This window comes from Calliphora vicina, chromosome 1, assembly GCF_958450345.1.
Source record: "Calliphora vicina chromosome 1, idCalVici1.1, whole genome shotgun sequence".
Classification (NCBI taxonomy): domain Eukaryota; kingdom Metazoa; phylum Arthropoda; class Insecta; order Diptera; family Calliphoridae; genus Calliphora; species Calliphora vicina.
The window spans coordinates 134716629-134860807 of NC_088780.1; the positions used below are offsets into that span (position 1 = coordinate 134716629).

The window sequence follows — 144179 nt, forward strand, 5'->3', positions numbered from 1 at the left end:
TTTATGAAATCTATTGATTTCCATGGCTTTTGGAATATTCTGCTAATTATAATAACCATAATATTTTATCTACGAATGTTTAACATTTGTGGACTATAGGGTTCCTACTCGAGAAAATTTTGCTGGGAATGTCTGTATAAGTTTTCTTCTTAAAGTTACAATATTCAAATTCGATGTAATGACAAAATTTATTGGCAAAATCGAATGATTCCATTACATCAATAGAATTTTTTATATTATAGCAACAGACAGTTAGTTAACAAAATAAAAAAAAATATTATTTTAGTAAAATAGTTTTATGCTAAATTCCCAATTTTTAATTTGATAAATTCACTGAAATTTATATTTATATAATTTGAAATAACCGAGTATTTTTTATTTCAATAAAATAATAACAATAATAGTGATTTAAATTTTTATATATCCAGAATTAAATTAGTCGGATTTCTTAAATCTTTTAAGAAAACAATAAACTATGTATTAAATTTGATTATATATGAATATGAATAACGTAGTTTTAATTAGAGTACGATTAAAAAAGCATTGGACAACTAAAGATATTGTATAATTCTGTTAAATCGTAGGGGAAAATCTATAAGGATTACTTATTTAATTTAGTTATTTTTTGCCGAAAATACCATCACTTAAGTCAAGGCTAAGTTTGATAAATACTATGGGAACTCTGCACCATCAATTTCAATGGTAAAAAATGTGGTTTACAGAACCAGACACCCAGTTGAGGTCTCTGCAGATGAAACAATTGAAAAAAAACACGATATGGTGTTGGCCGATCGGAGACTGAAAGTGTGGAAACCATGGCATCTCAGATGGCTCAGTGGTTTCAATTTTGAATGATCACTTGGGTATGATAAAGCTTTACGCAAGATGGCTGCCGCGTTTGCTCACAATCGGGTGCACACATGTGCAGTTTCCATGGCAAAAATCCATGAATTAGGCTACGAAATGCTGCCTCTTCCGCCTTATTCTCCGGATTTAGCCACAAATGTATATTTATTGTTTTCAAACCTGAATATGTCTCGGCGGAAAGAGATTTGACTACAATGATGAAATCATCTCACAAAAAATACCTATTTTAATGACCTCGACAAATACAATTTTTGTGAAAAATAATTAAAAAATCGGTGTAGTCGTGGTTTTTTTCTTATTTTCTTTTCGATTTTAAATATCAATCGAACCTGGATTATACCAGATAGTACATATATTGATGATTTAATAATGTTTGCGTTTATTTGGGGGCTTCGGAAAGTTTATTTCAACAGATATCTATAACAATCCGGAATATACATATATACTTTATGGTGTCGCAAATGGAAAATGTGGAAATGCCAAACGGAATTGCAAACATTCCACTCATGGTTAATGGTATAAAAACAACAAACATCCACCATTAAACCATTGTAGGGTACTTTTTAATACACAAAACTAAACTAAAGAGCAAAATTGTGAATTCAAAACAAAAGCGCCAAACTAGAATGGCTAGAAAATGAAAACAACATGAAAGAAAATTTTTTAATGTTAAAATTTTCCGTCAGGAAAAAATTGTTAGTTTTCAACGAATGCTCAACGCGACAAAACGTCTTGAAGTTACACACTCCACGAAAACTACAAAGCGACAGTGTGGCGGTTTAACGAATGAATAACGTGTTATAAATTTAAATAAATTAATGCAAATTAATTGAAATATAAAAATAAATTTATAAAAGTGCCTTTGAAGTAATCAGATTGCAAAATAAATATAGTTCCAATAATGAGAACACAAGTTTTAATATTTTGTTTAACCATGTTACTTGTTATTAGTGTTTTATAAAATTTCCCATAAGAAAAAAAGTATTAAAAATGTGACAAAATCAAACACCATGCAATTTATTAATAATAAAGAATATTAATTATTTATATTGTAAATTAATAAAACTAGTGCAATATTTAATTTTGGAAAAATAAATAAAAATAACAAGAAATGAAAACCGTTAGAAAAAAGAAATTTAATCGTAACGGCTTTGAAATGCTCACCAAACAGGCCCAAAGCAGATCCACTGCCTTTGAATGTAAGTAGAACATGGTTTGTTTAAAGCTCCCTCGACTCCTGCATTTCTTTTTGTTTTGCTTTTCCATTTCTTTTATTCAAATGTTCCTTTCATGTTTATGTGTATTTATTTCCGAATGATTGATACTGACACCGACACATGTGCGTGCGTGTGTACGTCTATCTGTCTCTTTCTGTGTGTCTTAAGAACATTGCCAGATTAAGGACTTTAGGAAGGTCATATTTCCAAGGACTTTTTGCACGAGTAATTTATGTTAAAGATTCGTGTGTTAAAGTTTCATAAATAATAATTCGTCAGAATATTTAATAAAACACCCTACACTGTGTTTGTTCGAATTAAAAAAAAATGTGTGAATTTTGAAAATGGTTATCAAATAGAATAAAAATTAATAAACTAGTTTACCTCTAGTTTACAGATTCCAAAAATAAAAAATGCTAATAGAAATTATATAAATGTTACCTAAAATTATTTGTTTTCCCTACAAAGCTCCTATTTTTATAAAGAAGTTAGATTTTAACTTTTTTCTAAAAATTATAAAAAAAGAAAATTCAAATCATGCAACAGATAAGATGCGTTGCGGTTTCCTAATTTCCATTATACTAAAAAATCTGTTCATTCCCGGAAATTTTTGAATACTAAATTAAGCCAAAAACTATTATAGTTTTGCAATAAAAGATTTAACACATTAGACTGGAAAAAATGTGTAATTCGTTTCAATAGAGAACTTTTTCAAATTAGAAATTTACAAATTTAAGCCTTTATTTCATTAAATATGAATATTCCAAGGTTGGTTACCGTTAAGCTACCGTTACCGAATTAATTACCGTTATCGCTAAAATAACGTTACCGATATAATTCTAAATTCCGTTACCTCTAAATACTGTTACCGTTATTCAACAAATAATTTTTTTTATTTCAATAATTGAGTTTATTGAAATCTGCGTGAGATTTGTATTCGTGCAAACCGAAATGTCTCTGGCAATAAGTACGGCTGAATTTGACCGATGACATGAGTTATGTTGGCTTTGAGGGCCGCGGTGGCTTATTTGCAAGCGAATTAAGAAACCGCCATAATCGCACGATCTTAGTGTCCAATGCGACATGAGCTGTGAGACACTTAGTGACATCCTAAAAATAAATGACAGCCAATTTGACAGATGTAGCTTCAACAATATTGCCGCTATCAACTGTCAAAGTTCGGAAGTCCCTGTATAATAAAACCTATGACAGCTTATTTTTAATTTTTGTAATCTTTATTAATCATTTAAATCGAACCGTAATTACCGTTACCGCTATGCTACCGTTACCGAAATTACCGTTACCGCTAAAATACAGTTACTGAAATAAACCAATATACCGTTACCGTAATAATCCAAAAATGCGTTACCGTTATCTTTTTACCGTTTTCCCGCGAAATTTTTTGTCTTTACAACTGAAAACTATTTTTAACTCTAATTTAAATCATTATTAGAAGTAAAATCATTATAGGGGTGTTTAAATCATTTAAGTAGTTTTCTAGGTAAATTTCAGATTATATTTGTCTACTTTATCGTTTTCAAAGAGTAGCTGATTTCAAGAAAAGTGAGTTCTGTCGGACTATTTATTAAGAATTGGCGACGGACTACATTTTCGATCTACACCAAGATCGTGTTTCAAAACTGAATTGCTAATAGAAAGAATAAGACCCCTTCCACACTGGGCAATTTAGTTGCGCAAGTCTCTTGTGTTTGTAGATGCCAGTGGTAATGTCGGGTTAAGGAGAAGAAAACGACTTACAATTGAATTTTAGCTTTACTAGGTTTTAAAGGATTCGAAAATGCTTTTTAATATTAACATTTCAAAATGTTTATGAGGTACTTGAAAAGGATATTACATTTAAAAACTGCATTAAACTGAATTTTAAATAGAGGCTAGAGAATTTGCAACTTAATGAAACTTTTGTTTTATAATCAAAATTTGTTTTCTTTATCCTTTTGATCAACGATAAAAACCAAACAATTTCCTTAACATGCAATACCATTCCTTTAATGACGGTTCATTTCAGCTCAACCTTTACAGATGTTTTTGCAGGATTACGTACATATACTATAAGAATTGTACTCGGATTTTGCAATTGCAATTTAATGATATCATTCCATGTTCGTATGTTGTAACATTTTGTTATGATGTTGTAAAATTTAAATTAAAAAATAGAAATATTATTCAATTTGTGAAAACAAAATAATGCAGCAAGAATTCTCTGGTGAGGTAATGAAAATGAATCAGAGAAACGTGTATATTGTAGATTAGAGTGTTCCATAGAACAACATTTTAATAATAAAAACATAATAATAATACAATATTACGAAAATTTTTGATACTAATTTAAATTGTATTTTTACAAATTGCACCGAGATCTGATTTTTTTCCTTTTGTGACATTCAGTTTGCATCGCCTGAGTGATATTCCCACAACAGATTCCCAAAAAATGTTGAACTCTGGACACTCTAATATACATATGATTACATGAAGTAATTAATCAATATGAATTGTTACTAGTAACAGGACACAATAATAAAAACTATACACACGGTTTCTCTATTAACAATGTACTACATATTATTAAACATTTATGATTTAATAATATTAATACATACTTGAAAGTTGAAGGTAAAAGAAAAAACTATACTCGTATAAATTAAAAATTGACAAATGGTCTCATGTATAAATAATAACTATTGCATTGTGTTTGAAAATGCATTTGGGACTTTCAAATTACACTTGAGTCTAGTTTGACTATAACACCGTACAACAGTCAAATTTATGTGACCTTTAACCTCCAATATTTCGCGTAATGTAAACTCGATTTATCATCGTAACTTTTATCATCATATTTAGGACAGTAAGACAAAGGTATTTTCCAATAGACTGACTACTCTGTAAATGAACTAAAATGCACTACTTTCCTTAGAAAATAGTCCATCACTTTTGGACCCATGGGAATCCCATTTTGTTGTATATTTAATGTAAAAAAAGAAACAAGTAAGAGAGCTATATTCGGCTGTGCCGAATCTTATATACCCTTCACAAAATTATACTTCAAAATACAAATTTTAAATATTTTTAGGTAAGCAAAATTAATTTTTTTTTTAATTTTTTTTTGTTAAAAATGTTTTTTTGAATTGTTATTATAAATTCTTTTTTTTTTAATTTTAAATGCGAGTTAAAAAATATTTTTTCCGATTTTGACCCATTGTAGGTTCAACTTATTATGGTCATATATACGTCGTTACAAAGGTCTTTGAAATATCTATTATTAGATATCCATATTGTCTATTACTATACGCAAAACTTATTCGCAAATAAAAATATTGTAATTAGAAAAATTTGCATTAATTGAATTGTAAGACAAACAAGAATTTTTAATTCTTTCATTTTTGCATTTAAAAAATAAGAATTTTCCGTAACCAAAGTGACATATAAACAGAGAGTTAGTTAATTGCAAAAAAATTTTATTTGCGAATAGGCTACGTATAAACGTAGTATATATTAATTACTTAGTAATCTAGATATATGTATGTAGGTTAAAAATCGAGGTTGTCCTGGGTTTTTCCTCATATCTCAGCCATTTGTGGACCGATTTTGCTGATTTTAAATAGCAAACTTCTCGAAAGCATGTCTGACAGAATTATTGAAGATTTGGATCCTGAAGATATCTGGGGTCTTCAGAAAATTGATTTCAACAAACAGACGGACAGACAGACGGACATGGCTTAATCGACTCCGCTATCTATAAAGATCCAGAATATATATACTTTATAGGGTCAGAAATGAAAAATGTAGAAATTACAAGCGGAATGACAAACTTATATATACCCTTCTGACGAAGGTGAAGGGTATAATAAAAAGAAAATATATCGGTTTTTGGAAAGAAGATATGTACTTTTTATAAAACTGAATCCTTTTCAAAGTTATTCAATTCTGAAAATTGCTATTTTGCTTGGTTTATACGTCATGAGCATTTAAGAGTAGAATCTATATTTTAAGTTTAGATAAAATCGAAGATTATGAATCGAATAGTCCTGCAGTTTTTGCATCCAAAGAGTTATAGTTTTAACAAAATTAATAACAATTACACTTGATATATCTCGATTTTCACTTTTACCACTTCAAGCTAAATATTGAACTCTGAAAGGGTTTAGCAATAAGAGAAAACAACATAGAATAATTCGAGAATTTTATATTCTATTATCTGGTGTAAAAATTGATTACAATATACAATACAAAGTTCAACTGTTTAATTAATCCTCGATATAGTTGCTGCACACAGGCATTTCTAAACGGCAAGTCCGATCGAAATAAAATTTCACGTGTGCGTAGCCAAGGAGTATTCGATTTTAAGTTATTCAATCGGTTGTCAAAGATTTTTATATTTTTGGAAAGCGCTCGACTAGATACATGATTGCGTGTGCTATTTGCATATCTCTTTATAGGCATTTCAAAATTTGGCCATATCTTGGTCTGCTTTTTAAAAATGTAGAGCGTACCTTTATACCGAATGGACTTCGATTTCTTTTGTTAGTTAGACAACTAAATTAACAATAATATACAAAAGAGCAATATTTATTATGGATCCAAAAATAAACGATTTTCAATAAAAATAATTCCAAAAATAGTAGATATTGGCTGTAGTTTGGGCGGAAAGGTGACTTAACTCTTTTTATTATTAAAAAAAAACTTTCTTTATGAACATATAACAATTTTATATTTTTCTGTAAGGTACGTTTATGGAGATTTCGATTATGTCGCCCCTACGACTTTCGGAAGTTGATCAAAATTTCAACTTTGGGCCACATGTTCTAAAATCCCAAAGCTGGGATCAAACAACGGAAAGCTATTATGGAAACCTTGATGTGTTCCCTATTAATTTCCAAAGCATTTTCCCAGCCCCGAAGAAAATGTGAACCCTATGGGCGAAATTGTAAAAAATACCATTTTTGGCATTTTCGCTCCAATTTTCAGGAATTTGCCTTTTTGAGAAGTTTTTTTTTACAGTTTGTTATTTAGATTGACAAATTTAAAAAACACGTTGAAAATTTCATTGAAGTTTGTTAATAAATAAAGATTTTATTACATATTTATTGAGTTTCTAAAATTAAAATTTGTATTGCAAATATTAGGAACATTTGATCCACATTTATTCCGAACTAATTATTTTTTGTTTAGAGTAGTTAATTTTTGGTGTTAGAAAAAAAATTTCAAGTCAAATTTCAAATCTCATTAGATTCAAAAATATGCCACTTTAACCCAGATATGCCGACTGTACTACACGTTTATCAAAATACCATTTTTTTTTTGTTCACATTCTTAGTACTCGCCAATACCTCATGGGAGATTGTGTGATCGCATTATTTTTTGCTACTATTTTTGAGTTATTGAATTTTTAATTTATAATATTTTCAAATTGCCAATATTCAGTCATTATGGACATATCTCGTTTGTACGGAAAGTAAAATTTTGTACATTTACAAGTGAATAAATACTATATTTTTTTGGAATTTATATTTATGAAGAGTAGCTTGATTGTTATATGCATGAATGTTTCATTATTGCGTTTTAGTTTTGTTGATGTGACCCCAATGTCCACTTTTTTCAATAAATTAAAAAAAAACTATATTTGTAATGTTTTTTATTTCTCATTTGCTTCCAAAATAATATAAAAGTATGTACTTTTAAAATGATCAAGCTCAAGCAGTCGGCATATCTGGGTTAAAACTCAGTTTTTTAAAAATATTTAACTTTTTCATATTAAAAAATTTTATTCAACAACAAACAAGTCAATGGTTCTGACTAGTCACATTAAAATATGAAAATGTGCAATATTTTTTATGGCTCACAGACATGGCTAATTATCAAAGAAATGAAAGCAAAATTCTAGAACTTTAAAAATCGTTCCCTCTGAGATAGATATTCTACCAGAACCATATCAAAAGAAGACCTATGGAGAACTAACCACCAACAGAACAGAAAGATAAAATATGGATGGATTGGTCACACTTCGCGAATACCCTACGATGATCCTCCCTATGCTGCTATTGTCTGGAGGATCGCAAACAACGTGGCGGCGAACTGTTAACGAAACCAGCAAATTGTTTAACAAATTATTATTACTAGTACGAAACAGAAATATGTAATTAAGCTCCCAAACATGATGGATGGATTGTAACAAAAATAGGTGCTGTTCAACCCAATGTACATCTACAGCGCTACCTATAATCTTATTATATAAATATTTGAAAATTAACAAAAATCGAGAATAATTTTGAAAGAATCCCAATTTCTATGTCCCTGTTAACAAATCGGACACGTTCAGCAGAGATACTCATCGCCTTAAAACATACTAAACTATGGGTTATATCAAAAATCACAAGGTGACATCTTGTTATCGACATTTTTTAACATGAGATAATGATGCCAAATCGTATCCGTATAACGGAGTAATAGTTTGGCATGACGAAAAAATTTCAATTTCAAGGTGTCAACATGTGACCATTATTGACATTTAAAGCTTTTTGTTTTGTCTTTCTAACATACATATGTACATACAGAAAATCTATTAATTATTTTACATTCATTAAAATTGTGCGTTTTATTATTTGTTTGTTTAATTTCTAAAAATCAAATAGAATATGTAGTTTATCAGATACATATGTATGTATATTAGTTTTATATTTGATGAATGTTTTTCTCGGATAAACAAAATACTAATGAAAACAGATAAATTGTGAGTTTAATTTGTTACAAAGAAAATTATTGTTATGCAAATGTTTGAAACATAAAGTAAACATAATAAATAGAATAGGGTGTTTTTATAGTAGTAGCGAACTACAGAATCATGGATATGTTTACATCCAAAACTAAAACACTTTTATAAAATTTTAAGAAAATTCAAAATAAACATATTTTTCAAGAAGATATCAATGTTGGCTAAGCCACCATTATAAATAAAATTAACGTTACCGAAATCAGAAATCTACAGAAGTTAAAATATATAAATATATACCAACTTTTGCTGAATTAATAGAGTACGACCGCATCTCTATTCAGATCGAAACCGAACCTAACCGAACATAATATCCGCACAAAAATACATTATTTGACATAATCCGAAACAAACCGAAACTTTTTAAATGTACTATTAATTTCCCATAATTTAATGAGGGAAAATTTTTCTTGATGCTGTTTAAATATTCTTACACATTTTACAATAAAATATCTAGAGTCCTTGGATTTGATTTATTAAACACAATACTTGTTTCCCCTTTAAAAATCCATAATTTATGTTTTTTTCTTTATAAAAGTTTCGGTTTCCGTATGTGTCCAAATTTTGAATTAGGCCGATATTTGGAATCTATATAGTTCATACAAGCAACATATGGTCATAACAAATTTATTCCATTCTGATTTGTCCGATGCAAGACGTCAAGTATATGATGGTCTCCCTCTTCTACGGTAGACCGTGCGGATTTTGTTCGATAGCGTGTCTTGTGATATCGTTAATCAGCTTTCGCAGAGTATGCCCTAACCAACGCCATTTTCTTTTACGGATCTCGACGTGTATGGCAGTTTGTACCCATAGCCTTTCATAGGATATCGTAACCGGCCATAATATTTTGAAAATTCTCAACAGGCAGCGATTTATGTAGAAAAAAGTACTTAAAATCAATAACAACCGTATTGAATCAATAAAAAACATTAACCAAAGTCTAGTAATGTTGAAATTTTTTATTTCAATATGGAACAATATTAATTTAAAGTTGAAAATTCTTGATTTATCGTATTTCAACATAATTTTTCTATTATAGTGAATGCACAAATCATTAAATTATTTAAAATTTTTGTAAATTTTATTGATAATTTACTGTTACCGAAATAACAGCAAATATCGTTACACATATTAGCTATACCGCTAACCATAGAATAAACACATAGAACGGAAGGAGAGAGTAATATATATCGAAAAATTACTCTCTTTTCACACATACGGGTGATACAATAACAAAATACATGCAATACATTCTCATGAATTAGGTTTTTGACAACAGACTTAGGATTTTGGCTCTCAGTTACATATCTAGTTGTTGTCTATGCCGCTAACCATGATTTCTCGTTAAAATTTTTTATAAAACTTGTTCTAGAAACAGAACAACTTCATATTCTTTAACACTTTATTTTGAGAACCAATTCCAAAAGATGTGGAAAAAATATCCCAATCAGTGTTCTTGATGGGTGATTCGAAATTATAAAATCTTTAGAATATTATTAAATTTAGATAAAAAGTACACATTTATTTGCTTATTTATAGCATTTTATAAATGTAATTAGGGATTTAATTTGTGAAATGGTCCAAAACACTCGTAACACATAGCGTTGTTGTAGCCTGAACATATCATCTTTGTACACTTTTCGATACCAAGTGAAGATAAGATGCTCTACTGGCATATTGGTCTAATAAAATAAAAATGGAGAAAGTCGGGAAATATTTGGACCCTCTGATGTTAAAAAACTGGAGCAAGGTGCGTAAAAATTTTTAAAATTTAAGTTTCAAATACGAATATCTCCTAAGGTATAAGAGATAATTGATAGATACTATAAGGTTTTATATAGTGCTGGACGAGGAGATTCTTTATAATCTTTGAAATCGGAATACAAACTAATGAACTTCTAAAGGATTTTTAGTAATTAGTTATTTAGAACTATGTACACCATTTCCAATTGTATTTCAGAAGTTTCTAAGTGTATTTCAGAAAATTCCAATTAAATCTCTAATTATATTTCAGAATTTTCTAAATATTCCACATATATTTCAGAAGTTTCCATTCGTGTTTTGGATCTTTACAATTTTATTTCAGAAATTTCCATTTCTATTTCAGAATTATTAATTTATACTTAAAAAGTTACTAATTGTATTTCAAAATTTTCCAATTGTTTTTCAGAAATTTCTGTTTGTATTTCAGAATTTTCTATTTGTATTTCAGAAATTTCCATTAGTATAGCTATTAGAATTTTTCTAAAATACAAATGGGAATTATTGAAATACAAATAGAAAATTCTGAAATACAATTGGAAAAATCTGAAATTGAAATGGAAGTTTCTGAAATACAAATAGTTGCACATTTGTTAAACAAATGCTAATTAAATTTATTTATCAAAATATTAAATTTGAAGACAAAAAAAAAAGTTTGAAACTCAATCCGAACAAAACATTGGGAAAAACTAGTTACGAAGGTGACAATTTCAAGTAGAAAATATTGATTAATTGATTACATAACTGTAGCAAGAAATAGATATTAGTTTGGTAACAATTCCGTATAACTTGTTGAAAAGTTTTTGCTTGAAAATTAATGTCATGATTAACAAACATGAACTACGCTCGTTCGTTCGCAAATTGAGTTCATAACCTTAAAAGTAAAAAAATCACTTTTTGTTGAAAGTTTCAACTTGAAACACCATCAAATTTCCAAAACAAAATTAAAACAGTTCGAATTGATTTCGCTCAACATCAAGCAAATTTATAATAACCTAGTAAATGAACTGTTTAGACCAGTGCTTCCCAACATGGTGCTTAGGCAACACATTTAAAATTCTTTTTTGGAGGAAATATCAGATTTGATAGTAATATTTATTAAGTTAATGTACTTATCTCATGGTATATAGGAGTTAGGTGGACTGTGGATATCTGCATGTATCCTTATAGACAAAATATCTCTTTATACAATTAGGCCCTATGTTATGTACATAGATAATATGCATGTCTAATAAAAGACATATGCAGCTATAGAAATTCGGATCCAAAGTGGGTAAATTTCGGGGAAAAAATATTTAAATTTTTTTTTACAAAAATTGTTTTCTACCTTAAAAATATATTTATCCTAAACTATACTTTGGGGAAGGTTATATATACACACAGTTACTAAAGTATACGTACGATTGACTTTTTGGACCCTTTTTTAAAAATCTATATATTTAAAAATACAAGGCCTGACTCATTCACTCACTCACTCACTCATGACTGATGAGTCAGTGAATCAGTGAGTGAATGAATGTATTTTTAAATATATATATTTTTTAAAAAAGGCCCAAAAAGTCGATCGTACGTATACTTTAGTAACTGTGTGTACATACATATGTATGTGTATTTCTCGCTTAAAAGTATTTTTGGGAGCACTGAAGATTTTAAAACCAAACAAAAAAGATTGGGAAGCACTGTTTTACATGACAGACTAATAATTACATATTTATGTACATATCTATTATTTTAAGTCAACATATGGTGGAAGCAAATTAAAGGTAATAGAAAATTTATTAGATTTTGCTGTACAATTTAAATGCAATAAGAACAAATAAAACTAATAAATAAGAACAGAAACAAATTCCCAATTGCAGTAAATTCGGTAGCGGTAGTGGAGCAGAAAAGTTATTTAACGGCAACTTATCCTTAGTTGAATCAAAAAGTCGATTTTTCCAAGATTATGACAAAAAACATCAGTATGATGGAGAAATCGTGAACAACATGTGTAAGTTAAAAGCAAGGTTAGCTACCGTTACCGCTAAACCATCGTTACCCCAAAAATAACCTTTCAGCTCATCTACCGTTACCGTAAAACTCAATTACCGTTACCGCTAAAATACTGTTACCGATATAATCGTAAATAACGTTACGATTATTCTATAAATAATTTTGAATTATGAAACAACTAATTTTTAATTTCAATAATTGGGTTTATTGAAATATAGAGAATTTAAAATTGTAAATTTTATTATGTAACAATTTAATTCAGGTTGAAATTACCGTTACCTAATAAACGTTTCGAATCTGTAGCCAAAATTGGTTAAAACTATTTAGAATAATAAAATGAATACAAAAATTATTAGTCTCTAAATAGTACTTTTGAATTGTGATAGACTTTCAATAAGTGAGCAATATATTGTTTGATATCATGGTCATACTTTTTCCCTCAGCTATATCACCAATATGAGTCTACCTTTATACTTACCTATCAGATGGCTATTTAAATAATACTCTAGAACATTATAATTTTAATATTTTTAAAACAAACCTCTAAAATACAAAATGGCACTGTGGTGTAGGTCATAAAATGGTATGTACTATGTATATATAGTAGGGTGGCCCCATTTGTATGGAGAAAAAAAGAAGGATTCGATGTTCCCAACTAAAATTAAACTGAAGTTTATTTTAGAAGATAATTTCTCATTAATTGTTATGATAAATATTTGTCTAGTATATAGACTGGGGGTAAGCAATTTTCATGTCGATATCGAATGCGGTAATTCGGCCCAGAACAAAAGTCCTCAGATTCGGTATCAGCTGTTTGACTGACTCCACCTTGTATAAATTCGCCTTGGTTGGAAGCATCCATAATTTTTTTAAATTTTTTTTGGGCGACCTTAACTTGTATTATTATAATTTATTGCGTGCATTTTACATTTAGTTCTCAAAGGCATTTATTTTTCTTTGCTGCACATGTGTTTATTTTGTATCATATGTATGTATATGAATTATAATTTCTTAACTCTATTTCTAGTTTATAGCCACCCATAAACATGGTTGCCAAACTAATTAACTTCACCTATATGACTTTCGACATCAAGGTCATCAATGATACGTAGATAATTGTTATTGTTATTTTTGGTTTTTAAAATGGTTTTTCGACCAACAACAATTAAAAAAATAAATAAAAAACCAAAAGGAAAACAAGGTGTTCCACATGAATGTTTTTCACATGATAGCACACAAAATACATGAGTTTGCACATATGTTATTCTCTTGATTGGATTGAGTTTTCAAAACCCCCTATTTTAATAATATTGAAAATAAGGAATCAACATACTCTAGCACAAATTTAAGACAATTCTTGGCTGCAGTTATCCTAATAGATCGTATGTAAAGCAGTAGCCACCTTTAATAACATTACTTATATAAATTTTAAGATCGTGTTCTACGTCTATTTCATTACATCAGTCGAAAACATTTTCAAACAAATATTAAATATAAATATTAGAATTTATTAGCGAACATATGGATTGCGAGTAGAGTATCCAAAACCGAAAACCGGTCAACCGGTTTTTTCATCTTTGTAAACTCGGCCGGTTTCGGTTAACCGTTTTTGTAATGTTATAATGAAATATATTTTCTAAAGCTTATTTAAACATATTTTTGAAAAACTTTGATACCATTTTTAAAAATATTGTTTTATTTTATAGAAAATGTTAGCATTTGACAATATTTCGTAAAAAATATAAAATAATTGAATAAACATAGAGCCTTAAGAATCAAAAATTTTAAATATAAACCGGTTTTTTTTTAAAGACAAAACCCGAAACCGGTTAAACGGATTTTTTAAAAGACAAAAATCAAAACCGGTTTTTTTAAAAACACACTTTTTCGGTTAAACCGGAAACCGGTTTTTAAAATTTGCCGGTTTTTTCGACACTCTAATTCCGAGCCAAAGAACTGCTCATCTTTTGAGGCCAAGAAGTCAATATCTGATACTATGTTCCAAAGTGAAGCATATCCCAGAGAGAGCGTTCTGCATCGATCGAAACAAATAGTAGTCAGACGGAGTACGGTCTGGACTATAAAGTGCGTGAGGTAAAACTTCCCGAAAACTTAATTCTAAATAGTTTTTAACACGTATTGCATAATTTGGCTGAGTATTGTCATGCTGGAATATTACGGCTTCATGCTTGGCCGCATATTTTGGGTGTTTTTCGGCAAATTCACGCTTCAATTGATATAAAGTGTAATATATTTAACTATAGATACATATTTAAATAGCTTGACACTGGACTAGAGACTGGTAATTCCATTTGTTTTCAACTTGAATTCCAGCAAATATAAGCATAGCGTTATTACTTCTGTAGTTTTCAATAAACTCCATTACGGAAAAATGGATATTTTCATAATTATAATTATTTATTCATTAACGGTAACGTTATTTTAAATACATAATTTCGAAAACTGTATTTCAGCGATAAGGATAACTGGAGTTATTTCGGTAACGGTAGAAGACCTGAATGTATATTTTAAGGTTATAGATATTAGTTAAAATTTAAAAAGCAGTCAATAATTAATTATATTTTTCACTAACCAATTTCCTATTTTTACTTTTCTAAAACACAGTGCATAATAGGAAAAACGCGTGCTAACCACTATTTAAATACAAAAATAAAACATGAAATGAAGAAAAACTAAAACTTGCTTTTGGAAAAAACTTGAATAATAAAATATTGGTTAAATGCGAGTAAAAGCAAAAAGAAAATAAATAGAAAAAAATCTTCACACACACATTCATATATCCAATTTCCAAATGACGCCATAGTTGCCACCCATTAGTAAAACAGCGGGCATAACCGTTTTTTATTCGTAGCTGTTCATATAGCGGCAACAACATGTTGCTGTTAGAAAAAAGCACACACGAGCACAAAGAAAATCTATCTATTCATATAAAAAAAATGTTTGTTTACACTCACCAAATAAAACAATAACAAAAATCTATATAAAAACAAACAGAGAGAATCGGCTAATATAAACAAATCGACACTGGGGAAAAAAACCTAATAGATACACGAGAATACACCACTCTTTATGTATTAGGAACAGTAATGACAATGTGGCGGTTTTAAAGTAAGTTTTTAAATCATTTTTTATAACCACTACAAAAAGATGGGGTGGTATATTGATTTTGTCATTATGTTTGTGACACATCGAAATAATGATCGCAAACCCACAAAAGTAAGCAAACATATACATATACAAAATCCACAGAAATTGGTGCCTATATTATATAACAGCCGAATATAATACTCTTTCTTACCATTAGCTTTTTTGATAAGTGAGAATTCCAAGTGAGGGTCCGTCCTATCAAGAGTAACCCCAAGATATGTCCCCTTCTTAAAAAACCATATAGATGCGTCATTCAATGTAGGCTCTATGAGTCTAATCCGCTTCGTAAATGGTACAAGAATTGTCTTGGCTGGGTTGATGGTTAACCCTCTTTCCATACTACTTGGTGGTTATATTCAGAGCAGTCTGCATCCTACATCCCACCCAGTAACAGAAATTACTAAGTCGGAATCCTAAGTTGTTAAGTTTATCCAGTAGTTCAACGATAACCAGAGTCCTAAGTCCTTAATAACCCTCGATGACAGCTTTTCCAAAATCCATTTCCTTATTATATGCAGAACCCTATACAGTGCTAGATTAATAGCACCGCCTGACGTATTGTCGAAGGCAGCCTATTACCTTCTCGATTAGCTGTTACATGATGCATGGCAGTTACCGATGAATGGAAGTTACACACATGATGAATGGCAGTTATCGAAGATTTATCAGGTTGATAAACAAACTGTAAACGATGTATTTGATTAATCAAAATATAAGTATCCCTTATGCAATTATCGAGTAGTTTTTTCCATCGCTTTAAAAAAACGAGCTGAGACTAATTGGTCTGTACGACTTTGGCGGTTGTTCAGATTTACCCCCAGTCTTACGTATAAAGACCACTTTAACCTCGAGTCACTGGCTCATGACAAGCCAGTAGACTTGATTAGAAAAATTCCATATGTTCCTGTAGATTTGAATGGGCTAAATTTAGATATCGCCCGCTTTACCCGCTCTAAACCAATGATTCTATCTACAAACCGGAGATTACGTTTAGTTATTGAGGGAACCCATGTGTGAATCGGTGTTGGACTGAAAGGGATTGAACCAGAAAAGTGAGTATCCAGAAGAAGTTTGCTGGTCTCCTCCTGTGATTCAGTGTACGTACCAGTACTCAGGACGTTTCAGTACACAGAGACTATCGGTATGTCTTCTGTAGCCGAATAGCTTCCGGCTTTCTCGCAGTAGCTAAGCCACGTTGATAATTTTAATCTCCTGGTTTTCTTATTGTATTCAGTGAGAGCCGTTTTGTAGGTGATCCAGTCAACTGTATACCATTGTACTATTTCACCACCAGGGTACATCCCTCTTCGGTCTCCTTGACTTTAGTTGAGAACTGGATTTGAAGGCATTACGAATGTTCGAACTTAATTCATTGGCCTCAAAATCAATTTTCATTGCGCTAAATATTGAGCTCCTATTGCAATTTTCAGTATTGCCTAAGTGAAAGCTAAAAAGTTCCCAATTCGTATTTTTGGGATTGCGAAATTTCGCTTCGTACGCCAAAGAATCTTCGATATCGAACATTGATGATTAGACAAAGAAACATCATCAGAGACGTGCCAGTTTTTAATGGCATAGGATAGGTTATTGCTAGATAATGTGAGATCTAAAACATTCTGTCTAATAATATTCCTGAAGTTTGTTGATTTCCTTACCTCCCCAAATCGTATGATTAGCATTAGCATCACAGCAAATAATACATCCTAGGTTTCTGTTTTGGCAATATTCTACCAGCTTAGAAACCTCTGATAAAGGCTCTATTACATCATCTCCTGGCAGGTAGCCAGAGGCAATGATCAGTTAGTGTTCGCCTGCTATCGATGGGACATTTGCCCGTATCGCCACAGATATCCAGGAGGTCTTTGTTGAACCCCCGGCATAGCAAATCAAACGCTGCCTTGGCGTGGTGAAGATTCACCTGAAGGTACTTCAAGTGCATCTTGCATTTAATTTCAATGTTAAAGATAGAAAAAAAAAACAAAATTTACAAACGTTTTTATAAAACAAATCGTAATAATAATCATTTTATAATCGAACTTAAAATGGTAGATCGAAAAATCGATTATGAGCATTTACTGTTAATCAATATATATATATAATATTAAAAAAAAATCTGAAATTTAAAAAGCCTTTGAATCAAATATGACACTTTCGGAAAATATAGAATTGAAGTCAAATCTAATATAAGTAGCCCTATTAAGTTTTAGCCAAATTTCAGCTACTAATTTAGGCAAGTTCTGACTCGAATGTTTGCACAGAAATAGGCATGTACAAGCAGATAATTAATTTTCAAGTTTTATGATGTTTTATCGTCTCCTGTAAAATTACTCAAATTTATATTATACACCCTTATTGATAAATAAATTTAGACAATTAATAGACTGGAATATATTTTCAGTTCCGCAGCAGGATTCCTCATTTGCCTAAGATCTTTTACAACATCATCTATTGTTGTGAAATACATATAATCGGTAAAATATATTCATGAAGGTTTAGCATTCAAGTGAGCGATAGTGTACTAGCAGAGAGAATAATAAAACATTTCAGACAACATTTTTTTTGTCGAAATAAGTTATGAGAACAAATAAAAAATGTTTTATTATATGACTTTAAAATTTAAAGTTTAAATAGGCTTTTAATTGCTGTAATATTATTAATTTTATAAATTCTATAAAAATTTGATTTTTTTCTGGATATCGCTATTATTGTCATCACTAACTGGCCGCACTCACAAAATAACGTTAGAAAACCTCAAATTACAATTTATCATATAAAAAGCAACTCGCACACAATGGAAATAATTGTATCTGTGTGTAAATCATACTTAACTGTGTGTATATGTGTTTTTTTTTGTTTTTATCCAAATTCCATAACAAACTTGTATGCTCTGGGTGTTTGATGTTGAAAAAGTTTCATGTTTTAGTTCCACTTCGACGGCTCCATAATACAGTCGTGTTGTAACGGTTACACTAGCGAACGGCGCCAAAACAAAAAAAACGTAATTCCAAATAAATTCGAAATCAAAGTGTTTGACTGGCGCGCTTTTGAATTAATTAATAGCAATTAAATAAATTTAAAATGATTTTGCATTTTTCCAATAAAATAATAACAAGTAATAATTGTTTTCGAATGAAATGATATTAAAAATGCAAAAATAAAGTGCAACAATTTCTGAAATACAAAGTTCATGGTTAAAATACGAGTTCATACAGATGTTTTATAATACATATAAATTTATACATATTTGTATTTAATTAACTTTTGCATACACATGGTTGGATTTAGAAATGTTTAAAGGGGATTTTAAAAATATTAAGTGTTTTTTTGTTGCTTATTGAATTGTGTTTACATACTTATTTGTGTTGTTATTGAATTAAAAGGTGTAAAATCTTAATGCAGTCACTCTAGTTAAATTCAAAAAAATATTTACATTTAAATTTTTATCTTTAATTGAGTTTGATCAACAGATCATATGATGTTTAAAAGTCGTGTGTGCAAACAAATCATTAAAATTATTTAAATAACAAAATGTTTTTTTTCTTATTATTTATTGTTTATCAATTAATTATAATTTTAAGTTTGAAATTTATGAGAATTTAAGTGAAATATGAATGTGATATTTGAAATAATTATAACTTTTTAAACCAAAGTGATAATTTTTCAATTACTTTGCTAGTTCAAATTTTTAACCGCTTTTCTCATCTATTTTTACATTTCAAGGGACTTTTTGGTCTTTTACTAATTCTTTTTATATCCATACAAATGGGTATTGGGTGTATGACTTAAAAATGCGGAATTTTTTTTTTTAAATTTTTTGCTTTTATTTTGAAACTTTTGTACAATATAAATTTATTCAAAATACATATTGTCCATTGTAAGCTATGACCTTTTCCCATCTTACTGGCAACATATGGATTCCGAGCCAAAAGAACTGCTCATCTTTTGAGGCCAAGAACGAATTAAGCCTATATCGGATACTCTGCTCCAAAGTGAAGCGTATCCCAGAGAGAGCGTTTAGCATCGATCAAAACAAATAGTAATCGGATGGGGCACGGTCTGGACTATAAAGCTGGTGAGGCAAAACTTCCCAACCACATCATTCTAAATACTTTTTAAGAGGTATTGCAACGCTTTCATGTATGGCCGCATATTCTGGGCGTTTTTCGGCCAATGCTCGCTTCAAACGAATCAGTTGCGTTCGGTACATCATCAAATACAGATAATTACCTAAGCGCCATGGATATTTGGTGTCGATTCGGCTGATTGGCCGGGCTTCACATACGATCTCTTACGTTTCGTGTTATTGTAATGGATCCAGTTTTCATCGCAAGCAATGATTCAAGGTCTATCGGCTTCAATTCGTATGGTACCCAATTTCCTTGCATTTGGATAAATCCTGCTGCAAACATTTTGAAATTGTTCTTGTTGAGTTTGACAACAATCTTCATGGATTAATGTTGTTTACACTACAATGTTCCATAACACTGTGTGTAATTTTTTGAGTCATGGAAATATAACCATATACGGACACCAGTACGTGATAAAAGACCAAAAAAAAAGTCATGCACTTTTTTATGGGTTTGCTAACTATGGACCTGAACAGGGGAAAAAAGGTAAAAAAATCTAATTTTTTTTAAAGATTTTTGCGATTTTGAAGATGAAGGTTTTTTAAAATTTTTGTTCTATATGGCAAGGGCTACAACTTTGCCTCAGAGAGTAAAATTCCGAACTGTTTGCAAGATATGAGCCTGAGAAAATGATCACTTTTTTGCAAAAAATTACATCTTTGAGGGCCCATAAAAAAGTGCATGCCTTTGGCCAAAACTGGTATTTTTTTTGGTTTTTATCACTTAGTAGCACTGTGTAACTAAGTGAGAATAAATGACAGACCCTTGAAAATGACAAATAAGTTATTAAAAACTAACACCGCATTCAAAAGATATGCCATCTATTGTAAATTCCGCATTTTTAAGTCATATACCCGATAATAAGCTGTAACTTTAACAATATCGTTATTTCAGTACATTTGCTAATAAAAAATAGCACTAAATGAAGTGATCGAGAAAAACTATAAGTATTTCCGAACTCCAATAAAACAGTATTTCTAAATAAGAACCCCTGAATAACAGATCAACTTCTGCCCCATGGGGCTAAATTATTGCGAAAAATACTCTTAAATGCGCCCAGTCTCTAGAAAACAGATTTCGGCTTCTTCGAAACTTTGGTGCATCAACTCTTGAGGCTGATCACTTTGCCTTAATAGTTGTCATAAAGACCTAATACTTTACCATTTTTGCATTAAAAATGATTTTATCACAAATGTTAATTAATTTATTGTTATTTTTTTTATTTTAGCATTTCGTTACAAAACTCTAATTATTCAATAAAGCAAAAAAATAAAAACAAAAATACATACATAACAATCTAACAATTAACAAGATTGTAAATCCCTAAAAGTATTTAACAATAAGTACCAGTAATTCGATAAAAAAAATAATAACAAAAACAATACGATTATAGTAACAATAACATGTTAAACAATTGTTAATAACTAAATTTGTCGGAGAGAGCAAAATTAACAACACAACATTTAACGGATTTACTCGATTGTGAGTGCGGGGGCGTGAGAGTTTAGGAAAGTGTTACAGAGTGTTCAAAATAAAAAAAGGCATGTCACTATGGAGCTGATAAGGAAATATCAGCAAGGAAAATTAACCACCACCGATGTGCGAAAGCTTAATAGTATGTAATTGTTTTTTTATTTTATTTTTTGTTAAAAAATTTTATTTTATTTATGAATATACTCGTATAACAACAGTTAATTACATTTTTTTATAATAAATTAGATTTTAATTGTTTTTTTTTTTGTGTATGAAAACAAATTCAAAATGCTGTCTATAAAATAAAAATATAATGACCATTAATGGGTTGATGAATGGGTTTAAGCTAGAGTTTCCAAAAAACTGAAGAATTTCAAAACCGCGGTTTCGGTTTTAAAAAATTGTAAAAAAATTGTCTAATTGTAATTTATATTATATTAAATTATTTTACTTATGTACATAATAGTTGGTAATAGTACTATTTATTTATTGTAATAGTACTTTTGGAATATATTATAATAATAAACCTAAAAATTAGACACACATGATTCTGAATGAGTTAGAATTCCCAAAAGGTGACTTTAGTGGTACCGGGTCAGCCAGTATTCCATACTTTTTTTGGATATTTGAAAATAACTAAGTCTTTGTTAAAAACATTTTATTTTGCATTCTTTTTTTTAAATTAAATAAATAAACAGTCATTTGAATTTTAATTGTCAGGAAATACTTTCGATGAAAAAGTCTGTTTTTCATTTCTAATTTTTTAATTTATCTACTGAAGATAGATTAAAAGTAAAAACCGTAGAATAATTGTCGGTTTCGTTTTTAGGCCTTGAAAAATATTTTAAAAGTACACAGAAATAAATTTAATTTGAACATTCCTAATTGTCTTCTAATAACACTAGTTTACAATGTTTTTGCTCATGAATTGAAACATATGGGGATTTGTGTAATTAGGTATTCTAACTTCGGAAAAAATATTAAAAAAAATCCTGGACGTCAAACTTTTGAGATATTTCTTGAAAACGAAACATATAAAAATTTAAATTAAATTAGTACAAAAAAATTAAAAGTGAAGTGTTTTAGTCCTCTTTTTATAATTATTTTCATTTGTCTCCCTCACGACACTCCCACAGTAGTCTCCTAGCATATTCTGATCCCAAAAACCTTGATAATTCCTCTCGAAAATCTTCAAATCTTGATGGAAACGCTCTCCATGTTCGTCACTCATGTGTCCGAGGTTTTCCGGGAAAAAATCCACATGAGAATGTAAAAAGTGAATTTTGAGGGATATATTTACACCCATCAGTTCAAAATTATGTAATAAATTCGCAACAATATCTCTGTAATTTTGACTTTTCTTATTCCCCAAAAATTCTTGAACAACAAGTTTAAAAGAATTCCATGCTGCATTTTCAACGTCGGTTAATAGACACTCAAATTTGGTATCAACCAAAATGTTTCTTATTTGAGGACCCACAAATATCCCTTCTTTTAGTTTAGCCTCAGAAAGACTCGGGAACACGCTACATACATATTGAAATGTTGGTTTTGTCTTATCTAAAGCTTTTACGAAATTTTTTTATGTAAATAAGCATTTTGCACTGAATAATTTTTCCGCAAATAAAACAAAAATGGTCTGGGTTTATTTTACACTTTCTAGAAGACATTTTAAAATAGTTTTTACTTTAGAGTTTTGTATTTAATAGCGATTTATTAACGTTTATCTACAGGAAAGATGTACTTTTAAACAGTATTTATTTTTTTCCCGTTAATTTTTTTTGGAATTTGTCAAAAGAATACAACTCTGAAAGTATCTAGTAGCTTCGCCAGAGTGTTATGTACCCAAAAACGATGTAAATACCTAATTACCACAATTCGGTACACTACAGTATACATTAGTAGTACTCAGGTCAGGGGAAAAATAAAAACCCATATATCTCAAAATTTGGACGTATAGAAGGGAAACAAAAAATGGTCAATTAACTAGCGTCCCTAGCTCTTCTCGAAAATATAAGTTTCATTCCATGAGCAAACAAAAATGTTTGATTTGTAAACTAGTGTAATTAATACGTGCAGAAATTGGACATTCTACCAAATTTTGTGTGGATCGGTCCATAATTAACTGTATTTAATGCCCATATAACCCCTATATCAGAAAAATATTTTATTGCCAATAAATAATTTAAAGTTTAACAAATTAATCACTCTATTACATTCTGTACAGTTCGGACAATAACTGATTCAATCGATATTGATGGTGGATATACAAGATTCGGCACAGCCGAATATAACACTATTACTTGTTTAATTTTGATTAAATCGTCTAGCATCGTTATGACGATTTGCTTCTCTATATACAACGTGAATTTTTCTCTTTAAGGCAAACTAAAGTGTGATCAATTTTTTGTTTGATTAATTAACAACATCGTGCAAATGTCCGTGCGGCTTCGATGGGTGGTGCGCATCCAAAATGTCCAATTTTATCTGGTTGAATTTTATAGATGTATGTTGGCTTTGAAGAGCGCTGTGGTTGGTGGTTTATTCGCATAGCCCTGCGACTTAAGAAAACCCCACAAGAGAAAGTGCAACGGGTAACGGTGGCCAGTTCACAGCACGTGAGATGACCATGCCCTAAAACGCTCTTGCAGAATGTCCAATGTGTTGTGTGGCACGGAAATATTTATTTATTGACTGAAATATTTTAGATGGACTGACAAAAATTCTGATTTTTAAATCATAATTCTTCTGTGACAACTGACTTCTTGTTGCTTGTATCGATAAAATCTATGGATATAATCGAATCATGTGATTGGCAACAAATCGGAACGAATTTGTTTTGTAAAGAAATAAATCTGTAACTTTAAGAAGAAAAATTATAAAGAAATTCCCGAGAAATTACCTCTTGTAGTACAGTGATAATGATATTACAGTTTATAATGATATTACAATTTACATAAAATTTATTTATACCGAGTTATATCTCGATACCAACATTTATCAGAGATTTATGACTCAGTTTTCAAAGTGTACATTAAATTGTATCTCTTTACAATTCCATTAATTAATCATTACGAATTAATCCATATGAATAATTTTTTATTATTTCAAACGTATTAAATTTGAAAATTCATTCTTAATAGAATTAATTTATTATTGAATCGTTTAAGTTTTAGCTTAATCAATTCAAATCATTTTCTAAATTATTAAAAACAAAACAAAAACAAATTGAATGAAGGAAAAATATATTTACATTCTAAATTAATAAATTATTTATTTCAACAATGAATGAATTTAATTAACAAAAATCTAAAAACAACTATATACCATACAATTTTAAAGACAGCACAAACCACTGTTCGCAAAGAATTTCATGATATTAAGTTTTTTTTTAAAAAAAATACTTTTCTTATACAGAAACATACAATAAGTAAATAACTTTTTAACCACAAAACTTTATCACAATTCTGTCATAAAAATTGAATGTGAATAGTTTTAAATACGTTTTATCAACAAAATGTAGACTTTTTTTAAATACATATTTACACCAAAATTATTCAAATTTATTTAACTTTTAAATGGTTGAATTATTACTCTTTAATACTTATTCTCTTTAAGAAAATTGTGTACAAAAGAAATGTTTAAATTTTTATGAACTGGTTCCCTAAATAAAATAATAAAAACAAACAACAATTTTCATAAAGTGTTAATTTAAACCACAAATACTAATACAACATTGAGCCCAATATTAGTAAACAAATTTTGATTATTTATTTAAATTTCAACCGGTTTTAAAAAAAATCATTCAATTTCTTTTTGTTTTTCTAACGTGTGAATTTATTTAAACACGCATTAATAAATGTAAATGTTAAATTTATTTTATGTATGTATTTTTACAGCATTTAAACCATTTTTCTAAAAAAAGATGTTCCATCATACCCAGTATTGACAAAATGTTAAAAATTCCCATTAATCATAATTGAAGTTACCGACCGCCTTTTAAGCTGGCATCCATTTAGGTTTTTGTATTTGAAAACTTAGAATTTTAATTGTGTGTCTAAATGAATTCATAATAGTTTGTTGACCATATTTGTTATATTAAATTATTTGTGTACAATATATTTTTTGATTATTTACATATTGCTAAGAAATATTTTATTCCTCCATCTATGGTCTATGATTTTGAACTTATAACCATCAAGTTTAGAAACGTAAAGACAGTAAGCAGAAATTACTATAGTATGATGTCAAATTATAAAAATAAAAATGTTTTAATTTAAACCGAGGTTGACTGACTGAACTGAATCAGAATGGAAGGTTATTTAAGAAGTATATGTATGTATATAAGTTTGTCATTCTGTTTGTAATTTCTACATTTTTCATTTACGATATCGGAGTGAACTTTCAACTTTCCGAATTCACCAAATAACTTACATATCGATGGCTTAATATAGAAAGGTCGTATCTCAACTTTTAGTTATATTACAGGAGAAGAAAAAAACTCAATAATATCAGAAAGTGAAGTTGAAAAAAACAACAAAAAATTTGTAATATATCAAAAAATATTTTTAGAAGAGTTGTTTGTTTAAATATAAACCAAAAAATGTGCATTCCATTTTAAATGAGTTAGGGGTTTTTCATTCAAACGATTTTTTAAATGAGTTAGGGCTTTTTTATAATTACTGTAAATCTGTTATTCGTCAACATAGGAAACTGAATTTTTTAAGGGAGGTATATTTGAGTTTTGTCTACCAGAATATTTACATTAGAGTGACAGCCGATTTGTTTTTTGATTTCAAAGAGTGCCGTGTGGAATATTGTGACACTAGGCCTAAAAGTTAAGTGCTGAAAATTTGAGCCAAATCGAACAACGATTTCTGGACGCGCATCGAGGTCAAAATTTCAGATATATGTAAAATTTTACTATTTATATGGAATAAATAGGTGAAACTCGGTAACTTTCTGCATTGTTTTCTAGAAATATGTAGATTTATTTATATTAATGAATATTACATTAAAATTTTTTTTGGAAATTAACCCTGTATCTGCTTTGGGTGAAAATTACCCAAAAACTGTATTATCGCCAAAATTCGGGAAAAATTCAAATTTTTTCAGTTTTTTGTAAAAATTTTGCTACTAAATAAATACTTATGCAATTGAATGCAAAAGAATCGAAATGTGTACGTAATTATCATTGTAATGAGATATAAATGACAAAACCATTAACGTGTCTCAGGCCACTTGAACAAGAAATTTATGAAAATTTCGAGAAAAATTAAAATAAATGGTAATTTTTACTTAAAATGTATCCGTATTTAATTGTGTATGAATTTTTGTCTTAAAATATTTTTTTTTAATGACTGTTTCGAATCTCCATTTTCAAACTTTTAAAAATTTTGTTAAACTAATTTCAGAATTTGTTGATCATCATATTGGGATTTATTGAGATCATAATAGGGAATAAAAATATGAAAAAATTATGTCAATACCTCTTACAGTTTTTCCGTACCTGCGATTTAATTTTTTCGATTTTCGTCTCCTGTCAGTATCTTACATATTATTTTAAACCATATTAGTTTCTCTTTGATTATCCGATCGTTGAAGTATTATTGGAGTCTTGGGAAAACTCAAATCTAGGTAGTTTGCAACCCATCTTCTCTTCACAATAATGTTCATCTCTTTGTACTCGATAAAACTAACTCTAAATCAGTGGTTGATATAAAGAGAACATGTGTTATAATAAAATGTTATACACTTTCTTTCTCTGTTGTAATCTGATCTGCTATTTATTGTGATTTGTAATTCTTATATGATTATTTATATAATTTAAATCGTTGACATTCATGTTCTTTACATGCTCTTAATCTAAATTCATTTAATGTTGGTTCGGATATCCCCTCTTATGATGCTGGCAATGTCTCCAAATGGAGTGAACAAGCTTTTGACAGATCCAATGCCAACAGGATCATACTTTAGCTTAATTGAGATCTTGACTACATACACTGTTCGATTGTCATGCTGATGGGTTTGGAATTCAAAATGTTGTTCCCTTGCTGGGTGAGAATGGAAACGAGCATTGCCTCAGGAAAGTTGTTGACCGGTGTTAAATCATATAACTGATATTCCATTAGGCCTACAGTTTGGCGCTCTTAACGGCTTCAGTAATTTCGTCTGAAATGAAAACTACAGACATAGTTTGTCACAAACTAGAGGCTAATGGATTTTTCCCGTTTTTCCCCATTGGTCTATAAACTGCAAACTACTTACACCATTATTGCTCCTTAGATAAGATGGCTATAACCACTTATTTAGATAGAGTTTGTTCCCCAATACGGATCTCATGGTTTATTTAATTAATTCAGGTATTAGTTGGAAGATTTGTTGATCCACGTCAGCTGAGAAAAGGATCCATATCCTGATATAAATCAAGCGATTGATTTTTTCATGAAGTTTCAAAATGAAAATCGCGAATAAAAATCTTATATTTTTTAGCACGACAGATTTAACCCTTAAATGTATGATTCTTACTTTTATTTTTCTATAAAATATCAAATATTTAGTTGATTTTTATTTATTATATTTCATTTAGCTTTAGTTTGATTTAGAATTTCGTTAGCTGAAACTTTTCGTACTGCATTTGATTTTTTTGAATTAGAATCTGAATTAGTATCAAGCTTATATTCGTCTAAAATTAAGTGGAACTGGAATGTAGACAATTGGCAACATTAAAGGGTTAAAAATGTTGGTTCTATTTACAAAAAATGTATGGAAAGTGAGAAAAAAAACCGATATCCTAATAACGTTTCGCTTTAGAAATGAAATCATAAAATTTGGTATTCTGTAAATTTACAGAAAATAAATTTTGTTAATTATTCGTTTTTGAAATTTACTGAACAGGAGCGAATATGTGACACGAGAAAGACATTCTCTTCTGTAAAACGACCAGAATAACGTTTACGTTTTTAAAAATAATTCACAAACCCATTTCAATGTACAAAATCGTGCGATTTTGATTTAAATCGAATTCAAGTAACGATTACGTTTTTAAAACGGCTTCACTTATTTTGGTGTTCTGTAAATCGAATCCACATGATAACTCGTTTTACTTTCAAGTAAATAAATTCGTTTCAATGTACAAAATCGTTAATTTTCCCGAACATACATTTTGAAAATTATTCGGTTTTGTAAACAGGTCGTTTTAGAAATAACACGATTTACAAGACAGACACAAATTATTAATTTTAGAAAATCGCTCCATTTTGAAATTACTTGATTTACAGAAGAGGGTCGATTAAGGCATTGCTTGGTATGAGTAACTAAACTTCCTTCCAAACGTGGAAGGAAATTTTGGGGAGCTGATTTTTTACCCCTTTTAATATTTGTTACTATTTTATGAATATTTATGAAAATGTGATTTAATGAAAAAACTATGTATATGAAAGATTTCATACAAAATTAAAGATTATTAACACTGTGCTCGAATTCGACACTGTCAAGCTGGGCACCCGGTGGGTTTTTTTAGGTTAGCTCTTGTTTTTTAAAACGGCAAAATTGGAAAATGATGTTAATTTTTTCAACACATAAGTTCACAACAATAGTTCCAAACAAAACAAGTCCTAAATGAATAAAATCTGTCCACAACTTTTGATTTCATTCACAAAGTTTTTGTATGTACCTAGATTAGTCAAACCGGTTTTCGAATTATTCGAAAAACCGGTTTATTTCCAATTTTCCGGTTTTTTTAAACCGGTTTTTACAAAAGGACCGTTTTCGAGTTATTCGACAAACCGTTTTTTTTGTCACGAATTATTCGAATCGAATATTTTTTAAAATTAATTTTTAGATTTTATGCGATTACTTTTAATAATTATCTATTCCCCTTTTTAATTTTAAACAAATTTTAATACAAAAATGTTATATTTAAATTAAAAAACCAATGTTAGCAAACTTTAACAGATAGAAGCCAGAAAACATATCGAGCAAAAAATAATCAGATGGCTTTTTAACGTCACCTGTAATAAATTTGCCTAATTGTACCGTATGCAGTAACACTTTTTAATTGACTTTTTGGTCAGAACTAAATGAAAGTTCATCAAACTCTGATTTAGAATATATTGAAAGTGACTCGCTTAAAAGAAGTTCAAAATCTACACAAAAGAACTTATATTGCAACAACGAGCGACTTAAAACAAGATTTTAATTATTTGGAGAAATTTTCAAAAATATCGAATTAAATCTTTTATACAATGCAATTTTAACAGTTAGTCCATGTTTCGTCTTTAATAAAAAATAATTTAAAGAAAAATATACAATTAACTATTATTATTATAAAATATCTATTGATATTCTATTAATATACATCCTTTCTTTTGACTTAATTTGTTTTGATAAAAAAATAATTTAATATACCTAAATTCTTAAATTGACAAAAAATAAGTTTTATATAAACTGAATTAATGTCATCTAATTTCGTGATGATCGGTCCATAATTAGTCATAGCTCCCATATAATGCTCTCTTCCGAAAATCTCTTTAACGATCATAAATCTCTTAAAAATGTTGGTATAAACACAAAATTCAACAGAAATTACTTTCATATAGACATAAATCACACGACCTAATTTCATGGCGATCGGTCCATAATTAGTCATAGCTCCCATATAATGCCCTCTTCCGAAAATCATTCACAAAAATAAATTATAGTGTAGGGTATTATATGGTCGAGCTTGGCCGAACATATTTCCTTACTTGTTTTTATCAGCTGATAACTTTTTTAATAAGTATAGCTGATTTAAAAAATCAAAAAATTTGCATTTTCATACTAAATGCTATACAAAAATTAAAAGTTCAACTTTAACCTTAAATTGCTCAACAACTGCTGAACTGATTTTAATGAAATTAAAACTGGAGAAAAATTCAAGAAGTTATCTGTCCATCAAAAAAAACTTCTAAAATATCTCTATCGGTTCAAAAGTTGCAGAGTTTTGGCCGATGAAAAACGATAATGAACCACTGTGTGTCGTAGTGGATTTTTTGTTTCCTTATGTCAAAATCAATGGCACAATGTACAGTATGTGTTTTTATATTTCGGTACCTTTGCGTTTATTTTACACTTTAATCATAAAATGATGTCATGCCACTTTAAACACATTAATTTTTTCATATTGCAAAATGATATTTAAAATTTTTCGCTACGCAAGGAGTAACAGTGACATTTTTTATTATGTATGCCCAACATTATTCTCAATAAAGTTCGTATCTTTGTACTCAATACAACTTACTCTAAATCCTTTTAATGTTGGTTCGGAAATCCTCTCTTATAACATTCCAGATAGGATGATTTTTGTTGTTTATAACTAAAAGTATTTTCGAATCCTACCGGTATTCGGACATCAATTTAATGCAACCTGTTACAGTTTGAAAATTTGTCAACGTAACCACTTTTTTTAGCACAAATTTGTTTGACGTGTTTACTCTTACCAGTGTTTTGTAAGGTCAAGCAGCATCAAATAAAATAAAACTCAATTTTTTGTTTTGAATCATCCTAAGTAAAATAAGTTTATTTGCTCAAAAAAGCGTAACCACTTTTTCGTCAAATATTTGTCATGTGTGACCCTACCTTTAAGGTAAGATCAGGCATGGGAAATATTTACTTTGAAAAGTCCTATTTGGTTGCTAGATTTCAAATGTTTTCTTAAATTACCAAATATTTAAATATCATTATAATTTATAGAAAAGGGTACACAAGATTCGTTTACAACCAATATTTAGTTTATTTTTGGTTTTCAACGTTTAATGTAGTTTTGGATAAAATGCGTCATTTATACAATATATTTTTTAATTACGCTCTAATTTTGAAATTAATTTTTTTATTTTCAAATGTTATTTTTCCATAAAAAAAGCAATAGAAGTGCACATAAAATACTTAATAAATTAAAGAATTCTATGTGTGGCAGCGGTCTTAAATTTGCAACAATTAATGTCTATAGATCTTCGAGTTTGTGTGATTGTCTGCCTGGCAGTCCATGTTTAGTTGTACTGGTTTGAATGAGATAATTCACCCACCATAAAAACTGTATATTATATATTATTTTTGTATTTTAAAATTTTTATGATTTTCACACATAAATATGGATTTTTTTTGTGAGGTGAGAAAATTACGCACAGCTTGAGGTGTTAGTAATAGAATTTTTTTTTTGCTAAATTAATTGCTAAACACAATTGGAAATCGAATTAAATTTGTTGTTACTGGGACTCAGTTTGAATTTAAATAAACATATCGAACCATAACCGCGAAAATATCTTAAGTGTATAACAACAAACTTGGTACTAGGGATGCCAGACGCGCCCGGATTTTTCGAGACCCCGGGATTTATCGTAATTTTTAGTTGGTATAAACTAAAGCATAATTTTAGGCAGCTTAAAAAAAATTTATTTCGAATTTTTTAAAGTTTTTGCGGTTTTGATCTTGAAGATGTGGTTTTATTAATTTTATATGTTCACAATTTTTGTACAATTTCCTCAAGTAAATAAATATGGGTATTTGAAACATTGGTTAAAAAGAAGAAATTCTAAATTTTAAAAAATATTTTTTTGTTTGCAAAAAAATTTATATTTTTAAAACGACTGCGAAGATTAAAAACATGTTAAGCCTTTCTTAAAGGTAATTTTTGTTACGCGAATATATGTCGTGCACCCTCCTCCATTTTCGAAATAACGGTATATCTCGAAAATACGAGCTAACCTAAAAAAAACGGTTAGCACCACTGAATTCAGCGTACCCGAATTAGTTTAACCCACCGGGTGCCCCGCTTGGCAGTTTTTTCAACTAGCACAGTGTAATTGCTGATTATTTGAAACAAATAAAAAAATTACTTGAGGACACAGTTAATTAAATGCAGTGTTGCCAATTCTTGGCTAAAAAGTGGCTAAAAAGGTCTAACATTTTTAAATTAAAAAACACATACATTTTACACAAAAACAACTTAGAATGTTACATTTGGCTATGCCGAATAGATCAACAAAAATGTATGAATATAACACACGTATAACACACAAATAACGTAATATGTGGCCACACGTATATCATATGCCAATGTTTTTAAAACCTTGTATTTATCACCTGGCCTGCAAAATGCTCCTAGGCAAATTTTTTATATGAAAGCCAAATTTTAAAGTAATCCTTTGTGATAACTTCGAAATCGATGGAGAATATTTTGATAAGTTAATATGTATATGGCTAATATGCTTCTCAAGTAATGCAGAAAAAAATATTCTAAAAATTATACACGTCGTCGGACAGAATTGATTTTTATTGGTCAAAACATATATTTTGTCATTACTTAATAAACATATCAAAACGAAGGTAGCCAAAATATTTTGTCAAAATATTGGAAATCACGGGTGTGGTATGCTGGTAAACATAAATATTTAATTTAAAATTAAAAAGTTAATTTTTTTTATCGATAATGGACTGAAATTTGTTTTCTAAATTGTTTGGATTGTAGTCTTTAAAACCGGTATACATGGCCTGTGTAAGGTGTTATAAAATATTTTTTAAAGTACTATATTTACGACAAATTTTAATTTTAGAGGAACGTAACTTTTAAGGATCAAAAAATACTTCGCCCTATATATAATTTTATAAACGCCAGTACAACATTTTTTAATATTAACAATTTTTATTCATATAACGCTAATTTTCTCTATATTATTTATGGCATTTTAATTTAAATTTTTATTTAAATGTTTGTAGTCGTTTTCATTTTACCTGCATATTGGCATAAGTCTAATATACGCGATAAAAAAATACTAAAATATCTCAATCGTTTCAAAAGTTACAGAGTTTTGGCCGATGAAAAACAATTTTGAGCAACTGTGTGTCCCAGGCAAGAATACAACATGTATACAATATTTGTATAAAATGATATAATTTGAGAACTAGAGCAATTTTGAAGAATATATGGAAGATTCCAACAATTTGTATGTGCTTAAATTGTTTACTGGTTCAACATTTTTAGTTAATTTTTGTCATAATAACTATTCCTGCCAATTTTTTTGAACTGATTTACTCATTTCCAACAGCAAAAATATCAGATCATTAGAGTAAATATATGTATAAGTTTTAATTTATGGCTAAATGAAAATAAAAAAGGCTAAAAAATGGCTAAAGGCTAAATTAATTTTTTAGTGGCTAAACAAGATTGAAAAGGGCTAAATTTAGTCAGAAAAGAGCTAAATTGGCAACACTGATTAAATGTCTAAATTACACCTAAAATATTTGTTTGTTTTGCATTTAGATATTGTATAATAAAATACGAAAAAGAACGACTATAATTATACAACAAGATAAATTTGTAAATATTTGCTCTATTTCTGTTTATTTAACCATAAATTAGCTTGTAGTTTCCTTTTTTAATTTTTAATATTTTCTTATTTAAGTTACGGGAATCTATTAAAAAAGTCAAGAAATTTGAGTCCGTGAAAAACGACTCAATATGTAACCTACAATATCTTTTTGGTATTTGTAATAAGTAAAAATATTACATGGTTTTAAATACCCTTCATGTAAAATGTTAGAACTAGAATCGGTTCTTATAATTTAGATCCAGTCATGTGAAAACCTTCTCTGCAACGATTCTTAGTAGAAGAAATATATAAACTCAAATTTGCTATATTGGGAAATTAATTGCAATATGAAGTATTTAAATTTATTTTAAAATTAAAGAAACTTAACTGGTTTCCTAATATTTCAAACTAATTTTTGTAACAAATACGAACAGTATTTAAAAACGATTACACTGTGTAGGTAGGGTATTGAAACAACATTGTTTACTTAATGTAAATATAAATACAATATATTGATTGTTTTGGCATTTTTCCGCTTTTTATTTGTTTTTATTAACCAAAACTAATAAATATGTAGTTAATTCTAAAATTTGTTGTTGTAGGAAGAAAGATGATCTCATAAGCCAATATTAAGATTATTGTGAAAAAAAACGAAAAAAAAGAAATCAACAATAACAAAGCATAAAGAAATATTACTACCATAAAATCTAATTGAAAATGAATACAATATTTGTATAATATTTGTTTGGTTCTAATTACAGGCACGTGTTAGTTAAGGCCCGCCAAAACTTTAAAAAAAATTAGCTACATCTTTCCGTTTAAGTATTGGAAAATCGAAATTTCGATATATTCGGGGTTGTCATAGAATCCAATCATTGCACTATAGGCTCAGTGACAGTTTTTTTAGGCAATAAATCACAGGAAGTAGCTAGGCACTTGAAATTTTGTACAACTGACTATGAGACCTACCAAAGGCCTTAGTAAAAATTTCAAGTGGATGGAGCAGTGCCCCGCCCACTTCTAGCGGAATCTTATAGTGGTACTAAGGGAAAAAGATCAATTGAAATAGAGTATAGTTTAATCATTTTTTATTGGTTTCTATAATGATTTTTAAAATGTTTGGTAACAATTTTAAGTCGACCCGCTCAATACTGTGCCCGTGTCGGTGGGAGGGTCATTATCAAAAAATTCGGTATCTCGGGAACTATTGGAGATATTGCTACGAAATTGCACACGGTTGGAGCTAAGGTGTTTTCGAGTTGATTTACAGTTGTTGACCACATTTAACCTTCGCTTTACCAATACCCACCCGGGTAACCACATCGTTTTTATTGGTTTAATATTTTTTTTAATGTTGTTTCGATTTAAATGAAATTTATACTCACTGAACAAATTTTAAGGTTCTATAGAATTTAATAGAAACATTTTAAACTTTTTATAAGGTTTTTTTAAATTTTTTAAAATTTCATTCGTCGCATATACATATTTATAAAAGTGTAGTGTCACCCGGGTGGGTATTGGTAAATCATGTACATAAAAAACCTTTGGTAAATCGAAGGCTAAAAAAAATCGCCAAAAATCTATTTATGATCCGACTGAGCTGAAATATAAATTATAAATAGTCCTTGAGAAGGTCTACAAAAAAGACGCTTACATGTGTAGGTTATCTGTTTTGGTTTAAGAGATATTTAGTTTTATTTTTTATACCAAAACACATCAATTAAACAAATTGCCCAAATCTTCGTCCAATCGAGATATGTATATTGGACAATTGTTAAACGTAAATTTAAAAAGAGTACAGGTACAGTAAATAATCAGATTTTGATGAGAACAAAGTGGAATAAATATGCTGGAATAACGGTAGAAGTGGGAAGAAAAGTTGTGCAGCTATTAATGGGAGGCATAATAAGAAAAGCCAGAAAATTTATTCGCAATAAAGACACATAAAACTAGTTATATTTTTTTAAAGCTTAACATACGTTGTTTCATTTAAAAGTTATGCTCGCTTTAATCCGTACCTATTTTAAGTGGCCACTTGTTTATTTTTGGGCCACCTTGTCACAAGGTAAACAGAAGGCAATAGAAGGGAAGCCAACATTTTAATTTTAAAGTTATCAACGTTTTAAATATTCGGTTGCAAAATGGTTGCTTCGGTCGGTCGTATATTTTTAAATCCCTTTTTTCAACGAATTTTCATTTCATTCATACTCTAAGTTGATCGTGAGGCAGTAAATTTGTATACCCTACACCACCATAGTGGGGAGGGTATTATGCGTTTGTGCAGATGTTTGTAACGCCCAAAAATATTAGTCTAACACCCACCTTAAAGTATACCGATCCACTTAGAATCACTTTCTGCGTCGATTAAACGATGTCCGTCCGTCCGTCTGTTCGGCTGGGTGGCTGTCCATGTAAACCTTGTGCGCAGAGTACAGGTCGCAATTTTGAAGATATTTCGATCAAATTTGGTGCATATTATTTTTTCGGCCCAAGGACCAAGCCTATTGAAACTGGCTGAAATCGGTCCATTATTTCACCTAGCCCCCATACAAATGTCCTTCCGAAATTGGACTTTATCGGTCATAAATGTTTAATTTATAAATGTATCTCCACAAATTGCGCTCCAAATAAGTTTTATATGTATAAAATTCATGTCACCAAATTTTTTTACGATCGGTCCATAATTAGTCATAGCTCCCATATAGACCCGCTTCCGAAAATCACATTAACGTGCATAAATCGCTTAAAAATGTTGGTATACTCACAAAATTCAACAAAGTAAACTTACATATAGACACAAATCACACGACCTAATTTCATGGTGATCGGTCCATAATTGGTCATAGCCCCCAGTGGGCCTTAGCCCACTTCCGAAAATCACTCAAAAATATAAATTATTGAAATTTTAAAAGAAAAATGTTTTTACTCTTTTACTTAGTGTAGGGTATTATATGGTCGGGCTTGACCGACCATACTTTCTTACTTGTTTTCATTGAATGCGTGAAAGTCTCTTAAAATCTTTCTCGCATAGAGCCAAACACGGTCGACGCTTCATAGAGCCGTTCTACCACCTCGCTAAGATGGAGCCCATTTGGGCATCAAGGCTCCCGTCAGAGAGCATTTCGTTTTAATTAAGAACATAGGATGTTTTACAGTTGTAGCTTTAATAATACAGTTATCTCAATAAAAACGAAGTGATCAAGAAAAACTATAAGTATTTTCGAACTCTATGGACTCCAACAAAACAGAATTGTTACATGAGACTTCCTGCTCAGTTTTTCGTTCACTTTTAAATCACTGTGTAATTAAATGGCCCTCATCATGAAATGGTTTGGCCATCACTGATGTACACACAAGTATTTCTATTAAAATAATTCTATGGGTGAATAAAAAGACCTTGTTAAATGGAATGGAATTGTATATGCCATGTATAACTAGGAGTATATGTCTGTATAAATGGATGTCGACTATAAGTTGAACCCAGACGAGCGAGCATATTCATTTAACAAACATCATAAAAGACGTCTAAATGTCTCGAGTGCTCATGTACTTAAACGATGGTTGGCGTAGGAAAATTATACTCCTGCTGGTGTGTTAATGGAAAAAAAAAAAATTTCATGATTTTCCATAAACAAATCATTGACATGTGTGTACGAGAATTTAATGGGGTACGAGGCAAGGTAGTGTAATGGACACAAGTTCAAGTTTGTGGGAAAAATTATTAAACGATTATAAATATGTATGTAGTACATAGTATTTCTGAAAGAATGGCATTGATTTGCTAAATTAATGAAAATTTTTGAATTTATTAAAAATATTTATAAACTATTGGCGCTATTTATAATTAATTACATACATATGTATGTATATATTTTATTGTGTACATGTCTAGTGTTTATAAATTTAAATTAATGGTTTTTTAAATTGTTTTTCTATTTTTCTGTTTTAGATATAGTATTATGCCTTATGATATCGGTGGCTGCCACCTCCATTGTCTGGAGTTTATCGATACATGTGTTATCGGGGGATTTTTACAATGGTTTTATCGGTGCCAAATTAGTATTTCGTGAGCGAGATTTAACACAAATGGAAGATGCTGAGCGAGAAATTTGGAAACACGATTTGGATAGAGTTTTCAATGAAACATATACCATCGAGGCCTTAGATCAAATAAGAGCCGATGCCTTAATAATGCCTAAATTAAAAGACGATCAACGTAAGTAAAGAAATTTATTTGAGATATACATACATATATAATTTAAAGAAATTAAAGAAATGTGCCGAAATAAGTGTAACACTATTTTGAGAAACTGTTTATTTGATGTTACATAACTGTTGTAAGAACAAACAATACAAACGAGATCATTTGTATACCCTTCACCTTCCTGAGAAGGTGAAGAAGCCATGTATGTCTCTCTGTCTGTCTGTTGAAATCAATTTTCTGAAGACCCCAGATATCTTTGGGATCCAAATATTCATTAATTCTGTCAGACATGCTTTCGAGAAGTTTCCTATTTAAAATCAATAAAATCGGTCCACAAATGGCTGAAATATGCGGAAAAAACAAGGACAACGTCGATTTTTGATCTATATCTGGATTACTAAGTCATTAATATAGACAATATGGATATCTAATGAATTTTTTTTTTCACCAAAAAATAAAAATTTCAAAAACCCAACATTTTTTTTTTTAAAATTCTCACGAAAAATAATTTTAAATAACAATTCGAAACAAAATGTTTTCCAAAAAATTAAAAAAACAACTTTGGAAAAAAAAATAAATTTTGTTTACCTAAAAATATTTAGAATTTGAATTTTGAAGTATAATTTGGTGAAGGGTATATAAGATTCGACACGAATGTAGCTCTCTTACTTGTTATATTAGATATTGTTTAATTTTATAAATATTTTCTCAAGGGAAAGATAAATATTGATTTCCTACCCCCATTATTACGATGTCTGGTTATATATTAACTTAAAGTTATACTGACAGTTTTCATACAAAAATTATTTAATGTTTTAACTTTAAGTTCAAACAAAGCCAGATATCGTGTTAATGGGGTTTAGTGTTTAAATATTTGAACAATGTGAAAGTACCTTAATTTACTCTTCTCTCCTATTTAGCTTCAACCAAAAAACCTAAAGTACATAAAATATCGCATGTATTTCAAATGACAAACTCCAAAGTACCTGATTCGCCAACAATTGCAAATGAGGATGATGATGATGATGACGACATTGAAGAAGAATCAACCACAAAAGTGCCAAAAACGTTTAATATAGAAGAGGATCGTAAATTTTTATCACTCAGTATGTTTTGAAATTGAAATCTTATCTCTATTAAATATTTTTTTTATCACTCCTAATACATAACTTTTATTTAATTTAGTGACAATTGATATTCATCAAACCCGTTGGCATCAGAATACTGCTGTTAAGTTTATTTATAGTTTTCCATTTTTTTCGGAAATTATTGCCATCATATGGACTGCCATGTGTTTCATATTTCAATCGGGTGTCAAAAAGACTTGGTAAGTATTACTACTAATGCACCCTAGAGTGTTATTACAAGTTATTAAGTATTAATAACAAACAAAATGTGATATGAAAATTGATAATTTAGAGTTGGAAAATGGCTATAATACATAACAAAATTACTCAAGCAAGCATTTTTAGCACGAACATGGATAGAACTTACTAATATTTACTTATTACAAGTTCAAAAGTTCAATGAACCCACTTAAGTACGTCATGTTAAAAATTGTGGGATACATGAATTATATTATTAAACACAAAATTATGGAATACAAAGTTCGAGGCCTTTTATCACCTAAAATTTTACAAATCCTAACGATATGCAGCAAATTAATAAACTCTTCTAAAAAAAGTGTCTCTATGACCACACATCATAGTTCTAGTCTCTAGATTAACTATATATAGAAATATGTATGACAATTACAAATTTTTCTCATACAAAACTCATAGTTCTACGTACATGAATAGAACAATTATATTCTCAGCAAAATAGTTTGTCACTGTATCGAAAGACAAAGGTCATAGAATAAAATATACATAGAAGCGTTACTGAGAGACAAAGAACCTAAGTCTGTTGTCAAAAAACTAAAAATGATCACAGATCGAGCTCCTTTGATTAAACGCTTATTGGTCAAGTTATTAGCGAATTTAGATATTTTTTCTTGATTAAACGCTTATTGGCCACGTTGTTAGCAAATTTAGATATTTGGAGTTTTTATATAAAAAAACTATTTTTGTTCTGAAATATGATTAAACACAGATCGAGCTCCTTTTCTTGGTTAAATGCTTATTGGCCAAGTTGTTAGGGAATTTATTTATTGTGAGTTTTTATATAAAAACGATATTTTCTCGTAATCTCGTTTTCGAATTTTAATTAATAACATTCTGCTACAAAATAACACTTTTTGTCAGAGCTTTAAATGCTACCTAGGTGAGGACATACTAAAACCATTTTCAAAGATTTTGAAACACCTAGGTCGGTATAAAAATGTGTGAGTTAGAGGTACTCACACATTTTTATACCGATTTAAAAACTGTAAACAATTATGGATAGGCAAAGAATAAAGCTTTCATAAAATGTATGCATAACATTTATTTTCCAAAAAATTGTTTAAGTTTCTATACAAAGTTTCGCTTTATTTTTCTTACGAATTTTACTACGAACATTTAAAAACAAATTAGCCAAATAGGTGCAGCCGTTTTCCGATTTTAGATAGATCGAAAAAAGTGGCCGTAAAAGTGGGCGTGGTCAAGTTTTCCTTCAGTAAAAACTTAAATCGGATAGAACATTTAAACAAAAAATTAGCCAAATCGGTGTTGCCGTTTTCCGATTTTAGATAAATCGAAAAAAAGTGGGCGTAGTCAATTTTTCATTTCGTAAAAACCTAACATTTAAAAAAAATTCTAAATCGGTCCGACCGTTCTCAACTGATGCAATTACGAACGAACAGTGTTGCCATAAATTTTTTGAAGAAAACTTTTTATTTCTAAAAAAAGCTTTTTTTAACTACATGCATACTAAAATTATAAAACCAAATTCGTACATATAATTAGACTTAGCAATTTATGTGAATTTAGTGGTGGAGACACTTCAGCTCCTAAATAAATCAATTACCATATTTAGTAAATGAATTTGGTAACATCATTTTGAAATAAACGGTTCAATTTATTGATATCATAAATTTACAATTTTCCAAAAAACTTTTTTAAAATAAAACTTTTGGCATCTCAAAAACCTTGCAAAAAAAGGTAAAACTTGACATATGGTAACGCTGCCAACGAACATTTGATTTTTATTTATATAGATTAATCTAACAAAGTGGAATTTACAACTGATACTTTATATTTATAGAAATATAAAATTAATCAAATCGTATGAACCAGATAATTGTTTTTATAGAAAATCCACAAAACTCGGTGCCCCAAATCAAATGATTTTTTTAAATTAAAAAAATAATTGAGTTTAATTTTCACAAAAAACGTTAATTGCATATTTTATGATTTTATAAAACTCTTTTTTTGGATTGCCTTCATAATAGTAATGTTAAATTTTCCTGTTCAATAACAATTTTTGTTTTAATTTTATTTTCAGGGGACTTCCAAAGCCTTGGCGCATTGTTATACCCTCGATAATGATGTTTACCATAATGACTGTTGCCAATTTAAGTTATTTAATATTGGCCAATGGTTTTCTAAAAACATTTTGCAACGATTTAAGAGAAAACCTCAGTAAACCGGATGCCATAACGTGAGACATTACTTTACCGTTATTTTTAAATTAATTAAATATTAAATTTTCCCATTTGTTCCGTTTACAGCTGTGGTGATGCTATGGCCATCTTAAGGCCCATTATACGTTCTCAAACCCTATCACACAATACATACTTAATACTATTTCGCATTTCTTACACTTTAGCCATGTTACTATGGATTTTCGCTTTACTCATAATGCTAATGAGATTCCTGTTGGCCATTGATTTCCAATTGGTGGATGTAGAAACGACTTACGATCGTGAAATGAGAGAGGGAACATTAAAGGAACAAGAATTTGTGGAGGTACTATTAAATTCACCGCAAAGCCCTAAGGCGGGGGCTACATTGCAAGTGAAAAATGAACGACCCAAATCGGAAGATGATTTTCAAAGTGCTAAGTCCCATTTGAGTGAAGTGGCCACACCTCTATTGGATCGCCTGGGCACATTAAAAGGGGAGCAGAAAACATAAAGCAGTAGTTTGTAATTTGTATTTCTTTGGTATTTTTATTTTTTATTTAATTTATTTATAACGAAATATTTCTATGAAATCTCAGGTATACAGAATCTATTACATATGTTAATGTGTAAACTATAAAAATCATAATGAAATTAGAAAAAATTTTAAATATTATTGTAAGTTTTAAAATTCCACAATTTTTGATATACCAAAAAAATGGTAGAGTTATTTCAAACAAATTTGCCTGAAAACACACAAAATATTAATAAATAACTGGGGGATTTATAGTTTTGGATTTTATATTGAAGTACATAATTTTCTATAATTTTAAATTTCCCAAAAGTGCCTATGAAACATAAAACCAGTATACAAGGGGGATTTGCGCTTGTTATGAATCGATTTAATTTTTTTTTAAACAAAAAAATGGAATATTCTAAATATTTATTTTAAAAATCAGCTATGCAAAGAAATTTATATTGAGACAGTACAAATTCATATTATTACGTTTAATTATGTTTGTTCTTCAAATTTGAATTTCTTATAAATTAAATTTTTATATTGATAAATTTACCTCTTATAACTGATTAAATGCTTAAAACTGTACATCATTTTTGAGAATAAATTTAAACTCAATTCAACAATTACCAAATCTCCCCACACAAAATAATTGTGAACAAATTTTATTTTACACCTAATTTTAGCAAATAAATTTTTGATATTTTTTTAATTTAAGGTTAATTCAGTTGTATTAATTTTATTTGAAAGTTAATACAATTTTAATTCAGTTGTATGTTTCTTTTATAACCAATATGCCTAAAAATATACTACATACGTATTTAATAAAAATATAATCTTTTTTTAAAAGAAAACCAACATGTTTTTAAAGTATATGGAAGTTTTATTGTTTCTTTCAGTGCGTATATTGATCTTACCTACCCTCTTAGCTGGTATAAGCCAAGAGTTTAAACCAATTTCATGGTTATGGTTTTAGTTTCCAAATAATTATCCAAACCATCTTTACCCAATTCACGTCCCATGCCAGACTGCTTATAACCGCCGAAGGGAGTTTGTGGCAAAACAGCATCATAACAGTTAATCCATACGGAGCCGGCATCTACATTGTTGGCAAAATGCATGGCCTTGTTAATGTCATTGGTAATGATGCCAGCGGCCAAGCCATATTTCACATTGTTGGCACGTTCAATAACTTCGTCGACGGAGCTGAATTTGAAAATGGATTGCACCGGGCCGAAGATCTAAAGTTTGGAACAGTTTTAATATTTTATTTTTAACGCATGTTTCCCGTGATTTTTTTTCACAAAATAATCTTTTTTAAAACTCATTTCATTCAACTCACTTCTTCTTGGGCAATTTTCATATCATCGGTCACATCCGAGAATACAGTAGGTTCAACAAAGAAGCCCACCTCTCCAATACGCTTGCCACCATATTGCAATTTAGCACCCTGTTGTTTGCCACTTTCAATGAAACCCAAAACTTTGGTCAACATCTCTTCGTCGATTTGAGGTCCTTGCAAAACGGCCTCTTCGAAGGGATTGCCAACCTTGCGTGCTTTAGCCTTGGCAGCAGCCTTGGCAACAAATTTATCATAAATATTTTCGTGGACATAGGTGCGGCTACCGGCGCAACAACTTTGACCATGATTGGAGAATAAAGCATCGTGGCAAATATCAACGGCCAGATCAACTAAACAGAAAATTATTAAATTTCTTTCATTGAATATAAAAATATTTCGCACATACCATCAGCATCATCAAATACAAAAATAGGACTCTTGCCACCCAATTCCAAAGAGACTCGCTTTAAATTGGTTTTAGCAGCAGCTTCCATAATAATACGGCCAATTTCCACCGAACCTGTAAAGGCCACCTTGCGAATTTCTGGATGTTCAGAGATGGCGGCACCAGCAGTAGGACCATAGCCGTTGATAATATTAATAACACCAGCAGGGAAACCAGCTTCCTTAGTCAAGGCGGCCATGTGCAAAGCAGTCAAGGGAGTTTGTTCGGCCGGCTTCATGACAATGGTGCAGCCAACAGCCAAAGCAGGGCCCCATTTCCAGGACAACATAAGCAAAGGATAATTCCAGGGTATAATTTGACCCACCACACCAATGGGTTCCTTCTTGGTCATGGCAATGAAACCTCCAGCGGGTATGGTGTCACCAAAGAATTTATCTGTCCAGCCGGCATAGTATTTCAAGGTCATAATAGAAATCTCCACATCGAATAAGGCTTCAGCAAAGGGTTTGCCATTATCTAAACTTTCCAAACTGGCCAACATATTCTTATCACGGTCCATAAGCTCACAAAGCCTGTAAACATAAAATGTTTTGTAATAAAATGCAATTCAAGGTTTCAATATTTGAAACTCACTTCATCATTAAATCAGTACGCTGTAGTGGGCTCATTTTACGCCATACCGAATTTCTGTGGAATGCTTTTTTGGCAGCTTCTACAGCCAAATCAACATCAGCCTTAAGTAAAGTGATAAAGATAATTAAATTTGATCTTTAGCTTTTAATTGATTTCAAAATTGTTGTATTCTTTGTTTTACCTTATCACCTTCAGCTACTTCAACAATTACTTTGCCCGTTGCTGGATTATTGGTTGGGAAGGTTTTGCCCGATTTAGCATCAACAAATTCATTATTGATAAAGAGCTATAAATTTAAATTAATTATGGTTAATTAAGCATGTTTATGTGTCTTTAAAATATTAATAATGCTTAAAAATAATTGAAATTAGATGAAAAAAACCAGCGGTTAATACATATTCTCTATTTTTCTTAATGCTTTTACATACTTATTGACAATAGTTCTGGCCAATCGACCACATAGGGATGAGTTCTTGATGAAAAACGTGTATTACGTTAAAATCTGCGGGTATCAGGAACAAGTTCTCTAATTCCATCAGAATACATTCAATTGTAGTACCGATAGAACAGTGAAACACCACAGACCACATTGCGCCAGTAGAAACAATAGAGTTGAATACCCTACGATCTCTCCTGTACGCGGCTGAAAAGCTCTAAAATATAAATCGGAGCACCGGTCCATACATGGGAGTTGTATTCCATTTTCGGTTGGATATAGGTGGTGTAAATAGTGAGGAAATCAGATGGAGTGAAGTATTTCCTACATCGTTTCAGGAAACCGAGACACTTGAATGATTCTCTCGACACTTGATAAATGTGTTTACACCAGCGGACATCACATTGTATTCTCATGCCCAGATCATCAAGATTCCACAACATTTACACCACCCATCGATAGCAGACGCCGAGAAGATTCTGCCACGTAAAACAAGAGTCGTTATGGCACAACTACGATTAGGATGGAGTAACAGGCTTAATGCCTTTTGGTGCCGTATGGACCGTGCAGTCCTCAACTTATGCCCAGCATGTGTGTCATGACCAAGTTTGGTAAGCGCTGAAGAGGCCTTAAATGAGCCAATGTTTATTTTACATATATTTATGTTAAGCCTATTTTTAGTAGATAGTTTCATGTGCTATTTAAATACAAAATTTCTTGTCATAGATAAAAGTTCTTGAAAAAGAAAAGAGTTTTGGATGATTTTTTTAAAAATAGTGACCATAGAGAACACATAGAGCGGAAACTCTGCTGTCAAAGACCTAACTCAGTTGTCAAAAACCTAAGTGGTGAGAATGTATTAGTAAAAAAAACTATGTGAAAACAAAAACAACTCTCGTATATGTAACTTTTTTGAGTAATTTTTTTGTTTGAGTTTTTTTCTAGTTTCCGCTCTATGTATATTTTCTCTATGATAGTGACATCCACTAGCCCCCATTCAAACTAACAACCCATGTAAATAAAAATCAACTCAAAAACACCTCAGCACTGACTATGTAAAATTTCACTCGTTCATGAGCTACTGAATTATTTCCAAAATAAAAAGTTTCTAAACCACTGTGTGCCGTATCGACAATGATCTAGAGAAATGCAAAGTACATTAACTGGTTAATAACCCAGGGCAACAAAATCTAAAAAAATGTTGGAGGCTTTTTAAACCACTACTCAATTTTGATGTATTGTGGTTCCAGTAGTACAAAAATGGTAAAAATTTTAAATTTTTTTTCTAAAATTATGAATTTTTTCAAATGTTTTTCCACATAATTTATGATAGATAACTCAAAAACGGTTAAAAATTTTAAAATTTACATAACTCAAAAACGGTTAAAAATTTTAAAATTTACATAACCTTTTATCCGGTTATATATTGCGTATTAATCGGCTCAGTAGTTTCGGAGTTATAATAACAAATTGAAGCAAAAAATATATTTTTTACGTGAAAATTGCAAATTATTGTGTTTTAAAAAACTCATGAAAAATTGAAAACGGCACAACTTGTTCAGGTTTATTACTTTGCCGCAAAGCTACATATAATAACAACAAAATGAGATATCGGAGATAAAAATCGATTGATTCTTTCCGAATTTATTCACAATTACGTGAATTCGCTCATTTTTACAACTTTTTTTTTTGATATATGTACATAAAATTGAGTACATATTTAATGTTCTTCTTTCGAATGATTGAATGTTGAAAACATTTTCCCCATGCTATGTACAATTTTTTACATATATATTGCGTTTTAATCGGCTCAGTAGTTTCGCAGTTATAATAAAAAATTTAAGCAAAAAATATAAATTTTTTTGTTTTAAAAGAATCATAAAAAACGGCAGAAATTGTTTAGATTTATTAATTAACGCAAAGCCACATGTAATAGGAACAAAATGAGATATCGATCATAAAAATCGATGGATTATTTTCGAATTTATTCACAATTAAGTGAATTAGCTTCTTTTCAGAAAATTGTGTGTGCGTACAAGCGTCTACTTTGAGTGTACATATTACATGTGTTTTGTTAAAATTTTTGTTCGATTACTTCAATAATATCCGTTTTGAGTTATCATAAATTATGTGGAGAAACATCTAAAAAAAATTCACAATTTTAGAAAAAAAAAAAAATTTAAAAAATTTTGTACTTAGGTAACCATGATGCATCAAATCTATATAGTGGTTAGTGAAGCCTTTTTTGCTGTTGCTGTTGACCTGTGTAATCCACAAAAAAAAATATAATTAAAGTAAAAATTGCATACAGCACAACTCAGAATTATCACATTAAAGTGATTTATAAATAAATCACTTAAAATTGTTTAAACAGAAATCAACATTTAATGTATCTAAATACGAAATTTGATCTCAAAGATATTACATACATATTTAAATTTCAACAATATTTAGCAATTGTGGTTGCATGTTTTGTTTGAAATTGTATAAGTGATATGCTTCTTGCTAAAACTAAAATGACTTTAAATTTGTTTATTTATTTATTAAAATGCAAGTGTGTTTTTCTAAAATTATACAAGCATAAACATTTGAACAAATATAAACAAATTGTATTGTGTTTAAATTAATAGTTGTTGTTGAATACTTATTATCAAATTAACATCATTTATAAGCATTTGCCTTATCTTTCATTTTATTAGACTATAATTTTATTTGAGCTTAAAATTAGCACTTGGTATAAAAAGAGATATGTATTTACTTATGCTATAGCAATAACAATTATAATGTTTGAATTGAAAATCAACTTTTAATGACTCAGCTAAAAATATTGAGAGTTTAGATTGGAAACAAAAAAACAGCAGCCAACTACTTATTTTGTCCTTTAAAACTAACTTTTTATAAAATGCTGCAAAACCACTAATATTTGTTGTTCGGCTGTGCCGAATCTTATATACCCTCCATCAATATGTGACAATAAAATATTTTTCTGATATAAGGGTTATATGGTGGTAGGGTCAATTATGGACCGATCCTCACTAAAGTTGGTAGAAAGATTTAATAGGTTCATATAAATTATTATAAGACAATTATGAATGTTCAAGACATTTGCTGAGGGGGGGGGGGGCCTTGTATGGAGACTAGGGACAAATGTTGACCGATTTTTGCCATACTTTACAGTATAATTTCAGAGTACTTAGAACTAATTTGTGCAAAATTTTATCAGGATTGTCGCCTAATCAAAATAATTATGACTGCTCAAACAGTATTCCAGGGCGACATTTGTATGAAGGCTAGTTGAAATCATGAACGGATTTTCAATACCAAACAAACCTTATCAGCCAGCTAGATCCTTTTGTTTGGGCCCTATCGTGTTTTCAACAGACAGACGGACGGACATAGCTAGATCGTATTAGAATATATTAAAATGATACTACTGTGGGTCTGCAACAAATATTTTGATGCGTTACAAACGAAATGACAAAAGCACCATCTATTTTCATGTCGGGTATAATAACTAGTAACAGAATATAAAAACTTAACTCAGGCTAACTAAAGTAAATTTTCTAAATATCAGTATAAACAAGAAATAAAGGAATAAATCTTAAAAAATTAAAAAATTTTTAAAATTTTAAAATTTTTTTTTGTTTTTTCAATTTTTTTTTTAATATTTAGCGAAAAAAACTTTTGGTGAAAAAATAATTCGGGTTAAAAAATATTTTTTCCGAATTTGACCCATTGTAGGTCCAATTTACTATGGTATTATATACGTTGTTGCAAAGGTCTTTTAAATATCTGTCATATCATATAGATATCCATATTGTCTATATTAATGACTTAGTAATCCAGATATAGGTCAAAAATCGAGGCTGTACTGATTTTTTCCTTATATCTCAGCCATTTGTGTACCGATTTTCTCGATTTGAAATTGCAATACGAAGAATTCCAGAGATATTGATGTATGAATCGTGTATGTAAGTTATTTGGGATCTTCGGAAAATTGATTTCAACTATAAGGATCCAGAATATATATAATTTATAGGGTCGGAAAATTATATTGTGAAAATTACAAACGGAATGACAAACTTATATATACCCATCTCACGAAGGTGAAGGTTATAAATATAAATGTATGTAAACATGTACATAGTTCATGTAATGATATTTTATATAAGAAATGATTTAGGCAAAACTATAACAGTCCACAGTCTGTATTGTTTGTTGCTTTGCATACAGTCGTGTTCAAAATTTTAGTTAATAAGCAATACCATTTGTTTAAATTTTAGGATCCATCATCTGTCAGACAAACCAAAACTTTAAGGCAGATTATATTTTAAATGTTGTCCAATAGTTTATATATTACGATTTTAGTTTCTAGATCATTTTTTATTTAATGTATTGATGAACCCAAATGACGGTGGTCTGGTGTATAATTTTTTTAATCTTACTAATACTGTACTTTTTTTAAATCTCTTTCAATGTAAGTCAAAATTTCTGAGTCGATTACTAATAATTACTCAAATGATCTTTCGTTTTCATGGTTAAAATGTAATGCAATTTTTAAATAAAATATTTGAATGTTAACTTTATTATTTGCTTCCATTATCTCATAATATTATCAATTACTAACATGTTTTATAATGATATAGAGTGTTAGAAATTGTACTTGTACTTCAACACATATTACACCACAAATCGAAATAGATCACATTTTTTATATTAAAAAATGATAAGTAACATTTCTGAATAATTGAATGTAAATTTGATGGCAGGTTTTGTTATTCCGTAAATATTGGGCGTATATTCACAAAAGCATACAAATTCTGGTTCCTTGTAAAATTATAAGCAAAGTTTGGTGGGCAGTTGACTTTGACACCTTGTATCTCACCTTTTATTCTATCACGCAGACAACGGATGTATTGTAAATACCCTGGTGTTTACTCCTTGGGTATTACAATGGGATAAGATTTGTATGGACCCAAGTGAGCTGCTTAATGAGTGGCTACCCATGGAACCCAACCTAAGGTGATCACAAATCTTGTACGATTCGTTAGTAAATAATTTTGCTATTTGACCAGTCGTTTCTTAGATACAGATTTATAACTACTTTTGTTACGATCGACCCCATTGTGCAGTATTTGAACGGTATTATCAAGGTGTTTGGGACCAGCATATTGTAGGAGACTATTGTTGGAATAGCCTAAGGCAACACATGAAAATATTTATCAGGTCTGTCACAGAAATTTTACGAAAGTAAAAATAATCGTATGTTCAATTTCGTAACATCATGGTTCAGCATCTTCAGCATTCGAAAATGATTAGATCAAGCAAAAACGTCGACAGAACAGCGTTTTTTTTAGTATGTTTTTTTAATAAATATCTCAAAAGTTGGAAGCCCTGGATTTTTCTTTAATATCTTTCTCGAAGTTAGACCCCCTAAACTAACAAACACAAAAATATTGTAAACTGATATTATTAAAATTTATAAAAATTAAAAATAAGTTTACAAAGGTGGGTGGAATTTTTCTAAATTTTAAATTTTGGAGATTTCAATAAACTTATTGAAATCAAAAAAAAAACAATTATGGAATATCGATAACGGTATTTTAGCCCTAACGGTAATTGCAGTAATTCAGTTAAGCTGAAAGGGTATTTAATTATAAATTTCAATATAATTTTACATAATTTATTGCTTTTCTGAATACCTACTTTAAACAAAAACCTGTAAATCTTACTTGTACTAGAACACACCAATGAATGTGTCTGTATATTTTTAATGTAGATGCATTGCTATTTTAATGCCCCCAACTGTACAACATTTTAAGATACTGCTGAAACCAAATAACAACAAAATAAATTATCTTTTTCGTATTATTTATAATAGGTATAATTCTTTTATTTTATTTGTACTGGAAAAATCTATATGTATTATGACTACAAAAAATATAAAAACAACACTAATTAAACACATGTTATCAGTGAAATAAGACACAAATATCTTTTGAATTTTAATTTCACTTTCATTTTTGATATTTTCGGCAAATATAAAATCTTAATAACTTTTTTTCTGGCCCTTAGCAAACAAATTATTGTTTGTTATCTTTCGAATATACTTTATATCAAATATACCTACTATTAAGTTGTTTAATTAATATTTATTTATGTACTTACCTTGGTGTATTTGGGTTCTTGTTGTGGATTTGCCATTTTATTTAATTCACTTGTTCACAATTTATGCCGACCGGTCCCTCAATAGTCCAGAGAATGCTGCTGTTAACTGAAACTTTTTCCTGGCGTTTGAGTGTTTTATAGCAAAATTCGTCTTTTTAATTTCGTTTTAATTTATTATTTTTTTTATTAATTTTTCTTTAGTCTGATTGTATTTTGTTGTCAATTTCGTTTATCAGTTTTGTTTTTGGTTTATTTTTTTGCCGGTTTTGTTTTTGTTGTCATTTCGTATTTCTATTATGTGTAGCTTTTGTTTGTCAGGGTTACCTCATCAGCTTCATTAAAGCTTTTCATTTAGATGTAGAGGTTTGTGTATGAACTAAGATAGTGTATTATTCATATAACGTCATGTCTGTGATTTTTGACAGTAGATGGAAGGTTTGTATTAGTTGGAAAAAACCGTTACATTATAAAATAAGCATTTAAATCCTAAAATTCTTGATTTCACCATGTTGTAGATGATAATACAATTCTGAAAGTAATGCAACTATGTATGTATGTTTCCATCGTCACTTTTAAGTTTCTCAATGGTAGCATGAACGGAGCAATTATCTATAAGCAAAATGGCTTTCGGTGGCAAATTAATTTCCTGAAATTACTGAACCTGAAATCAATATTTGTTCTTACCTCTTTAAGTCATCCAAGAATTTTTTGAAAAGTTGTAATGCAGAGGATTATTGAAACTTTTAAAACGCCTGGAGATTTTTGCTTTTCCAATAATTGCCAATGGAACGAATTTTTGTGATCCATCAGAATTTGCACCAAGTAGGACTGAAATTCTGTCTTTTTGAATTTTATGTCCAGGGGCGTTTTTATCAGAAGCAGAGGCCTTGGTACCTTAACCCTAGAAAGATAATCTTATTCATGCGTAAAATTTACGCATGCGTTTTGGAAAGCGAAATTTTGGCATTTTGTTGATTAATTTAAAATAAACTAATGTTGATTACTTTTTTCAATACAGTTGAATATGTTTATATATGTATATTTATTATCAGAAAAAACAAAAGAACAATTCAGTAATTAACAAAACAATTTTTGAAAGAGTATGCGTAAATTTTACGCAGATTATCTTTCTAGGGTTAAATAGAGCCAAAAATCTTAAATATTCCATTTTTTTACTACATACTTTAGATTTATGTATATCTGGATTATTGTCTTTAGCATAGGCAATATGGATATAATCTAATGATAGACATTTCAAAAACCTTTGTTTTCAACTAAAAATTTGTTTTCTTTAATGAAAACTTATCACCTTAACATTCGCTTTACCAATACCCACCCGGATGACCACTTCGTTTTTATTGGTTTAATATTTTTTTTAATTTTGTTTCGATTTAAATTAAATTTGTACTCACTGAACAATTTTTAGAGTTCTATATAATTTAATAGAAACATTCTAAACTTTTTATAAAGATTTTTCGATTTTTTTAAAATTTCGTTCGACGCAAATATTTATAGAAGTGCAGTATCACCCGGGTGGGTATTGGTAAACCATGTACATAAAAAACCATTGGTAAACCGAAGGTTAACCTACATTATTTTAAAATATACTTTGATGAAGGAAATATAAGATTCGGAACGGCCGCAACCAATAAAAATCAAATCTAAACGAACTTTTGCAAAATCCTTTGGCTCTTTTTGTGTCCAATTACAAGTTATTTTATTGCATTAAATTAGCTAATAAATAAGTTAAGTATGTAATTTTATAATTCAAGTCTTCTGGTCCTACTTCTAAAATTGTTTAAAAAAATCCGGTAACATACATACGACATTTCTTTATAAATCAGAATTTGTTATATAACGATTACCCTCCGAATGTGTACCACAATATGATGAGTCATGGGAGGAGGAAGCTAAGAAATAGAAAGAAAAGTTTATCTTAAGAAAATGTATACGTATGTACATTTTGTGTATAAAAAAGAAAACTGTCAAGAAAAACTGAAAAAAAGAAAACTTTACCACAATGCAGAACACAATTGTTGTTTGGAGTAGTTGGAAATTCTGTTGTCGTTTGGCTTGAATTGACTGTTAGAAAACTTTTAACTTTGGACCACAAATCTTTGGAAGTTGATGTCAGAAGTTGTTGTTGTTGGTTTTGTCGCGGCTGGTGTCGATGCTGATGTTGTTGATTAATTTGTGTTGTTGCAGTTTGACAATTAAAATGTAACGCATCCAGTGAGAAATGATCAAGAAATTTTAAATTTGGCAGTGATTTTAGCAGAACAGTTCTGAAAGTATGTAATGGAGAGTATGATAAAAGTATATTGATTGCAAGTGTTTAGGGTGAAGAAGATTTTAAGAAAATTTCAATAAGAAATGCTTTTTAAAACAAATTAAAATTTATTTAAAGATACCACAGATGAATACTTTTTTTTTAATTCTGAAAATTGATGGCAGGGATACGTAACAAAAACGCCACACGATTTAAGTAAGTCCCTAGTCGACCTATATCTTCATATAGGAAGCTTTAACGCTTAAAAGACTTCACGATATGTGTTTTAATTGGTACTTCACCAGTAACGAAGAGTTTTAATGGTCTCCACCAGGGTTTATCAAATTAAAAGACGTAAAACAGGTTATACCAAGGCGAATTCATACAAGGTGGTGGCAGTTCTACAAAAACAACAATTGGTCTTAACAAATGTCAAAAAACAAAAATGAAAAATTAAACAAATAAGTATTAACCCTTAAATGCGCACTGTATCTTTTAAGATACAACCAAAAAAAAAATTCTTACGGTTCCAATTTTGGATCAAATTTAATAAAAAGTAAATGGATGTATTTAGAACATCATAACTCATTTGAAAAAAATAGCCCTTTCCAGAAAATCTTCAGGATTTGCGTTTTATTGACATTTAAAGTTCAAAATTAAATTTTGTTAAAAAATAAAAAAAATTGGTTATTTGATGTTGCATAATATTAAGCAGAGATATATAAATGATTTGAAAAAATTCAGGATAGTGTAAAAATACTTCATTAGGCATAAAAAATGTTTACAAAAGCTTTTTGATTCAAAATTTGGCTACAGAGCGTTATTTAATGGTTGTATCTTTTAAGATACACTGCGCATTCATCTACGAATTACATATTCGTTTTATTTGAATTATGTACTGTGTTATTGTGCAAGTTCATATATATTTTGCACTTTGAACAAGCAGGTTGTATGTTCGGCATGTTGCTATGTTTATATGATTATTTATTTTGAGTTTTGCAATCGACGACAGATATTTTTTTACTGATTTCATAATTTGGAACTAACTAAAAGAATTTTAAAGTCATGTCAGGATTTAGAAAGGTTGATGGAGTCAATATGACTGATAAGGAAGTTTGTGAATTACTTTGCAATAGTGAGGGTATTACTTATGACAGTACGGACATCAGTGACTCAGATGACGATGAAATGCAGGTTACAAACTCATGTAAAAAGAGACCAGAGCGCCTAGGAGCTTCTAGAATGATAGTAATACAGGACGAAAATAATACAGAAAGTGATAGTGAAGATGAACTTGATATTGAAGGATCTATACATGATTCTTTCATACAAATGATAAATGATGATAATAATCATGAAGTTCCGGCAGAGGCAAATTTAGGTGGATTTGAACAGTTGGATTCAACACCTTCCACTTCTAATGCAAAGACTAATACTACCTTTGGTCCCACAAATAATTGGAGCTCTTTTTCTTCCGAGTTTAGTGAGATTTTTATAAATCCAAAGTCATCGGAATTTGAAAGAGTTTTATGGAAAAAGGGACATATTCAATTTGATGCTAACCAAGTCCAGTTTGGAGGCGATACTGACCTTACAGACGATATAAAGGCATTACAAACGCCTTTTAAAGTTTGGTGTCATTTATTTCCGCAATCATTAGAAGAAGACATTGTAATGGAAACTTTAAGATATGCTGGTGTTGATCAATGTTTTAGTTTCACTGTGTCCGATCTCCGCAAATTTATAGGAACTCTCTTTTACATGACATACTACAAACTTCCAAACACCAGAGACTATTGGTCTGTAAACAACCACAGAAGTGTTCAAATAATACAAAGCCAAATGCCTCTGAAACGCTTTGAAAAAATTCGTGAGTTTTTGCATTTTAACGACAAAAGCAAAATGCCTGATCGAAATGATCCCAATCGCGACAGGCTTTACCTAATTCGGCCAATTATCGATACTCTAAATAGAACTTTTTCTACCGTACCGAAACTAAACAGATTGAGTGTAGATGAGCAAATGTGCTCCACAAAAATCGGAAGTTATATGAAACAATATTTACCAAACAAACCAAAAAAGTGGGGCTTGAAATTTTTTGTACTATGTGATACAATGGGATTCGCCCACACATTTGAGCTGTATAGCGGAGCAACTGAAAAGTTGGCAGATGGTGAGCCAGATCTTCAATCCTCAGCAAACATTGTCGTAAGACTTATTCGGGGAGTACCGCGATATCAAAACTTTGTGATATACTTTGATAATTTTTATACAACAGTGCCTCTCATAGTATATTTGCGCACACAGGGAATTCTGGGTGTTGGTACAATTAGACGCAATATAATTAAGAATTGTAAGTTACCTGAAGAGAAAATAAGGATGAAATTCGAAAGAGGAACAAGTCAGGAATTTGTTACCAACATACACGGAATCGATGTGACCACATTATCATGGAAAGACAATCGAATTGTCAATCTGATTTCAAACTATGTCGGTACTAAGCCCCTAGTAGATATATATAATACGGAGAGTGAACCTTTAACAATAAAACGCTTTGATAAAAAGGAAAAAACTATCAAAAGTATTCAATGTCCACAAATCATTAAAGATTATAACTGCCACATGGGCGGAGTAGACTTGATGGATAGCTCAATAGGCCGGCATAAAATAGCAATGAAAAGCCGTAAGTGGACAACGAGAGTATTTTACCACCTTCTTGACATGACATGTGTAAATGCCTGGATCCTTTATAGAAGAATAAACAAAGATAAACCAGAATCTAAAATACGATTAATCGATTTCAAATTGGAAGTGGCTGATGCAATGTTTTCATATAACAGTAAAACTATTCCAGTAAGAGGACGCCCAACTTTGGAAAAACAAATAGAAGAAAAAAGACGAAAGCCGAATGCATCCCCAGCGCCACCGAAGGATACCCGGCTAGATGGAATCAGTCACTGGATTACAATGGAAAAAAAGCAAGATGTAAGCTGCCCAAATGCTCAGGTCAAACCAAAATGTTTTGTTTGAAATGTAAGGTGAATTTGTGTGTGACCGCTGAAAAAAATTGTTTTTATGAATACCATAACTTTTAATTACTTTTATTACTCTATTTTACTCATTGTTTTTGTCTTAGTGACATTAACTTTATATGTTTATTTATTAAAATTGAATTAACAGTGTTTTTAAAATTATAATTTATTTTTATAAATAAAAAAACCTTTAAAAATTAAAATACTGGTATTTATTTCTTTGAAAATTAAAATATAGGAAAGTGCGCATTGCATCTTTTAAGATACAACCACTATTTTTTTTAAAAAAATCACCAAAAAAAAATTTAAAAAAAAACGTGGTACACAGATGTTATTTTTTTAAAATTTTACATATTATATATTTTTTTTCGTGAAAATTGGCGTTGTTGCGCATTTAAGGGTTAAAACTTAATATAGTGTATATAATTGAATAGTGAGGGCTTTACTTATTTATGTATAAAATAAATATTTTGTTAATAAGCTTAGAATATGTAGATATTTAAATATAAAAACAAGCTTTTACAATTGTTAGAACCAAAAAGCGAAAAAAAAAAATTATCAGCTGTTTGACTGACTCCACCTTGTATAAATTCGCCTTGCGTTATACGAAGCCTTACATCACACACGTGTCAGAGTGAGACGCAAAATTGTCGAAGGCAAAAAAACTCAATCGGGCCTGATTGCACTTAATCAACCCAGACTTACTCTACGACTGACAGATGAATACAGATATGAATCAGCTGATTTCAGTAAAATGGCAATATAGAACAAACAAAAGTGGGACAAATGAATATTACACTCGTTGCCTATTGAATGTTTTATTTTTTCTCTAGCTTTGTAAAACACAACCATAGAGAATTATATGTACCTAGAGACGAGACACTCCGTCTTCTCAAACAAAAATACAACAAATCATATGTCTGACATAACAACAAAATACATTGACTAAGATATATTTTGTTGTTGCAAGTGTTAGGTTTTTGACAACTGTCATTTGTTGCATATCTGTAATAATCTTTGGTGGATGCCATTGTGAATGATTAAAGTGTGAAAGGATTTATCAAATTCAAAACCATTTCTTATTGATACATAAATATTAAATAAAGAATTATGTATGTATGCATATTTGTTTACTTACCTATAATGATTATATTCATACGGCACAAATTCACAGAATGGCTGCAGTAATAAATTATCTGGACACATGGCATTGCCATGCAAACTTAAATATTCTACATTTGGAAAAATACGCCGCAATATGCCTGCAGTCATCTTCAAATCACTCAACTGTAACAGTTTTATTGGAACAACGAAACAAATCATGATAATTTTTGTTTGTGCTTGAGTTTTTGTTCAACAACGACGACGACTCACCTCATTTTTGTTCAACATCAAAGTGTGTAAATTGGTCAATGGCCGTATTAATTTCTCAAAATGCGCCTCTCTCAAACGATTGTCATCCATGATTAGACATTTTAAATGGGGAAATTCGTAAAGCCAACTAAGACTATGAATACGATTGTGGCTCAAATCTAAATATTCGGTACAGTGTGCATATGACGTAATGATGGCAGAGTCAAGAGATCTCAAATTACGATGCGATAAGTTTAGCTGCATGTTTATATTTTATTGTTGAGTATGTGAAAATAAAAAAAGAAAATGTGAACAAAATAAATTTGAAATGAAGTTAGAGTGCTTTACATAAAACGAATCTCATATACCCTTTATCTTTCCTGAAAATTCTAATTTTTTATTGGGAGGGCTGAAGATGATTGATAACAAAATTCCAATTTGTATTTTCACGGATGACAGAACACTACAGTTGACAGAACGACCAACATCCTTTGGGGAAACCCAAACCTAACAAATAACAAAGAAGATTCTGAACCTAGATACGCCAACACTAAGCACTCCAGCTTTTTGTCGAATTATAACGTTTTTTATGGAACCATGCTAAACTTGGAATATCTTAGGAAATCTGATTAGGAATTACTAAGAAATTATATTGAGGAAACTAGATTCATAACATAGGCGATCATGGTTTAGGGCGAATATATGTTATGCACGAATATATGTTATGCAACCTCCTCCATTTTCGAAATAACGGTATATCTCGAAAATACGAGCTAACCTAAAAAAACGGTTAGCACCATTGAATTCAGCGTATCCGAATTAGTTTAACCCCGCTTGACAGTTTTTCCAACTAGCACATTATTGGTTGGTTGTTTTACGTGGTTGTTCACTACATGCGAACAATCAAGTAGAGTCGAAAAGACACCGTTTTGATGAGACCACACCACTCGTCAGATATAATGTCGTTTACATCGCAATGTAACTAAAATGTGCTAGCTAGACCCAACCTGTAGCTGTGAAATATCTCAGTAGGTCATTGAGTTTAGACCCGGCTACCTCACCAAGGTTGGTCAATGTATAGTTGCCCATGAATTTATATCTCTTGACACTCAGGGCTGGTCATTCGCAGAGAAGGTGCAAAATCGTTTCCTCTTTTTCCCTATCCTTACAACTACGACAATGGTCGTTAAAAGGGAGTTCCAGGCGATTTGCATGCTTGCCTAACGCCCAGTGTCCCGTTAATACTGCCAGCAACCTTGATATATCCCATCTATTTCGGGTTATCAGTTGCATAGTACGTTTTTCGTTAAATTACGCCATCTATTCTCAGCCTTTGTAAGAAAATGTATGAAGATGATACCTTTGATAGTCCCCAGTGGAATTGCTACTGAGACCGCATTGGAGATATCTAATGCAGATCCCATTCAGGCTAGTTCGTCTGCCTGTTCATTGCCGTAGTGGTCCCTGTGCGCAGGTACCCAAACCAAAGTAATGTCGGATAGACAACCTAGCCTTGACAGAGAGTTCCTACATTGCCTAACTATTGAAGATGAAATTGTGTAGGCATTCAGTGAGAAATGTGCCACCTGACTGTCGACAAAAATACCTATATTACCGCGGGTGTTATGATCATATAGTGTATTGCAAGCTGCCATGATTGCAAAAATTTCCGCCTGGAAAACACTACACTCATTCGGAAGACGATACGAAAAGCCTACCTCAAGTTCGGCACAGAAGACGCCAGAACCAACACCACAGCTCATTTTTGAACCGTCTGTATATATCCTAGTGTCATATTTGTACACGAGATTACCCCTACCCCACCCACTTCTGGAGGGAATTAAGACCTTGAATACTCTATCAAAATCTGTGTATGGAGTAATATAGTCAGTTGGTTGGAGAACGATCGAAGGCAACTGACTCAGAATCCCCGCGTGGCCATATGTTCTCGATCTCCAACAACCAGATGCTTGAAGCCACGTTGCGCTACAGGCAGAGGTAGCCATTATGTGAAGGTCTATTGGCACAAGGTGCAATATAGTGTTTAGTGCCTCTGAATGACTAGTTCTTAGTGCGCCGGTTATACCAATGCAGGCTGATCTCTGGACTTTGTATAGTTGGTCTACGACATACTTCCTTCTAGTTGCAGTCCACCATACCAGAGATCCGTGAGTAAGAATTGAACGTACTATAGCCGTATACATCCATTTAACTATGCTGGGACTAAGTCCCCATTTTCTACCAAACATCTTACGACAGGTATAATAGGCCACCGTAGCCTTTTTTACCCTATGTTGAGTATTTAGCTTCCATGACAATTTAGAGTCCTAGATATTTTGCAATATTTGAGAGGGGGATTTCGCAGTTTTTCAACCGTGGAAGTTTGAAGCTTGGAATCTTGGTCTTTGTCCGTTTTGCTTGGATTCACCCCAAGACCACTTACCGTGGCCCAGTTGTCGAGCAACCCTAAAGCAGTGGACATAATATCACTGATCACGTCCGGAAACAGACCTGATACGAGTATCACCATATCGTCGTTATATCGCATAAGTGACAACTTGTATCCCTTTTCTGTCTAGATCAATGAGAATCGAGTTAATAACATTGTAATTTAGGAAGGTTTGCATTCATATCTTCAAAGAGAGTATTGTCGCTTTTGGAAACTATGACAAAAATGAAAATGTAACAAATTTGGTAACAAATTATTACCAAATATAATTCCCTAACTAGTAATCCAATGCCATGCCATTGTTAAAATCACAACTTGCTTTCATAAAAAGTATTAAAACTACAACTGATCTTTACTCCCAATGACCCGATCACATAAGGGTATTAATAGCGAATGCTTTCGGAGACTAAAATTTTAATTTGAATGAGCAACCTTTAATTGAAGACTGATTTTCAATTATATGTAACTCATTTGCGACTTTTGGTATTTGTGCTTCAGTTTATGTTTTGTATGCATAGTAAATCATTTAAAATTTTTTAATATTCTAAAAATAGATTTCATGAATTTGTAGACAATACCCAGTTAGCTATGAAAAATTGAACTAAAAACCAATGATTTGCAGACTGATAAAGCTTCATTTTGCTAAACAGTAGTGTACCTAGACGAATGTCTGTGAAAATCTAAATAGTGCGCGATAAGAATATAATTTATAGTAGTTTTTGAAAATAAATCATTCATAGCGACCGGACTATGAAATACAAAAGCTAATATTTAAACCAAAGTTACCAAAATACTTACAGAAGTATCTGGAAATTTACTTTCTAGACACTCTTAGTATACTGCTAAACGTTCAATATACATATATTGTGATATTTGGATCGCGATCTGGATTTCACAATATTAGGCTATTCTGTGATCCATCAGTACTGCATGCCGCATGATATTTGGATCGCGATCTGGATTTCACAATATTAGGCTATTCTGTGATCCATCAGTACTGCATGCTACACGTTCAATAAATTTCGCGATACGGGATCACGGTCAATTAATGTATATTGAACGTGTAGCAGGTAATTTTTAAAAGGTGTTTCTGAATGCTGATCTTACATTTTCAAAAAATGTTTTCTCTTAAAAGCGAAGCAACAGATAGTTACAATTGAAAATGCACTTGCAAAACTCATGGTAAGTATAGAGTGAGAACAAAACAAATTTTTGAGACAAAATTTTATTTTTATTTTCTATGTTTTGACCTCTTTTTTACGCATAGGTATAAAGCCGCATGAGATCTTTTCAGCAAGAGCATCGAAGCTTTTTCCCACATGTTTAAACAGTACGAACTTTTTAATTAAATATCAAATATTTTAAAACATAATAAAATACCTAGGTAAATTTACACAAACGGATCAATGTATTACAGTAACCACCCACTCACAATCAACCCATGCTACGAATCAATCAGATTAACTAATTACACTTACTTGCCAGTTGAAGGGTATGATAAGAAAAGCTAATTTACATTCCATAACTCACCTGTCTTTTGGTTGCATCGTAGCAATTTTCATATAAATTATTCATTTTATGTATTAATTTTTACCAGCCAGTAACTACTGATATTTTCCACCACATAATATAATATTTTCTTTAAAATATAATTTCACATTTATTATATGTACATAATTATTATCTTTGTTTTGTTTGAAATAACAAAAATTTCACTTTTGTTCTAAAATATTAATGAGCGCACAAGAATAAATAAAATATTAATTGTACGTTTTTGTTATTTTGATGTTGACGTTCTCTAAAGAATCTTCAAGATCAGACTGATACATTTTTCAGATAGATTTCTTTTCATTATTATTTACCAATGTGTATCAGTGTTGGGATTTGTGGTACAATTGTGCCATTTTTGTCACTATTACGTTTTGAGTGCACAATATGGCACATTCGATACTATTTTGGCACTAAACAAAATAAAAATAGTTTTTGAGCATTAATTTCGGAAATGGATATTAAAAATGATCAAGTTTTTTTTTCTTATTTTAAAAATAACTTTTTCCAATACAAATATAATTTAGAAAGAACTGTGGTACTAAAATTATTGACTAAGTACTAGTTCAAATTGATTCATTAAATTAAACATGCTAAAGTTTGATTATTTTTACATACATAATTGTCTGAAAACTAAAATGTATCAGATTTAGATTTTCAGTAAAAATCTCTGAGATTGTCAAAAAAATATACAAGAAAATCGGTTGTAGGCTCTTTGAATTCATATTTTTTGTTAAAGTTTGTTGCTATTTCCTAATTAATTTTAAGACGATTTGAGTGAAATTCATTTAAAATGGAAAATGTTCATAAATAAACAAAATAATGTAAAAATTATTAAGAATATTTAAAATTTTATTTGGGGTATTCACACGGTCTACTATTTGGTCATATTGTCATAATGTCCTAATGTATTATGATATTTTTTTTTACGTTTATTTATTCATCGAATCTGGCCTTAGGCCTTACAATAAGTAATAAAATCTTATAACTAAAATTAAAACTAAATGCTCTCTGACGGGAACGTTGATGTACATATGGGCCACATCTTAGCGGGGCGGTAGATCAGCTCTACGAAGCCTTGATCTTGTTTGGGTCTGTGTGAGATGTCTTGCAAGCGGGTTCGGGTGGTTCCGTAATTTCATGATGTATTTCTCACGGATATTCTTGAATTCATCTTTAACTAACGGTACTTGTAGGTCACTATGGATTTTATGATAGTTTAAACAAATTTTTGTTGTGTTTCAAACAAAAAAGTTCTAAACTAATAAGACTATTTGAACTATGTTTATTCATTTGTCATAAAATATTACTTTTTTTTTTGTTTAAAACACAACAACAACTATTATAATATATTAGGACAATATGAATACCCCAATTATGTTATATTTATTGTATTTAATGCAAAATTTCATTTAAAAGCGATCATAATTTCAAAAATGTAATTGGTCAATTCACAAGGTCTCTTATCAGTCATATTGTCATAATGTCCTAATACATCACGACTCGGCAGCTCGGCTAAACCGACTCTTAGGCATTCGGCGCAGGTCTCTGCTGGTTGGCTACGATAACACAATAAACATAGCATACAAAGTAGAATTATTTTAGGACATTTTTTTCTTGAAAAACAATACAAACCATTGTGAAATATTAGGACATTATGATAATATGACATGATAAGAGACCTTGTGAATTGACCAAATATATTAACTTAAACTAATTGAATAAAAGGCTGTGCAAATTTTTTAAAACAGTTAAAATACAATTTTAATCAGCTTTAGTACAATATGGAAAATCGAATTTAGCAATACGACCAGATACAGTTTGATCAAAATCATAATTTTCATCTTGATTATTAATCATAATTATTACCACATACATATAAGGCGGGGTTTTGACATGAAGATCAAATGCCAATAATAATTGCAATACATAATGTAAGAAAATGCCACATTTTGTGTTCAAAACAGTGAGTAAAATATGAATAAAAAGAAGAAACCTGTAGCTGGCTCTGTGCTGAGAAAATAAATTGCAAACAATCTAAAAAGTTAATTAAGACAAAAAATCTATTTAAATAAAATATTTTCATGTCACCTAAATCTTCCTTAGCACTGGAATGATCCATTTTTTTATGTTTTCCTACATAAATTTTTATCAGCTATTTGTACTTTCGGATTTATTGCAGATATTAATCCGCAAATATTGCACAACCCAAAAACAACATCCGCAGATTAAACTTAATTTAATCTCCAATCTTCTAGTCAGAACCCCGCCTCAGGCCACCATAATCACATTATGCCAAATAAGTTTAATTGCAAATGATGCAGTATGTTTCAATTGAATTACCACTACTTTTTAACAAATTGTGTAAAAAAAAAATTAACACTACTTTTTAACAAATTCTATAAACAATTGTGTCAAGTTTAATTGCAAATGATGCAGTATGTTTCAATTGAATTACCACTACTTTTTAACAAATTGTGTAAAAAAAAAATTTACACTACTTTTTAACAAATTCTATAAACAATTGTGTCAAAAAGGGATCCAAATTCGGTTTATTTTGTGAAAAGTAGTTTTGGCACTATTGAACGCATTAATTTATACAACGGCACAATTTATACATCAATTTGGCACTAAATATAAATGTTCAAATCCCATCACTGATGTGTATTAAGCAAAAAAGCTTCTTTGTTTTTATGTTTACCTTTTTATGTCTCTCATTCTCTCTTGTGAGCTTTTATGCATTAATGTGAGTAAATAATAAAAGCTATTCTTGTAAGATTTTAATGATTGATTTTGTCACTAGATGGCTTCAACACAGTAAATTACTGATCGTTATAAATGTTTTTAAATACTGTAATCACGTTATTTAAATGCGGTTAATTTGAAAAATATTTTGCATCTTTGGTTAAAATAAAAATGTACATACATGTAAGTAAATACAATATGAAAAATAATTTTTTTTATAGTTTTGGGATGCTAAATACAAATTCAGGATTATGCAAGTATTTATAGCAAAAGGGCTTTTATAAAATTTAAGATTTTGCAAAATGTAGGCAAAACGGTAATGATGGCTAATAATCATTACCTTTTTAAATTAAACGAAGAGCAAGATCTAATGAAATATTAAAAACATATTTACTAAGTAACTCAATTTATTTCATAAAAATCATTTTAAAAATTTAATAAAAAATGTAAAGTGTTTATAATTTGAGTTATATTTCAGCCAAAGTACAAAATCGGTATTTAAATAAATTACATCTTCCATTTATTCTATAAATTTGTTGACGAAAATTGTTATGTGAGGGTGGGCCAATAAGTCCGTGACTTTTTGAATTTCCCGCCATTTATCATTTAACAATAGAGGCATCTGTCAGTTAACTGCTGTCATTTAGTTTGCGTTTGACAGCCATTGATAGCAGACTACAGCGTGACTTGAGGAGAAAATGGAAATAAGTGAATTTCTTGTGATCATTTATTTTTAGGTAGGTCGTACTTTAGTACCTCTAAATCATACACTTAAACACAGATTTCAAAATTGTAAACAACTACGGCAAAGAATTAAGCTTTCATAAAATGTATATTCCAAAATATTTTGTAAGTTTTTATAAAAAGTTTCGCTTTATTTTTTATTTTCTTCGTTATTTTTAAAATTCAACAATAGTTATTTTAATTTTTTTCTATGAAAACCTATTTTTTTGCACAGTGTTTTAAAGACAATTTTATGTAGACAAAATTGAGACATTAATTGCTAAAATCGATTTATATTTGCTAAAGTTATTGAACTTTTTCGAAAAAAGTTCGAAAAAATTTACATTGTAAATTAATGATATTCAAATATTTTTTTGAATGATTTTTTGTTTTTTTTTTTATTTATTTATATGCGCTTGGGGAGAAAATACTAAAAAAGGTGTTTATGAAAAGTTGAATATCTTTTACAATTTTCATCCAATTTGAATAATTTGAACCATATTTTGTTAAAAACAAATTTTTCTTTATACATTGGTATAAATTTGTATAAGCTTTCATATCAGAATAAGCAATGAATAGCGACTAAAATCAAAAAAGTTGGAAAATTTTGTTTTGTATAATTTACAAATGTATCAAAAACTGCACGCCATTTTAAAGCAAAATTAGCTTGCTTTCCAAACCAGTTAAAAAAATTAAAGTCGGATAAAAACTGACAAAGCTACAGGTCGATAAGTCGACGAACATCACTCAAAACGGTTTTTTTTGGAATAACTTCTGAATTTTAGGGTGTTTCTGAAATTTTTAGGCACAATTTGTAGTAGTATTCAATTTCAATGGTGAAAAATGGTTTACTGAATGTTCTGGACGCCCAGTTGAAGTCTCTACAGCCGAATTGCTACCTTATCCGCCCTATTCTCTGGACTTAGCCCCGAGTGACTATTTCGTGTTTCCAAATCTGAAGTAATGGCTAGGTGGAAAGAGATTTAACTCCAACGATACATATATACCACAAACAAATACTACCTTTTTTGATGACCTCGAAAAATCTTATTTTTTGTAAGGGATACAAAAATTGGAGGAACTTTGATCAATGTATATATATAGAGAAATTATTAAAAAATCGGCCAAAAATTTAAGCTATATTTTTATTAAACATCTCTTGAGTAAATTTTACTTGATCTCTAGTCTCATCAAAATGTGTTTCGAAAAATATGTACATAATAAGCTTTCAGAAAAATATGTTTTTTTTTAATTTCATTTATTTCACATTTTTCCTTATGAAACGAATGACTTTTGCTTTAACATTATTGCTTAAAAAATTTAATTAAATAAACATACAATTTTAAACAATATCATGTTATTAACATTATTGTTTAAAAAATTTAATTAAATAAACTTTTTAAGAGTTAAGCAAAAAATTTTATAAAAAATCGTGAATTATATTCGATCATCTATGCCTTTAAACTAAATAAAAGTCTATTTTACAATAGTTGGCCACAACTTTCTATTAAGACAACTTTCTGGAGGCCATCCTAATCATATGATTTATATTATTTGATTCAATGTATAATACAAATTAGCAATTGCCGTACATTTGTGCGCTATAACAAATTTGTGCGCTATAACGAAAGAGCCTGATATATCCCCGTTATACCCTGGTTCGACTGTAATATTACTTTTTAATACATACATAACTAGTATGTACTTTATAATTTTCCATTTCTAGTTAAAAGCTTTCATTAATCGTCTCTCATTTATCCTTTTGCACTGGCCTTCTTCTTAACAATTTTAGTTTTAGTTGCAATGTCATCGGTGCGCGGACGTGTTTGTTAAATGCTAAAATTATAAAGCGAATAAAATGTATAAAAAGTGCTTAAATTGATATAATTTTTAGAAATAAATGTAAATAAATATGTGATTAATCATTAAATCATAAAATAAATACTAATAAAGTCGCATTTGTTAAGAAAATTGAGTTTAAAGTTGAGCAAATAAATTTTAAAGCTGTTGGCAGCGCAGTTTCGGTTTCCGTTGTTTGTTCGTTCGTTTATTATTGTGTGTTTGTCTTTTTGTAGTTGTGCAAAGCAGAGGAAATGAAATTGAAATGAATGTAAGCAAGAGCAAGAGTTTTAACATAAATAAAAGAAAATCTTTGCATTTAAAAGAGAAACGAAAAAGAGTAAATATTAATATATGTATCAAGAGTAATTTTACTGTTTAATATGGCCTGTTAATATGTAATATGAATGTGCATTTTAATAAAGTGAAAAGTAAAATTTAAACGAAAATCATTTAATTATGTTAAAAGCAGAACATTAAGGTGAGTTTATAATTAAAAATATTTTACTTGTTACACTTTTTCTGAACATTGCACATAGGACTAGAAATACACAATTTATGGCCAAAACTCAAATCTTGCGATGACATTTTTGGTACTGCAATTTTGAAGTAAGCACTTGAAATATACTTATTTGGACTTCTGTTTTTTTAAAAACCTATTACACGTTAGACCGCGATGAAACAAAAATAAAATATTTTTCGTAAATTAAAAAAAATATGTATTCCTATCATGTTGGTACTATGCTTATCCAACAGATTTGTTAGTTAAATAAAGAAAATAATAAAATATTTCTTATTTCGATCATAGTTGATGATATATATTTTATATGTCAAAAGTTAAAATTAGATATATATAGCGAACTTAGACCAATATGTTAGGAATTATTTTCAATCAATATATTTTGCAATAACTTGCCCGTTTCGTTAAAAAATAGCAATTTTTTAAGATAATTTTTGCTTCAAAAATTTAGTTTTTTTCAAAAATTTTATTTATAGTCATTAAAACTTTAATTAAGAATAAAACAAAATGTTTAAAAGTGTTGAAAAAATATAAAAACCCGAAATTAGGCAAATATGTTGGGAAATTTTTGCAATCAAATTATTTTATCATAACTTGCTCGTTTTGTTAATAATGGACACTAAAGCAAATTTTTACTTAAAATAGTGTTGAGAAAAATATAAAAAACCGAAATTAGAAATATAAAAGATCGAATTAGACCAATTTTTGGAATTATTTACAATCAATTAATTTTATCATAGCTTGCCCGTTTTGATAAAAATTGCACTTTTTATAACGATTAACTTTTTTAAAAAAAATATAGTTTGATTATTTATACAGAAACGAATATAAAACAAAATGGTTAAAAGTGTTGAGAAAAATATAAAAACCCAAAATTAGACCAATATGTAACAATACCTGTTAAAAAATAAGGTATTCTTACATAGAAGAACTTCTGAGGAGTAAATAAAGGCTTTTTATATAAGTATTTGATATTGTTCAAAACCTTAGAACCTTTAGATTGATATTTTAGTAAAATTAAATAATTTTATAAAATTTTGGGACTTCATTTACCTTTAAAACTAAAAAAAATTCATATAGTGATTTTCCACGAGTAAAAATATAAAATTTGAATTAACGTAAAATTTTAACAATTAAAGATATCATAACAAAATTTGGAACCAATATAGACTCAAATGTCCTTAAATAAATGGCATTGGAAGTTTTGAAATTTTTTATTTTCAAATACCAAAATTCCTAAAACGGGGGAAATGTATTCCAAAAACTGAGTTTTTTTTATAAAAGTGCCTACAGTGACGTTATTTACCGTGTGATAGTAAAAGTACTTAGTAGGTATTTAAGAAACGTATGGGGTTATACAAATATGGCGCTTTTTCGTGGATCGGTGCTTTGCCTTTTTAAATTTTTTACTCAAACCGATATTTTTTTTTAAAAATTGTCCAAGTTTGGATAGGACTGGGGGGTGATATGTCCGCTTAAGTGAACCAAATTTTTCTTTACACGTTTTTGTATTAAGTTATCTTTCCGGATCATATACAAATTCTATATAGTCCCGAAAAAATTTTTTTTTCTACAAAAGAAAAAATATATGGGCTTTTTTGGGAAAAAACGTAAAAAATACGGCCCTTTTTACAAGTTCCAACTTTGGATGCGTATAACTTTTTATGGGCAAGATATAACTGTTAGCTAGTTGTTTTTATTTTATTTAGAATTTTATCGCCAATATAGCAGATATTTTAAAAATTTTTAAACCACTGTGCATTGTTGTTTTGTTGATTAACATAGACAAATCGTGATCACGGTCACTGTTTAAAAGAACAGTGATTTATAAATCACGTTCACTGAGAACGACGTTCTTCAAAAATCACGGGATCGCTGATCTCAACTGGAAATGCATTCATGCACAAACTTGTACGATTTTGAGAGAAAAAAATTTTTACTAGTTACCTCCCATACAAAGTAAAAATTTATTTTTAAATATCTTGAGAACTATCAAGCCTGTCACAGAATTCTATTCCGATCGTAAGTAAAAGAACTAGCTCTTTTTATACACTAGTATTGTTACTTTTATATTGCTTTTTTTTATTTAAATTTTGAAAGATTTTGTGTACATTAGCATTAAAATTAGTTCTAAGTACTCTGAAATTATACTGTAAATTATGGCGAAAATCTTTTTTTTTTGGCTTTTAACAATTAATATCGTGATGAAATTGGACACAAACATATTTAATATCAGTGTTTAAAAAACTAGACTACAAGTAGCAGTAGCAACGAAAAAACACAAGTAGTCTAGTCTAGTTAAAAAATTAATAAAAACTCGGAGTCAATAATTACTACTACTACTGCTACCTTCACATTTTGGTAGTAGTAGTTGTAGTAGTACTAATAAAAGAAAAATTTAAAAGTAGCAGAGTAATTTATTTTCTATTGCTACCTTAAAAAAGAAAAAGTTTTGATGTAGCAGTCATTAGTTTTTTATTAATTCTGCTACTTTTAAAATTTAGTAGTAATAGAAGTAGCAGTTGAGGTAGTAGAAGAAGTAGCAGTTAAGTAGCAGTTGAAGTAGCAGCTAAGTAGCAGTTGAGGTAGCAATAAAATAAGTCAAAAATAAAAATCTTCAGCCAAAAAATTATATTATGTGTTGTTGTTGTGAATGTATATTTGTGTATGTTGGTCGTGTTGTAAACAAAAGTTCGGCTTTTTTGTTATACACACAGAAAACACGATATTTCTGTTAGCAACACGAACATATGAGACGAATAAAATCGAATAATTCTTTCAAACTCTCTCAAAACAAAAACAACACACAGTGTTTAATTTTGTAAATTTTGGTGTTATGACTGGAGATTTTCTTTTTTGACTACTTATATTGCTACCTCAACTGCTGCTTCAACTGCTACTTAACTGCTACTTTACTGCTACTTCTAAATAATAAAAATTAAAACTCGATATAGAGCAGTAGCATTGATTTGTATGCTACTACTCCATTTACAATTCATGTTTTATTACTACTGCTCTGTTAAGAGTTTTATATTTTGAAGGTAGCAGTAGTTTTTAAAAAACGAGAAAACGAAAAATGACAAATGGTACTGCTACCGATACATACACTTTTTTGAAGCAGTAGTTGTAGCAATATTTAAAAATTTGTTAGTTATCGTAGCTTTTTAAACACTGGTAATTACAGTTACAACTTTTATTAAAACGAAAACTTTTTAATAAATATTGTTACGAAATTGTACTTAATTCAAATATAACGATTTTAAAGGCTGATTTAAAAGTAGCTGTAATATCAAACTGTAACAGTGCTGTAATATCAAACTGTAACATATCTGTGGGCATTATTAAATAAAAGCTTTCAGTTGACCATTGACCGTAAGTTGGCAACGCTGTTTGAATTCGAATATTCAGTTAAAGAACATTGTAGAAAGTACACCACAGATGGCGTATGATCTAGAATATTCGAACTTTGACAGTTAAAGAGCAATCTAGAGTGCAGATGGCAGTGTTATAAATAGTGGCAGAGGTTGCAGTTGTTAGTTAGTTTATCAGAGACGCTTTTCGAATAAACATCATCTAAGTGCCTTAAAGTGTGCTGTATTTTTCAAGTAAATTCGTTCTGTAATTCTGAGAATTTATAAACCTGTATAAAAAACATTGAGTGGCTATTTAATTTTGTGGTTGTTGTACATTTTAAATAAATAAAGAGTTGTTACAATTTTTAAACTACTAAACGGCTTTTATTTGCAATCAAAAGTATCCGGTTTATTTAAAGGAAATAAACCAGCGTTTTGAAAATGTTAAAACGTAACAATATATACATACGTTATAATTTTCCATTTCAAATTAATCACATTTCCTTAATCGCCTTTTATTTATTTATTATCTCGTTGTTAACTTCTTTTGCACTGGCCTTCTTCTTCAGAATTTTAGTGTCAGTTATTATGTAATTGGGGTGCGAACTGTAAAAAGTGTTTAAAATAATATAATTTCTATAAATAAATGTAATCAAATATGTGTTAATTAACTAAATGAAAAAGTATTTACAAATGAATGTTTATTTATTCATTCATTCTGAAAATCGTGTTGCAAATGATTTGCAATGAAGTCGACAATGCACAGTGGTTTAGAAACATCTTTTTTTTTGGAAATAATTCGTTTCTCGGGAACTATTAGAGATATTATTTCGAAATTTCGCATGGTTGGAGCTCAGGTGTTTTCGAGTTGATTTACAGTTATTCAGCTTCTTAGGAATCACCTCGGGTCTCTAATTTAAAAAAAAAATCGTCAAAAATCCAATGAGCTGAAATTTAAATTATAAATAGTCCTTGAGAAGATCTACTAAAAATATGCATATACGTTTAGGTTATCTCCCTTAGAGATATTTAGGTTTATTTATTTTTATACCCTACACCACCATAGTGGGAAGGGTATTATGCGTTTGTGCAGATGTATGTAACGTCCACATCTTGCCAAATTAATTAGGGAAAACTTAACAACTCGCAGAGAATTTACCTAGCACTGTTGTTTACATTCATAAAAATGTTATTTGCAGGCAAACATACTTTTTATGAATTTCTATGTTAGGTAAATTCTCTGCGAGTTGTTAAGTTTTCCCTAATTAATTTGGCAATTAAAAAACATAAGGTAGACATATTATATGTCAGCGGATAGGGAATTTTGTCTACTTTTTAAAAAATATAAATAATTTAATTTGAAATAAAATTTTTATTTATGAATATTTTTTAACAAAATTTTACAGTAATATAGATTTTTCGATTTAAAATGAAAACCTGAACACCAATTTTTAAATTTGTAATCAGGAATCCCGCAATTCCCAAAAAGTGCTGAAAAATCCCAAAAATGGGATTTTTTAGTTTTTAAGCTATAATATCCATACCAGGGTCGGGGTTATCGGAACCCTTTACAAAATAATTAAGAACATATTGGGCCATGTAAAATGGGTTACTATATTTTGATATCGAGTGTGCGATTTGAGAACTTTTGCATTAAAGTTGAATTTTACATAAAAAATAGGCGTTCTTTGAATGGACCTGGTCCCCTCGGTATTAAAAATTAAAATTTTTTTTTTTATTTAAAACATTCGATGTAAAGTTAGCTTTTTAAAAATTCTCTATACATCTTATTATAAATTTTTTAGATAACTTAAAAAGAATAATAGTACTTTTTTCCCAAAAAAATAGCGAAAAATCGCCTTTTTAAAATTTTTAAAATTCAAATGCATGTAACTTTGGACTGAGTTATTATTTTTAAACAATTCTTTCTACATTTCATACATAAATTTATTGTTAGTTCAATAAAAGAAAAATGGAGAAAATCGGGAAATATTTGGACCAGCTGTTATCAAAAAACTGGAGTAAGGTGGGTAAAACTGATGAAAATTTAAATTTCAAATACGAATATCTCCTAAGTTATAAGAGATAATTGATAGCTACAACGAGGTTTTTTGTAGTGCTCGATGAGGAGATTCTATATATGTGATATAAACTCGACGCATGTCAAATTTCATTCAAATCGGACTAAGGGTTTAGAAGTTACAGATTTATTTCCATCTTTTTTTTTTTCTCATACCACTGTGCGATGTCCGACCGCCCGTCTGGCTGTCCATGTAAACCTTGTGCGCAGAGTACAGGTCGCAATTTTGAAGATATTTCGATAAAATTTGGTACATATAATTTTTTCGGCCCAAGGAAGAAGCCTATTGAAACTGGCTGAAATCAGTCCATTATTTCACCTAGCCCCCATACAAATGTCCTCTCGAAATTGGACTTTATCGGTCATAAATGTTTAATTTATAAAGGTATCTACACAAATTCCGCTCCAAATAAGTTTTATATATACAGAATTCATGTCACCAAATTTTGTTACGATCGGTCCATAATTAGTCATAGCTCCCATATAGACCCGCTTCCGAAAATCACTTTAACGTACATAAATCGCTTAAAAATCTTGGTATACCCACAAAATTCAACATAGTAAACGTTCATATAGACATAAATCACACGACCTAATTTCATGGTGATCGGTCCATAATTGGTCATAGTCCCCATATAAGGCCCACTTCCGAAAATCACTCACGAATATAAATTATTGATATTTTAAAAGAAAAATATTTTTACTCATTTACTTGGTGTTTTTTTCTTACTTGTTTTTTTTAATTTTGCTCGATCTTTTTTTCGTTTTTTAGATTGAGGGTTTTTTCTTTTCAAAAATAGTCAATGTTTATGTATGAAAATGATAAGATAAAAGATTTTGCATTTCAATAAAATTAAATTATTTGGATTTCATTTATACCATCTGTCAGTTTTTAACGTGATTTATTTATGATAACGGTTAATAATAAAACATATGATAAAAAAAATAATCAATATTAAAAAAAAGTTATAGAACAATTTTTTCTTTAAAAGTAGACACTTTTTTAAGCAAACTCCAACCTTAACGATTTATTTTTATACGATGGACATTATATTTTCATGGTAATTTAATTCAGAATCGACATATGCTATTTTGATAAATGATTGAAAAATGTAAAATTCATGTTCAGCATGCATTTAATGTTTTCAAGAAGAAATTATTAAAAAAAAGAAATTTTTAAAATTAATTATTGCATTCAGAAAAAATTAATTATATAAGATAGAGAAATAAAAATACGTTTTTTATGAAATTCTCATCATAGATGAGTGCTGTTTTACAAAACATTTTACCATCAACAAGTCATTTTCGTGAAAATCAAAGATATAGGATTTTGAATATAAGCCCTCGATATATATCATTTATAACATTCAATTGTATAAAAAAAAATAATTATAGTTGCATTACAAGAGTATTTTAAAAGCATGAAGCCATAGAAGATAGCTAATATAATACGGTCATTTGAAACGCATTAACTTAGGTCAACTTTGAATGTCTTTGGACAAAAAATTAAATAAAGATATAAGCCTAATGTTTTTGGTACATGAAGATTAGATTGTTTATTACAAAATGTGGAAAAATCAGGTAGACCAATTATTAACGAATTAATACCGCTCTTAAACCACTGTGCAATGTAGTTTAAATTTTCGTTCGTTCATTCGTTGGTTTGTGTGTATTTTTGTAGTTGTTCAAAGAGGAGGAAATGAAATTGTTATGAATGCAGACCAAAGCAGAAGTTTTAACAAAAATAAAAAGTCATTCACTTAAGGTATTTATAGACGGCAATACTGAGTATTAACACTTTTCGAATTTAAAATATTATTGAAATCAGCCGGTATTTCAAAAAATTGTTTCGAAAAAACATTTATTGTTTACACAATAGTACCACAAATATTTTATTTCTATGTTGATATATATTTTTCTGAAAACTTTATTTTTATTTTATATTTTCTTGACATTTTTATTTGCCTTACTTGTTTTTATAAATACATACCCGATACATATGAAAATAAAAAGTTTTTGAATTGTTTTAAACAAAATTTCAATACCGACCGTAAATCAAAAATATCATTTGTATTTTTTGAAAATCTAATACAAATTTTGTTTAGACGATGAAATTGTATTATGATACTTGAGTTTTTGACAAATATTAATACTGAGTATTGCCGTCTATAAATACCTTTAGTGAGAGTGTGAAAATACAAATATTAAAATAAGTCTGTTGTATGGCCTGTTATTTACAGTAATCGCTCGATTTTCGTTCGAAGAAAACGGCGTAAATTAATTTTTTTAAGATTTTTTAAATTAATTTACATATGAGAAGCCGCAGAACAAATGGTACTTTTTTGCATAATTAAAATTTTTGGGAAATTGAGTTTTATTTATTTCGCCCACTTAAAAATCTGCATGAACCTGACAATGGTAACAAGTTTCTTACTACATGGTGCATATTCCTAAAAACGCACACTATTTTTTTTTTAAAAAGAGTGTAAAAATTAAACATGAACATATTTAGGGGGGCTACAAATTTGTTTATTAAATTAGTTAAGACTTCACTTAAAATATTGTTTACAAAAAAAAATTCTTTTGTACTTTATTTATTTTTTTTTACTTAATTTTCGAGATTAACAGCCACTTTTAAGGGTATTTTCCTATAAACGCACTTTAATTTATGGGCCATTGTAGCATTATTAATAATGTGTGGATGATTCTTTGCTATGGATTGTTTCAAAAATACTAATTCCACTAATTTTTCTAACTTATTGGAATCAATTTCCTCCCAGACTTGTTTAATTCTTAGTTTCAGCTCTGTCACAGTCATTATGCTTTCATTCTGGGCATTATTTGCATAAACTGTATCCCCACAAGTTCTCCATTGGGTTTAAGTCCAGACTACATGCCGGCTAGTCCAACAGAGGAATGCTATGTCCATTAAACCAAGATTTCGATTGCTTAGAAACATGGATTGCAGTATTATCTTGTTTGAATATGCAATCTTCATCCATTTTTTCATCCATAAATGAGAGAAGAGCATCTTCCAACAGTTCGTTTTAAATCGCACTATTCATTTTTATCGGAACAAAACAGACTGGCCAACTGCAGAAAACGCTGCCCAAACCATAACACTTCCATCACCGAAATTACCTTTTGACATCCGAACATCGTTTGATCTCATGCTATAGCATGAGTCAGGATCGTCTAAATTAAATTTTTTTTCGTCAGAGAAAATTACTTTTTTCCATTTCATATATTTTCTTGCGAATTTTAGACGATTTTCTTTATGGTGCTTTTTTAGCATTGGTTTACATTTCGGCTTTTTCCCTTTTTATGTTTTCATCGTTTCGTAAAATGTGTACAACGTGTTTGGAAGTCACTGGAAGATTAAATTTATTCTTTATTTGTGTGGAATTCAATTTGTTGCGGGTTGCTTCTTGTTTTATTAGATTAAGTTGGCTTCTTGTTAGTTTTGTATTTCCCTTTGTAGGTTTACGAACTCCATAATTTTGACCTTTCTTCAAGAAATTTCGCACCACACTTTCCCAACGATCGATTTTACGTTCAATTTCTCTATTGGAACATCCTTGGTCGTGAAAAAATTTAATTTGAATCTTTTCCTGATCGTACAAAAAAGTTCCCTTGGGCATCTTAAAAAGTGATGAAATTGATTGATTCAAATAGAAAAAGTTGCAGTAAATTGAGATGTTACTATTAGAAACGTACATTTGGTTGAAAAAAAAACTAAAATTGATAATATTTTATTTTTGCTAACTTTTTTTAAAACAAATTTCACGTCTGCGTTTATACGAATCTTCCACTTCCACAGCTATGACTAATTATGGACCGATCGTAACAAAATTTGATGACATGAATTTTGTATATATACAATTTGTATATATAACTCAAGAAATACAATTTTTGATTTTTTTTGCAAAATCGATTTTTTCTCCAATATGGGCCCTTTTTTAAACTTTTTTTTTGCTCAAAAGAAAGCTTTGTTCTTTACCTTTAATACCAATTTGGTCGCATAGTGGGATACGAGTGGGATATCTATCAAAATAAATGTTTTAACACAAAAATTGTATGTCTTGAGTTACAAAACATTCATTTTGATATATATCCCACTCGCATCCCACTACGCGACCAAAACCATCTTTCTTTTGAGCAAAAAAAATTTAAAAAAGGGCCCATATTGGAAAAAAATTTCGATTTTGCAAAAAAATTTCAAAAATTGTATTTCTTGAGTTATAAAATATTTATTTTGATAGATATCCCACTAAGGAACTAAAAATATCTTAAAGGAATGGAACTAAGCTTTCTTTTGACTAAAAAAAATTTTTAAAAAATGCCCATTTTGAAAAAAACTTTTTTGTTCAAAAAAAATGTCAAAAATTGTAAGTCTTGAGTTAAAAAATATTTATTTTTATAGATATCCCACTCGCATCCCACTAAGCGACCAAAAAGAGTCTTCAAGAATAATATCTAAGCTTTTGTTTGAGCTAAAAGAAAAATTAAAAAAGGGTCCATTTTGAAAAAAAAAGTCAACAAAGTTTTTGATTTTGAAAAAAAAAAAATCAAAAATTGTATGTTTTGAGTTACAAAATATTTATTTTGATAGATATCCCACTCGCATCCCACTAAGCGACCAAATAGGTGTTCAAGGAAAATATCTAAGCTTTATTTTAAGAAAAAAAGGGCCCATTTTAAAAAAAGTCAAAAACGTTTTTGATTTTGGAAAAAAAATATTACAAATTTTAAATATTTTTTTTCGAAAGATTGAAGAAAGATCTATCTAAACTATTTGGGACACATTTTGCTAAGAATAAGTTACATGGATAATAAAAAACAACTGTTTGACCAAAATGTCAAAATTTGATCCCCTATAACTCAGAGAGTTCTCGACCGATCTTGTTGAAAAATTGTGTCTTTTTTACTATCCAATAGAACTAACCTTGGTGCAAATTTCATCGGAAGACATCGATTTCAAAAGTTGGTTCACTTCATTAAATGCCCCATATATAAAACTTATTTAGAGCGGAATTTGTGTAGATACCTATATAAATTAAACATTTATGACCGATAAAGTCCAATTTCGGAAGGACATTTGTATGGGGGTTAGGTGAAATAATGGACCGATTTCAGCCGAAAAAATAATATGTACCAAATTTGATCGAAATATCTTCAAAATTGCGACCTGTACTTTTGTTAAAAACAAAATTAAAAAGTACGTTTTTATGCGGTTTTTTTAAACGATAGCAGTATCACTATCGCAAGCACTATCAACAACGTTGCCGAATCTTTGCTTAATCAAGTGGTCTTAGGGAATTACACAAATCTGTCCGAAGTTTGATATCATTGTCAGTGAACGTGTCTAATTTGAAGTCTGACAGTGCATGATTGTCGCATTAATAAAGCCGCCAAAAGTTTATTACCATGTTAGACAAAGATGTCTGACGATGTTTAACATCTGGTATAAGATGAAATCCATGTTTTTCTTTGCAATATTATATTTTTATCATTAGATTTATTAACGACGACCGTTTCAAAATCCCATTCGCCATTACTTTCAATACCACTTTAATCTAAGTTAGTATTTTGATTATTAATTGCGATTTTGCTAATATTACGTTCATGCTTAAAAGCTAAAATTTCTGTTTCGAAATCAATCTCAAATTCAGTTTTTTTTTACAAATATTTTATTCCATTCTTATTATTTTCGTTGGTTCAAGTTCTAAATTAAACATTTTGTAAGACTAGTTTTTAGAATTGTAACTTCTTGCAGCAATATTTATATATGATCGAAAGACTCCCTTTATCTTTAGTTATTTGTCGAATTTCAAAAACAATACACTTTTTGTAAGTCATTATTACTTATTTAAATTTACAATTATGAAACATTTTAAGCAATTTAATAAATTTAAATAAATATGTATATTTATTCGTTTTATTCGATTATTCTACATACAATTGATGTTCGAATAATTATTCGTAAGAAATTATTCGATTAATGGAACGATCATTATTCGAATGAATAATGTCCTATATGCAAAAATCCCTCGATTTAAATCATCAAAATTTGTGTTCCTTTCGTCATCATTCAACGTAAATCGAGGGATTGCTGTTATATTTATTTAAAAGGGAAAACTGCATTTTAAACAAAATCGAGTTTAGGTAAATTATTTTAACTATATTAAACAAATCTCAATTAAGAAAATAATGAATTACATAGGTATTCATTATTTACAAACATTTTACACTTGTCATTTTATCACGAATTAATCGTAAAATGTTTCTTTAAATAATTTTGATTAATGGATTTTTCTAAAACAAGTTTTAAATGTTTAGGTTTTTTCATTTATTTATAATTATATTAAATTAATAATTATTATTAGCTTTTTTGTTTATTGAGCCTAGAAACAAATAATTTGGCCTACATATTGAGAAAAATGTTTCGTATCAACAGCAAGTTCATTGTCAGTCATTAAATACTTTGTTCATAATTGAATAAAGAAAATACAGGCTATCAACTTAATTTAGTTATTTACTCTTCAGGGATGCATGTTATACTTAATAGCTTAATAGTTGAAATACAATTGTGGACATACAATTAAGTTACTCATCAGCATTTGTCTTCTCTTTACAACAAATATTAATAATTACAAAGTAATTAAATAAAATTATTTTGATTTATTAACATGATTACCCATTCAATGTATTTATAATACAAAATACAGTAATTCCGAATTATTAGCTGCATTTTTCTAAAATTCCATATAAGCATTTGAAACAAATTTATTTGATTTTATGTAAATATAAACCCAACAAGTAAGAGTACTATATTCGACCGTGCCGAATCTTAAATACCCTCCACCTTAATATGATGGTATAACAACTGAAATAATATGTATAACAATTGTTAGAAAGACTAGTTTACGCAGAAGATATTTTATTTCAAGTGTACAAAAAATTGTATTTAATTCAGCAATTTATAATTTAAATTCCTATTAGAACGTATGAAATTTAACAATTTATATACATAATAATTAGTTAATACGTTTGGATAAACATTTTTCCCTGTTAAACTCAAGTGAAGAAACAGAGTATAAAAATATTTGGTTGTGGGACTTTTATGGGAGCTATGACCTGTTGTGTATTGATTGTCATAAAATATTTTAACGTGATTTTTATGGACTTATATGGGTGCTGTGGCCAATTGTGTACCGATATTCACAAAATTCAGTATTATGATTTTTGAATACAAATTACTGATCAGTGTACTAGCTATGACCTATTATAGTCCTAAGTATATGAGGCCTATTTTTATAGAATTTCATATAAACAACGCTATTAAAAAAAGTGGACCTTATATAGGAGCTATGCCGAATTATGGATGAATATTTGAAAAATCTTGTAGCTCGATTCTTGGATACAAATTACTGATCGGTGTAAAATTTTGGTTCAGTACAGATTTTTTTGGATATTTGTGCAGGTTAATGTGTTTTCCTGAAGAGGTTCTTATATGGAGACTATGACCAATAATGGCCTACCATCATAAAATTTGGTACATCGATTTTTGTATATATTGAATAAATTTGTTTCGAATTTCAACCTGATAACTATATTTGTAACAAATTTATGAGGATTTTAGTGAGTTTCGGGAGTGGACCTTATATGAGAGCTATGGTTAAATATGGACCGATATTCAACAAATTCAAAAGTATGATTACTGGATACAAATTACTGACCTGTGCGTTATTTCATTTTGATATCGATATGTTTTAAATATTTTTTAAGGTTAATATCTTTTTCGGAAATGGGCCTTATAGGGGAGCTATGACCAATTATCGGCCAATCTGCTTACAATTTAGTACAGTGATTTCTATGTATATGAGTATTATTTTTGTCGAATTTTAGCATGATAACGATATTTATAAGAGATTTATGAGTACTTAATGGATTTTCGGAAGCGGACCTTATATGGGAGCTATGGTCAAATATGGACCGATTTTCACAAAATCCTGTAGTATGATTTCTAAGTATAAATTATGGATCTATGTAAAATTTTGTTTTGATATTGATATTTTTTAGATATTTATGTAGGTTATTGTGTTTTTCGGAAGTGGTCCTTATATGGGAGCTATAACCAATTATCGGTCGATCTTCATAGAATTAGGTACAGCGATTTTGGTACATATGTGGACTATTTATGACGAATTTCAACTTAATAGCTATATTTATAAGACATTTATGCTTATTTAAGTGGTTTTCGGAAATGAACTTTATATGGGGGCTACGGTCAAATATGGGCCGATCCACAAAAAATGTTGGGTTGTAATTTTTTTAAGCACGAAACTTATTTTTTCTGAATTTTGTGTGGATACTGCAATTTTGTAGGCATTTACAGACCATATAACCATATTTCGGGAAGAAATTTGTATGGGAGCTAGGATAAATCATGGACCGATTCTTATAATTTTCGCCAGAGTTAGTCCCTTTAACATAAAAATAACGTGTGTAAAATTTTATGGTATTATCTGCAATATATTTGCACAAATAAGGAAAACTATGTTAAAATTATCAAGTTTTTTTTTAGGTTGTCTCGCATTTTGGTTCATAACTCTGGTTCCACTGAACCGATTTTGCTGATTTTCAATACCAAACTGCTTAGGAGAACAATAAACATTTTGTTTGTAAGTTTACCAATTTTGTTTGCCTATTTGGACGTGAGCGTGTTTTACACAGACAGACAGACGGACAGACAGACGGACATGGCTCAATCGACTTAGAATTTCATAAGGATCAATAATATATATACTTTGTTGGGTCTCAGATGAATATTTCTCAATGTTACACACGGAATGACAAACTTATATATACCCTCATTCACCACTTATGGTGGTGGAGGGTATAATTAGAACTAAAGCCACAAAAATTCAAGCACTTGAAAATTTTGTTAAAATTTAACTTGAATGCAATAGTAATTATGTATGTTTTAAAGTTGAAAAATATTTGACAAAATTAAATATTTTTCAAACAAAACTCATATGGCTTGAATTTATGTTTCCTCTTTAATGGAGAATGCTATTGAAATAATGTGCAATACAATTGTAATGCAATTGCTTGCCTATAATTCAAAGCTGGAATTACGCTTGATTTCACCTTGAATTCCAGTAAAAATGCTTATTGGGAATATTTTAAATTGGTACTACATATAAGGGATGTTTAGTACTTACTGGGTCATTCTTTGTAGTGAATTATTTCTGTACTGCTGTACTGGGACTTTCGAATTTTTGACAGTTGATAGCAGTCAGCAATATACATATGCAAATGATAGAATTGTTTTATCAAAATGGGATTTTTGGTATTTTGTGGGACATTCTTTGTGGTGAATTATTTCTGGAATCCTAAAGGGTCTTCCAACAGGCGTTCAACAACATGTGCAAATGATAAAATTTTATCAAAATGGATGTTCCGGGGGCTTCGCCCTTTTTACGTTGAGGCCCATTTCTGGATGAATGAATACGTCAAAAAAACAAAATATTCGAATTTGGAACGATGCCAATCCACAAGACATCCAGCCCTATGCATTCACCATTTGGTGTGGATTTTGGCCTGGCGGCGTCATCGCTTCATATTTCATTGAGAACGACATTGGGCAGGCCATCACCGTCAAGGGCGAGCGCTATAAGTCGATTTCCAACTTATTTTGGCCTGAATTGGATGAAATGGACACCAAAGACATGTGGTTTCAATCGGACCGCGCTACATCCCACTTTGGACATTCTGCTTGAGCAATTTGAGGGCGTGGCCATATCACGCGGGATCGATAGGCCTTTCATTGATTGGTATGGATTTTGGCCAGGCCATCACCGTCAACGGCGTGCATGGATGATATGAATAGGAAACAGCTGATCACTGGTCGGAAATGTTTTGACATCAGTCTTCTGGAATGATCCTTCAGTGTTTATTTTCATTGGAAACCTTATTCGCAGCAACTGACTTTTTATGATAGCCCATTCAAGAACCCAATTTTTTTTCTTTTCCAACCATAACTAAAAGACTTTTCATGATAGTAGCAATTCGTTCCTGCAATGAATTCCCTTCACAGGCACTGCAGTTTCAGCATCATCTTCAAAAAAGTAAGGCCCAATCACGTCGTCTGACCAAAATCCCCACCTGATAGTTGCTCGTTGTGGGTTTATTTGTTTCTCATGGATTGCATGAGGATATTCTGAGCCCCAAATTCCATAATTTTGTGTATTCACGAAGCCATTCAGATGGAAATGCGCTTCATCGGAGAAGATGACTTTTTTCGAAACCGAATTACCGGAGCTTTCCATGGTCTGCTGGTTTGAGCTCCTGAGTAAGCTGAATTTTGTACGCATGAAGGTGGAGGTCTTTGGTCAAAATTCGCTGCGTAGTACTTCGTGAAATTTGAAGTTGTTGAGTACGTATCAAGCCAATATCGGATACCCTGTTTCAAAATGGAGCGTATACTAGAGAGCAATCTGCATCGCTCGAAACAAATAGCAGTCGGATGGGGCATGGTCTGGACTATAAAGCGGTTGAGGCAAAACTTCTTAACCACTTCATTCTAAATACTTTTCAACAGGTATTGCAACATGTGGCCAAGCGTTGTAATGAGGGAATATTACGGTTGCATATCTGGCCTTATATTCTGGGTGTTTTTCGGTCAATGCTCGCTTTAAACTAATCAGTTGCAATTGGTACAGATTCTCTGTGATGCACATAATAGAAATGAATCTTTTCCTTCCACCAAATACAGATAATTATCTTACCGCCATGGATATTTGGTGTCGATTCGGCTGGTTGACCGGGCTTCACATACGATCTCTTACATTTCAGGTTATTGTAATGAATCCATTTTTCATCGCAAGAATTGCTTCTTTTATAGCGTTCTATCATCATTTCGGACAAGCAAAATCGTATTTCAATGTATTTCGGCTTCAATTCGTATGGTACCCAATTTCCCAGCTATTGGATGAAACCTGCTGTTCACAAAGATTTTGAAATTGCTGCTAGAGTAGGTCCCAATGATTTTGCCAGCTCTTGTTTAGTTTGCAACGCCTCCAATTCTTTTTTAGCTGGCCTGGGCGATCTTTGTCTTGCGTGTCAAAATCATCACTTCTGAACCCAACAAATCATCTACCGCATGTTGAAGCCGATGGAACACAATTAATTAATTAGTTAATTCGCAAAAAATAAATATATATTTTTTTTTAATATTGAATTGGCAATGTTTTGCTTATTAAATCAAAAATTAAGTGAAGATGTTAATTAATACTGGAGGAAAACCCAATAATATTAAACAAAATTCAATTCCGCGGAAGGCGGTTTTATTCCAAAAAGTTTCGTTTTACTCTTTGTGAAAAAGCAAAATACTAAAATAAGTAATACCACTTTCGATGGGAATGGAATTCTGTGACAGCCCTGAATATTTTTGGAATGATTTCAATAATGAATGAATGGTCTATTTGAGTTAAATCTTTTTTGTTGTATGTATATTCTGCATTTGTTTTGGAGCTTAAAGCTTGTTTTAGAGAAAGTCAAGTTCAAAAAGCATCACATAAAACTAAAAAAAATAATTCCCGGGAATTCTCGCACAATTTCCCGGAATTTCGGGATTGAAAATTTTGCGGAAATCCCGGGATTTACGTTCCCGGGAATTCCCGTGAAAAATTGTAATTGGTTTATAACAGCATACAGGTCTCCGTTGATTCTAAAATAGAGAGGTTTTGATTTCAAAGTTATCGTTATTTACGGTCCCTGCCACTACCTTATAGCCGTTTTAAATCGGAAGCCAACCTTGATATTTTCTTTTGAATATTTTATTTCAAAATACTTTTTAACCAAGCCAACCATCTAATAAACAATCTCTATCTAAGTATATACCTACTTAGTGAATGTTGTGGAACTTTTCTATACATCTGTAATACAAACATTTACAAATCCGTGATTTGTAAATGTTGGTGAGTATAATTAATACACTTATTGTAATTTACAGCAAATAGTACATTCACTGTGTCGATAATTAATCTCATTACATGAGTGCAGTAAAGGGTACCATCACAACACAGTTGGTATTTTCGTACCAACCACCAGATTTATTTATTTATTTCACATGTATTGGGCATTTTTGTATCATTAAGTGGCACTAAACAGCCAGTTAAGTTTGTAAACTAATTATTATTAACGTGTGATTTGTAGATACATGTATATGGGCAATTCCACGAGAATGACTACCACGATCGAAAACCCAAAAACCTTTGAAACTTTTTTTCAAGATAATTTGAATAGGAGAAAACACTAAAATATTACTATGTGTAATAGGGGGGTCAGACTGCATGTATGTATTCCGTATGTATTGGGATATGTATTCGATACATATGGAATTCCATGTGTATGTCAAAATTCACGTTATACATAAGATTGATAATTTCCACGTTCAAACGTACAGATGTAATTGCATGTGACATAACCTCTATTAGTTTCTATATTTAATGCAATGAAACTTATTTTGTTATGATTTTTCTTTACTCTTTTTTGTTTTGTGTTTTTTATTTTGCAATCACAAAGTGTTGTATTTCAAAATACGACACTGTTATACACACGAAAATAGAACATGCTCTAAATGCTAAAAATGTCACGACTAATATACATGTATTTTACATACACAAAGTTGCATATGGATCACACGGTATGTATATGTTTACATGTGGAAAAATGTCCCAATACATGGCACAAAACACAAGCAATACATGCCGTCTGACCCCCCTTTAAGTATTTAGAGATTGTTACATTTTATTGGCATAATAATAGTTTAAACTGACTATATTTAATTTTTTAATTTAATTGGCTTGTTTTAGGCTAAAATTGCGATTAAAACTAAGCTCCCAATTAGAATATAGTGTGAAATGAATTTGACTCTGATTGTTTTTTTGCTATTATCAAATCGTTTATTGAAACCGAATGTATATTTTCAATTAATTTTTTTAGTTTTTGTATACATATACATTAGAGTGTCCCAAACAAACTTTTTTTTGGAATTTCGGAACGCACACCCTCTAATTTTTTTATATATATATAAAACTATAGTTAAATATGAAATTTTGTCTTTCTATCATGATTGTAACCCGTGCCGACTTGCGATTTAGTTTTGTGGTGCATTTACAAGGAGAAAAAATGCAATTTTTTCAGTTTTTGTAAAAATATTGCCATTAAATAATTACTTTTGCAATTTAATTTAAATGAATCGATATGCGTACGTAATTGTCGTTCTAATAAGATATAAAACACAAAAATTGGTTAAAAAATGTTAAAGTTATTGAAAAATCGCCAGGCCATTAACGTGTCTCAGGCCAGTAGAACAGGAAACGTAGGAACAAAATTAACATATTTTGAGAAATATTAAAATAAGAGCTCATTTTTACTTAAAATATATACATATTTACTTGTATATGAGTTTTTGTCTTCGTAGGATACTGTTAACCTATTCGCAGGTATGACCAAAAAAAATATTTTTTTTAACGGCAGTTTCAAAACTCCAATTTAAAATTTTTAAAAATTTTGTTAAACAAATTTCAGAATTTGTTGATCATCACTTGGGGATTTATTGACAACATAATAGGGAATAAAAATGTGAAAAAATTATGTCAATACCTCCTATAGTTTTTCCGTACCTGCGATTTAAATTTAGCGATTTTCGAGAAAAACTAATTTTTTGGCCATATTTTTGGCGAATGAGCCGAATTTCCTTACTGTTATGATTTTTAAGTAAAAGCTATTCAGAATATTATAGTCCATGTAATTTTAAATATGGTCTGAAAGGTTTACTAAAATTGGAAAACGTCAACCCTTAAATCGAGAAGGTCAAAAGTCAAATTTTTCAATAAAAAAAAAAAATTTTTCAAAAAAAATTTCAATATATGGAAAAATAGCGAAAGAAAAGTATAACATGAAGTCTAGTATTTATAATAACAGCACAAAAATTAAAATTAATCCTTAATAGCACTTGGGGTTAAAATTACCCCAAACTTTTAAAACCATTAAAAAATAGTCCATTTCAATAGTACTGATGAAAATTTGATTTTTATAGGAAACAAACTTTAAAATATTGTGTTGTGTATTAGAAGCCATTTTGAAAAATGTTCACAATTTTGTTCAATTTTGACAACACATTTTTCAAACGGCAAAATATGTATTTATACCTGATTTTTGCTTTAATAACTTATTGAGGATTTTTGAATAATAAAATTGATTTTAACCCTTTAGTGTACTTTTGATTTATTAAATTTAAAAAACAATTTTAATGATTGAGTTTACTTAACTCTGAAAAACATTAAAGTTAGCACCATTCATATCGAATGTGTTTTTCGTGATTTTAAAAGCTGAGTGTCTTTTTAACCCCAAGTGCTATTAAGGGTTAATTTCAGAGGGTATGCGTTCCGAAATTCCAAAAAAAAAAATTTTCGGGACACTCTAATATACATATTTACAGAATATATATTGTTTTATTATAAGAGAAAAATCTGTCACGTACGGTATGTCACATACGATATTAAATTTTATTTATTATAAAATCATCCAGTTATTGTTTTTATTTAAATATGACAGATTGTAAAGGAAAATTATTTGGTAAGAAATTAAGAGAAAACATAACGCCTCTCACGATTCGAAAATTTTCCCATATTTCTACATGTACCTCAAAATGAGTTCCGTTTTATGTCACGTTCGATATACCCTTATTTATCGAAAGAACTTTTTATTATTTTAAAATATAGTACCCTCTGAATGGAACATAAAGACCAAATTATTTTTCAGATACTCTTATTTTTGCAAAATCGATTCCACTCTATAGGCGTACAAATGTCACGTACGATGATATGGAATTGCCCATATGTATTTTACAAATAATAATGCCTGGCTGGTGAACTTGAATAGGATTGTAGTAGCAAGGTCAAATGAGCTTTTTTTTTTTCAATGAGTGTTTATTAATATATAACACAGCTTTCTTAAAATAAATCTAGGTGGATGTGATGTGACCACATAAAAATACTTTTTGCCACACATGACTGGGTTAACTAACTATATGAAGTTTAAGTACTTAGTTAGAGAACTTCCTAGTTTTATTTTACTCTACATGTTTTAGTACTTAGTACTAAGAACTCTTTTCAATATTTGGCAAAAATAATTAATGTTTTTTCTTTTCGCCCCATTTTCCTAACCACCACTTAATTTTGTAATTACACCTTAATTACGTTAACAAATCGCTAACAGATGAATTATTTGCCTGATGAGTATTAAATTAATATCATATTTGTTTAATTATAATTGTGGCACTTTTATTATTTTATTCATCCATTCATTATTTATTCAATGAGATTTTAATTGTCTTTTTATTTTTGGTGTTTCTGTTTGTCATTATTATCATCATTGAATTTGATTAATTGTTTCATAAGATGTTGTAAGTTGTATTACAAAATATTTTATTTTTGTGGTTTTAAAGTATTTATTTTTTTATTATTAATGATTTAGGAATAAAATAGATTATATTTAAATGATATATTGTATTTTAGAAATGAAGCATAATGGAAACTTATTATCTCTGTGATGTGAAACAGGTTTTAATTTTTTAAAGGCAAAACAATTAGTTATTTATTTGCTTCGGAAAATTTTAAGAATTTTGAAGTACAGATAATACACTTGTGATTATGAAAAACAAATGTATTCACAACGGTCACTGTTTGGGCTGGATTCATTATACAGGTCAACAGCAAAAAAAGATTTGATGCTTCATGGCAAAAATAGTAAAATTTTTCAATTCTATGGATAGATTTTTTTTAAAAAAATGTTTAAGTAAAATTTTTAATTTATATATCTCAAAAAGGGTCAGTCCCATGTTATCAAAATAAACTTAGAAAAGTTAAGATTTACCTTTAATCTGTTTATATATTGCGTTTTAATCGTTCAAGCCCGACCATATAATACCCTACACTAAGTAAAAGAGCAAAAATATTTTTATTTTAAAATATCAATAATTTAGTGTTTTTTGGAAGTGGGCCTTATATGGGGGCTATGACCAATTATGAACCGATCACCATGAAATTAGGTCGTGTGATTTATGTCTATATGAAAGTTTACTATGTTGAATTTTGTGAGTATACCAAGATTTTTAAACGATTTATGAACGTTAAAGTGATTTTCGGAAGCGGGTCAATATGGGAGCTATGACTAATTATGGACCGATCGTAACAAAATTTAGTGGCATGAATTTTGTATATATAAAACTTATTTGGAGCGCAATTTGTGGAGATACATTTATAAATAAAACATTTATGACCGATAAAGTCCAATTTCGGAAGGACATTTGTATGGGGGCTAGGGGAAATAATGGACCGGCTTGGTCCTTGGCCGAAAAAATAATATGTACCAATTTTGATCGAAATATCATCAAAATTGCGACCTGTACTCTGTGCACATGGTTTACATGGACAGCCAGCCAACCAGACGGACGGACATCTTTTAATCGACTCAGAAAGTAATTCTAAGTCGATCCGTATACTTTAAGGTGGGTGTTAGACTAATATTTTTGGGCGTTATAAACACCTGCACAAACGCATAATACCCTCCCCACTATGTAGGTGTAGGGTATAAATAAATTTTTTACGTGAAAATAGCAAATGTTTTTGTTTTAAAAAAATCATCAAAAATCACGAAAACGGCAGAAATTGTTCAGATTTATTGCTTTATCTCAAAGCCATATATAATAGCAACAAAATGATATATCGATCATTAAAATCGATTGATTTTTTTTGAATTTATTCAAAATTAAGTGAATTCGCCCATTTTCACAAAATTTAACTTTTTTGTTTGATATACATAAAATTGAGTAGTTAATGTTCTTCTTTCGATTGATTGAATTCTGAAAACATTTTCCCCATGCTATGTACAAATTTTTAATTATATATTTCGTTTCAATCGTTTCAGTAGTTTCGGAGTTATAATAACAATTTGAACCAAAAAATAAATTTTTTTACGTGAAAATACAATTTTTTTAAAAAAAATCATGAAAAATCGAAGACGGCAGATATTGTTCAGATTTATTAGTTTATCACAAAGCCACATATAATAGCAACAAAATGAGATATCGATTATTAAAATCTATGGATTATTTTCACAATTAAGAGAATTCGCTCATTTTCACAAAATTGTAAGCACATACAATTTTGTGCAAATGAGCGAATTCACTTAATTGTGAATAAATTCGAAACTAATCAGTAGAATTTTATGATCCATATCTCATTTTGTTCCCATTACATGTGGCTGTGTGATAAAGCAATAATTCTAAACAATTTCTGGAGTTTTCGATTTTTCATGATTTTTTGAAAACAAACAAATTTGCTATTTTCACGTAAAAAATATATTTTTTGCTTCAATTTGTTATTATAACTCCGAAACTACTGAGCTGATTGAAACGCAATATATAAGTGAAAATTTGTACATAGCATGAGAAAAATATTTTCAAAATTCTGCCGTTTTCGATTTTCATGAGTATATTATAACAAAAAAAATTGCTATTTCCACGGAAAAAATTTATTTTGTGCTTCATTTTGTTATTATATTTCTGAAACTACTAAGTAGATTAAAACGCAATATATAAACGGATAAAAGGTTATGTAAATTTAAATTTTTCTAAGTTTATTTTAATAATATCCAACTAACCGTTTTTGAGTTATCATTAATTATGTGGATAAACGTAAACAAAAAATCACAATATTACTTAAACAAATTTTTAAAAAAATCTGTCCATAGAATTTAAAATTTGGAACATATGTGTAGTGATTTTTCGATTTTGATGCCCTGTGTTATTGGATCATATTTCTACGAAAATGAGGCTGGACCAGCAGTGACTGATATCGCGACATAATACCATAATTCTTTCTTCCTGGTTGTTTTTCACACCCATGACAACAATTCAATTACATGAGTTATTTCCTGGTCATGTACTCTCTCGTTTAGATCGTGTGATTTAACGCCATTGGATTTCTTTTTATATTTTAATTTAAAGATCTATGTAAATAATTTAAAAAAAATTTATTTAAACCGACATACTGACATCGTTATAAAATCTTATGTGTAGAATATATGTACATTATTGGGTCGCAAATGAAAATTGTAGAAATTAAAAGATCATGAAATCCTATTCATGATCTTGAATAACTAAGGAAAGCCAGTATGGGACTGTCTCGTTTCCCCAGTTATTTTGGTGCTATTTAAGTAAAGAAGATAACATTTTTGTGTTCATAATAGGCTTACAGGATAAAGTAAGTTTCCGCAAACCTGGGGAGGAGCAAAATTGAAAAAAAAACTTTACAAAAAATGCGTATACGTTGATGTATTAAATCAGTTTTTGGCACTCATAGCCCCAGGAATCAAAGTTCACAAAAAAAATTAAATTAATAGCTGGTCAGATTGCAACAGAGACAGAAAGTGCATTTGTGCCGATCACTGCTTTAAATCATTACAAAACCAAAACGGTGCACAAGCATTAAATCAACAAGAATTAATCAGTTTTTACACAAGCCAACAAAAAACCCACACACATTCAATTCAGTAGCTCAATGAAAAGTGCCAGCTAACCGTTTGCTAGCTTGAAATTAAAGGCAAATCAGTTGATATCAGGGCCCGTAAGTAACAGTTATAAGTGATATCAAAAAAGTTATTTTGTGACTTAAGAATAAAAGTTCACATGAAACTCTTAAAAGAAGAGTTTAACAAAAAACTCATTTGAGAAATTAAATTTTTTCCATCAGAAAAAAAACTCATTTGAGGAGTTTTATTTTTCCCGTCAAAAATTAAAACTCATTTTATGTAAATGACACCTAAGCTTGACGCTGGTCAGATCATTACAATTTGTAAAGCACCTTACATAGCAATTGCATAAATTGTCATTCAAATAAAATCAAGTGGGATTTTAATTTGTTATTGTTTGATTCCTATTATCAAATTGTTGTTGTAGTTTTTTTTCTTAAACAAAAAAATACTACAAACATTATATCAGATAGACTCAATAAAGAAAGATGCTGAAAAAAAGTAGAAAATAAACGAAAAGAGTTTTATTTTCTGAAGGGAAAAATAAAACTCCTCAAATGAGTTTTATTTTTTTTCATAATGCAGTATAAAACTCCTCAAATGAGTTTTATTTTGTGATGGGAAAAATAAAACTCCTCAAATAAGTATTTTTTCTGACGGTAAAAATAAAACTCCTTCAATGAATTTTTTTATGACGACTATATAAAAATTATAGGTCTCCGTTGACTCTAACATAGAGAGTTTTTGATTTAAAATTTTCTGGATAACCGTTATTTACGGTCCCTGGTTGATATCATTGCAATTCACGATATCAGAACATCAACCGCGTTTGCCGCTGTTGATTGTGGTTTCGATTTCTGCACAAAATTATAAATTAATGACAAACTTTTGGCAAATGTTTCACGTGAAGTTGGATCCTATCATTTAAGCAGTTGTATTAATTTGCAGGTATATTAATGCATGTGTGAATAATTGTATCTGCGCAATTTTAACTGTGTGGTGGCATATTGATTTTTCATAAGCAAAAGATGGTTATCATAAATACTTGGAATCAAATGATGCACATGCAATTTGTAATTATTTATCTGTTACCTAATGAGAAGCGGTTTGCTTTGTGGTTAGTTTTATCATTGGACATTTATTTTAAGATGTTCAAATTTCTTGGTAAATTTTGTGTGCCTCTGTAGAAAACGAAATTTATTTCTTAATTCTTTATTAATGAAGGGGTTTTATAGTAAATTCTGTTTTTACCATATTAATGAACAAAATATTTTTGTAAAAGTAAAAGAAAACAGCAAATAATTTGACCTTTATACCTTCAAATTTCAAAAAATGCCAATATCCATTTGAATTTTTTTAGATAATTTAAATAAAATTTTGGGATCCAAAAAAAAAATACCAAAACTCGGCTTTTGCAAAAGTTTGTTCCAAGTATGTAACTTGATTATTGGTGCTAGCTATATTAGTTCCGGAGATGTATACATGTATATTTTGTATGGGAAAATTTGAAAATCGGATTCACAAATGTACATAAGCATGGGTCTTTTCCTTGAATACCTTTTTGGTCGCTTATTAGGATGCGAGTGGGATGTCTATCAAACTAAATATTTTGTAACTCAAGACATAAAATGTTTGGAATTTTTTTTTTCAAAATCTAACTGTTTTTAAAATGGGCCCTTTTTTAATTTTTTTTGCTCAAAAGAAAGCTTAGGTCCATTGCATTAAGAGATTTTTGGTCGCTTAGTGGGATAACAATCAAAATAAATATTTTGTAACAATTTTTGACTTTTTTTTCAAAGTGGGCCCTTGTTGTATTTTTTTTGCTCAAAAGAAAGCTTAAGAGCTTTTTGGTCGCTTTGTGGGATTCGAGTGGGATATATGGATATTAGAGTGTCCCAAAAATTCATTTTTTTAGAATTTTGGAACGCATACCCTCTATTTTTTATATATATATAAAACTATAGTTAAATATGAAATTTTGTCTTTCTATCATGATTGCAACCCGTGCCGACTTGCGTTTTAGTTTTGAGGTGCATTTACAAGGGGAAAAATGCAATTTTTTCAGTTTTTGTAAAAATTTTGACATTAAATAATTACTTTTGCAATTTACTTCAAGAGAATCGAAATGGGTACGTAATTGTCGTTCTAATAAGATATAAAACACAAAAATTGGTTAAAAAATGTTAAAGTTATTGAAAAATCGCCAGGCCATTAACGTGTCTCAGGCCACAGAACAAGAAATATAGAAACAAAATTAACATATATAGTAAATATGGATATATTTTAAATAAAAATGTGTATTTATTTTAATATTTCTCAAAATATGTTAATTTTGTTTCTACATTTCTTGTTCTGTGGCCTGAGACACGTTAATGGCCTGGCGATTTTTCAATAACTTTAACATTTTTTAACCAATTTTTGTGTTTTATATCTTATTAGAACGACAATTACGTACCCATTTCGATTCTCTTGAAGTAAATTGCAAAAGTAATTATTTAATGGCAAAATTTTTACAAAAACTGAAAAAATTGCATTTTCCCCCTTGTAAATGCACCTCAAAACTAAAACGCAAGTCGGTACGGGTTGCAATCATGATAGAAAGACAAAATTTCATATTTAACTATAGTTTTATATATATATAAAAAATAGAGGGTATGCGTTCCAAAATTTTAAAAAAATGAATTTTTGGGACACTCTAATATACATATATCCCACTCGCATCCCACAAAGCGACCAAAAAGCTCTTAAGCTTTCTTTTGAGCAAAAAAATACAACAAGGGCCCATTTTGAAAAAAAAGTCAAAAATTGCTACAAAATATTTATTTTGATTGTTATCCCACTAAGCGACCAAAAATCTCTTAATGCAATGGACCTAAGCTTTCTTTTGAGCAAAAAAAAATTAAAAAAGGGCCCATTTTAAAAACAGTTAGATTTTGCAAAAAAAAAAATTCCAAACATTTTATGTCTTGAGTTACAAAATATTTAGTTTGATAGACATCCCACTCGCATCCTAATAAGCGACCAAAAAGGTATTCAAGGAAAAGACCCATGCTTATGTACATTTGTGAATCCGATTTTCAAATTTTCCCATACAAAATATACATGTATACATCTCCGGAACTAATATAGCTAGCACCAATAATCAAGTTACATACTTGGAACAAACTTTTGCAAAAGCCGAGTTTTGGTATTTTTTTTTTGGATCCCAAAATTTTATTTAAATTATCTAAAAAAATTCAAATGGATATTGGCATTTTTTGAAATTTGAAGGTATAAAGGTCAAATTATTTGCTGTTTTCTTTTACTTTTACAAAAATATTTTGTTCATTAATATGGTAAAAACAGAATTTACTATAAAACCCCTTCATTAATAAAGAATTAAGAAATAAATTTCGTTTTCTACAGAGGCACACAAAATTTACCAAGAAATTTGAACATCTTAAAATAAATGTCCAATGATAAAACTAACCACAAAGCAAACCGCTTCTCATTAGGTAACAGATAAATAATTACAAATTGCATGTGCATCATTTGATTCCAAGTATTTATGATAACCATCTTTTGCTTATGAAAAAACAATATGCCACCACACAGTTAAAATTGCGCAGATACAATTATTCACACATGCATTAATATACCTGCAAATTAATACAACTGCTTAAATGATAGGATCCAACTTCACGTGAAACATTTGCCAAAAGTTGTCATTAATTTATAATTTTGTGCAGAAATCGAAACCACAATCAAATGCGGCAAACGCGGTATATGTTCTGATATCGTGAATTGCAATGATATCAACCAGGGACCGTAAATAACGGTTATCCAGAAAATTTTAAATCAAAAACTCTCTATTTTAGAGTCAACTATATAATTTTTCATTTTTACCGTCAGAAAAAAAATTTATTTGAGGAGTTTCATTTTTCCCATCAGAAAATAAAACTCATTTGAGGAGTTTTATACTGCATTATGTAAAAAATAAAACTCATTTGAGGAGTTTTATTTTTCCCTTCAGAAAATAAAACTCTTTTCGTTTATTTTCTACTTTTTTCAGTATCTTTCTTTATTGAGTCTATCTGATATAATGTTTGTAGTAATTTATTTGTTTAAGAAAAAAAAGTACAACAACAATTTGATAATAGGAATCAAACAATAACAAATTAAAATCCCACTTCATTTTATTTGTATGACAATTTATTCAATTGCAATGCAAGGTGCTTTACAAATTGTAATGATCTGACCAGCGTCAAGCTTTAGGTGTCATTTACATAAAATGAGTTTTAATTTTTGACGGGAAAAATAAAACTCCTCAAATGAGTTTTTTTCCTGATGGAAAAAAAATTAATTTCTCAAATGAGTTTTTTTTTAAACTCTTTTTTTAAGAGTTTCATGTGAACTTTTATTTTTAAGTCACAAAATAACTTTTTTGATATCACTTATAACTGTTACTTACGGTCCCTGATATCAACCAAGGCCAAGCCCGACCATATAATATCCTACACTAAGTAAAAGAGCATAAACATTTTTTTTTAAATTTCAATAATTTATATTCGTGAGTGATTTTCGGAAGTGGGCCTTATATGGGAGCTATGACCAATTATGGACCGATCACCATGAAATTAGGTCGTGTGATTTATGTCTATATTAAAGTTAACTATGTTGAATTTTGTGTGTATACCAATGATTTTCGGAAGCGGGTCTATATGGGAGCTATGACTAATTATGGACCGATCGTAACAAAATTTTGTGACATGAATTTTGTATATATAAAACTTATTTGGAGCCTAATCTGTGGCGATACATATATAAATTAAACATTTATGACCGATAAAGTCCAATTTCGGAAGGACATTTGTATGGGGGCTAGGTGAAATAATGGACCGATTTAAGCCAGTTTCAATAGGCTTAGTCCTTGGGCCGAAGGTTTACATTGACAGCCAGCCAGACGGACGGACGGACATCATTTAATCGACTCAGAAAGTGATTGTAAGTTGTATACTTTAAGGTGGGTGTCAGACTAATATTTTTGGGCGTTACAAACATCTGCACAAACGCATTATACCCTCCCCACTATGGTGGTGTAGGGTATAAAAATGTGAAAAAAAGTATGACAATACCTCCTATAGTTTTTCCGTACCTGCGATTTAAATTTTGCGATTTTCGAGAAAAGCTAATTTGTTGGCCATATTTTGGCGAATGAGCCCAAATTCCTTGCTGTTATTAATTTTAAGTAAAATCTGTTCAGAATATTATAGTTCAGGTAATTTTAAATATAGTCTGGAAGTTTTACTAAAATCGGAAAACGTTAAGGTCAAAGGTCAAATGATTCAATATTTGGAATTTGTAATGGTAAGATAGCGAAATATTATATATTTTTGGGCCAATTTTGATGAAGCTTAAGAAAAATATAAAATGAAGTCTAATATTTACAATAACAGCACAAAAATGGAAATTAACCCTTAATAGCACTTGGGGTCCAAATGACCCTGAACTTTTAAAATCACGAAAAATACATTGTATTGTATGGCGATCATATCTCCCATATAAGGACCACTTCCGAAAATCTTTCACGTAAACAAATTATTGAAATTTTAGTGAAAAAGGTTTTTGCTCATTTACTCAGTGTAGGGTCGGGCTTACTTTCTTACTTGTTTTAACATAATCGAAAACAAAAACCAAAATTCAACATCTTTAATTAATAAAGAAAAAGTTCGTAAGATTATTTGATAATCAACTACATGAATGACACTTTCGGTTTTAGTTTCATATTAAAAAATACCGCTTTGAACTTTCAAATAATTATTAATAAAACTTTTTACAAAATTCCCTATAAAGAGTTTGTTTTCTTTTACTCATTTATAATTTTTTAATCTCTTAATTAGTAATAGAAAAATCCTTTCAAGTGTATTAATTTGTACAAAATGGCATTTTCACAAAAAGTAAAACCAAATAATGTGAAAATAAGACATGACAGCTAAAATGGTCATTAATCTTGATTATATCTTATTAATTGTGTTTAACTGTAAGTAGTACGTTTAAACACAATGTTTGACACTTTCTTAAGCATACATACTTCAACACTTTCCGTTTCTATGGAATCTGTGTTTTTTTTTTTTTTTGGGTTTCGAGTATTTTGTAGTTTGATGGTCAAGTGTTAATCAAAGATAAAGTAGAATGAATTGAGCATGTGTTTTCTTTTGTTTTCCTATTTATTATGAGTATTATACAACAATTTATTATATAGTACAAATATTTCTAATTCCTAATCATGAAATAATTAAATTGAAACACGAATAATACTTGTCAATATTTTTGATAGTTTATTGTCTTTAAACAGTATACTGTGAAGACATTATTTCTATTTAGAGGTTGATTAATGAAACACTGGCATTCCAGAACATTATTTTTATACCCTACACCACCATAGCGGGGAGGGTATTATGCGTTTGTGCAGATGTTTGTAACGCCCAAAAATATTAGTCTAACACCCACCTTAAAGTATACCTATCGACTTAGAATCACTTTCTGAGTCGACTAAGCGATGTCCGTCCGTCCGTCTGGTCGGCTGGCTGGCTGTCCATGTAAACCTTGTGCGCAGAGTACAGGCAATTTTGAAGATATTTCGATGACATTTGATACGTATTATTTTTTCGGCTCAAGGACCAAGCCTATTGAAACTGGCTGAAATCGGTCCATTATTTCACCTAGCCCCCATACAAATGATCTCCCGAAATTGGACTTTATCGGTCATAAATGTTTAATTTATATATGTATCTCCACAAATTCCGCTCCAAACAAGTTTTATATACACAAAATTCATGTCACCAAATTTTGTTACGATCGGTCTATAATTAGTCATAGCTCCGATATAGACCCGCTTCCGAAAATCACTTTAACGTGCATAAATCGCTTAAAAATGTTGGTATATACACAAAATTCAACACAGTTAACTTTCATATAGACATAAATCACACGACCTAATTTCATGGTGTTCGGTCCATAATTGGTCATAGCCCCCATATAAGGCCCACTTCCAAAAAAACACTAAATTATTGAAATTTTAAAAGAAAATTTTTTTTTGCTCTTTTACTTAGTGTAGGGTATTATATGGTCGGGCTTGACCGACCATACTTTCTTACTTGTTTTAAGTTTAAATTTGTTTATCCATATACATAACTACTATCTGAGTATATTTATTTAACAATTTCATGAAATTACTTTAATATGTATTTAAATAATTTAATATAAATAAATGAAACAAAAATATTTATATTGATAACATGTTATAAAACTATTTATTTACATATATTGTATAAGTATAACAATATTAAACGTATTATTTTTATTTAATCAAAATAATATTATTGATTGGTACTGGTACTGGTAAAAAAAAAAAAAAAACCAATAAATATTTTTTGAATAAATCAACAGATAGAACAAATCAATGAAATAATTTAACGCTACATGGGGATTATGATAATCCAGAAAAACATGCATAAATAAATATAAATAACATTTGTTGTAGTTATCCAGCAGTTAAGCAAGTTGGCAATGTATTCCTTATAGACAGTAATTGAATCGTTTATTTCAAAAACCAGTGAAGCAACAAAAATTCCAAAAATGAGTTATTCGACCATTAGAGTTTTGTAAAGGTAAATGCATCGCTTAACCTTCGCTTTACCAAAGGTTTTTTATGTACATGGTTTACCAATACCCACCCGGGTGACACTACACTTCTATAAATATATGCGACGAACGAAATTTTAAAAAATTGAAAAAACCTTATAAAAAGTTTAAAATGGTTCTATTAAATTCTATAGAACTCTAGAATTTGTTCAGTGAGTACAAATTTCATTTAAATCGAAACAAAATTAAAAATATTAAACCAATAAAATCGATGTGGTCACCCGGGTGGGTATTGGTAAAGCGAAGGTTAATTGCAAAGCCGAGAAATCCGTGTTTAGTGCAGAAAGATGTCAAGTGATAGCTTTAGTTTATTTTTTGTTCAAAATGGACCTTTTTTTTAATTTCGGTTTTTGTTCAAAAGAAAGCTTAGATATTTACCTTGAAGACCTTTTTGGTCTTTTAGTGGGATGCGAGTTGGATATCTATCAAAATAAATGTTTTGTAACTCAAAACATACAATTTTTGACTTTTTTTGCGAAATCGAAAACTTCTTTTGAGGAAGAAAAGGGACCGTTTTAAAAAAAAGTCTAAAAAGTTTTTGATTTCGCAAAAAATATGTATTTTTTTTTTATTTTTATTCGAAATATTGAAGAAATGGCTATCTAAACTATTTGGTACACATTTTGCTAAGAACAATAGGTAATAAATAACATGGATGAGAAAAAAAACACCTGCTTGGCCAATATTTAAAATTTTGACCCCCTTCACCGATCTTGTTGAAAAATCGTGTCTGAATTACTATCCAATAAAACTAGCCGATCGAAAGACAACAATTTCAAAATTTGGTTCACTTGAGATGAAATCGCCCATACATGTAGTTAAAAAAAGTATTTTTTTTCATAGGAAAAATATCAATTTTGTAAAAGTAAGGAAGTTTTCGTTGATTTACTCAAAATCACTAATTTATTGCTTGACTGGTTTTTGACATAAACAATTCAATTGCCACTTGTGATCTGTGTGATCACTCAAATTGATATATTTTGGGTCATTTGACACGTATTTGCATTTTGTAGTGCAGAGAGAAGTCATTTGGTTACTTTATACATCCCATATAATCTAGCGTGAAGTCAATTGTCACTTTAGTGTCTCTTAGTAATCTAGAGTGTAGTCACTTGTTTATTTTGTACAGCACTTTAGAAAGTAGTTATTTTACCCACCAGAAGTAATCTATCGGAGAGTGGGCGGATGAAGGTTTGTTTATATGTAATCGGCTATTGGTATTGAAATAGTATATTTCAGGTCAATTAGCACAAAATAACTAGTTATGTAGCTGAGTTATGTATTAACCAGCTAGTAAGGTAACTCAAGAGGGTCAATTTGACCCCTGCTTAGGACATGTGACTAGTTAATATCATTAGTTCTGGATAGTCTCCTATAACTGCTGGGTACATTTAAATGCATAAGTGTATGCAATAACAATGATATGAGACCTTGTGAATTGACCATATGTTTATTGTTTTGTCATAAAATAAACCTTTTTTTTGTTTCAAGCCCAATAAAAATTGGTTTAAACTATCATAATATATTAGGACAATATGACTTAATAGCAGACCGTTTGAATACCCCAATTGTATATTTTGCTTAAAAATTTCCATATATTTATACTTCTTTTTATTTGTTTTTTTTTTCAGGTAAGTAAAATTATGTTTTATGATTTAAAACTACAACTGTTTATTGCTCAATTTGTACCACATTCCTATTCATTTCTGTATCGCTGCAAAACTTCCGTAAGTCACTGTTTTAACATTTGAAATTATTGTAATGATTGTAATTTCTCATCATTCATAAATTTGTGTACAGGCTCTCTTTTTACCCCAAATACCGTTATTTTATTATTAATAAAATAATAATGAAAATAACCATAATAAATGTATTGTAGTCATTGTATTTCGTTTGTATTTATTTAACATTATAATTGAAAGATTTACTTCATTATTTAATTTTGTGATATTCACATGAATTTGCCATGCCAAACAATGTCTACCTACGACAGCAGCAAGTTCAAATTTATTTCAATTCAATTGAATCAAATCAAATCGAATTGTATTGAATTTTATTAAGCTTTATTGACTGTATCAAGGTTTGCCAATGTCTTATACTAAACTTATGCTTTTGTATTTAAGCTAAGTGAGTAGAAAAAAAACCGTAAAAAGGAATAAAAGAATTTTTGGCTTAAATGTTAATAATGCGCTAATATTAAAAAAGTGTACTGCTTATTAAATTATTATTTTATTGTTCAAATTAAATAAGTTAGTATTTTTTGGAGAATTTCGTAATGATTTTCGAGAACTTTACGCATTTCTTTTTCAAATTAGTGGTATTATGATGTTTTCACTTTTTGTTTAGGTATGATATGTATGACCTTGAAGAAATTATAATTTTTAAACAAAACAATTAAACAAAACTCATCTTTAAATTGGAGCAACAGTAGAGTTAAATAACTATAAAAACACAAAAATTAAATAGGTGTACAGTGATAGGCTACATAATATTTACAGTGTCTACATACAGTTAGTTTTCTGTTTAACAAATACAATATTGAGTTTATGCAGGTCGACTTACTTTTAAACTATACCAAACTAAGATGCCTTAAATATTGGTCTAACACCCACCTTAAAGTATACCGATCGACTTAGAAAAAATAACTTTCTGAGTCGATTAAACGATGTACGTCCGTGTGGCTGGCTGGCTGGTTGGCTGGTTGGCTGGCTGTCTATGTAAACCTTGTGCGTAGAGTACAGGTCGCAATTTTGAAGATATTTCGATACAATTTGGTACATATAATTTTTTTGGCCCAAAGATCGTGCCTATTGAAACTGGCTAAAATCGGTCCATTATTTCACCTAGCCCCCATACATAAATGTTTCTACGGAAATTTCGCTCCAAATAAGTTTAATATATACAAAATTCATGCCACCAAATTTTGTTGCGATCGGTCCACAATTAGTCATAGCTCCCATAGCTCCCACTTTAACGTGCATAAATATCTTAAAAATGTCGGTATATACACCAAATTCAACATAAATAACTTTCATACAGACATAAATTACACGACTTAATTTCATGGTGATCGGTCCATAATTGGTCATAGCTCCCATATAAGGCCCATTTCGAAAATCACTCACGAATATAAATTATTACTTGGTGTAGAAATAAGCGCGAAATCGAAAACATTTCTAAAACATCCTTAGCATTTCACTCTCGGCTATCGCAATATTGGACACATATTCTATTGTTGGACGAAATATGTCTCTTTAAGCTGGAGTTTTGTGTTCGACCGAAACCGAAAATTCTTCTTCGGCTATCGGTTTTCTTTTTAAGGCCTAAAACCGAAAAGCGACAATTCGTTTTTTAATTTTAACTCTTTCAGCCTCGCTTTTTTATGTATAAGTTTAAAATCAAAACATTGCATTTTTACTATAATTAAGGTTAGTTTATTTATATAAAAAGTAAGAAAAATTAAATAAAAAAAATATAAAAAAACCACCCCATTCCAAGGTTTTTTTGTGGAATGAGGTGGTTGGTTTACTAACCACCGTGGCGGTTGGCATTAAAAATAATTATGAAAACAATTTTCGTTTCGTGTAAATTTTTTTTAAATCGAATGTTTTTGACTAAATTGTCTGACCAAACAAACGAAATAGCAAAGTAATACTTCCATGAACAATAAACACTCTGTGCCTTTTTTTTTATTGAATGCGTAAAACTGCGGTTTACAATATTTTCAAATTAATATATTTAACTAACCAGAGCAGCCTGACGGCAAAGTTTTTCAAAAAATAAACATAATCGACGACTTCAAAAAATCTAATTACTTAGCAAAATGCCAATAGATGGCAATAAACTATATTTGAAAGACTATAGAAGAGGTGGTTAGTAAAGTGACCACTAAACCGCAAAGAGTTAAACAATTTTCAGTACAAAAATTCAAAATTTAGAAATGAAAAACAAACTTTTTCACCCAACGATTCATACAATTTCTGTAAAAACAATGATGATGTAGGCAAAAACCTTTTAATAAAGAATGACACAAACTCATTTAAAACTATTGATCATATGAGTATTTCCTGACAATTAAACTTCAAATGACTGTTTAGAAAATATTGTGTAAAACTGTTTTTTCTATAGAACATTTTCTGTATGACAGTTTTGCTATAGAACATTTTGTATAACAGTTTTTTTTATAGACAATTCTATGAAAAACTGCTTTTTCTATTGAAAATTTTGTGTGAAATTATTCTTTTATATAGAATTGTATATGGTTCTATATAGAAAATTTTGTGTATAACAGTTTTTTCTATAGACAATTTTGTGGGCGACTGCTTTTTCTATAGAAATATTTTTAGAAAATTTTGTGTAAATTTGGGATGTAACAAACCTATTCTTAAACCAATAACAAGCATTACGAAATCTACTGTTTCAGACAGCTTAGAAACAATAAAATAACAATTATCGCAAATAAGCGTTAAAATGATAGACACAAATTGTTTACAAAAATCAGAAAATAAAATCGTAGAAAACTGAAAAATCCGCAAGTCATTATAAATAGTTTTACAAACAAATCACAGCGCATGAAACAATTAGACACAAAACGATTAAATAAATTCAAAATACAAACCAAAAAAAACACATGTTTGAAGATGTTTCAAGGGAATCGCAACGTAAAGTGTTTCAATAGCTGGATGTTCGATAGATTGTAAAATGTAGAGAAAACAAAACAAAAATGTAAACACAGTGAAATAATCGTACTTTAACAATTAAACATAAAATGAATTGATTTGAATCAGTATTGAAATACTTACATACTTATACCAAACACCAATAACATTTCAAATTTGTGGAGAGAAAAAAAAAAACAAATCAATTCGAGTGCATTAAGTGTTTAATTTGAGGTCATTAAATGCATTCATTCACAAAGTTTATTTAATGTTTAAGGTCGAGTTACCAGCTGTGTGATGGTGTGTCTTTCACCATAAAAGAAAGTTGTAATATCGATTCCGTTAAATATTTTGCATGGAATAACATTGGCCACTCTAATCATTAGTTCATACCAACTCCAACAATGAGACAAACTTCAAATCTCAGGAGGGTCATGCATTCAAATTGAAGGGTAAATTACGCTAAAAGTACCAAGTAGAAATAACAAAAACTCCAATTAATCGTTTGGGATTACTGAAGAAGCCCTTGCATTATTATTTCATATAGATTTTTTTCATTTGTTTATGTATTTCAATATTTATTTTAAAGTTTAGTAATTTCAGTGGTTGACAATAAAGTTGGAAAAATATATAATAACATTTCGTTGTTTGTTTAAAAAAAATCATAATATCGAATTAATAAATTTCATGCTACCGTTATAGTGGGGCAGAATAAAATTGATTTTGGAAATAAAACTGGCATTTCTGAACGGCTGCTCCGGTCGGGAATAAATTTGACGTGGGGGTAGTCAAGGAGTATTTAAGTTTGCGTGTGCTATTTATCTCTTATAATTTCCGATTTATAGGCATTTCAAAAATGATATATTCAAATATTTCCACACCTTGGTCTGTATTTTTTATAATATTGGGCGTACTTTTAAACAATTAGACAATTAAATTACCAATAATACACAGAAGATTTTAAAGTATTATCAATTATGGATCCAAAAATAAACGATTTTAAATTTAAAAAAAAAATTGCTGTTTTTGGGCAAAAAAGTGTCTTAACTCTTTTTTATTAAAAAAAACATTCTTTAAGAACATATAACAATTTTATGTTTTTCTGTAAGTTATCTTTACGAAGAAAATTATGGTATAAAAAACATGTCCTATTTTTCGAATATGTTGCCTTTGACCTATTTTTAATAAAAATTTCATGTTCTAAAATCCCAAAGCTGGGATCAGAAAATGGAAAGCAGCTTTAGAAACCTGATGTATTCCCTATATATCTCCAAAGTATTTTCCCAGTCCCGAAGGAAATGTGGATCCTATGGAATTTTTAAGTATTGCGGGATTCCCTTCGACCCTTTGACATGTTTTTTTACACTTTATTATTTAGAAATGACAAATTTAAAAAACATTGAAAATTTCATTGAGTTTTGTTAATAAACAAAGATTTTATTAAATTTGTATCAAACTTTTAATAGGATTGCAAATATTATGAAATTGTTCATCCTAATTTATTCCGAATTATCATTTTTTGTTTAGATAAGTTAATTTTTGGTGTTGCAAAAAAAATTTCAAGTCAACATCTCAATTAGATTTATAAATATGCCACTTAAAACTCGGTCCTTCAAAAATATTTCACTTTTTATACCCTTCACCTTCGTGAGATGGGTATATATAAGTTTGTCATTCCGTTTGTAATTTCCACGATATAATTTTCCGACCTTATAAAGTATATATATTCTGGATCCTTATAGATAGCAGAATCGATTAAGCTATGTCCGTCTGTCTGTCAGTCTGTTGAAATCAAGTTTCATACAAGATTTATACATCAATATCTCCGGAATTTTTCCGGCTCGGTTGGTATTTAAAATCGAGAAAATCAGTCCACAAATGGCGGAGATATAAGGAAAAAACCAGGGCAACCTCGATTTTAGACCTATATCTGGATCACTAAGACATTAATATAGACTAGGGTAATCGAATTATTCGATTTTTCTCTTGTTCGAATAAAACGAATAATTCGAATAAGAGATTTTAACTTGTTCGAATAATTCGATCACACGTTTAAAATTAATCGAATTATTCGAATAATTTTTTTTTTTTAAAAAAGTTTTGATGTCGGTTTTTTAATATTATAATATTATATAAAGTTAACAATTCAAGTATTGATAATGTTAAAAAACATTCGAAAACAAAGTCCATCATTAAATTTTCATCAGAAATATTCTGATCAGATTAACTCCCGAAGAATCTACAAAACAATTGACTAGCAAATCCTTTAGTTTCTGTCTTGGAGCTATGCTTTAAAAAATTTGATCTAGTTGGACATGATCCTGAATTCAAATACAATATAGACGTATTAAGAACTTTTTTATGTCGTTCATTAATTCGGGTTTTAAATTGAGTAACTAATTCTTTAGTAAATTAATTATTCACTATTTCTAAATTATTTATAACAAATTGTATTATACCCTCAAGCTCTTTTAACGTTGCCGAATCTTTGCTTAATAAAGTGGTCTTGAGGAATTACACAATAAAGGGAATCTGTCCAAAGTTTGATATCATTGTCAGTGAACGTGGATAATTTGAAGTCAGGCAGTGCATGATTGACGCATTTACAAATGCGCAAAAAGTTTATTACCATGTTAGACAAAGATGTTGAACGATGTTCAAAATCATGTATAAGACGAACTCCATGCTTTTCTTGCAACAAAACGTTAGTTTGCAATATTTGTGTTTATCATTCGATTTATTAAATACTTTGCAACACTTACGTACACGCAGAGAAAAAACATGGTTGTGGTAACCATAAACTAAGAGCAACATATTATGATCAGATTTTTGCTTGTAGTCCAAAACATATTATGATCATTATTAGTATCATAAAATATCATAATATGTTCTGAAATAATCAAATTATGATAAAAATCAATCATAATATGTTTTGAAATAATCATATTATAATATAAATCAATCATAATATGACCCAAAGTCATCATATTTATGACCCAATTAAATCATATTATGATACAATTATAATCCAAAATAATCATATTATTATTAAAATTTATTTTTGGAAACACAAAATTTTAATAGGTTTTAGTTTTAAAGTACTAAATTCACAATTAAAATATTATTGATTAAATCAAATTTATTATTATTCGCTCTAGGAAAGTTAAAGATAATATACAAATAAAACTATAGAGCGAATGGGAATTACAGACACTCAAAATTTACTTGTAAAAATAACATAGCTTAGACAAACACCAACACTTACAAATGGTGGGAAAACAGACTATTAAAAGTAAACATATTTTGTCTGCATGTTAAACATATTATGACTACTTTTATTATTATTTAGTTATTGTAAACATATTCTGTTAACATCTTAAACATATTATGACTACGAGTATATAAACTTAACATTTAATGGTTGTACATATAAATATGTTTACCTAATTATCATTATTTAGTTGTTCGAAAACCATATTCATATTTATAATTGCGATGAAAATATAAACGTTTACAGTAACTATAATATTGTTGAAATTAAATTAAAACAATAATTATATGTTTACGACAACAATATATTGTTACAGAGAACATAGTATAGTTGTCGTAACCATGTCCAACCATGTTTTTTCTCTGCGTGTACGCGGTTAATAACATCACTTATATACATACATATATTTTAAGATCATGGCCTTCATCTATTTCAATGTAATCATTCTAAATATCATCCTCAATATCACTTTCGATGACCGTTTCAAAATCACACTTTCCTCCACTTTAATCTAAGTTAATATTTTGATTATTAATTGCGATTCTTCTAGCATTTCGCCAGCTAAATAACAAATATTTTATTCCGTACCTTTTATTTTCATTGGTTCAAGTCCTAAGTTAAAAATTTTGAGAGATTTGTTTTTAGAATTGTAACTTCTTGTAGTAATATTTATATATTTATAGAAGGAGCTATCGGAACACTCATCTACAGTGATCGAAAGTCCCTTTGTCTTTAGTTATTTGTCGAATTTCAGAAATAATACAATTTTTGTGAGTCATTATTACTTATTTAAATTTGGAATTATGAAAAATTTTGAGGAATTTAATAGATTTAAATATAAATGTACATTTATTCGTTTTATTCGGTTATTCTACATAAAAATTTTCGAATTATTCGTTATTCGAAAATGGCCATTTTTAAATTGTTCGAATAATTATTCGTAAGAAATTATTCGATTAATCGAACGATCATTAGTCGACAATATGGATATCTAATGACAGACATTTCAAAGACCTTTGCAACGACGTATATAAGACCATAGTAAGTTAGACCTACAATGGGCCAAAATCGAAAAAAATATTTTTTAACCCGATTTTTTTTTTCACCAAAAGTTTTTTTTTTGCTAACATTAAAAAAAAATTTTTAAATTAAAAAAATTTTAAAAAAACAATTCGAACAATTTTTTTTTCCAAAAAAAGAAAAAAACATCTTTGGAAAACCAAATAAATTTTGTTTACCTAAAAATATTTAATATTTTTATTTTGAAGTATAATTTGGTGCTCTCTAGCTCTCTTACTTGTTCATACCAAAAATTGGTATACATTTTCTTAATATTTTATTCTACAAAAGTCAATGGTTCTGACTTAGTCACATTAAAAAAACGGAAATTTTTAAATTTCAATTATGAAATGCCGGAAATTATAAGAGATTTTTTCAAGACCTATCCAGGCGCTTTCCAAAAATAAAAAATCTTTGAAATTGTATGGGAAACAAACAAATGTCACGTTTTTAGACAATTTACATGTCGAAGGTATCCTACTTTGAGACCTCATAGCACTGCCCCTGAAGCATTTGTACGGCCAATTTTAATTATTTAAAGTCGAATTTTATCCTGTTTTTATTTCGGACCAGCCGTTTAGAAATGCCAGATTTATTTTCCAAAAAATTTTGATTCTGCCCCACTGTGCGTTATTGTAAAATTGTAATTAATTACATATAAATTCATTTATACTCCAATGATAAATTGTATTTCTTGTTTACTATATATTCTCCACACTCAATTCAATATCTTGCAATTGCACTAACCTCCGCATATTGTTACGTGTACAGGGAGCGAAAAAATGTGTTTGAACATAAGCTCATCATATTGTTAAATGATCATGAAATCATTATAAATTATCCTAATCAAGGAACACAGTTAAATTACATGGGATCATTTCGTGTTTCCAATATTAAAATGATGCTGGTAAATGATATTTTTTCTCTGCGTATATGTGTCTATGGAATGTTTTCATTGTTAGTTCGGCCATGTCAATTTAGTGGCAACATGTGCACTGACTACTCGCTACCCATACAAATTGCATTCTTCATCAATGACATGCTTAATGTTTTACTTATAGGAGATGAAAACAAACCATATTGCTACATATACGGCTAAAACGAATTGAGTAACCCCCTAAAAATCATTACCACTTATGTTGGTCCAAAAATGTATGTCAGCTTTTCAATCAAAATTTATATTAACTCTAATTGTGCGATATCAGGTATTTCAAGTATTATACCTAATTATTCCGATCCACAATATGAAAGTAATATTTGAATTTGCCGCCATTGGTTTTGTTTGTATATGGTGCATTACACGAAAGAACTACACATAGTTCTTCTGTCTAAATTTAATGATACTGATGTGGTTTCATCAAAATGGGGTCACATGCCATACAGACAAAGGTTCGAAAAAAATGAATTCTTAATACCATTTTCGAAATCAAAATAAATTTTATATCATAACCATTCCGTTAATAAATTCATAGGATTAATTCCTTTGTACTTCAAATGCATTGAATTTATTCCTTTGAGAATTCAGGAAATTTTTCTTTATTTACTTCTTTAATTTGAAACAAGTAAGAGAGCTCTATTCGGCTGTGCTGAATCTTATATACCCTACATCAAATTATCAAAATATAAATTTTAAATATTTTTAGGTAAATAAAATTTTTTTTCCAAAGTTGTTTTTTCGATTTTTTGGAAAAATTTTTTTTCGAATTTTTATTTTAAAATTTTTTAATTAATTTTTTTTTTAAATTTAAAAATTTTTATTTTTTTTGGTGAAAAAAAAAATTCGGGTTAAAAAATATTTTTTCCGTTTTTGACCCATTGTAGGTCCAACTTACTATGGTCTTATATACGTCGTCTTTGAAATATCTATCATTAGATATCCATATTGTCTATATTAATGGCTTAGTAATCCAGATATAGGTCAAAAATCTATGTTGTCCTGGTTTTTTCCTCATATCTCAGCCATTTGTGGACCGATTTTGAAATAGGAAACTTCTCGAAAGCATGTCAGACAGAATTATTGAAGATTTGGATCCCAAAAATATCTGGAGTCTTCAGAAAATTGATTTCAACAGACTGATAAAGATCCAGAATATATATACTTTATAGGGTCGGAAAATTATATTGTGGACATTACAAACGGAATGACAAACTTATATATACACTTCTCACGAAGGTGAAGGGTATAAAATAAAACGCCGCTGAAGGATACCGATTGCTCACCGAAGCTTATGGTGAATGTGTTCCATCGGTGCGAGAGATAGTTGTGCGGTTTAGAAATGGCGAAAACCAAGAATTGGAGGCATTACTCCATGAAGATTGCTTGCAAAATCATTGGGAGCTACTCAAGGAGCAATTTCAAAACGTTTGCCAGTAGTAGAATTCATCCAAAAGCAGGGAAATTATGTTTGAAATCTATATAAGAAAATTATTTTTGTACCGAATGAAAACTGGATCCATTACGATAACCCGAAGCGTAAGAAATCGTACGTGATGCCAGGCCAAACAGCCGAATCGACACCAAAGCCAAATATCCCTGTGCGCTAAGGTAATGCTCTGTATTTGGTGGGACCAAAAGGGACCTATCTATTATAAGCTGCTGAAATCTGATCAGACTATCACAGGGAACCGTTTGAAGCGAGCAATTGCCGAAAAAGGTCCAGAATAAGCGGCCAAACATTAAACCGTAATATTCCATGAAGACAACGCTCGGTCACATTTTTCAATACCAGTTAAAAAGTATTTAGAAATAGCGGATAACCAGCGTGTGCTACTACGCAAAAACATGGTATTTTCATTATTAACCACATAAAACTACAGAAAACTGAAAATATTTTCGAATTAGCAAGAAAAATTAGTCCGGGAACCATTATTTTTCAAAAAGTATTCGTAAATTTTTTGTCACTCTGTAGAAAAATCATTTTTTTTTCATATAAAAATATTTTTATAAAAAAGGTACCAAAAAAGGATCAACTTGAGGTTCAAATAACAAAAAGGTGCCAAAATCCATTTGAAATTTTTCTAGAAGATATGGGACTTTTATATTTTGCATAAATTCAGATTAAATTGGATATTTGGTGCTGGCTTTATTAGTTCCGTTTTTATCCCCTTACAATTTGAATTTCCTAAAATTCCTTCTTAGTGGATCTACACACCGGGGGAGGATCCTACATACAAAATTGTATGACATACTCATTTTAAATATTCAAAAAATAGGAAAAATTGTTGTATGGGAAAATTCGAAAATCGGATTTACGAATGGACCTAATGTTGTGTTTGAGGTGTCTAAAACCATCTTCATAAAATTTCCTTTCCGTTTCGAAACCGGAAACCGGTTCGGAGCTAATTGGTTGGATGATTTCAGAGTCTATAATGGACATACAGTGAGCCTCAAAAGTGAGTAAACACCAAAAATTATTTGATTTTTATTACGATAATGAAAATCCTAAAATCTATCCATAGATTCAAATTTAAAAGTTTCGGTTTGTTGGAGATTGAATTAAATAATAGATTCGGTTCTGAAAAAGAGATTTGAGTCGGCATATAATGATTTTTATGATCTTAAAAAAATCAAAAAATTCACTGGTGTATACTCACTTCTGAGGCTGTGTGTAGGTAGAAACATTCTTTGTGTTTTATATATATATATAGATAGATAGATGAAGAGGTTGGGAAATTTTTATAGACCATACCTTACCCCGTCCGACCCCGTATTTGGTTCCATAGATGCAGAACGCTCTCTCTGGGATACGCTTCACTTCATAATACAGTATCCGAAATTATCTTGATTCGTTCTTGGCCTCAAAAGATGTGCAGTTCAGTAACAAATACATTCTCAAGTATTATCTAGATTTTTATAACAGACTTAGGTTTTTGGATCTCAGTTACCTATCGATCTAATTTGTCATCTATGGCCTTAACTAATAAGTCATGGTTAGCCGACGATTGCTAAATATTTTATCTATTCGGATTGCATCCATAGCTGTATTTTCCAGAGAGCCGAATGCAAACAATAAAAGATATGCAATATAAAACGCAAAATATGCAAAAATATGCACTAACAAATCGATGGTAAAACTTTTAAAATTGTCTGAAACGGATAAATAACTTACTCATATGTTTATTCCTTTTATAATTTATCGCAGCTATGGCCCTTGTTGAATATAAACTCTCAATAAAATTATTGATTAAAAATATCATGTTTTCGAATAACGTCAACCTACCTGCAAAAAGACATACTTTTATATGTTAGAACATTTTTAAAGTAGCATGAAATTGTTCATACTTTATTAATTAATACATACCAACATAAACTCAAATCGAAGATTAAAAAGTTTTAACAATGATTTCATAACATCTGAAACAACATAACAGCACAAATCACTTCCCCAACACAAACTACAAACCTAGCACCCACAAAATGTTCATCATTGCCGTGTTATGAACTAAATCCCTGGCCAGTCATTGTTTTCTGTTTATTTAATGTATTTCCTTTCAGCTTTCTTTGCTCATTTTATTTTCGAGAGAAATTTCATTCATTGGAAGTGATTTATTACATAATGATTGTAATAATTTTTCAAACCCAGTCAGCTTACAAAACACGTGTACTCGCATTGTACATTCACTCTTTCAATGTCTTTATCTTTTATAACCAATCCACAAATGGAAGTGGGTGGGTGGTGGACGTGTACGGACGACAACTCAAGAGTAAAATGGAACTCGCACCGTGTTAAAATTTATGGTGATGATGAAGATAACGATATTGTTGATTGTGATGCTGCTACTGATGATTATGATGTTGTTGATGTTTGTGTTACACATTAATTTGACTGTTCATTTCATAAATATTTATATGTACTTCATTATTGCCATTAACATAATGATACTTGAACGTTTTTTTTTGTTTGTTACAACTGTTTACAGTCATTGTATGTATGTTGGTTTGTGTAAAAATGAATTACATACCAATGTGTAGTACTTACTTATGAATTCCAACAAAGGGCATAGAAAAAACACAAATTTTTGACATAGGTTCTTACGATTTTTACCAGAATCGCCAAACACATACTCTTTGGAGTATGAACATTTCTATCGCGATTTTATTCACGATTTACGCATATATTCACGACGTCCCATTTTATTGATTTAAAATGCATTTGAAAAACAAGTACAAGAGCTAGATTCGGCTGTGCCGAATCTTATATACCCTTCACCAAATTATACTTTAAAATAAAATTTTTAGATATTTTTAGTTAAACAAAATTAAAATTTTTTTAATTTTATTGAAACAATTTTTTTTATTTTTAATTTTATTGAAAAAAATTTTTGAGAAAATTTTTTTTTTGGCAAAAAAAAAATTCAGTTTAAAAAATATTTTTCCCGATTTTGACCCACTGTAGGTCCAACTTACTATGGTCTTATATACATCGTTGCAATGGACTTTGAAATATCTATCATTGGATATCCATAATGTCTATATTAATGACTTAGTAATCCAGATATAGATCAAAAATAGGCCAAAAATCGAGGTTATCCCGTTTTTTTCCTTATATATCAGCCATTTATGGGCCGATTTGCTCGATTTTTTGATGTATGAATCATGTATGTATAAAGTAGCCCCCAAAGACAGACGGACATGGCTATATACTTTGTGGTATCGCAAATGAAAAATGTAGAAATTACAAACGGAATGACAAACTTATATATACCCTTCCCACTCATGGTGAAGGGTATAAATAATTATGTCCTCTTTGGACTACATAATTTGTTTTAAAAGAATGCATTCATGATGCATTCAGATGAGAATTTTGAAAAAAATAAATTTTAGTATTATTTTTATGCAATTGAATACAATGCTATTAAAAATTTCATTATTTTTCTGCTCCACTGTCTACGTTTTTGAACGGAAACAACTGGCCCCCAAGCTCATGCGTTTTGCCACCCTTCGATTATTTCCTGTGGGTTCACGTGGGTCCAACATCAATTTACGCCTTGGAGGCCAACATTGTTCAAGTTATTCGTGACATTTTTGACTTGGTATAATTGATATTATTCACTCTTCACCAGATAGCCATCAGACAACGAAGAATACACAGAAAAAATTATATTTCAATTCAAACATTTATCATATAATGAACTGGTTTCACATATTGAACTGGTTTCAATTATTTTATAATTGAATCAAGTATTCATGTGCTCAAAAACAAAATTTTCTGATATTTTCTATTGAATTTTGAGTTTTGAATTTGATAATTTTGACAATTTAATATACAATTTTCGTTATTGGTTGAACGTTAAATACAAAATTTATTGAATAGATCATTTTCGTAATTGAGAACACAAAAAATAACAAAAATGTGTTCTCAATTACGAAAATTATCTATTCAATAAAAAAAAACCAGTTCAATATGTGATATATATTTGAATTGAAACGGTTTAAGAAATAGTTTTTTCTGTGTATGTAAGAACCGATCTACACAACATGAGACACAACATACAAATTTTCAAAATAGAAAAAAAAAAATCACAATCTATAGATGGTTAGATTACAGCAGAGATATAAATTACATAACATGTTATTATAATTTATGTCCTCTTTATGACGAACACTGCTCTTGAAACAAATTATTCTATATTCTTATGCTCACCACTGTACTTCACATTCCGTCAGAGTGTACGAGTAAATAATCCAATAAGTATTGTTGCTGCAAATCCAGCTGAAAGCAAGTTTAATTCCAACCTTGAGTCCAGTATCAAACAATTGAATTATAGTTGTATTATTACAATTTATATCAATAGTATTCTCCAGTAAAAGGGAAATTTAAATTCAAGTCAAATATTTTAAATTTTCATATGTATATTTTTCAAGTTTAAATTGTAATACTATTTCAATTCAAGCTAAATTCTAACAATATTTTCAAGTACTTGAATTTTTAGTTCTTTAGTGCTTATTGGGAACTAATTAAACAGTAAAATATTGAATACATAATGATTGAAAAGAAATTGTTAATGAAAATAAGTAAAAAGCAAACGTTTTAACAACAAAAATAATGTCAAGTTTATTTTAGCTTGTTTCTGTTAAAATAAAGACATGAAAATAATTGTAATAAAAGCCATTTATTGTACGGACAATAATAAAGTACTTAAATATGTCTTGTGTATTTATTTCATTGCACTCTTTGAAAGCCTTGAACAAATATTGATTTTTTTTTTGCAAACAAAGTTTAAAAGGTTTCAGTAAAGACGGCAAGATAAAAATTTAAAATTGAATTGATTCGCTGACCAAAATTTGGAAAGCTGAAAAGACTTATTGGTAGACTGGAAGACTTGGTAAACTGACACACTATAAAATATACCGCCGAGAACAAATGTTATATTTTTATTGTTTGCTCCTTTAATCCGTCTATTCAATTACCAATATATTCCCAAAAATCACTACAAATTTGTATAAAGAATGGGTCTCTCATAAAGTCGTTAAAAAACGTGTACGGGCAATTCCACGAGAATCGCTACCACGACTGAAAACACAAAGACCTTTGAAACTTTTTTTCAAGATGATTTGAATAGAAGAAAATAATAAAATGTTACTACACAGAAAAAATTATATTTCAATTCAAACATTTATCCCATATTGAACTGGTTTCAATTATTTCATAATTAAATCAAGTATTCATTTGCTCAAAAACAAAATTTCTTGATATTTTCTATTGAATTTTGAGTTTTGAATTTGATTATTTTGACAATTGAATATACAATTTTCGTTGTTGGTTGAATTTCAAATACAAAAATTATTGAATAGATAATTTTCGTAATTGAAACACAAAAAATAACAAAAATGTGTTTTCAATTACGAAAATTATCTATTCAATAATTTTTGTATTTGAAATTCAACCAATAACGCTCAATATTTTGGACAACAATATTTCAAAATAACTGTTTTTGTTATTTTAAAATATAGTACCCTCTGAATAGAACATAAAGACCAAATTATTTTTCTTATTTTTCAAAATCTATTCCACTCTGTAGGCGTACAAATGTCACATACGATGATATGGAATAGCCCATATTTAGGTATTTTTGCAAATATTGCGAAATTGGATTTTTTTATCTATAGAATCACTATCTGAGTCGATTAAACGATGTTCGTCACTCTGGCTGGTCACTAACACTATTGAAACTGGCTGAAATCGGTTTATTATTTCACCTAGCCCCCATACAAAATGTCCTCCCGAAATAGGGCTTTATTGGTCATAAATGTTTAATTTATATAGGTATCTTCACAAATTTCGCTCCAAATATGTTTTGTTTACCAAAGTCATGTCATGTTTTTCGTCGAGCCAATATTGACATTAGTTATAGGTGATCCATGCTGGTCAAACAATTGATATATTGAAGGACAAGTTCGATAATCTAGATCAAATTATCCCGTCGAAATCTTATGTCATTTAAATTCCTTAAATTTATTTTTATGGGCTTGCTTTAAGTCGATCAGTAACAATAACGAATCCGAAATTTCCTTAATATCGGCCGGAAATAAGCGGAATATTGAGGAAAATTGGCTCCAAAGAATCGATGGTAGCAAAAGTGTTTATGATGCTTACATGAACGATATCGAATTTCAATTTGGAATAAATTTAAGTTAATTCTTCTGTATTTTATTTAACTAAAAATGCGTATTTCACTATTCAAAAACCATTTAGATTCAGAAAGAGGTAATTTAAAGGAATCAAGAAGGATTCCTAATAACGATTATTTAGAAGCGATTAATGAACTAACAAAGAAGATTTATAAGTATAAAGTTAGAAATATTCAGCCAGCAATAGGATCATGGTACACCTAAAAGATTTCAGTTTCGAAATCAGTTGATACTGTTCAATACTAAAAGATTAACGTGGCAAGAATCGAATATGTCGATAATACAACAGAGGAGACAGTAAATCGTGTTATCCGTTCAAAAGTTAAATGGTAACCCAATTATGAGTGCCAAATTTATTACTTAAACATAAGCGCAGCAGTTGCAGAAGGGAAGGTGCTGGGTGGAAGGAGGAACATAAGCCACTTTATTTTTTAAAAAAAGTGTTTGCTCATTTACCCATTGAATTTTCAAGTATGCCAATATATTATTACTAAATATTATATCAGCCATCGTTAAACAAAAATTATGTAAAACCATAATTTCTTATAATTTGTTTAACACTTCCTAGAATATTGTGATATAATCATAAATGGCTTCTTGTTTATTTTCACTTATTTTAATACATTTTAATTTAACATCTACTATATGCATTCTATGACTCAATATTTCTTAGTATCGGTTTTATTTTTATATAAGACGTTTAAATATTTATGCATGCTTATTGTTAACATATTCCTGGAATAATATATTAAATAGAACTAGGATTAACTTTACCATTTAACATTTACTATCTATTTACATTACAATTCTTAAAATAAATATTTTATTTCATCATTCTATTCTAAAATCCTCAACATCGTCATCTCCATCACACTCAATTGCACTTAAAATGCTTGATACGGCCATAATAGACACTTGAAACGAAACAATTATATTAGACTGTGTCGAATCTTATCATCGATATAATAAAGAATTGGTCGAATTTCAACTTCATTACGATATTTATACGATTTCGATATTGATTTTCGGAAGTGGACTTTATATATGGGAGCTATGACGAATTATGGGCCGATATTTGTAAAATTCAGTACTATTCTTATATGTACATTAGAGTGTCCCAAAAAAAAAAATTTTTGTCTCTAAATTATTAAGAATTAATTGATCTTTCAAACTGCATTTTCAGTTTTTTTCATTTTCATAAAAATTTTAAAAGTTATAAAGCCTTATTTACAAAATTTATGGAAAAATTTCGAAAAATTGTAATGTAGGGCACCTTAGTAAGCCAATTCATTACAAAAACTAAACATTTTTGCACACAAAAATAAAGCTCGGACATTTTTCTTTTAAACTGTGCCCTCAAAATTAATGAAGATTGTGGATTTTGACAAAGTTATGAATAAAACTCAAAAAAGGCATTTTTGGCAAAAACCCTATTTGAGCGACCTCTAAACCACTTCCGAAAAATCTGAAAAAAATTTCAAAAATATTCTACCCTATAAGCTTTCAAATTACGCTTGAGCACCCATGAAAATAAGAAAAAAAACCTTTTTTTGGGACACACTAATGTACATATGAGGATTATTTATGACGGATAACCGGCGTGTGCTATTACGGTATCAAAATTAACAAATTTTGTTAATTTATTGAAAAAAGGAACTTTTGTTATGTTTCAAAATTCGTAATTGACCAGTTTTGGTAAATTTTTTGTCCTTCTGTTAAAAAAAAACAGATTCCTTTATTAATTCTTTATTCTTTTACAATGAATTGTTTTTTTTTACCATATTAAAGTACATAAAAATAGGTTTTGTAAAAAAAAGTACCAAAAAGAGGAATCAATTAATTAATTTCAAAAAATTGCCAAAATCCATTTGAATTTTTTTTAAAAGGACTTTAATTTCATTTAAATTTAATTTTTGGGATATGGGTTTTCACCTGTACACTTATTTTATGCATTAATTCAGATTAAGTTGGATCTTTGATGCTAGCTTTATTAGTTTCGAAGATGTAGTGATGCTGATTTTAACCATTTTTACATCTTTAAAATTCGAATTTCCAAAAATCCTTACTTAGTGCATCTACACATAAAAATTAAGTGATTTTCGGAATTTGATTTTATATAGGACATATGGTCAAATATGAACCGATACAAAGGAAATATGATTTGTGGTTTCATATTTAGAAAGAATTTCATTCCTCTAAGTCCTTTCCTCTAATCCCTAATCTATCAACATCAGAAAGATGGAGACATAGCTAGTTCATCTTAGAATTTTATAAGGACCCAGAATATACATATATCCATTTTGGTTCTAGGATCAATACATCGGTATGTTACAAATGGAATAACAAAATCAATATACCCCCACATTTACTTGGTGATGGTTATAAAAATGTCCTTAAACATGCTCGAATGGCAAGAGAAAAATAAAATTAATAGCGACACTAAAAGCCAAATCTTAAACATAACACAAACAAAAAAAAAGGGATAATGTTCAAATTGAAATAAATTGAATTTGTTTAACTTTGACTGCCGCAAATTGACATTACTGTGTTGTTAGATATTGAACTTAAGGATTGGAATACAAAGACTCATCACAATATTTTGTGAAAACTCTACCAGCTGCCGGTAACTTAATGCCGAGGCTTAGCTGGATCTGATGCTGTCTAGTCATTGTGCTGTGAGTGAATGAGGTAAATGGTGTGGGTACTAACCACCAAAGTGCTCAGATTTATTTAGTTTAACTGAATCTATTTACTATTTATTTTTGTTTATCATTCTTCTGTGTCATTTTCTTCAACATTGCTTCTCCTCTGCCATTTATAACTTGTAGTGTTAGCAACAGATAATGATTATGATTATAATGATGTTGATGATGAAGGGGTCACTTTCGATTTCATTTGATTTAAGTAGCAAATAAACGCCAACAAACCAACAATAGATTAATTGAATTGTAGTAAATGGTAGTAAATCAAACAACAAAAATAAAACTATCTTCACTAAACGGAATTGAATTTTACAGCTACAAACAATCGACCCAGAAAGAGAGCAACATTTTATACAATTGTTGCTTTTTGGTTACTTTTTTTTTATTTATTTTATATTTGGATTAGACGAAAAATGACACTTTAGCACTTAAACGAAGGTTGCGTTAATGAATGAAGATGTTGGCTTAAATTAAATATGGTGATTTCCATAGAATATTTGGGAAATGCCACAGTTATAATAGTTTAAGTTGACTATATTTATTTATTTTTTTTTTAATTTAATTGATATGTTTTAGTCTAAGAAGGCGGCGAATACTAAGCTCCCAATTAGCATGTAGTATGAAACGAATTCGACTCTGATTGTTTTTTTGCTATTATCAACTTGTTTATTGAAACCGAATATATATTTTCTATTTATTTCTTTAATTTTTGTATGCATATATTTACAGAATATATATTATTTTACTATAAGAGAAAAATCTGTCACGTACGGTATGTCACGTACGATATTAAATTTTATTTATTATAAAATCATCCGAAGATTGTTTTCAATTAAATGTGATGGATTGTAAAGGAAAATTATTTGGTTGAGTGTAAGAAATTAAATTAAATTTTTCCGTACCAGCGATTTAAATTTTGAATTTTTCGAGAAAAACCAATTATTTGGCAATTTTTAGGCGAATGAGCTCTATTTCCTTACTCTTACGAACTTTAAGCAAAGGTTATTCAGAATATTATAGTCCAGATAATTCTAAATATACTCAGAAACTTTTACTAAAATCGGAAAACGTTAACCCTTAAATCGTGAAGGTCAAAAGTCAAATTTTTCAATATTTGGAATTTTTCATGGAGAGATAGCGAAATATTATATACTTTTGGGCCTATTTTGATGAAACTTAAGAAAAATATAACATAAACTTTAGGGTTTATAATAACAGCACAAGAATGGAAATTAACGCTTAATGGCACTTGGTGTTAAAATGACCCCAAACTTTTAAAATCATAATTTTTTTTTATGGTTTTAGAAGTTTGGGGTCATTTTAACCCCAAGTGCTATATAGGGTTAATTTTTATAGGGTTTTTATCCCGGGAATTCCCGGTATAAATTTCCCGGGAATTTTGCCAATTTTTCACTACCCGATTCCAGGGATTTTTAGTCGGGATTCCCGGGAATTAAAAACTGACGAAACTGCAAAGAAAACAAGTTTAAAAAAAGGGAAAAGTTTTTTATTTTACAGTTTTTCGTTTATATCTCGGCAATAATAGCCCGCTTATTACTATTATTTATTTGGGGTTTTTCGAATGAACATTTAAAAAAGCGTATGGAAAACTGCACGATCTAGAAATAAAGGTGAATAATCTTCAATGCCAAGATTGACAGGTGCGAATTATTCCAGAAAACACTAGTAGAACAAAGGCCCCTACTTTTGAAGGCGGCACACCATTTGGTATTTTTAAGTATAGAATTGATTTTGGCCATTTTGCGTAACAACGACTGCTTTATAATGAGTGTGTTTCGCAGAATAATTTGGAAATTTTCGAGATCAACATAAATTTTATCTCTTAACTATTCAGTTAAATGTATTGAATTCATTACTTTTATTAAAAGGCTTAAAAATTTTTTTCAATTCATTTTGAAAATGATTAAAACCTAAATAAAACTGAATGAATAAAAAACATTTAACTCAATTTGTAGTAGATTTAAATCAACAAAAGATTAATCATTCAAAGTTTGAACAAATTCTGTTATTAATTAATGAAGCTAAAGAATTAGATATTGGCAATGGATTTATGAAATGAAAGGCTGACATTTTTTTAATTACGGATTAAGATTTTAGTGAATTAACCTCAAATTTTATTAATTAATACGAAGCTTTATATATAATGATTATAACACTAAGTTTTTATAAGAAATTTTGTTATAATATTAATTAATTTCGGGAATAGCCGGGTACCCGGGAATGTAGAGAAAAATTTTACCGATTCCCGGGAATCAAAAAAGGTCGGGAAATTAAAAACCCTAGTTATATATCAATGGATAGAGGATTTTGTCTACTTTTCAATAATGTATATTACTTTGGACAATTAAAAAAATTCTTGGAATACTTTTTTGAAAAATATGTCAAAAAATGTTTTTTATTAAGTTTTTGCATAGATACAAATTTTTCAAATTGTAATAAAATTTTTATTTATGAATATTTTTTAATGAAATTCTACACTTATATAGATTTTTTATTAAAAATGGAAAAATAAAAACAACTTTTGAAATTTGTAATCACGAATCCCGGAATTCCCAAAAAAGTATTAAAAAATTCCAAAAATGGGATATTCTCGTTTTTTGGCTATAATATCCATACTAGGGGCGGGGAACCCTTTACAAAATAATTAAGAACATATTGGGCCATCTAAAATGGGTTACTATATTTTGATATCGACTATGCGACTTGAGAATTTTTGCCCTAAAGTTGAATTTTACAAAAAAATAGGCGTTTTTTGAATGAAGATGGTCCCCTCGGTATCAAAAATTATAATTTTTTTTTGGTATCAACCAAAATTTTTCTTATTTGAGGACCCACAAATATCCCTTCTTTTAGTTTAGCCTCAGAAAGACTCGGGAACAAGCTGCATAAATATTCAAATGCTGGTTTTGTCTTCTCTAAAGCTTTTACGAAATTTTGTAATGTAAATAAGCATTTTTCAGTGTTTGTGTTATAGGAAAACCTCGATTTGACTGAATAATTTTTCCGCAAATAAAACAAAAATGGTCTGGGTTTATTTTACACTTTCTAGAAGACATTTTAAAATTGTTTTTACTTTAGAGTTTTGTATTTAATAGCGATTTTATTAACGTTTATCTACAGGAAAGATGTACTTTTAAACAGTATTTATTTTTTTTCCGTTAATTTTTTTTGGAATTTGTCAAAAGAAATACAACTCTGAAAGTATCTAGTAGCTTCGCCAGAGTGTTGAGTATCCAAAAACGATGTAAATACTTAATTACTACAATTCGGTACACTACAGTATGTATTAGTAGTACTCAGGGCAGGTGAAAAATAAAAACCCATATATCTCAAAATTTTGACGTATAGGTGGGAAACAAAAAATGGTATATTTAAATTATAAAAACTGTCCAATATTTGATAATATATTCTGGCATTAGAGGACTATGAGAGGATTCCAGAGGATCTTAATTTGAAGCATACTGGATTCCAGCTTTGCCAATATTTGGAGTTTAAATGTATGGTGGAATCATAATTTTCGATATTTTATGACTAACAAATTATTTTTGCTTTATCATGGAGTGACCCATATAAAACAAAACTATGCCTACAGCTTAACAAAATAATATGAACTTGCATGGAAAGCAAGTGCCTAAAGATGATGATGATAATGTTTCAGAAAACTCTTGTTTATTTTCTGGCCACTGAAAGACCAACTTTTTTTGGTTTGTTTCCCAAAAATAGTATTTTGAACAAAGTTTTTGAATTTAGGCAAACAAACGAAATGATAAACATGTGTTTGTGTGTCCAAATTAATGTGTTTAGTAGACACAATTTTTAATTTGTAACTTTGGGCTAAAACAAATCACCATTATCGCAGTCGCCAACATCATTATAAGCATCTTCTTGATGAAATAATGTGATCCAAAAAACAAAACATAAAATAGTTTTGGGTTGCTTTTAAACGTTTTTTTTTGTTTTGCTATTTTTACTACAATTAAATGAGTAGGGCGAAATATTTTGTTGGTAATTGTTTTTTTTTTTTTTTTCAAATCCAACTTTTTTTGTTGTGTGTTTCGGTTGCTCTTGTTATTGATTTAAACATTTTTAATTAAATAGTTTTTTGATTTTTGAGTTACTTTTTTTTTGTCCATTTAGTTGTAGTTGTTGTTAATAGTTTTTGGTTTCAATATTGTTGAGATTTTTTTTTCTTCTTTTCGATCTTTTCAAACACAAATCAAATGCACAAAATTTGTATAAATTTGTGTGGCAATTTTGGTAAAGGCATCAGTTCAGAGCTTAGCTTTTCATAGCATAGTTCAATTAACTCACAATCGATCATCTTAAAAATCATTAAAAAAAACTCCTAAGGATTATTTACCTGGATTATTTTAAAGAAGTGTTGAATAATTTTTAAAATGCGTGCCTTTTATTTGTTTTCTTGTTTGGCTGTGGCCGCTGTCATGGCTCGTCCTGAACCACCAGTGTATATGGGATTACAGCAACAAAATCAAAGAGCTTTACCTTTGAATGGTAAGTTTATGCAAAATAGTAAAAACAGTTAAAGTGAAGGATTATATTTCGGTTGTAGTTAATAAAGTTCTAACTCTACTTAAAATAATTCTTTTCCAGCCCATGCTGCTAAACCCCATGTTTACCAGCAATTGCCTCAAGAACATAGCTTTGCTAATTTCGCTGCTCCCGCTCCCACCTATGGTGCTCCAGCTGCTGGCCCCTCTCCCGACAGCTTTGCCCCAACCCACCATGAAACGGCTGCCATAGAAATGCCCCAAGAAGATTCCTATAATGCTGCTTATCGTCATTCCTCCAACCAACAACATCAAACCGGTTACGATAATGGACCCACTGAAACTCAAGTACACAAACACATTTATGTACATGTGCCTCCTAAGGATTTCGAAGAGGAAGATGCCATGCAACCCCGTGTAACACATCAAGCTGGTCCCAAGCAAAAACACTACAAGATTGTGTTCATCAAGGCCCCATCTGCTCCTGCTATGCGTGCACCAATTGTTGCACCTGCACCACAAAACGAAGAAAAGACCCTCATCTATGTGTTGCACAAGAAACCTGAAGCTCAACCTGACATTGTTATTCCCACTCCTGCTCCCACTAAACCCTCCAAACCTGAGGTATACTTCATTAAATACAAGACCAAGAAGGAAGAAGCTCCTGTCTATGGTCCCCCACCAGCCACCATTGAAGCTGAACCCCGCCAAGCTGTTGATGTTCCTGCAAATGAAGGTAACGATTTTATGCCTATGGATCTTGGCCAATACGAGATGGCTGCTACCACCCAACAACCCCAATACCAAGAAGAAGAACAGCAACAACAAGTCCAACCTCAATTTGTTAACGAAGAACCCACCAATAACGGTGCTGAACTCTACAATGCTCCCACTATGACCAACTTTATTAACGATGAGGTGCAACCCACTGCTGCTGAGCCTCTCAATCAGTATTTGCCCCCCGAAACTACCTCAGCACCCATTGTTGTAGAAGATGTGGAAGAACCTGCTCATGTGCCAGCTGCCACTTATGGTCTGCCCAACAACAGCCGTTTCTTCATTAAGAAGAGAAAGTAAATGCTGCCATAATTAATCAAGAGTCCTTAAAATGACTTATTAGCCAATTTTTCTATTATTGTTTTGTTGTTATTATTTCGTTATTACTTATAATTGTTAAATATTTAGGTTGTTTTTTATAAAATTTCGCTTCATTTAAAAGTTGTTTCCTGTAAAGCAAACCGACATTTACATCTAAATATTATTATGAATTCATAAATTGTTCTCACATTTTATACATAAACCACATAAATACATACATGTCACTATTACTTCTTTAAATAAAGAATATTAAATATTATTATTAAAAAAAAAAACATTTAACTTGTAAATTTATTTTCAAACTAAACCTGGGTCAGTTTATGGTAGTCAAGGGAAATCTTGTTTCAAAATTTGAGAAATAAAACACAAACTTAAAGGCTTATGGTATTCCATGTAACATTCTTACTCTTATTATGCAGTGGCGAGCAAAACGTTTTTAGAGAGATTCTATTCAAACGGAAAATACTTTACAAACCAAATTAATAACGCAAGACTACAATGATTTAGGTGCTGCCCAGTGTATACTTATTTTTGTATGGCTACGTGTAGTTTTCGAGTAACTGCAGGTGAGAAGCTTAATTTTTTTTAGATTTTCTATGATGTAGGTCACTTAGGACACTCCCGTATAATATTCCAACAGTAATCTACCATCATGCGAGTATGATCATCTATCTTCCATCACTTTTAAATCATGATGGAAACGTGTGCTTCGCTATACAATGCAAAATTTTCAGGAAACTTGTCTAAATGTTTGTAATTTTCAGCCTTCTTATTTCCTAACAAATTTTTCACAACGACAACTAAAGATTTCCAAGCCGCTGCCTCTAAATCATTCATGGAATCTATGAAATCGTTGTCTTTCATTAAAATTCGTATTTTTTGGTCATAAAAATTACCAGCTTTTAGTTTTTCTGTACTCAAAGTTAAAGAAATTCTTGAAAGAAATGCTAAACATGAATCAGTCTTATATAATGCCTTCACATACAGCTTCATAAATCCTAATTTGATGAGTATGACTTAATAATGCGGGCAATAGTTGGAATATATTTTCCCGGTTTTTGTTTTTAGTAACTTATATGTCATTTTCAAGCGAACATATCTGTCATTTATTCTCACCAAAGCTAATGGTGACTGTGTTGCATCGGTTTGAACATGCGAGAGGTGGTTGGTTCGGTTCCGAAATGGTGATTTTGACACGGAAGACAAAGATCGCTTAGACCAGCCAGGGAGCTACTCAGGCAGCAATTTCAAAATGTTTGCGAGCAGCAGGATTCATCCAGAAGCTGGGAAATTGGGTACCATACCAATTGAAGCCGAGAGGCCAAACAAATCAACGAAGATCAGGGAAATAAGAGCTGCGGAACCGCGAAAGGGCATCTACGTCTAGAGCCGCAGAATCGGAAAGAGAACACGAATCACGGCTTCAGTAAATGCGTCACTGTGCATCTTCACCTAGAGCTGCTGAGACGTCTCAGCAGCTTATCGAAAGACTAAAAGCCTAACTGACTCCTGAATGGCTCGATCAAGAGAAAGAATCGATTTAAAGTAGGCGGCATTTCATTTCAATAAGGATGATGACTACAAGAATCACAATAAAGAACGGATTGGCGCAATCTACAAACTTTGCTTACATGCCCGCTTCTAAGTTAAACTTTCGGCGCCACTCCGATTTCCATGCTTTCAAATGACGTCGTTTGGGGCAATTAATATCGTAAAGAACGTCGGATTCATTCCCACCTTTAAAGTTCAAGGTCAAATGTACCACAGACTTGGAACATTGCTCACGCAATGAGAAATGAAGCTACATAAGCCGAACGCATTTGCTGCAAGACCCTTCCGCCGAAACATAAACTCATAACAATTGATCCCGACACAAATGAGACCATTTTGAATTCATTGGAACCAGCCGGAATGATACCACATATATTGACATTGAAGGTTGGATCACCCATAATGCCTCTCCGCATATTAAACGCCTAGATTGACCATTCAATAATGATCACCAAATTTAATTCAGGCAATAATTATCGGTGGCAGATTTAAAGGCGAATTTCCAACGATTTACCATTTGAATTCAAGCGGCTCCAATTCCCGTTTCGTCATGCCTTTGCTATAACCACTAACAAAGCCCAAGGCCAATCGTTGATTATTGATGGCATACATTTGGAAAATTCATGTTTTTCACACAAATATATTTTTACACCAAATAAAAAAACGAGAAACATTGTATATCCCCTGGCCTTAATAGGAATTCATAAATATAATATCCCATTTGCCTTTAAAATATTCGTTCCTTTTTTTTTGAGGACATAGCTTGGCACTGTACTTATAGATATCTGGTACAACTTTGTCATATGACCATTGTTCCGCCGTCATCTGGCTACAGATAATAAGTGTTTCGGGTGCGAAGTCAGGTCGGGGGAGTCCGAGCTTTAGTTTTGTTCGCCACTGTATAATAAAATCGAAATGCAATATAAAACATATGTTTTCTAAGGGCCAGCAATGCGGACCGGGTTCAGCTAGTACGTTATATTAAAGGAACATTTCCCTTTAACATGGCGATGTGATAAGTTTTGTTAAATTGACGTACTTCGTGAAGTCTTTGACTTTGACTAACCCAAAAAAAGTAGAAATCAAAGATTAGCAAGGTTCTCCACCACTACACCAATTAAAAAAAAAAACACAGAGGGGGTTGTTTCTATGCAACGACAGATGGCAGCCCCATCACCTTGGACCTACTACAGTAGAGCAATCATCTACTTAGCTGGAACAACAACCGATTAACGAAACTGACACAAGGCAAACTAACAACAGACCGAATCTTATGGCAACAACCTTTGGCACACGAAAAGGAACACACATAGCTCAATGGAATGTACGAACCCTACGTGGAGCATCGAGGCTTGCACAAATAGAACACCAAATGACATCATATAAGGAAAGGAAGATGGCGGCAATAGTGGAGTTGGCTTCATAATATCTAAGAAGACGGCCATAACAACATGAGAAAACTACACCAGACGATAAACTGGCTCACCAATCGAAAGTGTAACAGGAACCAACCAGTCACTGATCGCAGTGGTGCTCTATTAACAAACAATGATGCACAGACCCAAAGATTTCGAAGAAATTAGTAACATCACATCGGATGCAACTACTAATGACAACGAAATTGAAGACAACAGCCATCCATGCATGAAATATCCAAATAATATCAAGCAGCCCCCCAGTATAAGTGAAATTAAGGAGGCCATCGGGAAGATAAGCAATAACAGGGCAGCAGGCGAAGATGGTTTACCAGCTGAAATTCTTCGCGTTGACATCAAAACCACAGCTGAACTTCTACGACCACACATCTCATCAGTCTGGGTCTGGGAAAGGCTACCTCCATCTTGGAAGAATGGCATCATCGTTAAGTTACCGACTTGAAAGATTGCAACAACTGGAGATGAATTACTCTACTTAACACCATATACAAGATACTAGCAGTTATAATACAGGGAAGGCTTCAAATTAAATTGGAGAATATTCTACGTGATGAACAGCCAAGTTTCCGGCCAAACTTCGTAGACCAGGCCAACAATCTACGCATTATAATAGAACAATCTCTAGAATGGCGTACTCCCCTGTACCTATTGTTCGTAGATTTCAAGAAAGCCTTCGATACCATCAGACCGACTGCCATATGGAAAGCATTGAGAAGAAAAGGAGTACCCCAGCAAATAAATTGAATCATCAGAGCTATGTACGAGGATGCAGAACTATCAGTTCTTCACAACGGGAATATAAGTCAACCATTTCACACAAACTCCGGAGTAAAACAAGGATGTCCCCTCTCACCTCTGCTCTTCACTATAGAGCTGGATGACATCATGAGCGAAGTCTGTTCAGAGAGAAGAGAAATAACATGGAGCCTCTCACGCCAACTCGAGGATTTGGATTATGCGGATGATATTTGTCTACTCTCGCATAAGATCACCAACATGCAAGCAAAGATAAATAATTTGGAAAGATTAGCACGCAATGTTGGACTTGAGATAAATATCAAGAAAACCAAAGCTATGAGAATCAACAACGTTAGCACCGATAACATCATGCTACAAGGCCAACCAGTTGAATACGTAGAAAGCTTCTGCTATCTAGGTAGTACAGTATCAACAAATGGCGGCGCTGAAACAGACGTAAATAACAGGCTCAATAAAGCGAGAGCAGCATTAGGAAGACTACAACCAGTATGGAGAAACTCACAAATATCCTGACGTACCAAGCTTAGAATATTCAACGCATGTGTAAAGTCTACTCTGTTGTACGGAAGTGAAACTTGGTTAGTATCGAACCTCAGAATCATATGCAGAATATTCTGACCTAACAACATCAGCAATACGGATCTCTGGAACCTCACCAACGAGGAACCCATACTAACACAAATAAAATGTAGGAAATAGAGGTGTATAAAAAAGTATAAAAAAGATGGAGCTAGAGTGGAACCCTCAAGGTTCGAGAAGCCGTGGTGGACCAAAGAATACATGGAGACGCACTATACTCCAAGATCTAGGACAGTGCAATCTTATATGCGAAAACAACTGCAACAAATCGTGTAAGATGGAGATGATTTGTGGAAACCATATGCTCCCAAGAGTAATGAAAAAAAAAAACATAAATGCATTTTTTTAATTACAAATTTGAGTGTATTATATGCCCTCGATTTTGCACCGCACTGCTCATTCGAGTTGACATGGATTGGTAAAGTGTAGTATATACACTTACAAACTTCCAAGTCTACTGAAAGTGTCTGTGAATTTATTTTGGGAAATTTCTATAAAATGTCTGGATGTTAATATTAATAAGAAAAGTTGATAAATAAATAAAACAAACATAACTTTTGTGTCCGTGAACCAAAAAAAAAAACATGGCATTAAGATGTATGTGGAATTGATGTTTTGTCAGCTAATTTCATATTTTTAGATTTTTCATGGTGCCAGCTATACAAACGAAAGTATTTTGATAGGTTTTTCTAAGACAGATGAAATATTAAAGTATTTGTGTTGGTATTTAGATGAATTATTCGTTAAGCTGTGAGAATTTTAGTAAATTCGATGATTAAAATTAATTTTCACTGTTATTAAGTCCAACGATATGTCTATGATTAATTGTGATTTCTCACTTTTATTTCCTAAAGCTGGGAATGATTGAATTATTTTATCTTCTTCTGCATTTTAGTCAAGCTCTCCTTTAGTGTTGATTATGGAATTATTTCATTTTGCCATTTCATATTTCAAACGGAGGACATTTTCGATTATAAATCCAGGATCAACATAACAACATTTATATTTCACAGCTCGACGACGAGTTTCTATTTCAGTCCTTACTAAACTACTTCTAAATAATGCAGATGGTATGCAATAGTATTGAAATATGTGTTACTCAGTAATGACATGTCAAAACTTGTTTATGTTCAATTTCATCACGATGTTAATTATTATAAGACTATTATGAATGTTCAAGTAATTTTCTTAGGTGGACTTTGTATGCACGCAGAGTTGTCACAAACATATACATACTTGTTTACTGTAACCAAATATATATGATTGATACAATCATGTGAATCGTAAATTAACCATATTTTGGTTACCACAATCATGTAAATAATTACTGTGACTGAAATATTTTTAAAAAACTTTTAACAATATTGAAATGGTTACAGTAAACATGCACAACTATATTTTTTCTCTGCGTGTGGGGACTAGGAACAAATGTTGTCCAATTTTCGCCAGACTTTACTGTTCAATTTCAGAGTACTTAGAACTAATTTGTGCAACATTTTATCAGGATTGCCTTGTAATCAACTTAATTATGACTGCACAAACAGTATTCGGGGGTCCTTTGTATGGGGGAATTCATGGAAATCAATAGCAAACGAATCTTATCAACAGAGAGTATTTGTAGAAAATTTCAGCCAGCTAGATCCTTTCGTTTGAGTTCTATCGTATTTTAAACAGACAGACGGATCGTCAACAGACAGACATATGGATCTTCTTTGAATTTCATAACGACCCAGAATATATAAACTTTAGTGGGTCTGCGATGAATATTTCGATGTGTTACAAACGGAATGACAAAATCTATATACCCCTAGCTTTTTTTGATTGGTATAATTATATCCTACACCACAATAGTGAGGAGGGTATATTGGGTTAGTGCTGATGTTTATAACCTGCAAAAATATTGTGCCAATAGACAACTTAAAGTATACTAATCTGCTCCGAATCACTATCTGAGTCGATTAAGCGATGTCCATCCATGTAAAACTTATAATCAAACAACAGGTCGCAATTTCAAAGATAACACAGGTCAACAGAAAAAAGGCTTGACTAACCATTATATAGATTTGATGCATTTTGGCTACCTAAATACAAAAATGGTAAAGATTTTCAATTCTATGGATAAATTTTTTTTCTTTAAATTTTTAAGCAAATTTATAAATTTTGTTAGACATTTCTCCACATAACTAATGGTTAGTCCGATGTTATTAAAATAAAATTTATTTAATTTAATCCTTTAATATATTGCGTTTCAATAGGCTCATTAGAGTCGGAGTTATAATAACAAATTGATCTTATTTATTACGTGAAAATAGCCATATTTTTTTGTTTTAAAAAAATCATAAAAAATCGAAAACTGCAAGAATTGTTCAGATTTATTACTTTATCACAAAGCCACATGGAATATGAACAAAATGAGATATCGATCATAAAAATCGATATATTATTTTCGCATTTATTCACAATTAAGTGAATTGCCTCATTTTAACAAAATTTTCGTTTATTTGTTTGATATACATAAAACGGAGTAGTTAATATTCTTCTTTCGAATGATCGAATTTTGAAAACATTTTCCCTATGCTAAGTACAAATTTTCTTTCGGAGTTATAATAACAAATTGAAGCAAAAAATATATTTTAGGCTTGACTTAACACTATTCTATGGATAAATTTTTTTTATGAAAAATTTTTAAGTAAAATTATAAATTTTGTTAGACATTTATTCACATAATTAATGATAACTCAAAAAGGGTTAGTCTGATGTTTTTAAAATAAAATTAGAAAAGTTGAGATTTACATATCCTTTAATCCTTTCATATATTGAGTTTCAATAGCGTCAGTAGTTTCGGAGTTATAATAAGAAATTTAAGTAGAAAACTTATTTTTTACGTGAAAATAGCCAATTTTTTGGTTTTAAAAAACTCATGAAAAATCGAAAACGGCAGAAATTGTTTAGATTTATTGATTTATCGCAAAGCCAAGAGGTAAGAGGAACAAAATGATCTCATCGATCATAAAAATTGAAGGATTCTTTTCGAATTTATGCACAAAAAAAATTTAGTTTTTTTGTTTGATATACATACATAAAATTGAGTAGTTAATGTTCTTGTTTCGAATGATTGAATTTTGAAAACATTTTTCTCATGCTATGTACAAATTTTCTTATATATGTATATTGCGTTTCAATCGGCTCAGTAGTTTCGGAGTTATAATAATAAATTGAAGCAAAAAACATATTTTTTACATGAAAATAGCCAATTTTTTTGTTTTAAAAAAATCATGAAAAATCGAAAACGGTACAAATTGTTTAGATTTATTACCTTATTACAAAGTCACATGTAATAGGAACAAAATGTGATATCGATCATAAAAATCGATGGATTCTTTTCGTATTTATTCACAATTAACTGAATTTGCTCATTTTCACAAAATTGTAAGTGCTTACATTTTACATGTGGACAAAGTTTGTCACAAACTTGTGTATTACTCCAAGGTCGAATCCTATTGAATTTGGCTAGAATCGGTCCATAATTAAACATAGCTCCCATATAAATTTCATATTGCAGAATAAAAGAAAAAATAAACATAAATTATTAATTATAGGCCGTTATCATTTCCATTTGATTGCCGCTAGGTGGACAATATTATAAAAATCGGTATCTTCAGAATTTTGAAAAACGAAGTTTTTTTAGGAAGCTGACAATCTGCTCTCCTTCAATACAAATGGATTTTTCAATTGGACATTTCGTTTTCTCGACAGAAGCGCCAGAAGTTCAAACAATTTTGAATCATATTTTGGTTAATTTTTTTTTAATATTTTACTGCTTTACTAAATTACATATATCTAAATTGTTTTACCATAAATTCATTCTTCAAAACATAGATAAACATTGATATAGGCTTGTATTAAGTGTATATTTTGATTTAGAACCACAGTGCGTAGTGAGAAATAGTATATTTTTTTTAGTTAGGCAGCTTTTATTCTCACAAATTAATGTATTAAACGATTATAATCGATTACAAGTAATAACCTTAATAATATAAAAAAAAGATGCGTCATAAATGTCCCTTAAGAGTCGTCTGATTGTAATCAACTTATTTTGTTAAAAACAAAGACAGGAATCAGTGTCTTGCTTGACTCAAAAGAACAGCTCATCAGTAAAATGAAATGACACTGTTTCTATTTCTATTTATTTTCTTTTTGTTTTCTGATATTTAATAATATTAAAAAATTACCAAAAAAAAGTGGTCAACTAGTGGAATTGATGTTGTTGGCCTGTCTTGTATCACATGTTGTATGAATATTTAGCTGTCATTAATATATTTAGTATATTGGCCATTTGTTTAATAGCATGTTAATAAGCTGTTATCATTAACTATACCCCCCAATAGTACATGGAGAAAATGGTTATTGTGGTTAACGTATGCTACTAGGCTACGATTTACACTGTTTCCCATATTAAAATAGCTTTTCAAACCAGGCGTTGCACGGGATCAGCATTTCAATAAGTAAAAATAATAAGAATTTGTTTGTTCTCTTCTGTTTACATATACATACATACCGAATTATCTAAAGGAATGGCTTTTTTGGGAATCTGTTATAGGAATACCACTCAAAGCAAATCTGGCATTTCTAAACGGTTGGTCCGATTGACATGGGCATAGCCAAGCAGCATTCGAGTCTAAGTTATTAAAATGGGCGCTACATAAGTGGTGAATGAGGGTATATATAAGTTTGTCATTCCGTGTGTAACATTGATAAATATTCATCTGAGACCCAACAAAGTATATATATTATTGATCCTTATGAAATTCTAAGTCGATTGAGCTATGTCCGTCTGTCTGTGTAAAATACGCTCACGTCCAAAATAGACAAACAAAATTGGCAAACTTGCAAGAAAAATGTTTATTGTTCCCCTAAGCAGTTTTGTATTGAAAATCAGCAAAATCGGTTTAGTGAAACCAGTGTTATGAACCAAAATGTGAGACAACCTATAAAAATACCAGTGTTTAAAAAGCTACGATAACTAACAAATTTTTAACTGTTGCTACAACTACTGCTTCAAAAAAGTATATGTAGCGGTAGCAGTAGCAGTAGCATTTGTCTTTTTTCGTTTTCTTGTTTTTTTAAAACTACTGCTATCTTTAAAATATAAAACTCTTAACAGAGCAGTAGTAATAAAACATGAATTGTTAATGGAGTAGTAGCATAAAAATACAAATCATTGCTACTGCTCTATATCGAGTTTTAATTTTTAAGGTAGCAGTAAAGTAGCAGTTGATGCAGCAGTTAAGGTAGCAATAAAAGTAGTCAAAAAAGAAAATCTTCAGTCATAACACCAAAATTGACAGAATTAAACACTGTGTGTTGTTTTTGTTTTGAGTAAGTTTGAAAGAATTATTCGATTTTATTCGTCTCAGATGTTCGTGTTGCTAACAGAAAGATCGTGTTTTCTGTGTGTATAACAAAAAAGCCGAACTTTTGTTTACAACACGACCAACTTACACAAATATACATTCACAACAACAACACATAATATAATTTTTTGGCTGACGATTTTTATTTTTGACTTATTTTATTGATACCTCAACTGCTACTTAGCTACTACTTCAACTGCTACTTAACTGCTACTTCTTCTACTACCTCAACTGCTACTTCTATTACTACTAAATTTTAAAAGTAGCAGAATTAATAAAAAACTAATGACTGCTACATCAAAACTTTTTCTTTTTTAAGGTAGCAATAGAAAATAAATTACTCTGCTACTTTTAAATTTTTCTTTTATTAGTACTACTACAACTACTGCTACCAAAATGTGAAGGTAGCAGTAGTAATTATTGACTCCGAGTTTTTATTAATTTTTTAACTAGACTAGACTACTTGTGTTTTTTCGTTGCTACTGCTACTTGTAGTCTAGTTTTTTAAACACTGAAAAAAACATGATAATTTTAAAATTGTTTTTGTTATATGTGCAAATATATTACAGATAATACCATACAATTTTTCACTCGTTATTTTTATGTTAAAAGGACTAACTGTGGTAAAAATTATAGGAATCGGTCCATGATTTCTCCTAGCCCCATACAAATTTCTTCCCGAAATATAGTTCCATGGTCTGTAAATGCCTACCAAATTGCAATATCCACACAAAATTCAGGAAAAATAAGTTTTGTGCTTAAAAAAATCACAACACCAAATTTTTTGTGGATCGACCCATTTTTGACCATAGCCCCCATATAAAGTTCAATTCCGAAAATCACTTAAATTAGCATAAATGTATTATTAATATCGCTATTAAGTTAAAATTCCTCATAAATAGTCCCAATTTATACCAAAATCGCTATACCTAATTCTATGAAGATCGGCCAATAATTTGTTATAGCTTCCATATAAGGGCCACTTCCGGAAAACACATTAACCTACATAAATATCTGAAAAATATCAATATCAAAATAAAATTTTATACAAATCTCTAATTTATATTTAGAAATCATACTACGGGATTTTGTGAATATCGATCCATATTTGACCATAGCTCCCATATAAGGTCCACTTCTGAAAATCATTTAAGTACTCATAAATCTCTTATAAATAGCTTTATCATGCTAAAATTCGACAGAAATAATAAGCAAATACATAGAAATGACTGTACCAAATTTTACGCAGATTGGCCGATAATTGGTATTAGCTATAGCCTATTTCCGAAAATGATATTAACCTTAATAAATATTTAAAACAAATCGATATCAAAATGAAATTACGCACAGATCAGTAATTTGTATCCAGCAATCATACTACTGTGAATATCGGTCCATATTTAACCATAGCTCCCATATAAGGTCCACTCCCGAAAGTCACTAAACTTCTCATAAATTTCATACAAATACATTTATCAGGTTGAAATTCGAAACAAATTTGTTCAATATATACAAAAATCGATGTACTTAATGTTACGATGATAGGCCCATAATTGGTCATAGCCTCCATATAAGAACCACTTCCGGAAAACACATTAACCTGCACAAATATCCAAAATAATCTGTACTGAACCAAAATTTTACACCGATCAGTAACTTGTATCCAAGAATCGTACTACAAGATTTTTTAAATATTGGTCCATAATTCGTCATAGCTCCCATATAAGGTCCACTCTTGTTAATAGCGTTGTTTATATGAAATTGTACAAAAATAGCACTCAAATCTTAGGCCCATAATAGGTCATAGGTTCCATATATTGAACCAAAATAGTACACAGATCAGTAATTTTTAAAATCATACTACTGAATTTTGTGAATATCGGTCCATATTTGGCAACAGCTCCCATATAAATACATAAAAATCATGTTAAAATATTTTATGACAATCGACTCATAATACAACCCAATATCTTGAAATTTGTCTTAATATATTTGTATATCCTTTTTTATAATCTGTTTCTTCAGTGAGGAATCTTCACTTGAGGTTAAAAAGGAAAAATGTTGATCCAAACGTATTAACTTATTATTAAGTATATAAATTGTTAAATTTCATACGTTCTAATGGGAATTTCAATTATAAATTGCTGAATTAGATCTGCGTAAACTAGTCTTACTAACAATTGTTATATTATTTCAGTTGTTATACCATCATATTTAGGTGGAGGGTATTTAAGATTCGGCACGGCCGAATATAGTACTCTTACTTGTTTTTGAAAAAAATTTACCAAATTTACCAGTTTTGAAAAAAATATTCATCTTTTTGATGCTTCCAAGTAAAGATCTATTTATCTATGTGCCAAATTTCAATAAAATCGGTTCAGACGTTTAGGATTTCATTCAATATTTACTCTTAAGTTAAATTGTTTTATTGCTGTGGCAAATGGTGTTAAATGTTTAGTCTGCAATCGTGAAACATTAATTCCCAATAATTAATGTTTTCAGTTGTTACTCGTATTTGTCTATTTAACTGGTTGTTTATCAGGCTAACACACCAACTGTCTGCGAGACAGTTGCACTAACCGTCTGCTTGTTTATTTATTATTGTTCGAAATGTATCTATTTGCAATGTGCTGAAATTTAGCTTAAAGTTGTAATAAAATTTAACCTTGATTTTGAATTTTGTTTCGTTTTTTTATGTATGTCTTTTATATTTTACTTTGTATTCGGTAGTAAATAATTTGGTTTTTTGTTTCATTTCTTACAATCGTTTATTTGTAGCATTTAAACAAAAAGACATAAATATAATCTATTATAATGAATGAATTTCATGAATGAACTTTACGCTTAACTTAATGCTAAAGAATCGTAACAATTTAAAATTGTTTAAAACTAAATTTTGTATCTTGATAGAAAAAACTTGTTATTGGTGATTAATTTTCAACGAGATAATTTAAATTATTATTAAGTGTTAATGGTATTGAATTGAAGGTGTTTAGGTCGATTATTAATTATTGATGTTTAGATAAATTTACAATTTTAGATTGTGTGTCCAAATTCTAATAAAAGCTTTAAACTGTTTGGTATCAATTGGACAATTATTCCCTACAAAATTTTAAAAGTACTATTATTCTAGAAACAATTTTACACATTTTTGAAAGCCCCTAAAAAGGCATTTCGAAAAACAATTTATCTTAGATGAAGTAATTTACCAATAAACAAATACATAAGTATAGTCGGTCATGGACGACCATGAAATACCCTACACTGAGTTGGGTATTGACTCAAATTTCATTCTATTCATTTTTTGTGTGAATGATTCGCGAATTAATTCAAAAATATATATTTTAAGTAAAAATTACATTTTATTTTAATAATTTCTTAAAATATGCAAATTTTTTTCTTAAATTTCTTGTTCATGTGACCTGAGACACGTTCATGGTCTGGGGAATTTTTAATAACTTTAAAATTTTTAAGCAATTTTTGTCATTTATATCTCATTACAACGACAATTACGTATACATTTCGATTCTTTCCATTCAATTGCCAAAGTAATTACTGTAAAACTGAAAAATTGGCATTTTTTCCAAATTTTAGCGAGAATACAGTTTCTGGGTCATGTTGATACAAAAGGGTTAAACTACAAAAGATTTTTTTTTATTGTAATTTTTATTAATATAAATAAATCTACATATTTCTGTAACATAATGCAGAAAGTTAAGGAGTTTCACAAATTCATTTCATATAAATAGTAAAATTTTGCATATATCTGACTTTTGAGATGAATGCACGTCCCGAAATCATTGTTCGATTTGGCTCAAATGTTCAGTACTTAACTTTTATACCTAGTATCACGTTATTCCTGCCGGTACACATTGAAATCTAAAAAAAATCGGCTGTCACTTTAGTATGCATGTATATCTTAGGGCATATTTAGCCTTTTTGTATAAAATTTTTTATCAAAAGATTTTGTTCACAAAATTTTGTGTTGGCAAACAATTTTTTTTAATGTTTATCTTCTAGTTTCTATCTTCTATCGTCTATCGTCTATCTTCTATCGTCTATCGTCTATCGTCTATCGTCTATCGTCTATCGTCTATCGTCTATCGTCTATCTTCTATCTTCTATCTTCTATCTTCTATCTTCTATCTTCTATCTTCTATCTTCTATCTTCTATCTTCTATCTTCTATCTTCTATCTTCTATCTTCTATCTTCTATCTTCTATCTTCTATCTTCTATCTTCTATCTTCTATCTTCTATCTTCTATCTTCTATCTTCTATCTTCTATCTTCTATCTTCTATCTTCTATCTTCTATCTTCTATCTTCTATCTTCTATCTTCTATCTTCTATCTTCTATCTTCTATCTTCTATCTTCTATCTTCTATCTTCTATCTTCTATCTTCTATCTTCTATCTTCTATCTTCTATCTTCTATCTTCTATCTTCTATCTTCTATCTTCTATCTTCTTTCTTATATCTTCTATCTTCTATCTTCTATCTTCTATCTTCTATCTTCTATCTTCTATCTTCTATCTTCTATCTTCTATCTTCTATCTTCTATCTTCTATCTTCTATCTTCTATCTTCTATCTTCTATCTTCTATCTTCTATCTTCTATCTTCTATCTTCTATCTTCTATCTTCTATCTTCTATCTTCTATCTTCTATCTTCTATCTTCTATCTTCTATCTCCTATCTCCTATCTTCTATATATACAAAACACAAAAAATGTTTGTACCTATGTCCGATATAGACTCTGAAACCAACCAACCAATTAGCTCCAAATGGGTTTCATTGGAAAGGAAATTTTGTGAAGATGGTTTTAAAATACAACTTAGGTCCATGCGGTCCATTCGTAAATCCGATTTTCGAATTTCCCCATACAAGAATTTTTCCAATTTTTTTAATATTGTTACGAAATTGTTCTTGAATTCAAATATAACGATTTTAAGGGCTGATTTAAAAGTAGCATAATGCTTTCAAATAACAGTGCTGTAATAGCAAACTGTAACATATCTGTGGGCATTATTAAATAAAAGCTTTCAGTTGACCATTGATCGTAAGTTGGCAACGCTGTTTGAATTCGAATATTCAGTTAAAGAATATTGTAGAAAGTACACCACAGATGGCGTATGATCTAGAATATTCGAACTTTGACAGTTAAAGAGCAATCTAGAGTGCAGATGGCAGTGTTATAAATAGTGGCAGAGGTTGCAGTAGTTAGTCAGTTTATCATATACGCTATTTGAATAAACATCAACTGAGTGCCTTAAAGTGTGCTGTATTTTTCAAGTGAATTCGTATACATTATAAAGTGTCTGTATTTCTGCGAATTTATAAACGTGTATAAAAAAACATTGAGTGGCTATTTAATTCTGTTGTTGTTGTACATTTTAAAGAAATAAAGAGTTGTTACAATTTTCAAACTACTAAACGGCATTTATTTGCAATCAAAAGTATCCGGTTTATTTAAAGGAAATAAACCAAACGTTTTGAAAAGGTTAAAACGTAAAAATATTTAAAATGTGGAAGTAATAAAATTTCTAATTTTAAGGTGATAAAAATGAAGCTAATAAAGCTAGCATTAAATATCCAAGTTAATCTGAATTTATGCAAAATATACTTTTTGTACTTTTAAGAGAAAACGGGCGAAACCAATATCCTAGAAATTAAATTTAATATATTTTGATATTTCAACTTCAAATTGATATTTTTTTGGTATCTTTTTTTACAAAAATATTTTTTATGCAAAAAATATTTATTATAAAACCCCTCCTTTTTTGGAAATAAATCTGGCATTTCTAAACGGCTGGTCCGCTCGGGATAAAGAATTTTATATTTTTGGAAAGTGCTCGGCTAGATTTTGAAAAAACATGCTTGCGTGTGCTGTTTATCTCTTATAATTTCCTAGTTATAGGCATTTCAAAATTAAAATTTTGCCATACCTTGGTCCGCTTTTTTTAAAATATAGGGCGCACTTTTGATCCCAATGGACTCGAGTTTTTTTTGTTAGTTAGACAACTAAATTACCAATAACATACAAAAGATTTCAGAGCAATATCAATTACGAATCCAAAAATAACCGACTTTCAATTTAAAAATTCAAAAATAGTATATTTTTGCTGTTTTTTGGACAAAAAGGTGACATAACTCTTTTTTTTTATTAAAAAACTACTTTCTTTAAGAACATATAACAATTTTATGTTTTTCTATAAAGCTTCTTTATGGAGAATATTTTGGTGTAAAAAACATGTCCTATTTTTCGAACATGTCGGCTTTACGCCCTTTGGAAATTGACTTATTTTTTTATCAAAATATCAACTTTGGGCCACATGTTCTAAAATCCCAAAGCTGGGATCACAAATCGGAAAGCAGCTTTGGAAACCCTGATGTGTTCCCTATTTATCGCTAAAGTATTTTCCCAGCCCCGAAGAAAATGTGGACCTTATAGACAAAATTGTAAAAAATACCATTTTTGGATTTTCGCTCCAATTTTTAGGAATTGCGGGATTCCCTTTAACCTTTGGACAAGTTTTTTTACAGCTTGTTATTTAGAATGAGAAACTTAAAAAACGCTGAGTTTCGTTAATAAATAAAGATTTTATTACATATTACATATTCATTGAGTTTCTAAAACTAAAATTTATATCAAAATTTTAATAGGATTGCAAATATTAGGAACAATTTGATCCACATTTATTCCGAGCTATATTTTTTTTGTTTAGATAAGCTAATTTTTTTCTTGGTCTTACAAAAAAAATTTGAAGTCAATATCTCAATTAGATTCAAAAATATGCCACTTAAAATATTGCACTTTTTCATACTAAAGAATTTGTATAAAACCGAGCGCTTTCCAAAAATATAAAATTCTTTGAAATCGGATGGGAAACAAAAATATGGCACTTGTTTAAAAATTTTACATATCGAAGGTACCTTACTTTGAGCTCCCATAGCGCCGCCCCTGGAGCATTTGCAGGACCCATTTTAATAACTTATACTCGAATACTCCTTGGCTACGCCCAATTCAAATTTTATCCCGTTTAGAAATGCCAGATTTATTTCTAAAAAATTTCGATTCTGCCCAACTGTGCCCTCCATTAATAATGAATTAATAAAGTAAAAAAGGTACCTAAAAACTATCAATTTCACGGTCAAATATCAAAAAAGTGCCAAATTTCAATTGACATTTTTCTAGAAGGATTACAATTCCATTTAAATATAATTTCTGGGATATGGGAGCCAAAAAGTACAACTATTTTTAAGGATTCAAAAGACATCATTTGTATTAATTTCTGATGCAGAATCGACTGGTGAAATCATATTTGCAATATATTTGCAATGCGCGTCTTTAGGTGCGTTGAACCACCAGAAGGAGTGAAAATTTTCCAAAAAAAAGAACGCCATTATTTTTATTTATGCAAAAACCCTCAGAAAAATTATGATAACCGCAAATCAAATTTTTTAAATTAACTTTAATATATATAAATTGTTTGGTCTTATAAATAATTTTATTTTTGTATGTATGCGCATAAAACACTTTTCTAAGAGAACATTTCCGGTTTCCCTGTTAATAAATGTACATGAAAACAAAATCACAAACAACTTAAATCTTTACATGAAGCAACAGTCTGCAACATGCTTTAAATTGTCTTTAAACGAATCATTCACAATAATAATACTCAAGAGAAAAACCGGCACACAAGTGTTGTAAACAATATTAAACTTGACCTTAATTCCGAACAACCATAATACACAAACGTATACTCATCTATGCCGCTACATTGGAGATTGAATTTGGCGCCAAAATATTTGTAACATGCGCATAGAGCCTTTAAAATGTTGCAGCAACATTTACACCCACCAGCAGCAGTACGTAAAATGTTGCAAATGTTTAAGTTCAACTACGGCAAAGGCAAATCGTGTTAGAACAATATTACGCGCCATACGTACCACAAGTTGTGGCATCTTTACCGGTTGTTTGATGGCAATAGATCGTTTAGTACGCGTTTAGACGATGTAAAGAACAGACGTTTGAATTCCTTATTACGCTACGTTCAAAAGTGAAAGTAAATTTTATGAAATAAATATAATTGAATTCAAATTTTTATGGAATTTAATGATAAAATAAAACAAAATTAAGCGGATTACGAGTGAAAGAACAAAAAAATAAATAAAATAATGCTGGTTTCCTTTGTAGGCAATTTGTGTGTGTGCGTGCATATGGATTGTTAAAGTGTTAATAAACGGAAACGGAAACAATCGACTAAAACAAGCAAAACGGATAAAAGAAAAGTGCTAAATGAATATAATTTCATTAAATACCAGCTAAAAGAAATAATATTTAATTAAAGAATAAAATTACACACCATCATAAATATTTTGCATAAAAAGTGCTTAAGTAATTAAAAAGGGGAAATAAAAAAAAAATAAAAAAAAACACAGGAAAGAGAAAATATAATTTGATTTTAGAAAAATTGCCATAAATTTGATTTCAAGTGTTCAAACTGCTTTTAAAGTCCATACATATGTATATTTTGCTCATTTATTTTATTTTACATTATATTTTGTGAAATGCTGTTGTAAAACAGTGCAGAGAAAAAAATTATTGTATTTTATTGTCTCTGCCATTGACATCATTTGGGAGTTAGTGGCCTGTCATCATCACTGCATAGTTGTAGTCAGGCATTAAATAACAACCACAACTACAGCAACAGCAACAGAATATAGTGGTAAGTCGCTTTATTTTTTTTTTAACTGTTACTACGTTTTGCATTATGAATTATAATAAATAAAGTACGTGTAAGTTCTGTGTTTTACTTTGGCTTATTTCACTGTCATATTTAAAAACAAGTACGAGATATCATGCAACCAACAATTTTTTTGTTGCAATTTCTGTGGCACAGGAATGATGATGACAGGATATTGTTTTTTTGTTTTGCAAAAATTTTTATTTAATTTACCTTAAGAATGTTGTAAAATATTTCAGCTCTTGTAATGTTTTATCTGTATCTTTCATTGTGAACATAAAACATAGAATGATTTATGTGTTTGTGGTTTAGAAATTTAAAGCACTTCATTAGGTAAAATAATTTGTTGTTCTTTTGTTTTTCAACAAATAAATTGACTATAAAATTTTAATTAAAATAAATCATTTAACCTAATAATAAAGAAATTTCCTGTGGGCGAATCTTACTTGAAGAAATCAAGAATTCATTAATTTAAATTAAAAAAAAACAAAATAAAATAATTGTTTGTATAGAAAAAATGTTGGCTCATTTTTGGTATCAGGATCCATTGATCCATTCCGAA

At 29.9% G+C, this 144179-nt stretch overlaps 4 protein-coding genes across 6 annotated transcripts; 2 read left to right on the plus strand and 2 right to left on the minus strand.

The window, feature by feature from the left end:
- Nucleotides 1-1981: 1981 nt before the first annotated feature.
- Nucleotides 1982-42855, plus strand: LOC135963911 (uncharacterized). 3 transcript variants are annotated; one of them, XM_065515916.1, is made up of 7 exons: nt 18727-18904; nt 21148-21534; nt 37689-37955; nt 38864-39049; nt 39129-39270; nt 41367-41522; nt 41593-42855. In XM_065515916.1, the coding sequence occupies exons 2-7, from the start codon at nt 21471-21473 to the stop codon at nt 41996-41998; spliced, it is 1221 nt and encodes a 406-aa protein (XP_065371988.1). In that variant the 5' UTR covers nt 18727-18904; nt 21148-21470; the 3' UTR covers nt 41999-42855. The 3 variants fall into 3 exon arrangements, with proteins under 3 accessions (XP_065371990.1, XP_065371988.1, XP_065371989.1); XM_065515917.1 differs by having other exon boundaries at nt 18729-18790; XM_065515918.1 differs by lacking the exons at nt 18727-18904; nt 21148-21534 and adding an exon at nt 1982-2066.
- Nucleotides 42856-42863: 8 nt separating this feature from the next.
- On the minus strand, nt 42864-51118 carry LOC135963910 (aldehyde dehydrogenase X, mitochondrial). The gene is made up of 6 exons (XM_065515914.1): nt 50987-51118; nt 44564-44668; nt 44383-44483; nt 43750-44321; nt 43344-43693; nt 42864-43242 (listed from the first exon to the last, which is right to left on the minus strand). Exons 1-6 carry the CDS (start codon nt 51020-51022, stop codon nt 42949-42951), a joined length of 1458 nt encoding a protein of 485 aa, XP_065371986.1. The 5' UTR covers nt 51023-51118; the 3' UTR covers nt 42864-42948.
- A 1539-nt stretch (nt 51119-52657) lies between these two features.
- Nucleotides 52658-61758, minus strand: LOC135957623 (leucine-rich melanocyte differentiation-associated protein). Its single transcript, XM_065508410.1, has 5 exons — nt 61620-61758; nt 57662-57898; nt 57426-57574; nt 53003-53271; nt 52658-52896 (listed from the first exon to the last, which is right to left on the minus strand). Exons 1-5 carry the CDS (start codon nt 61662-61664, stop codon nt 52820-52822), a joined length of 777 nt encoding a protein of 258 aa, XP_065364482.1. The 5' UTR covers nt 61665-61758; the 3' UTR covers nt 52658-52819.
- Nucleotides 61759-123926: 62168 nt separating this feature from the next.
- TwdlC (TweedleC) lies at nt 123927-125114 on the plus strand. Its single transcript, XM_065508433.1, is given in 2 exon segments — nt 123927-123994; nt 124109-125114. Coding segments are annotated over 2 exon segments (1074 nt in total).
- The last annotated feature ends 19065 nt before the right edge of the window (nt 125115-144179 follow it).

Coding starts and splice junctions, on each gene's coding strand:
- LOC135963911 (XM_065515916.1), top strand. CDS start 21,471: ATGGAGCTGATAAGGAAATATCAGCAAGGAAAATTAACCACCACCGAT. Junction 39,050..39,128: donor TCGTAAATTTTTATCACTCA/GTATGTTTTGAA, acceptor TATTTAATTTAG/TGACAATTGATATTCATCAA. Junction 41,523..41,592: donor AGTAAACCGGATGCCATAAC/GTGAGACATTAC, acceptor TTCCGTTTACAG/CTGTGGTGATGCTATGGCCA.
- LOC135963910 (XM_065515914.1), bottom strand. CDS start 51,022: ATGGCAAATCCACAACAAGAACCCAAATACACCAAG. Junction 44,669..50,986: donor AAGAACCCAAATACACCAAG/GTAAGTACATAA, acceptor TTAAATTTATAG/CTCTTTATCAATAATGAATT. Junction 43,694..43,749: donor TGTATTTGATGATGCTGATG/GTATGTGCGAAA, acceptor TTTTCTGTTTAG/TTGATCTGGCCGTTGATATT.
- LOC135957623 (XM_065508410.1), bottom strand. CDS start 61,664: ATGAATAATTTATATGAAAATTGCTACGATGCAACCAAAAGACAG. Junction 57,899..61,619: donor ACGATGCAACCAAAAGACAG/GTGAGTTATGGA, acceptor ATAAACATGCAG/CTAAACTTATCGCATCGTAA. Junction 57,575..57,661: donor TGATGTTGAACAAAAATGAG/GTGAGTCGTCGT, acceptor AAACTGTTACAG/TTGAGTGATTTGAAGATGAC.